This window comes from Anomalospiza imberbis, chromosome 2 (genome assembly GCF_031753505.1).
Source record: "Anomalospiza imberbis isolate Cuckoo-Finch-1a 21T00152 chromosome 2, ASM3175350v1, whole genome shotgun sequence".
In the NCBI taxonomy this organism is placed as follows: Eukaryota; Metazoa; Chordata; class Aves; order Passeriformes; family Viduidae; genus Anomalospiza; species Anomalospiza imberbis.
The window spans coordinates 115,881,204-115,986,921 of record NC_089682.1 but is presented as its reverse complement, the minus strand read 5'-3'; the positions used below and the strand labels follow the sequence as shown (position 1 = coordinate 115,986,921).

Below are 105,718 nucleotides of genomic sequence, written 5' to 3'. Positions count from 1 at the left end.
GGAATTCCTGAACAGCAAATGCAGAATCAGATTCATATATGTGCATATATATACAAATTTCAGTAGTTGTAATTGGTGTTTAAAAGGTATCTACCAGTATTATTCCTAATTTTAAAAGTTGGGGTGGTTAAAGGATGGTTGAAAACCTGACATCTTTAAAAGGCATTCTGAGCTCTCAGGAAGTGTCACATGTTTGAAGCTGGTGACTATGTCTCCATAAAGATTGCTCCATTTGGCGCCCGCAGTGACCGTGGCTCTGGGCTCCCTGTGCGCCCGTGGCCGGGCGAAGGGCATTTGTGTGCCTGTGGGCTGTAAATGATCCCATGGGGAGCTGCTGGCAGCAGCAATGACCACATGCTCTGCTTGGAGCAAAACTCCATCTCTTCCCCCATGACTTCTGCTGCCCTTCAGGCAGGGCTTGAAGTGCTGGTAGAGGCATCTGTGTACGGGCACCAACAGCAACAGCACATCTGAAGGGATTACCTGATGCCACAAATGTGCCTAAAGTCTGAAACATGTACTGGGACAAAAGAGAGGGAATATTCATAGATGAAACACAAAAAATGCATGAGAGAATAGAAAACCAAGAAGGGTACAACAAAAAATAGCAAACCACTTGTGTAAACCATAGAAAGAGTCATCAGAAGAAACTGTATGTAATTTTGATGATCAAGGGTGAGCTTTTTCAACCTTTTTCAGTTTGCGAATTCCTAAATATCTCCAAGACTTGTATGTTAAGAAACTTTATATATTGTTGCTGACTGCATGTGGGTTTGTTTAAAATATCTCTTCCCAATGAACTGCAAGACTTCTAGGCAATGAAGGGGAAAACATAACAACAACCTCTTTTTCTCATACTGCTTTAAATGTCAGGAAGACTTTCCCGATTCATGAAATATTTTGCTCTTCACAATTCAGGATGGATGCAGTTTATCCATTTATTCACACTGTGATTTGAAGAGGGGCAAGCAGGAAATGGGTAAGTAACAAGAGTGACTGACACGGACACAGGGGTCACCTGGGACCTTTCAGCTTGGACACCAGGAATGCCATAACCCTGCTCACCATGGGGAGCTGGTGGGAGTGTGGTGTTAATAACACCAAGGTTGGGGGTCTGGTCCCTGTATGGGCAGTCACTTAAGGGTTGGACTCGGTGGTCCTGGTGGGTCCTTGTGACCCAGAATACTCTGTGATCCTGCGTGACTGACACACCAGGGAGGTTTGGGGGCAACGTGACCCAGCCAGGGGTTCCTACTTGCCCACTTCCACCCGCAGCCACCTGCATATTCCCACCTACGCTGGGTGTCCTGGCCAGACAGAGAGGCCCCACAGCAGTGGCCACTGCCTTCCTCTGGGCAGAGACACTGGTGGGAGGGAGGGAGGGCACTGTGGAAGCAAGGTTGGCCTGGTGGCGTGGTGCTCACACACGTCCCCTCAAACATCGCTCCTCGTGGGCAAGCGCTGCTTGGCAGCACAGACCATCCCCTCTCCCACTGTGCAGCATCTCTTGGGGAAATGTGCTGGGAATGTAGTATCATTTCATCTGGCAGGATTGAGAGTCCTGTTGTAGTGTTTGCTAGATCCCGCACTTAAGTGAAACATCCTGAAGATCACCCTCTGGTTGCTGCCTATCATTTAGTTTTCCATTGGCTCAGCACACTGGTGGTGCCTGAAGTTTCCATTTTGAAACAGAGGCAAGTTGATCTTTGGAGCTCCTAAAATAAAAGCAGTAAAACAGGTTCACCTGAAGGCAAGATAGCTTTTAAGTGCTCTTAGTATTTGTCTACAAATTGCTTAAATTTGCCATGTCTCAAAATCCTGCTGTTAGCCTACAGTACAGATTTGAGAAGTTCTGAAATGCAATATTGGAATAACTCACCTTTTTTTAGGCATTTCAAGAGGTTGATTGAATTGCCACCAACTGATGTTGGTATCAGGCAAATGATGGCACTAGAACCAAACACTGAAATCATTGAGACTACCTGCTGCTCTGAAATTGTTGATAAATGTTGATAAAATGTCTTTCATGTTTTAGGTTTGTAACTAACATGAGGTGAACCTGCCCAGGTGTTTGAGAGACATCTGTCAGGTCTGGAATAGCATTTGTTAGCTACAAGAGGATACCGTCCTTCTGATGGGTTTTTCTGTATTTTTTTCTGACAGCAGAACTCTCTCATTTGGGGATATTCCTGCCCCCTTTGATCCTCCAACTGTGGTGTTTCATTCCGTGTTCTTTGCGCTGTGTTTTGACCAAATTTCCCATGAGTGTGTCAGGACTTTCTTTCACAGCGCACAAACTTCTATTTTCAATCTGCTTTAGTTCCAAGCATGAGCAAGTGGGTGTTCAAGTGGGCGTTCCCTTGAAATGCTGGGGCCCTAGCCACAGCTTCATGGTCTGTAGGCAAATGGCTGAAGAGGAGTCTCTTTGACTTTTCTCACTTCCTTGTGAGACTTAGAATTTCTCTCCTGAAACTTCTAGTTCTTAAAAAAAAAAGTGAGCGAACTTTCTGTGTGAAAAACATGGCTTTACAATACCTATATGGGATTAGTGTCTGGAAGTGGATAACTTTGGAACACCTATGTGACATGGCAGGAGCTAGAATAAAGATCATTAAGAAATACCAGCCAGCAGAGTGCATATTTTCTGAGGAAATGGGCAATGTTTGTGCTTACTGTGTGTATCTAGGTTGGTCCTGTGTGGTACCATGGGCTGACTCAGCACACAAAATCCACCTGTCATCCTTGGCTGTGTGCCTGGATCTGCAGTGAGCTGCACACTCCAGATTCTGGCTCCACTGCTGCCATCACCAAAGCTTTGCAAGAACCACTTGGACTAAATCTACAAATGACACTTACAACCTAAAGCTTGCTCAGCTTGTAGATGTCTTAGTTACCTGATGAACTTCCAAGGCTTTCTGTATTAGGAATTGCTAATGAGAAGTTGGTCAGTGAGATTCACCTCAGCCCAGGCTTTCTTCTCTCACTGCCCGGTGCTGGGAATAGGGACAGGGACTTGTACCTCTGGCCTTGCTGACACAGCCACGGCCTTACCCCAGCCACATTTGTCACACCTGGTTGAGAGTGGACAAGGTCCTCCAGAGCTGCCTGTTCCCTGTTCTCTCTCTGCATTGCAATCCTCAGAAATCCATCACCAGCAGGCACCGTCCTTCCCCTCCAAACGCTTGCTGCAGCTTCACTGCATCAGCTGTTGCACAGGATGCTGGAAACTGGGCTCTTCCTTTTCTGTTCTTTGCTTCTCTCCCTTTCCCCCAGTCATCCTCAGAAAGCAACTCCAAAAGCACCAGGTGGCTTTTTCAGTAAGGCAGTGAAGTGCTGCTGATTTAGGCTCTGAGAAATCAGTGGGAATTTGACTGAGTGGAGAGATGGGAAAGTGACTTCTCCTTTTGCCAGGGGGGGTTGTCAGTGAGGCAGGCAGGATGAGTGCCATGGGGCATTTCCAGGGACAAGCGGTTTCTTGGGGTGAATTTATCCTAGGTTAGCTACCTGTTCCTCACAGCTTGGGATGAAGGCAAGAAGCAGCCTCTTGTTTGTAATTCTGTGGCCCAAATGTTCCCTCCATGAAGATTCCTGCAGTGGGGCTTGCATTTCATAAGCAGTGCCGTTCTGCTGGTGAGGCTACCCAGGGGCCAGAGAAACTCTGATTTTCTGAGTCCTGCTTGGACAGGCACAGAAGTGAGAATTACTTAATTAAACAAGCAGTTAGTGGGTAAGATTCAGCAAGCAAATAGATTCAAGACTTACCAACCTGAATTAGAAACCTCAAAATATCTGTACTTTGTGATAGGAAATCCCATCCCTAGCTCATGTCCTATCTTGACAGTGGCTTTTACCTTGTATCTGTGGAAGAGCAAACATAGCATGGGATTTCCACATGTATTTGCACAGACTTTTTTTTTTAATCATTTGCATTTTTGGAAGTAGGTTTGTCAGAATTGTTAGCTCTGATTGGATTTATTTAGTGCCATTATGGTGTTTTCCATTGTGTCACTTTCTCTCCACTTCCCCTTCTCTGAGTATTCACTTCTTTATTTCTTCTTGGGCTCTCATCATTTGAGTCCTCAGAGGATGAGGATTATGATGTTTATGCAGATTGTGCACAGAATACTTAAACTAACTTCTGAGTTTGTCTCTATAGTGGAAGTAGTAAACCAGGAAAATGATGGCTGATCTAGAGACTGTAGCTGTTTTGTTTGGTTTTTTTTTCATTATTATTATTGGTTTTATTTTATTGATACATTCCTGTCTACTCTCAGGCTATGGACATAGATAGACAGCAATATGATCACTGTTCTTGTTTTCATATTATAAATCAAGAGTGATAGTTATTTAGAGAATACAAAACTGGTGAATAATGTTACTAAAAAGGTGGGGAAATCATTTTGTGTGGTGAGCAGATATAGAAAAGAGATACTGAACACACCTATGCAGAAGAGGAAAGAAAGAGAAGTTGTTCCTTTTAGATAGTTTGATGAAAGAAATATCAGAATAAATACAGGAAGTAAATAGTTTGATTGCATTAGGCTTGTTTGGCATGTTGTGATAGTATGCTTGAAGAGAAGTAAAAGCCTGGAGTGACTGGTCTTTGCCCTGGTTTGTGGACTTTCCCTACTGAACTGCAAGAACTTTCCAGTTCCTTTGCTGTAGGACTCCTGGCACCACCACTGTTGAGGAATGGCAGCTGTGTAGCCTGGCAGTGGGGAAAGGAGTGTTAATTTTCCCAATGCACTGTTAATTACAGCAAAATGCTACTACTAAATCTGAAATGTTTTTTCCAACAAGAAAAAAAGCCTTAGAGGAAATCCTAAAGCTACTGACACTCCGGTGGTGTCCAGATTGCTCTTGGCAGCCACAGAGGGGGGCTGTTGATCCAACAGTGGAACTCTCATTCTTCACCCTGCAAAGGGAGGAAACGGCATTACTCACATTTATTGAGTATGGGGAAGTGTTTTCCAGTGTGCCAATTTAATCAGAGTTCCTAAAAGCCTTTTTTCCCCCCATGAGTTATTATTGCTGTATAGAGCAAATCAGTCTTTTCACAAGGAAGCTCCATTAAATTACAAAGTCAGGACAAATACTGTCCATTTTCTGAAGTCCTCTGGTGTTGAACCTGCTGACTTGAGCAATATTCCGTTTTTATTGTTCTAATAACTGCACCATATGGATTTTTGCATGCAGTTGATCAATGCAAGGGCACTAAGTCAGCTCACAATGCACTTCATTCTCATTCCACATACCTGGAACTGTGGCTTCAACTCGCAGCTGGTACCCAGCTCCCACATTTTCACATCTGAAATTAATTTCCACATAACCATGAGATATTCTGTGTGCTGACAGTCGTAGCATGGATGTTTACTTTCTGTTTGAGCTGAGTTTTCCATTTTGAGCATTTCTTTAAAATGATGAATTCAGCTTCTTCAAAGAGAGGACCATCTTTAACAGGAACAGGACCATACAACCATTTAGGTGGGAAAAACCTCTCAGATCATCAGGCCCAACTGTTGACCTAACACTGCCAAGTCCATCATTAAACTATGTTCCCAAGTGCAACACGTATTTTAAATACCTGAGCAGCCTGTTCCAATACTTCACAACTCTTCATGAAGAGGTTTTTTCTAATAGCCAATCTAAACCTCTTTTTTTCCACCCTCCCTTCCTCACATGCATGTGAAATCTGAATTTCTCACTAACTTGCTAAATTCAGCTAAACTATTTTAATCCTTGCGTGCCTCCCTGTTATTTCAAAGCATTAATATAATATTTTCTGCCATGGCCTTTGCACAGTTTAACTGAAGAGTTAAGATACTATTGATGCATTCTTAAGAGCTGCCGATTTTTACCTCCTTGAACTGGAGATCCAGTCTTCAGCCACAGAATGGAATTTGGCAGGTGGCAAAGTCTGGCAGTTACACCTGCATTGGAAGCTCACAGGAAGAAACTTCTGGTTTGGGATAAGACATAAATGAATATTGCTTAAAATTACTGTTGTCCCAAAAGATTTCTAGCACATCAGGAGCCGTAAGCTGAGTCATACCCATTTAATGAAGAATGTTGTGTCGTTTTTAGGGACCTGCTTCTTTCTTTGTTGTGAGACTCTTCAGCATTGGCAGGATTTTGCTGCTAAGTAAATGACTGATAAGGACAGGCTGGAGCAGGAAGAGGGGTGATGGAAAGCCAAGGAGGCTAAAAGTCCTTCCCCCTTCCAGGAAGCCAATAATAGCCACTGAAGGAGCATTTCAGTCTCTCCTCTGATTCCAGTTTCTGCCTCTTCCCTCTTGACAGGCAGTGGGCCATCCTCACTAGCTCCTCTTGTGTCCTACACTGCCATAAAGCAGGTTAATGTCCTCTCTCTGGTGAGCAGTGTCTTCCCTGACAGCAACTCCGGAGTGGGCCAGGAATTGATACTGGATGAGGCAGAAGCTTCTCCAGGTGCTGCTTTCCTGGTACACTTGTTTCCCAGCAAGATTCTTTTAACTAGGCTGAAACACAACTGATTTCATCCTGCCATGGACTCATACTAAAAACACTAAGGAAACTTTCCAGAATAGCTAATTTATTTTGGTTTGGGGTTGTCTTTGTGTTGTTTGTTTTTTTCTTTTCTTTTGGGAATATTTTCTTAGTCCCTTAACTATAAAATGGTCAGCCTGTATCTATTTAATTCTCTCTCCACCTACCCCCATCCCCCTGGTGCCCTGCCCAGCCAATACCTTCTTTCTCTCTCTCATGGATGCTACACTCCAGATGCTCTGGCTTGTTTAGGGCAAGTAATTGAGCTGTGATTTTTCACAGCTTGCAAGAGAGTCCCATGTGAAGCTTGTTACTGCAGTGTGAGAACATCCCACTCACTTCCTGCTGCCACTCAAGGACTACTTGAGTGTTATCTGGTAAAAACTTCAGGAGAGTGAGTGTACCTCCTGAAGATCCCATTTTACCCAGTGCTAATGACACTCTGACTCAAACATTTGCTTCGCAATAGGCAAATAGAGTGAATTTTCAGATTTTCAATTTTCAGATACAGGGTCCTTTCAGGAGGACTACTATTTGAGATCCCAGCTTGACAGAAACACATCAAGGGGATTTTCTTAGAAAGTGGACTTAAAATCTGTATTGACACTTCCTTCTCCTTTCTGCATTTCTTTTGGTACAATGTAATCTGCTGCTTAAGATCAACTGATTCAACTGATATCCTTGGATCCGTGCAGCTACCTTTACACAGTTCTGCGCAAAAAAAAAAAACAAAACAAAAAAACAAAAAAAAAAAAGTTTTATTCAGGACTGTCCTCATGTTCCATATATGTGTGGGTACATCTATATACCAGCATTAAAAGGGCAATGCCCTGCTTGCTGCTGGATTGGTGTGAAGCAGCACACTGGCAGCAGCAAGCATGATTAGAAGTTGTGTTCCGAGGGCTGCTGCAGAGTGTGCTGAGCCAGTCATCTTGAAGGCTGCTTTAGTACGTTTGTGACTAAAGCACCAGCTGAACATGAACTCCATCAGTGAGTGGCATTAGACAAAAACAGGTATTGGGCAAAAAACTCAGTTTTGCAGCAGAACCTGTTTAACACAAGGTGACTGAATGCTCTTCCAATTGCACCAGCCATACAGTAGAGAGCTGGGTTATTTTCAATCCCTCTTCTAACACACTGACTCACCGAGAGCTGCAGTTGTCATTGTTTCATAAGGCCAAAACACTGGAGCTCAGAAAACTTGCTCATAATTAAAGGTTGGGAAAACAGACAAAGCCCAGTTAAAGCTGTACTTGGTGTTAAAACATCTGGGTGAAACAGTGTCGGTGGAAGACAGCTTCATGCTTTGTGTACTCCTCTTTTTAGCTCTCATTCAGTCAGGCACAGCTCACCGTCGGCCGAAGTGCAGAGCACAACTTCTGCACAATCTCACCACTGTGCTCCAGTGCTGGGAATCCGCCGTGCACTCACATGCTCAGCCTACCTTGCCTGGAGGTAGGTACCTCCCCAGCTCCGAGTTTCCGTCCCAGGCCGGTGGCCCGGGCACGTCCTGCTCTGCTGCTGAGTGCGGCCAGGGCTGGGCCCAGCGCGTCTGCATCTGTGAAAGAACCACTGGCTGTCCCTGGACTGGACGGTACAGCCTGTTCTGATAAGGCTTACTCTTTAACAAAGTACCTAATACCTTTCAAGGGCTTTTGGAAATAGAGCTCATGATAATTAAATGGATTTCACGTTGGGCCCATACTTCCTACCTCAGACTTCCTGATTTTAGTAACAGGCCAGGAACCTTTTAGGTTTTTAGTCGTTTCTTAACACTGGCAGAACAGAACTGCCCTTTAGGAGAACAAAACTAATTGCCAAAATTAATAGTAATTGTTTCTCTTGTTTCTTTTCCTTGCTGGGAACTTTGCACTCCTGGTAGTTTCCAGATCTGGAAGAGTAGAGCTGACTCAGGGCAGTTTGGCCCTGATTCTACTCCAAAGAAATGTCTTAAATTATCCAAAGGGCTGCGAGCTCCATGGTTTCCAGGACAGCCTGTCTTCTGAGCATTTTAAGATGTTTTTTTCCTCTGGTCTTTTTACTCCAGACAGAACTTCCCCTGTGTCTGAACTTCAGTCTTTTTCACGCTGCCTTTGCAGTCACCTTTGCTGCCCAGCTTTTGACCTTACATTTCCCCACGCTCAGCTTGTCCTCCCAGCACGCTGCAATGTTTTCAACCCCATCTAGATTTTTATGCAAGACTGCATGTGCTTTGTCAAAATCTCATTCCTTTTTATTTTTACCTCATCATAAGATCCTAAGAGGTCTGTCCTCTCCACGATTCTCTGATGGTGGATGCTTCTGTCTCATTACCACCTCACCCTCTGCTTAAGAGATGTTTCAGTGCATGCCAAGAGTGACTGTACCATAGAAGCTGGAGAGGAGGTACCTTGGGAAGAGGCAGCAAAAGCCATCTTTGCACATGTACTTACCATACACAGAGGTTCCTTTAGTTGCACCAAACTTTTGTCTAGATTTTACTTCACCCAAATTCTTGTCAGCTGCAATCATGGCTTCTCTTTAAGGCAGCCCTTTTGCTTTCTTTAAGCAGGCAAAACAAAGTGAAGGTGCTCTCCAAAATTACCCTGGAGAAACAAGATAATATGCTCAGGGAGTGTTTAGGCTTTGGACAAAGACCTGATTTTTCCCCTCTTAGCAAACCAAAAACTGTGTGTCAAAGATCTTCATAGTTCAGGTGGTTTCACTGGAACTGGTGCTCAAGGGGAAGCTCTTCCAAAACAAGAACTAAGAATATTTTAATAGTGGCCAAGGTTATTTGCATTATCACAAGGGAATGGCTCACACATTTGGGGGGAAGCGGTAGGGGGGTCAGGGAAAGGCATCTAAATTACTTGTGTTGTGCCTTGTCTTGTTCAAAAGGAAACGTTCTTAAACCAGAATTTTGTATTCCTACCCTCACTGATTAAACCACTGCAGACTATTATCATCTCAGAATTAATTTCTGCTTCTATCCTCCATGGAATCAATTCCAGTGTAAACAGCTGCTGGGTAAAAGAGGTGGCATATGACCTGAAGCAGCTCCCTTCACCTTGAAGTTACTGCTAGTTATCTTCCCAAGCTCCATTTGCAGAGAAGCATGCCCTGGCATGTCAGGAGCTTAACTGCTTATTCTTTATTTTCACGCAGTAAGAGACTGGTTTGCTCAGTTACTCAGAGGGAAATTGCATACAAATCCAAGTTGAACATTTCATGACCTTGTGTGGCTCTAGAAGTACTCAAAATTGCACGGACAAAGGAGTTCCAGCAGGCTCCTATTCAGGAGATCTGGATCTTTGAGCTTCTGCTGGTGGCACCAGGAAGGCAGCTGCCTAACAAGAGAGTTTGTTCACATAAAACAAGCTGGAAAAGAGCTCCTTTGGTTAAATAAATGGGACACTCTTATTTTGTTGCATACAAAGCCTTTATGCTAGAAGGAATATTAACTAAAATATACAGTTCTTACTCTTTTAATGGATGGATGCTGACAAACACTTGCTGCTGTAAATTGGTAGCAGTACCGCTGAGTCGTAAGTAAATTTACTGTGCTAGTGTCTGTTAATGCTTTCTGGCAATTAAGGGTTCATTTTTAGTTGGCTTCAGCTCAGAGGAATATATGCAGTCACTGGGGCTTGCCTTACTGTTAATGAATGGAAACAGGCACCTTACAGGGACAGATAAATCATTTTCTAAGAATAGTAACATTCTTGTTCAGACCCATGCAAGAACACTGTTACAAAGGTATGGGTGTAGCATAAACAGCACCTGCTCTTATGCCTGATACCTGGAAACTCAAGAATGTAGATATTTTTCCAGCTGTTTGCTACCCAGTGAATTTTCTAGTGGGTGGCACTGCATAACCCTTGAAAACAGTTTCTATTCTCTGCTGCAATACAAACCCATGCTGTTGAGAAGCCAGGTTTCATCTGCAGTGAAGTTTCTGGTAACACAGGCTCTGTGTGCAGCAGATTTTGGCACAAAGACTGTGTGCCAGGTGGAGTCATGAACACACAAGTTCAGAAAATGCATAGGGAACAGAACTACAGCAGACAAATCTTGAAAAAAGCGTATTTATTTTAAAGTACAACCCAAAGTTGTATCTGTAAGAAATGCACATGGTATCTTGTTTCTTGCACAAGTCTTGGCTGTGTGCATTTCACTTCAACTTAAAAATGCATTCAGGTTTACAAATGTACAAACAGCATAAAGTGTATTACAGTCTCAACAGAATGCTCTTACATTCAGCCACTTTGCTCTTAAGGTTTTATGTTGGTTTTGTTGGTATTTTTTGTTGGTTTTTTTCCTTTTTTACATTCTTACAACCTGTGTTAACAAAGACAACCTTATTTTAAAAAAATACTCTGCATTTTAGCACAAAGTGCCTTTTGATTTTAAATTAGAACTTGGAGGATAACACTGGAAAAAATTTAAAAACCCAAACTTTTCATGAAAGTGTTGCATGCCAGGACCATTTTAGAGTTCAAATTGTTTCCTAAATAAAGACGGCAGATGGTAAAATATGAAACCAGTGAAACTGTTCATATTTACAGGCTTTAGCCATAGTTGGGATTTGTGACCACACCCAGACATTCCAAGCTTATCTGCAATCTCACACTACCATATCGCAGGACAGACTTTAAAAAGGAGCGAGTGATGAAAGCATGACTGATGGGGGGGTGGGGCTGGGGGAAGCAATGGCCTGAAAATGAGGTTTCAAAAATTTGCACTCAGAATTGTATCATGACCAGGATACGAGTTCTTTCTTTTTGCTTTAGTTTTCATGAGGATAGTGTGAATTTGACCAAGGATCTGAACTTCTTCTTCCAATCGTGGGGCTCCAAATTCTCCAAGGATTATAGGTCTGTCCCATGTCTTCAGCAGGATTGGCAACGGTGGCAGCAGCGGGTGGCGGCGGAGCAGCGGCAGAGTTTTCACTCCCCATGAGATCAATGCCTGACAAGGTGTTTGCTGGAGTGGTGAAGGGAAGGCCACTGTTGAGATTACTTGACCAAATGGAACTGCTGAATGGAGTGGTGGACCACAGGCCACTGGGGTTGCCCAGGATTGACTGCAGTAAAGACAGAGCAAGGTAAGTGGCGGTTTGGTAAGCCTCAATTTCCACCTTGTTTACAGCCCCCCAGAAGAAAAGTATCTGAGCAGCAGCATCAAGAAGCCTGCTCTGGAACCCCTTCCATGCTCACTGCAACACAGAGCTCTGACCTGCCTTTACAAGAGCTTGCCCAGAGGAGCCACACTGCTCCTGCAGCCGGATGCTCCGGGAGCTGCAGGGGCTGCAGGGAGCAGTCGCGTTACAGCTTTCGAGCTGCTCTCATTGCAGCTGAGACGTCCCCATACCAGAGCTAATTTAAGCACTATGAGTATTCAACACACAAGGGCCAGAACACTTACACTTAAACAAACTAGTTAGAATAAGGTAGGTAAACACGGTTTAAATCTCAAAAAAAACCAAAAAATTCAAGTTGCAATGGAAGATAACAGCAAAGTCCTTTCTTCATCTTTTTTGCTGTTTGCAAATTTATTGTCCTGTAGTAAGACCTTGCCTGTTTTGGATGAATCTACTTGTGTTCAGTCCCACTGTACCTATTCCATATTCCCAGTATGTACTTTTTGCCCATCGAGAATTTCTTCAGATGAAGGGAGAGGGGATAGGAGAACTGGCCATTTATCACTGAATACCATGAAATCTGTCCTGGCTCCAAGACACTTGGAAGTCTCTGACAAATGGTCATGGTGCAGATGCAGGTGAGTTCCAGCACATCACAAATGCATCTGAGATATACAGGACAGATACAGCAAGCCTAGAGAATATATGCAGGAACACAAGGCCCAGGTTCTGTCAACTGTATTCTACTAAAGCCCAAAGAGTAGCAAACAGCAAGCAGAAGAACCTGACCCGTGGTGTGGTGGAAAGTGATACCAGGAAGCAGCCAAAGGTGAAGACGAGAAAGGTTAGCATAACTTTCTGCTAATATTAGCACAGAACTTGCTACATGTAGGCTTCTGGCACTACATAATCCAGTGTCAACAGATTTAATGTACATATGCTGTAAATTCAATTTCCAAATACACTGGAAATTTGATACACACAAAAAGCAGCAGACTTGTTGAGAAAGTGCTGTTAAGTACAAGCCTCCTTGTGTTTGGATTTAGTGGCTGGAGATAGGGCACCCCTTCCCAAGATCTCTGCCCTTAGATAACACACACTAAGGGTTAACCAGTATCAGTGCACCCTGCATCTGAAGATTTAAATAAAAATCCCTTTAGGAAAGAAAACAAGGTAGAATCTGAAAATGTCTTCCTTTTAGGGTTTTATTCTCTGCTCTGGAATGAAGAAGACAGGCTCAGCCTAATCATACTTGAAACTGGCTGGATGCTACCACAACACAAAATGTGCTACCAAGGGCTGGACAGGAGTTCTGAGCATTACTTGGGGGTTAAGCAGGCCAACAACATCAGGACTCTAAGATGTCACTGAGAAACTGAGCCAGACCAGGGTCACAGTGTGTTACTGTCACATAAATAAATCGTTATATTTAAGCTATACTGGCATTAGACTACTAAGCCTACAGCACAAAATACTCCCTCTGCTGCTCGGGAACCTACCCTAACACACTAAAACTCCACCCTGTTTCCTGCTGCAGGCAAAAGGCAGGAACTATTTGTTCCTCCTGGTCCCAAAAGTGTTTGGGAGATCATGACAGAAAGGCACTTGCTCATAAATCAGAAGCAATCAGGAAAGGAGCAGCAGACAAAAGCACCTGCTATGCCCTTTCAAGGCTGGTGGAAGGAGGTACAAAGTGGCTGTCAGGAAGAACTACAACAGAGTAACAGAGAAACGGGGAGTAGGAGAATGTGGTTAGAAAGAAACCTAGGGAGAAGTACCAGCAAGGCAGCAAGGCTGAGGGGAGATGGGATCCAGGAGGCAAATGCTACTTAGCACAGAAGCAGAGTTGGGCATACAAAGAGACAGCAAGAGGAATAAGGAAGGAGAACAACCAAAATCAACTCTCCAGAAACCTTCCTAGAAAAAGGGTAACACCGGAGCCAGTGCCTAAGTGGTGTTTGCCACAATGGCTTTGGCTCTTGTCCCAGAACAGAGGAAGGGCAGGGCCCTGGCCTGGTACCTGCTCTCTTATCAGGCACCTAGAGCAAGGAGGTTCAGTAACAGGAAAAGCCAAGCTTTCCTGTTCTGGCTTGCCATAAGCACTTGAAAATACCCCTAACATTTACAATAGCTTTGAGTATTTCAGTCAGTTTGCTGCTTGCTTCTTGTTTATTATGTGATCTTCTCCTTGAGTAAGCTCCTAAAATATCTCCTTCAAAATCAAAGCACTTAAATGGAGTACCTGACACTTCTATACCATTTGTCTGGCTTCCATCTTGATGCTTCCTGAAGAACACTTCTAAATATTTTTTAGAAGCAGCTAGGAAATACAAGGTAAGAGCTAGACAGCTTGTTCTGGTTGTCCTCAAGCCCTCCCTCTATAAAATGCTGAGAAACCTGCCCTCCATGTGACCAAAATCCAAGCATCTTTCCTTACACAGTTTCAGTGAGGTTCCAGCTCTGGTTGTAACCACATGACAAGGGTGGGATATGCAAGCCTGTGTCTGTAAGAAGCTGTGTGACCTTCTTTGGCTTCCCCTGTCCCTGCCTTCCCCCACTCCATCTGAACTGCTCTCAGGTGAAGTAAACACTACTTCTTACTCACTACAAAAACATTTTCAGAAGTCAACATGAAGAAGGATTTCAGCTGGCAGTGAAGACAGCTGTTGCAGCATAAGTTCTAGTCTGACACAAGGATGACAGTGCAGCACTACAATCTATCAAGTTGGGGTTTTTCTTTTTTTCTTTTTTTTTTTCTTTTTCTGTACTCAAAATCTTCATCAAAATAAGCAGTCTTAAAGACTTCGCCTTGTGTTCAGTCCTTTAGTGTTTTTCCTAAACTGAAAAGAATATATTCAAGGTATTTTACATAGTTTTTGCTGGGACCTTTTGTTAATTTACAAACAGGTGCAATACTGGATTCAAAAGCAGAATCGATGTGTGGAAGTTATCATATTGCTTATTTTGCAACTGTCCATGAAACCTGAAGCAACATATGCAGTGTCCAGCCATGGCACAGGAGCAAACCTGAAGGATGTGGGAGCAGAACACACTTTTGTAAGAGCTGCAAGGTGCTCTTGTGAAAAATATTTTTATGGGAAGCATGTACATGGATTCATCATTTACAAGTGAGGAGACTAATAACTCTTTGTCCAACAGCCATGTCAACTTAATACACCAAGATGAATATACGCAAGTCACCTCTCCTTTTATTCTTCAGTTAATTTCTTTTCATCCCCAATTCCTCTGAATTAAACTAGATGGCACATGCAGAACAGGTTGGTAACAGTAATCAACCATTGTATTTGGATGGACTGAATACTTACTGCAGTTGTGTGAGTTGGGGAACTGGAGCTTGTTGGCCAGGAGGGTACCGAATCTGTAGCTGAAGGATCCCAGATGGATGATGGAACATTATTGAATTCATTCCAGTTTCTCTGAACATCCTGCCCATAAGCAGATCGAGCTAAACCAAGCTTGCTAAAAACCTCTAAAAATAAAATGAAATAAAAATGAGTACATTACTCTTCCTCTTTTTCCAAGAACAATACTTTTCACTGTTATTTCCCATATTTTTCTAGCTGGTCCTGCTGCAGTGATATTAGAAGACGTCACAGAGTAACACAAATCTCATCTCGTGACCAGCATCAGACAGGGCCACAAAGTTTGTCATGGCTATAGTGGGGAAAGAGTTGAACCCTTGCTGTGGGTGATTCAGTCCAGCCCAGGCACAGCAGCACCCAGAGTCCTGGCAGGTCTCTGTGACTGCAGTACTCATTTGCCTTGCAGCACTCCCTTCCCAGGTGACTCCTGGTAAGAGGCAGCACTGGGAGTGCCCCAGCTCCATCTCTGCTGTGAGAAGGAAAAGGGACACACAGAACTGACCCCAGGCCTTTTACTGGTGCCCTCAGAGCCACGGGTGCCAAGTGTTGCTGATGAAGAAGAACCCCACAGCAGCAGCTGCCACTGTTTACATTTCCAACAGACATCAAACTGTTGCAGTAAATAGCATTTTTTCAGCACACACCGATGCCACATCCAAAGTTTACTTTGCTTATCATCTTTTCAGCCGCCTCAAAACACACCACACGTGCCCAAGTACACAGAGCATCCACGCCCTGCGATCTCAATGCCTGGCCACCTCTATTACATTTATGGAAATTTACCCAAATATTGAAACACATTAATGAACTGCTGGGTTTAGTATGCACCAGTTCATTGTGCAGCTATACAAACACTGCAGGAACACAGAAGAGGAAAGCAACGCGAGGGCTGGGCCACTGCCTCACTTAACAGAGCCATGGTTTTAAGCAGGTGTTTACGCTCAGGAAACTGCAGGCCTACTGGCACATTTGTGGGACCTACAGTAAAGCTTTGGGGGAGGGATGGAGAGGAAGAAGACTAAGGAAATAACCCCCAAAAGGCAGAAATTTCATTGCAACAGAGAAATTCCAAACCCAAGCATTCTCAGCCCAAACAGCTCTCTGAGATTTCACTAAGTTTCTCTGGAGTGAAACTCAGAATACAACACCAAATTTTTAACAAGTGCTCCTACATAGTCTTCCTTTTTAGGAGTGAGGATGGAAACACTGTCTGTATTTAGATCAGTGGAATGAAGACACAACATTTCTCTACCTGTATTTGAATATGAAAAAATATTTGAACAGGAAAACTCACCTCCAGTTAAGTTAAAAGAGTGTCCAAATGCAGAGAAGGAGTTGAGAGGTGTGAAATCAGGACTGCTGGGATTGCTGATAGGACTCCACAAACCCGAACTACATTTTATGGAGGAACAGGAAGGCAATACACTACTTATTAACACAGTACTATGGACAATATTAACTTACTGATCTATATACAAATGTATGTGTGTATATATGTTTAGCTGTTCTATTTAATCTATATAAAACATATATAGTTAAACATAAACTAAATAAATATTTAATGGTGATCAAGAGTTAGGAAATCAGTTTTGTTTTGTTTTAACAATAGATTTTGGTGATATACGTTTTCCTGAGTATACACCCACCTTGGAGTAACACAATAATATAGACAGTGCTCTTTGATCTGTAGAATGAGTATCAAACAAACATGAGAGTAGCTCTTTTGATCAGTTCTTCAGAACACTCATGGAGTCCAAGGCATAGTACAGTTTTTTTCTTAAGCAGATAAAATTACAGTGACTTGGAAAGGATACAAATATACCCATGGACAAGCTTCTTAAAAGTAACAACGTGTTAACTGGAACCGGTGCTAAACATCCACCAAAACAAACACTCCAATGCACTAACCTCACTCAGAAAGCAATTCCTTTGCATATGGAAACTTGAATTCAAGTCTCTCTCTTATTCCAGAAAGGTTACTGCTTTTTACAACGGCCAAAATGTCAGAAAAGCCATGTACCTCAGGGAATGTGACTGAGTGCAGCTCTGTCCTGCTCCTGCTGAAAGCACGAAGCCCACGGACAGGTCTGGTCTCTGTTAAAACGGGACTGAAAGGCATTGCTGTACAGCAAGGTGCTCTGCCTGTGACCCTTCCAGTGACCTTGGTACACACTCCTCAGCACTGAGAGAGCTGAGCTGATTTCTCCTTGTGTGGGTGCCCAGGAACAGAATGTTGAGTTACTTGGAATGAGGAGGAAAAAGCTCCCATCACATCCAGAACATCTTTCTCTCTACTTTTGAGTCACTTGCAACTCCTAAACTTTTCTGCAAGGTGAGAGATGATGTGCCTAGACTTTAAAAACAGTTTATAAAAACCTAACCAGAATGAATTCTGCCACTCCCTTCAAAATACCATTAACGGCTCAATCTTCTTTTCTAGGGGTCCAGGTATTTGCTTAGAGAATATAAAATTACCTGTCAGAGCCATCACTGTCAACAACTGTGTGGGAAATGCTGATATTGCTGGAAACATCTGTCTTGCTTGGAGAAACCTTTGGTAAACCACTGCCACCTGCGAGAATATGTATGTAAAAAATGAGTAAAATAAACTCTGGCAAAAAAACAATATTCAGGAAATATTTGCAATTAATAAGAACTCCAAACTGGTTCTAGTACCTGGACTTTTGTCATAACCTGCAGCTACAGCAGCAAAAGTGGGGTTTCCATTCCTGCCTGGAAGAGAAGCTGCCTTTGCCAGCTTATGTTTGGTACCATTAGGCTGCTTGTTTTTTGCTTCACTAAAATGAGAAAGAAACCAAAAAAATAGGGTAAAATAGAGTAAGATTTTGGACTTCAGCAGTTTGATTTAAAAAGCAGCAATTTAAGCTAGCATTCAAAAAATGCTGTAACACCTCAACAGTTTCATGTAATTGCACATTTTTTCCGATCTACCATGTCGTACAGCAAGGCAAGATACGCACAACGGTGTATGTGCAGAAAAGCAGTTTCCGTGGGAAGAGGAAATGGGTCTGAGAGCAGGGAGGTGGCCCCTGTGAAGCACAGTTCCACAAGTGCTCAGTGCCTGGGAAATCAGTAGGAGGGAGGATCTGGACTCACTTGCTGCAGCTGCTGTTGACGATGCTGCTGTAAGTGCCTCCTCGTGGCCCGAAAGCAAAGGACGTGGGAGGAGGGGGGGACGGAGAGGCGGGTGTTGGAGAGGGCTGCCGCTGCTTCAGGAAAGCGTCTGCGTTCAGGGTTTGCAGAGAGAGCTTATAGAGGTTGTCTGTGGCTAAAAAGAGAAACACAAAATACCTTCCTGTAGTATTTACATTATAGCAAAGGCTTCTGGAACTTCTGCTATCCCTTCTGTTCAAATGGAGGAGTTATGAGAAAGGCTGTTTGCTCCCAGTGATGGAAGCAGCAGCTCCTTCTCTGTGTTCACCTATGGTTATTCAGGTCTGCTGTTTATTTTCAGAGAGACTGATTTGCAACACAAACAACCAGGAGGGGGTGAGTTGGTTCTCACACGAGGGATTTACAATGCTACCACAAAAATTTTAACAGTGTCCCAAGCTAACCATTGCATTAAGGTGTTTTTAGTGTTCCCTCTCAAGGACAAATAATCTAATTAGTTCCAAATTTGGCTGGAGCAGACCTGACCAAGCAAAATCCCATTTACTGTAGGAAATACAAATTTTTTGAGCAGTAATTCTCATTTTCTCAATTTCTCCAGCAGTTTCTGAATCCTGTTCATCACTGGAGAGCTGTGGAGTGACCCACGTTCTGCCCACGCCATTTTCAAACCTCCCAAATCATACCAGATGCTACCAATATGGGGCCTACAGCAGAAAAATGGAGCTCAGCTATGCAGTGATGAGGAGACAGGAAGATCTATAAACAGATCAAGGCTAACTACAGATATTAATTGCAGAACACTCATTCTGCCATTGTCTAGTGATTACTTACAGCTGCCAGCTTTGTGGAGAGGCACAGAGTCCCACTCTGGTGGTGGAGAATCCTTTTCCCCTTCTGAGCTGCTGGTGTTTCCTAGTTCCTGTGCAGAACCACTGGGAAGAAATTTTGCTAATACTGATGGCCTGTTCTCCATTAATTTACTGCTTGGACCTATTAAAACAAAAATAAAACCAAGTGTGTGGGTAATAAACTGAATAGCTTTCTTCTCACACCAGACTTAGAATTAAGCACTCAAGAGGGGTTAGAGACAATGATATAAAACTCTTGAGTTATTTACAAAAAACAGCCTCACACTACCTCTTGTTTTGGGGAGATTTCTTGATTTAGAGCTACTCGACAAAAGGTGTGGTGTAGAGATCTTGGATGGAAAGGTTTTGCGCTGCTTGTTTTCCAGTGGGGGAGTATAAGACAATTCCAAGGGACTAAAAGAAAACAAATTCTTTTATTTCAAAGCTCTTTCAGAAGTACTGAAAAGCACTTACACACACATATATATATACACACATACACATTTATATATGACCCACACTGCTCCACACATTGTACAAGGCTCACTCACATTCCAGAAGCAGCTTTCACCCTGGGGCTCCAGGATCACAAAACCCATTTGATTATACAGAGCAACAAGAAATGGCAGATGTCCTTTTTCTCCTCTATCCCTACACACCCCTTTCAGATCCCATGCTCCTAATATGCTATTGCCCTAAATGTACAGGATTGTTTTTTAATCAATAACATAAATCTACTCAAATGCAGCACCGAATTAAATTTGCTGTATATTGCTCTTTTTCTCCAGGTATTTGATTCTGTCTCTCCCATTTCTTGCAGAAGAATTCCAAGCTAGCTGTCATTGTGGCCTTTGAAAACTGTCACACGTAATGAACTTTTGAGTTATAAGAGAAAGCAAAGTACATAACTGCAAGAATAAATAAGGAGGAGACTTTGCCAGGCAATGTTTTCAGAAACATTTTAAAGAACATTAATTTCTTCTAACTATAAACTCAGTCTGCCATTAATTACAGCAGGAAAAACACAGCTGATACACCATAGCTCCATTTAGTAATGTTTACTTTTGTGGCACTTGGATACCAAGCTGATTTCACAATACTATTTTGGAATGAACTAGTCTTAGACTACGATTCTTCATGTTTCCCCCATGTATGCTCTGCAATCAAGCACATGTCAGTAAGGGACAGGGACTGGCAGTGGCAGCAGCCTCTTTAATAAAGTATCCAGGACTGACCTTACTGATATGAAAAAGGAAACTGAGGCTGCAGTTTCTCAAGGGCAGCTAAAGGCACTCACATTAATGCTGGCTCAGTGTGCTGCCCCTAGAATCATGAACCCCACTTTTGGTATGCAATACCTGTTATAAAAACCTTAACATCACTTCGCCTGATTTTCATCACTGGATTTAGCTCTTACTTATGTGCTGTGTTTCCATTAAGTAATTTATTATTTGCAAGCTTCAGATATTCCCTGACATCAGGAAGGAAGAATGTAGAAGGAAGCTGCTTAAAGGTACCTGCTGTTGGCGATTGCCAAACTGGCAGCTACAACAATCAAATACAGGTATTTTTATCAATCCATTTTCCCTTTAAACATGATACTTTCCCTACTAAACAGCCTTCATTATGCTTACCTGGTTTTCACATCTACAGGGATTTCTTTCTTGATACTTGTAAGCACTTTTTTGGTTTTCTGTTTTACTGGGACTATTTCATTTTCAGGTTTTTCTGCTATAACTTTTCCCTTTTGTTTCTCAGGTTCCTATAAAAGACATAATGACACATTAATAATCATGAAAAGCGAAGTCCCTCTTGCATCAGAACACATGTGAAAAAAGAGGGCAGAGGAAAGAATGCTGTTGGAAAACACAAGCATTTTTGCAGTATCGAAAGTCTTTTTTCATGACTTAACGAGTTTGCCTATATGGTTTCTATTTTTTCTATTTAGAGAAGCCGAAATGGAAATAAAAAATTAATTTATCTTCAAGCAAATTTCTTGTTTGCAAATGCACAGCTCCCCTGGCCACGGCCTCTGAGTCTATTTAACATGATGTTAGCTCTGTATTGAGACCTTTACTGCATCTGCTGCGTGCTGTCCAGGCCACCTAAAATAGACTCTTCAACAAAGCAAATAATATGAGCAACTTCACCATTCAATTCATTATTTTCTTTAACCACACTTCTAAGACTTTCTAAATACAAGTATATTCTCAAATAGCCATCCTGAAAAAATCAACAGTAATTTTCAAGTGACAACTTACTAAACTGTAACCTTTAAAATATATCCCGTGGATTTCTTTTTTCCCACAGTTATAACACTTGTCTTCTACAAAGTTCAAATTAAGGATATCAAAGTTTAGGATTGGTTTCCTTCCCATGGGTATTACCTCTCTTTTGTTTGTCAGAGTTTGCTTCATGACAAAGTATTTATGACAACCCAACCACTACACAAACTGTAGACATTAGTTTATTACCTTGGAGCATGTGAGCTAAGTTAAGTAAAGGCAGAGGAATTGTATAAGGTAATTAAGTTAACTACGTGCTGACAAGTTACCACCATTTCTCAGCAGTGCCGTACCTCTTTGAGAAGTGGTTCTGTATCTGGGTTGGAGGTTTCTGTTGTGGTTGAAGAACTGTCATCATCTGCCAAGGAATCCTTCAGCTCATCCTCCTGTTGCTTTCCTTTCCCTCTTCTGTCCTTTTCTTCCCGCTTCTTCTGTGGCTTAGTCTTGCGCTGAATCGTTTTCCCTTTTCCTAGAAAGATAAGGATGCCTCAGATGCTCAGCAGCAGTGCTCAGAGACAGGTGAGCTCCCTTCATTTCGGAGGCTATCCCATGTGATTAAGCCTCTGAAACTTGTTGCCTGTTATGACACACCAACCACTTTTGCCCCTTTGCACCAAATGTGAGCGCAAAAGAAGAACCCTAATGACCACCACATTTATGCTCCTCAGCTGTGTCCCCATTGCCTCTCCATGGATGTGGGCACCTGGTTACCTATAATTCCTTTCTGCTCTGCTCCTGGCATTCCTTTTAAACACCACAGACTCCAATTTGACAGTTTAACCACATAACATTAAACATACATTTCTGAAGATGGCAAAAGCTCTATCATCCAAACAAATGAAGAACAGAAATGATCAGCATGCTTGCCAGTTGGAAAAAAACCCAACAAAACATAGAACAACTTGAAATAAGACCAATGTGGATGAGAAAAATCACTAACAGTATTTGTCTGTCAAAGAGGTAAAAAACTCAAATGACCAAAACCTGAAAATCTCACACCCAAGTATACTTTCTCCTCCTGACATATTTTATTCCTTCAGAGTGGACTATCCTCAATACAAAGCAAATGTGCATGTGTGTGTGCAGTCTTCATAAGCTTACCACTGCCTGCTGTACTCTCACAGGATTTGAGCTTTCACAACAGTTTTGTGTCTTACTAACTGTAGTATGTGCCTTTACTCATAGGATCCTTCTAAGATACTACTCTTCAAAATAGGCACTCTCATTTATGAGCCACACAGTGCCTGCATACAGCCTCCTGGATGGATTTAATTGTTCACTCAGATAAAGACTCGAGTAACCTGTGCTGAATAAGTGGATTCTGACTCTTCCGGAATTTGTACTAGCTCAAGCTGGAATTGAGACTGGAAGCACCATGACAGCTGCTGTATTTCATTTGGCAAAATGGTAAAGTTTGTACCAAACCAGAAATTTGCCTTCAGTATTTTGGCGAATACCAGATACATATCAGCGCCTTCAAACTTTGTTTTTTAAGACATAAGTGTTTTCAGTATCTAAGACAACAAAATACTGGAGATAAAAATACTCTTTTTAGTGTGAATGCAAATAGATATGTAAATACAAGTAGATCTTCCTATGAACATTTTTTCAAGGTTGGCTTCCATCATATTGGGGGCATTTTGGCTGGGCCTCAGAAGGCCTCATTCAAAAATTTGCTTGAAATGTAGTCTACATTCAGCACTGCTAAACAGTTGAACGTCCATAATTAGAAAATCTATGTAAAATGTTATCATGATATTAAAATGTAACATAAAGCAGCTGTTTAACAAAAATCTAACGCAGCCTCGACCGCAGTCTGCTAGGATCCAAGTATTAGGAAGCTGAAACAGAAGACGATATAAGACAGCAATTCTGCACAGGGTCTTATGACAGACAGTTTTAGTCCAGAAGCTGCTGCTTGTGCAAAAGTTTGTGATTAGCTCTAGATACTTATCTAAAGACAAACACCCATGTGTGTATGTAGGTGCAGACAGATTATGGAACTTTCCCTGTGGTTTCACGTTTTTACATTTTAAAGAGGACAAATGGAAATGGGCACACTATGTTATCTGGAGTGGGAATATGCTTTTGAAATCAAACGGTGATCTCCACATACCACGTGCGGCTGCATCACAAAAAGCTCTCAAGTGCAAGAGCTGCTTCCTTCTTATGAGGAGCTAGAAATGGAAGATGCACTCCAAAGTGCTTCCAGGCATTCAGTACATGGACTGGATCAGTCCACTGCACACCCATGTACGCTCATATGTAACCCATGAGAATGCTGCATCCTCACTACCAGACACGTTGCTTTCCAGAGCTCCAACATTGCACTGTTTGCCATTATAGACACCATCCATGAAACCTCCCTACCATCACATCACCTTCAGGAGTACTATTTAGCCTTTATGGAATGAATATCGGACAAATCAATGGCAGTTCTCTTAATTCTCCCAACCACCTTCCACTGTGAAAGCTAAAGACATAACAGCCCAGAAACAGAGTAGTATATTTCAGTGAGACAGCAAAACCTCTCACCACTTCAGTCTCCACTTTGAAAGTCCAAACACATCCTAACATCCACTCTGAACTAATTACGAACTTTCTGCTCATTACCACCTAAGAGAGTGATGCCTTTGTCTTTGGTGAGGCACAGTCTTACAGATATTGCAGTGTTTATATGCCTTCCCATGATTCCTTTTCTTAACTTTATCTCTAATAAGCAACACGGTATCAGTGCCATTTCTGTACAAGTGCTGGTAGCAAAAAGTGAAAAACTGTTTAGAAATAAACATATTAACACTAAATAATCACATAACTCTGGGATGCAATTTACATTCCTAATGCAAAAATCATAATTAGGAATCCTACTTCAAGAAGTGTTCGTAAGAAGGCAATAACTGACACAATTTCAAAAGTCTAAACATATCTAATGTATGAAATTCAATTCATTATTTTAAGCACTACACAACTGGAAAGATGGATAAACAAGTCCAACTCAACTCTAGCCTCTTCCAAAAATGAATGTAATGTATAGACACAGGTGCCTTATATTAATTTGCTGGCCACCTGACATTAAGGATTTTCTACAGCTGCAAGTCTGGGCATGAAGAATTCCATTCCCAAACAATACCACAGGGGCTATTTACCCATCTCTCCCTCTCTTCCCTCCCTCCCTTTCCACAATACACTAGGACAACTTCCTCTTCCCTTCCTCAACCCTGAGCCCCAACCCCAAATGACGGAGGTGGGAGGGACATATGCCATTCCAAAGGCATATGGCATATGGCATATGCCATACTCCAAAGGAGTAGCAACAAAAAGCATTTTTCTTTTTCAGAGAATTAAGTGTCTAGATATTCACATCTGCTTTCATCAAAACATGCCACCATTTTTGCAGGAAGGGTGACAAGTTCGCACTGCACAGCAAACATCACCGCCATAAGGTAACAGAAGTGTCCAAGACACAGGCACACAGCACAGGCCCGGAGGCACAGAGAAGCACTCCCTTTCCACGCTATGAAAACATAACCTTTACAGCTGATTAAACCTTGTCCTGTGGTTTACACAGGGAATCGTCCCATTAAAACAGAATTGTATTACCTTTGTTTTTTGCTAGTGGAGATGGGGGCTGCTCTGTAAACACATCGGGGGAAGGGGATTCTGGGTGGTCAAAGTCTTTTTCCATAGTTTCTATGAGCCCAGTGAGATCTGAATCCTCCGAGCTGTGCCTTCTGCTGCTGGCACATTCACTGTGAGGCGGGCTGAGAAGCGGGAGCTGTGGCAAAGCACTTTCAGTCTGCTGCTCTTGCTGCTGGGGCCCAGATGCTGGGGGTTGCTGGAGGGGCTGCTCTGCCAAAGCTGGTGCCTGCTGCTGCATCACCTGCTGGTTCTGCCTCGTCCCCTTGGCTCTTTTGCCCGCGGCATGAGTCTGAGCTGCGGCACCTGAATCCAAGGTAAAGGGGCCCGTTCTGTTTACTGACTGCATGGAAGCTGCTTGTGCTGAAGTCCTGTTAGGTATACTTGAATTGGTTTTGGATTTGATGTTTTCAACATCAGGTGCATTTCTATTGCTGTGAAGGTGTGCTGTTGCATTGCATTGCTTATGATTCCCTGCACCGGATCGTGAAGACGAACTGCCTGCTCCATAAATTCCTCTGGACGAACTGTGATTGGAATCCGATCCAAGTGTATTCAAGCTGGAAGAGTAACGTGTTTAAACATACTTTGCCATGTTACCATTCTTCACCATGAAAAGAGAATCACTGTATCTAAAAGAAGCCTTAAACTATGCTATCCTTGGCATAAAACCAACAAAAATGCCTAAAACTGGTTTGGTAAGTCAGTAGCCTTCACCATTTTCTGTTCACTCGCCTGCTGTACACAGGAACAAGAACACAGTAAAGTGACTGTTGATATAGATGATGGAGGGAACACTGAAAGGAGACAATCTTAACGACACCTAAGGTAGGAACTTCTGGCCTGCCGTTTTTTGCATCTATACATTTCATTTTTGAGAATATTAACAGAAAACTTGGCAGGGTTTGTTATTTGGTGGATTTCTTTCTTTCCTTCCTTTTTCTTTTCCCCAAAAGAAGAATATTCCTCACAATCACAAAGTTCATCTTTTCATCCAAGCCACCTTTTTACAAGCAACTGTGCAGATATCTTTATTCATTCGCCTGTTCTACAGAGCAGGATTACTTTCTAACTGATCTGATAACTAAAGAAGTAAAGAAATAAATGGCAAAAGTACCACAAGAAGCCCAAACATTTACTTACTTTCCGTCAGATGAAATTCCAACTATTCTCCTGAGATCAAGTGGTCTTCCCATATCAAAGGGAGGATTTGAGGCCTCAAAGGACAAGCGTCTTCTAAATGGCTCCCAAATTCCTTGAGCTTCTAGATAGGCTGTTCCAATTACCAAGAGAAAGAGTACACTGCAGAGAAGAAAGGTAGTCATCTAAGGATTTATTTCTCAGTTTTGAGCATTTAAAAATCAATGACTCTAATCACACGGGACAAAAAGTTTGTATCCTATACTGAAAATACTAAAAATTGCATCCAAATCACAATTTTGTCTGATAGAAACATAACATACACAAGACTGGCATGACAAGCACATCACCAGTACTGAGAATGGGAGCTAGAGGCAAGCCTGACATGCAGTTGCCAAGTGTATTAATCCAAAAGAAAAGAAGTTGGACTTCAAAACCTGGAGCCACAAGCATGTAACTATTCAAAGCAACAGTGGTTTAGGGAAGGTAAAAATAAACATCACCTTATCAAATTAAAAAACAGACTGTACAAACTCCTAGTGTTCATTCCCAGAAATTAAGGATAGCTTTGCAGTGACATGGAAGAGTTATTTTACTGGCAGCTACCAAACACATACATGATGGCATCCTAAAAGTTAAAAGCAGTTTATGCACAGGAATCTTGCAATATTATAAAATATATTAGGACTCTTCGCTAGTTTGCTGTTAAGGATTTTTGTATTTTTAAGAAAAAGACATAGTAAGGGAAGGGATTAGTATTCCCTATTCTTTGTAAAGTCTAATTAACAAATACAGCACATATAAAATTATCCAAGCAAACTACACTTATGAACTGACAAACATTACTTTGTCAAAGAATTAAAACCAAACTCAGCCTATACATTTCTAGCACATATAAAGGAAACCACATAAGTACTCACTCAGCACTTTTAAGTAAAGCAGTGCTAGTGACGACACAAAATTTCCTAAGTAACAGAAATTTTCCTCTTACTTTGGAAAATGCCATTTCCTCACTAAACACTGCATTACTTAGGAAAGTGCTGAAGAGTCAAAAAAGAAAATTAAGTGGGTTGTAACTTTATCTTCTCTATTTCTTTTGTTAAACCCTACAACGAAAGATAGCCTACGTGAACATCTGCACAATGGAAGAGCCAGTAACTTACTGTGGGGGGGAAAAAAATGGAATATGACATGTACATGATAATGCTTTGGATTTGCAGCACACAGAAAGACCACTTTTTCTTCAAGGCATCTACAGCACCAATACATTTCACAATAAGATGTAAGCTTAACACTAAGAAAAACAGCATTTGTTGCTACTGATAAGTAAAACCTCATACTGATAAGTTTCCATGCTAGGGTTTTCTCTGCACAAAAGCAGTGGGGTAAAGTGTCTCACATCCAAGAGGTGAGCAGGGACATAGGGTTTATAACTCTGGATTTCAACTAAAGATAGGTACAGGTTAGACTGTGAAAATGGTGGCATTTTCAACTCATAATTCAACACGGTATAATTAACACATGTCTGTTTGCTGAGGAAAAATGTGCATTAATATCCTACTACATAACCTGCGAGTGTGCAGTGTTGCAAACAATGTCCTTCAGGTTCTCAGAAATCCCATTATTAGTATCACCAGTTGTCTGTCACATTACAAGTGGCAGCACAGTTAAATTCATCCAAGGCATCTGCTAAGCTCATTACAGTCACTGCCTTATATCTCTCTGAAGCACAATACTCCAGAAGGATGCTTACATTTCCACAGGAATTCACTGCTATCAGTGCTTTAATACCTAATATGTTTCAAGTTTGGCTTATTTATCAAAACCCCTACAGATTATCAGGGCTAACAGGAGTATGTATCTCACTTAAAGAAATAGGTTCAAGCAAGAAGTGTATTATTTTGTCCTTGGTTTGAGCAGAAAGTCGGTACTCCTTTGCCCTCAACAGTTCACACTCCATCTATAGGAGTGTTTATCAGTTTGATCTCCTTTTAGCCTATTTTATTATACAACAATTAGAGCATGTGCTGAATACTCATGTGCTTCTGTGTAACCCACATTTGAGCAGTGGCAGCTCATGCTGGTACAGCAGTAAGAACAAACACACACACAACCTCATTATTCCTGAGATGATTATGTACAGTGCCAGTTCCCAGTTGGGCCTGGGCAGTGCTTCAGCACATGTTGCCAACATGTGATATGGAAGCGATGCATTCAAGATAAATACAAATTCAGAGCCTCCTGCAGTGATGAATTTTAATTCACGTATAACTCTGGAAGCAGTGAAATCTGGCGTAAACCTGGAAACAACATAAAGCACATCAGAATTTTTCATATGAACAGCACAAAAGTTTGAGGCAATTTTTATAACTCAAATTACAAATTACAAAACCTGTAATTCAACTCCATCAGTTGCCACACAGCCTAAAAATACTTGTGTAACTTTCAAATACTTCAAGATGTGTTTGACTATGTTCATTAACACCTATGCTTAACACATCTGATTCTAGATTACTCCTGAAGAACCGTATGAAGTTATAATACCTGAAAATAATGTTTTACCACTCCTGTTAATAAAAGGTATGAGTGCAGTAAAAATGTAACAGCAGGTCCAGGTAAGTAATGGAACCAACTCCTGTGTGAGCCATAAATTTTTTAAACACTTCACCTTTGATTCACAAACCTGACTTTTCAAAAACATTACCACTATATCACAGTCTCATCACAAACTAAGAATGTGCAGAAATACTAGTGAAATACTATTTCACTGCAGCAATATTTCATACATCCACTTGCAGACCAGAAGCAACTTCTGAACTTCTTAGATACCATTTTCTGAATGGTTAACTTTACAACAAAGCCCTGTTAAAAGATCAGTGTTTGGTGCAGAGATTTTTTAATAAATAAAAATGACAGAACTACACAATCATTATCATTAAGGCAACAGAAAAAATATTCAAGACTAAAATACTGTGCATTACAATAAAAATCCCTGGACTGAAGGCTCTCTTCTACATACTGCAATGCACCAAAACCATATGTAGGTCTAGGTCCCATGTGTATTCACAAGCTAAATGAGGGAAATTTATATAACCCCATATAGTAACATTATTCCAACACAGCAAGTTATAATTATTGGACAGTAATAGGAGTAATGCTATAGTCAGTCACAAGACCATGGTATTAAAAAAAAAAACAAATAGTGTTTGCAAGAAGAGAGAAAAATGTCATAGTTGTATAACATTGTGCAAAATCCCTATACACTCAAAACGTCAGAAAAAAGCCCTCAGAATTTAACCAAGAGAGTTTTCCCCTGAAACAAAATTAAAATTCCAACTGTAAGGCTCCATTTAGATGTAAAAAAAAGTACTTACAATATGACAATGTCTTTAGAGGCATTGGCACTTAGTGCAAATTCCTGACAGTTAACTACTTTAAATCCGTATCCTTCACATGTGTAGCCACTGATTTCCATCGTTTTCACATTCATCTGCAGCTGCCCAGTATTTTCCACTTTAAACGTTCTTCTGAGTGTGAAATTCGGTTCTTTATATTTCATTTCTAGAAACAAACAGCAGTGCTTAGTGTTATGCTAAGCAGATATCCTTCACTCTATTCATATTTTATAGCAGAATGGAGTTCTGTCAATATTACAGCAGAAAGGAGACTAGCAAGGTCCATGGAAATTAACTGGTAGAAACATATCTCTGCAGCCAGATTCCCACCACTGTCAAGGTAATGCACTTGTGCAATTCCAGAGCTCTCTAACTCATCACAGAAAAAACACAAACCCCCTAACCTCTGACTGCCCTACAAAGAAATCACCTAAGCTGCGAAGTTCTTTGATGTTACTGCCTAATGTTGTGGTATTCTGTGAACAGTCCCAGCAAAAGAAGAAATAAAATGTTGTTGTTTTTGGTTTTTTTTTTTGTTTCTTTTTTATGCGTCTTAAAAATAAAAATACATGGCTTAGCTACATTTATCTTATTAGCAAAAAAAAAAATCTCTAACCACAACAGGTAAAAGGCAATGACTAAGCTTTACTTCAAGTTTTCTTACCCCTCACAAAAAGCAGAATAATCTCAGATAATAATTAACATGGCACTTAGAAATGCCTGGAAAACTGCAAAGTAGCAAAGCAGATTTTCATACCAGATATACCTAAAAGTCTTTTATCAGTTTCTTAGGTAACATAGGTACTCTTAGCTCTCCTCTCAGAAGCAAGCCTGAGGCCACAGAGCAGAAAACCTCTCTATGATTGCAGAGTAGAATCTGGTTGAGATGTAATTTTCATTAAGGAACCTGCCCAACCTTTTTTCCCCAGTGGTTATGTGCTTAAAGATTATGAAGGTGTGAAGAAAAGGAGTACACAGGAAGTCACACTCGTGATCCAATTTGTATTAAATTTAGCAACTAGAGGTTTTGCTAGTAAATATGCCAAGATCTTCACCTCCTCTGTCTTGAATTTAAGAGGACAAAAATCTTCTGTTTTATTTCCTAGTTCTAATTTTAAAACAAAATCCATACTGTATTTTGTATTCTGCCTAAATAAAGTAGCAATTTTAATGTATTTAAAGGAGTTGAATTTCTGGGTCACTAGAAGTGGGGAAAAATATTTCCACACATGTCAAGTTTTACACATAAAATATGACTTCTTTTCTGTTCAGCATATTAGCTCAAGAAGTACTCACTTTCTGAACAGTCTTTTAATAATGCTTCTGTGATTTTAAAGCGTAAAGAACTTCCTGGACCAGGAGGTTTGCCTGCAACCTTCAAGCTCTCAGTTGTTCCTTGTCCTTGTACCATTATGGCATCTACTACAGTCAAATTATTTCTGTGGAAAAAAAAAATGGGTGAGAGGAAACATTCAAAAAGCTCCTCCATAGACGATGAGTCTGTATCCCAAATCTGGAGAACAAATATCCTGTTCAATAGCTGCTCCACAGCTAATTCCCCAGATCATGGAAGTAAACAACAGGGGTCCCAAACCTAGTGTTTGCAAGACAAAGCCCTAAGAAATCACAACATAACATACAAGCACAAACTCCAGTGAAATACTAGTTAAAATCTCTTATCTCTTATTAAGGCATCACACCTGACAAAAAAGTGAACTGAGTGCTCTTTACTAGAAAGACTGAACTTGCATTGCAGCTTTATCTTGCAAGGGGCATCTCCAACCAGAGAGCCTTCTTTCAAGACAGTGTAGAGTGCATTTCAGAAATCAAGTCTCCATGTACTGATGGGTGAGAGGCTGGGCATGACCCAGCAATGCGCACTCACAGCCCAGAAAGCCAATCGTACCCTGGGCTGCATCCCAAGCAGCGTGGCCAGCAGGGCAAGGGAGGGGATCCTGCCCCTCTACTCCGCTCTGGTGAGATCCACCAGGAGTGCTGTGTCCAGCTCTGGGGTCCTCAGCACAGCAAGGACACTGGCCGGTTGGAACAAGTCCAGACAAGAGGCACCAAGATGATCAGAGGATGGAGCACCTCCGCTATGAGGAGAGGCTGAGAGCATTGGCATTATTCAGCCTGGAGAAAAGAAAGTTTCCTGGTGACCATACAGGAGCTCCAGTACTTAAAGGGAGTGTGTAAGAAAGATGGGGACAAACTTTTTAATAGGCCCAGCAGTGACAGGAAAAGGAGTGACGGTTTTAAAACTAAAACAAGCTAGATTCAGACCGGACACAGGGGGGGAAAAAATTTACCATGAGGGTACTGAAACACTGGAACAAAGTGCCCAGAGAGGTTGTAGATGCCCCATCCCTGGAAAAATTCAAGATCAGGTTTGACAGAGCTTTGAGAAACCTGAAGATGTCCCTGGTATTGCAGGGGGGTTGGATTAATGACTTTTCAAGGTCCCTTCCAAACCAAGCCCTTCTGTGATTCTGTGGTAAGTATAACAGTGGCTTATATATTTATACTACTGAATATATACTGAATACAGTTAAAATACTCTAAGACATGTCACAATTACATTAAATCTTTCAGGCACATAGGATTCTACAATTATTCTTGTAAAAGCAATAGCTTCTTGACAGCTGATTGCAAGTATGATCTTTAGATATAAATAGAAAAACAGAGAAAAACACTTATTTCAGAAATCTCTCTTACCTGATAACAATCAACGATGAAACAGTTTTATTAAGAACTGGAGTGAACTTCACTTTGACAGACTTTCTCTCACCGGGTTTTAATATTAGACTTAAAATGGAATGACGAGCCAGGCCCTTTGTAAGTCCCACAGCAGTCTGTAGTGGTTGGACCTTAAGAGAGTGGGGCAAACAAAGCAAGGCTTTAAAAAATAGGACATTTTTACATGTATTTGATGGAAATGGTATTACTTTAGCTAGAAAACTGGTCTTGTCCTAAAAAAGGGTATTACCCAATGACTTATTCTGGTTTGTTTTAACCAGAAACTCTGGCAGCACAAACCATTTCCCTACTTATTTGTAAACTGCTTATGTAAATGGGGAAGCAGAACAAAACAAAACAGAATTGAGCTAAACTTCACCCATGTAGATTCATAAAGTTCTAGTGGAAGAAAGATCAGAAGTTCTTACGTATATATTTAGAACACTAAATTAGTATCAAGCTATTATGGAATATTTTTTCCCCTCTGAATTTTCCATTGTTAAGCACACAAAATAGAAGAACTACTCAAAAAAGTGTATTTTGCCAAGTTTGCCATTTGTCTTGAGACACTAAGTAAGCTTCAAATGGTAATCTAAAACAAACTGCAAATGGAGGGGAAAAGTCAGATAAAAAAAGGATGTGCTTAGGATGCTCTATATGAAAATGCACACACTTAAAAGTAATCCACAATACTCAAATCACTTAAAAGAACCAACAAATCAATGGAATAATCAATTCTTTGCTAATTTTAGAACTAGTAACCTCTACGATGAAGAAAATCAACCTGCCAGTAAGAGAATGAGAAAATACAGTTTTCCTGTAACTTCCACGGTTGTATTATAATGTAAGCATATAGAAAAAGTGACACTTTATTAGTTACATTTGAAGAAATATTTCTTTTCCCAATTTCCTGATATCAAACAGATATTACATTTATATTACATTTTCCACAATAATGCCCTAACTTGAAGACATGCATGACTGAACTCTTATTAAAACATTAAAACACCTGAATTTAAAATTACCAAGAATGTATTGAAATACTTACACAATTTCTGAAGACCTGAAACTCTAGAGTCCTCTGATTGAAATTAGCTGGTTTACTCAAATTAAACCTGAAATGAAATTGCAATTTTTTCTTTCTCAGAGATCCGGGAAGGTAATGACATACTTGTATTTATGGATTTTAGCACAAATTAAATATCTATGGTAGCCCAATATGCAGCTGAAAGCATCACTTGATTTTATTTTTTCTTATTTCCCCCCGTTGTACATCAAGTTAAGGAAGAAATGTAAACACATTTTAGCTCAGTAAAAACTACAGATGTATCCAATGGCGATAGATTCAGTTCTCAACTGGCCTAATGATTCAAATTCCAGAGGTGGCCAATACGAGCTACCTATCACGCATTCATTCCTTGTAAAATGCCTTTTCTCTGCCCAGTGAGAACACCCCAAGCTTTCCACAACAACACTTACCGTTCTAACAGCTTATCAACAAAGGTGGATGGGTTAGAATACAGAGCTACTGGAAGAAACTGAACATACACAGGAGCATCAGCTGGATTTTCTAGAAAAATTTCTTCTTCCTATTCAGAAAGAATTTTTTTATAAGTTTACATTACCATTAATGCAATTAGAAACATCTGTTTAAATTATACTATCACTAAAATAGCTTACTGAGGAGCTGTTTGTGTTGGTAAGAGGGAAGTTTAGATGGCGTGGTGAACTAAGGATGGAAGGCCAGGACATTTCTGCTGTAATTTTCAACCTAACATCCTTCTGAAGATCTGTGTCCACTTCAAATACAGCATTCAGTCTGGAGAAACAGTTATAAAACTCACTTTTACATTTTGCATAAACAAATTTTGAGACTATCACTGAGATTCAGATCAGTAAGAAAAAGAACCCAAAATCTATTTGATCATTTGCAGAGGTACAAACAGTAGAAAATAAAAAATCCAATATAGCATCTGCAATCCAGAAAATTTCTTTTGCCTGCATAGGTACAGTAAATCAGTACATCTACTCTAAAAGCAATGGATACACAGACTGTGTGCCTGCACCCCTCTCTAATAAACCTAAAGCAAATCTGAACAAGTCATACTTGGTGCTAGCCACTGCTTCCACCAGTGAATGAAGTTCTTTGCTATTAAACACCCTCCACAACAGACTTGGGTCCCCTTCTCCCACAGGCTCTCCAGCATGAATTGAAACTAAACTAAAAGTACTGAGCTCTCCAGTCAGCAAAACAGACAAAATATTAGGCTTCAAACCCAGAGAAATATTTTGGAGAAACTCCAAACGTCCGAGTCACAACCTCTCTGTTTCCAGAAGTTCTCTCTCCTTTCCCTGAATGATCCTTTGGACAGCTGGGTAACTTTAACTCTCGTTAAAAGTATTCAATACTTTAAAATATGTTATAATAAATAATATTAAAGCATTGTATATTCAAGTTAGAACTACTCCTTATTCAGAACTAATCTTTAGTAGCATTCTCCTTTACTGTTCTCTTAGTGTAGGGGACAGAACATTCTTGAAAGTTACTGGTGCAGCTAAATAGAGGATTCTGTTTAGATCAGATCTTCTCAGGAGTTAATAATAATTCACCATTATAACAAAGAGGTGATAAGGGGAGAACTATTTAGTTGCATACAGACATTTTGTTTCTTCACATGCCTTTTTTTAAAAGGGCAATCTGGATGCTATCAACACAAAAGACACATACTGTTTATCTTAACTTGCATCTCTTGGAGATTAAATCAACTTTATGTACGAGAAGGCAGACATTTAAAAGGTATGTAGCAGTCTACAGAGTTTAATTTTTCTAAATATTAAGTAGCAACCATTAATCTTCTCAAGGTAAAATACAAGAAAATTTTGTAATTCACTGAAATGCAAACATCACAGTATGGTAATAATAGAAAACTGAAAATGAAACCTTATGAAATCCTAAAAGGGATATTGAGGATAAGATTTTAAAACAGTTTAAGCAGGGATACTGACCCTTGGGTTCTTTTTCTTATACAACCAGTATAATCTTGGTTTTGGAAACTTTTGTGGAGTAGAGACTGCCTTGCTGTTACAATCTTTTCAAGAACTCCAGCAACTCAGTGACTAGTAACTTTCAGTGTTTCCTTTAATTGAGGAAAATTATTACTGTTTTTAAACTTTTAAAATGCTCTCTTTAAAGGTTTTGTAGAGAAGGTCAAGTAACTCCTCCTTGACCCCCTCTCTTAAAGAGCACAGCAATAATAAGAAGCTTTGTATTCTACAGGAGCACACATATCATAGAATTATTACTGACTTAAGGCCTGAGCAAACAAAAGAAATAAAATACTTACCTATGGCTTGAGTTCTCTTTTATTTCTGTCCATTCTTTGAAAAAATTCTCATGCAAGTCCCAGTCAGTATCCCATGCATCTTCTTGCATTGCTATGCTGTGCTGAACTTTAGATTCCGCTGTAGGAAATAATGTGTTTTTATAAATCTTCAAGTAAAATCATTACTTAAGGAGAAAACTCATTTTAAATGATTCTCATTATAAAATTGAACTTTACTTACATTTAGATAGAAAAGGCAATCCTACATAACAATGATCTCCACACTGTAAACCGGGATCAAAATAAATATTTGCAATCTGCAAAACATGTAAGAGCTGATCAATTAAACAGCACAGTAAATCTAACAACCAAAGAAACAAGAGGGAAGATTTCTGTTGAACACAGAAACTTACCATATGCTATATAGAAAAGAGAACTTATAAACGTTTAGAAATGAGACATAAACAAACCTTTGATTTTTTTCCTGGCTCTAAATCTTCTTTATTACTCCTTAGCCTCTTATAATAAAACCTTACATCTTCTGACAGAGACCGTATGTGTTGTATTTTCACTTTCTGAGAAAAGGAGTTCATAATGTTCAGGCTCTGGTGAACTACTTTCCCCTAAGGAAAAGAAAAGGAAAAAGATCTGCAGGATATGTATTTTTCCCTAGCATAAGTATCTATTTATGAAGGCTGGCAAAGACCACAGCACTGCTGAAGTGTTAAACTGCATTTTTCAATACACCATCGTAAAGAAATGCCATTTGCAACACTTCAAGCTAGTAAGTTTCTGCAAAGTTGTATTTTTTCATCCATCTGCTTCCAAACACATTTCACCCTTCTTTGAAAATTAAGAACACCTGAAGTATCTTGGAAGGGCTTGGACAACAGCTCTCTTTAATCAAATCATGATAAAAAAATATCAGAAGAGGAAAGGCAAGAGAAAGCTTCAGTTTCTGAGCCTCCTATTACGAAAGGGAAACAGTCTTTTTGTGAAAGATCACTGCTGACAATTAGAAATAGTAACTGGTCACTAAGAATTAGAAATAATCTGAAAGAAGAGTAAAGAGAAGCTACGATTAAAAAACTACAGGAGACAGAGGACTTTTAAAACACTCCTTCCTGCTCCCAAATGAAATTGAGACACAACACACCAAGACTACATCTAGGAAGAAAACAGGAAGTTTTTTCCCCACACCTTTACAGCCTGCCTCCCTTTCTGAGTCAAACATTATTTCACCTTTTAAGCATAGAAAACATAGTTTAATTGTCATGATCAAAATCCTGACAATGCTCAAGCTCTACCCCTGTCTCAGTTGTAAGTCAAGGATTCTATGGTCATGTTTTACACCTTACCTCAACACCCAGCCTGGTATGTGTAGAGGAAACAAATAATAGAAACAAAAGCAGAAGAAAAATGCAACTCAGGACTGGTGGGGAAACTTCAGATTTATGTTTAAAAAAAAAAACAGTATGAGCAAATATAAATACCCAAGACTATCTTTTAATGAACATGTTTTTCTTGTTCCCCTTAAATCAATACTTTAGACTTTAAAAAAAAATAAAAATTCTCTAAGTTTAAGTGGAGACATGGAAGAGGTCTTTTGCAGGTTCAAAATTTGCCTGTGGCCTCAGGAAAGAGTCACATATTGCAACAGCCTCAACAGAAGTAATTGCAGAGGGAAAGAAACTACAAAAATAAATCTTTAACAGTACAGTCCTGTAAAACTGAATTAGGAGGTATATCTGAGCTTCATCTGTGGATTCCTATGAAAAACAAACTGTCATCAATGGGACAAGATACAGGTTTGTTAAAGTGTCTAGAACAAATAAATAGTATTTTACTAACACCTTTACATAGCATTTAGACACGAAGCAACAAGGAAAAAAAATTGTTCAGCACTATTAAGAAAAACAGAACAATGCTGTTTAGCATAGAGGAGCTCAAAGATGAGCTTTGATCAGGGAGGAGCTGAGAGGTGGCACTGTGAGGTAAAGATGACACTATGAAACAGAAGTCAACACAGCTAAGATTTGTTTAAATCAAGACACTGACCTTTACAAGGCCTGTATACACAGTCAGTGTATTGCCAACAACCTTCAACAGAATACCAGAAATCACACTTGAGTACAAATACACTAAAATTATAAACAGACAGACAGCTCTGGGAACCAGGCAGCTGCAGGAGAATTACATCCTAAGTATGAACTGAAAAGCATGTGTTACTAAAATAGTAGCACCTAGTTATTCCTGGATGGTGTAGCTGTCAAGTTTCTCCACCAAACACTGAAACAAAAAGAACTGATGCTATTTTAGGCTTATTTTCATAAGTAATAGAAGCATTACAGAAGAGCTAAATGTAAGTGTAGCATGAATTCAGTGAGCATAAGTTCAGTTTGAAATTAATCCAAGAAAAAGAAAAGTATTTTATGTTCTCAAATACAAAAAGAGCTAAGTGATCAACTAATGGAAGTAGTAAGTGAGGCTGACTGCTCTGAAAAGCTTGAGGCTTGACCACAGTAAATAGTCTATAATCTTGTCGAAGGTGATAATTGTATTTGAATCTATACTCCCAAACAAAATGCAGGAGGCCAAAGATCCCCTGAAAGAATAATTGTCTGAAAACATTCCTAGAAAAAGCATGAAGACAATAAAAATCACAGTCATCTAGGGAAGAGAAAGAATGAGGACAGCAAGGAATCTATGCCTGAGAAACACAGGTGCTATCTTTCAGACTCTACACAGAAGTAGGATCTGCCAAAACAAAATAAAGCAAAAGGAAATAAAACAAACAAACAACCCCCCCCCCAAAAAAAACCCCACTAAATCAAAGCAAAAAATCACAAACAACAAACAAACAAACAAGAGCCCCCCCCCCCCCCCACCAAAATCAAGCTGACAAGACTATGGGCATATTATTATGAAATACTGAGAAGTTCTTTAACCATTTCATCTGAAACAAACTCAAATGAGATTAAAAAAACATTACTTCTTTATGGTCCAACATGGGACAAAATATTTTTACGTGGCACTCAAAAGGGAACATTATTCACATGAATTCTTCTTCATAATCATCATCATCATAATTTCTAATAATTCTAGTAGATTCAGATAGAGAATACAGAAACTGCTTTATCTCCAGTGAATGAAAGGGAAGTGGATCTTTAAGCTATTTTAACTGACAAAAAGCTTATGAAGTAGGTCATAATGAAGTTTTAGATGTGGCATTCAGTGTAATAAATATCCATATAATGGTGAGGCTATATAGTAAAAAAAAAAAAAAAATCTTAAAGGATAAAAAACAACTAGTGATCTTTGCAGGCATGACAGTGATCTGTAGGCATGACTGTTTGACCTCAAGAGCAGCAAGACTTCAGAAGGAAGATGGAATATGTGGCAATTGCAGCAAACACCTCCTGAAGTCCTGCTGACATACCTTCCTCTGATGAGACCTGTCCCACTACATGAGTATTTCAAGATCCCATTCAAGTGGGCTGTTGAGGAGATGTAGGGACAACTCATGCTTGGAACACATAGTGGAAAAATCTCAAACAATCCCCAAAATAATGACAAACTGATCGTAACTGTTCAGCAGTACAATCTCTACAGCAATTTGACACAGAATTCAGGACAGTGCTCTCCTTTGAAAAGGGCACATAAAGCAAAAACATAGCAATTAAACATTTAATTCTGCCCAACTCTCTTACCGGAAAAGCAGGTGGAAGAAAAACATGTTTCGGAGAGCAGGTCAATGAGCCTACAGCAATCACAGCCTTCACTGGTATAGTTAAAATCTGGACCAAAAAAACCAAGAAAATTTTAGAAAAAAAACCCCTTACATTTCTAGCCTTTAAATGCCTCTTCCACTTCTAAATTGCATAGAATAATAAAACCCTGAAATTCTACAATTCACTTAGCCTAAGTTTATATAGACACTTGAAACATGGAGACATGAATTAAGATTTCAACCCATCATCATATTCTGAACAGTCACTGCAGGAGTGCAGGAAGCACTCCTTTACTCAGCCATCCTCAGTTGTCTTCTACATGGAACAGAAAAGCGTACTGAAAACATAAGCTCCCCAGTGGGATATTATATAGGTCTCATTTGAATGGAGCTTACTTTGATGGAAAACAGGAGAGTAACATCTTTAAAGTAAATGAGGGAAGAAGATACACCCAACTTCTCCAAACATGGTGTTACTGTAATACCTTGGGACACACATTGAAAAAGTAGTTGGAAGGGATGGCGGTGAGATTCAAGAACCAATACAACTAGAATAACTTGTAACAAGCAAGAAAATAAAATGCTTCAGAATCTCTAACTGCAGGGTCACATACATGTGTAGATACACTAAAAGAAAGCTTAAAATCTCCAATAACTGGCAGAATTTGGGAATTTCCCTTTTTCTGTAGCACCATCAGAACCACATAATCAGTAATATAATTTCCTGACTTCATAAGCACAGAGTCACATTTGGGGTTTTTACCATATATCACAGGAAGATATTAAATGCAGATTGCATTATTCATTAGATTCTCTCTCCTGCAAAAACAAGGCATATGAAGTTGAGGCAACCAGTTATTCCCTCCCACATTAATCAGTGCAAGGATTCTGTTTCATCAAGTGCCAGCAAACTGTGGCAAACTGCAGTATGGTTTAGTGGGCATGGTGGCAATCCAGTCTTTGTAAACCTTAATGATTCTCTGACTCTCCAAAATAGCTTTGACATTGCATTTTGACAAAAAAAGGCTGATATTACAGCTCAGTTTCAGTAACTGACAATGTAGGGAGAAGCACACTGTCAGACCATGATACGCCCCAAGAGCCACGCATTGATGTCATGTCATTGAAGAACCCAAACTGCCAAGAATTAGGTCAGATTTAAATGGATATTTCTGAAAGCTGGACAAAAAAAAATAATAAAACCATAAGCAGCATTCCTGTTGTATGATGCAGGGTTAACTTGCAAAGATAACCTGACCTCTGGAGTTCCCTTCCAACCTCAACTCATGCTACACTCTGTCCACTAATACAACACTTGAAGACTAAACAGATCTTTTGGGCAACACTCATTTATTATACAATAAATATACCTCAAAATCTGTTGTGATTTGTACAGCTCCATCATGAATTCCTTCAAGTTCCTTTGCTATTAGATTTACTCTGAACACTGCATAATAGCCTGATGCGAGGATCACCTGCAAATGGTAGAAAACGTCACCAATGTATTCCATTCAACAAAAAGAAATTTCACTAAAAATCAGACTCAAAATCCATTTAAAACACTGTCAGTGATAAACAAGGAGTTCAAATATGTAAGTGACTAACAGAAGAATTATCTATTCCTTGTGGTGATAAATTTCCACTCATCCCAGATTAATACTAAGCATCATCTGAGGGTATCAAGATTGGTTAGGTTTGGAAAGGGTAAACTTCAGAAACAGCAATTTGAATACAATGCTGCTCCTTAAAATAAATTTAGGAAGCCTACATGCTTTATCATACTCAACTTCAGACAAAAATTAAGAATTCTTATCTCTCCTCTGCTAAAATGAAACTGAAAGAACTTGCAGAGGTTTGTCTCTTTTCTCTCCTCCTATATCTAGCTTTAAGCAATGGATTCAAAGGTTTACTTACTGACGACTGATCAGATGCAGTAGCATTGTGTAGTTCATGGTGATTTGCAATTATTGTTGTTCTGTTTCCCTTTTCAGTTGTTAGAAGTTCTACAGCCAAACCATCCCCTATAATATGCCAATTTTTTATAGCCAGCTTAAAAAGAACAAAAGGTACTGTTTTCAGTAACAACATTGACGTAAATTTTTTAAAAGATAAACTAAAAATAAATGCATCCTCACCTCTATTGGATTGCTGTTGATGACTGCAAATAAAATGCTGGTGGCTTCTGTGGCACTCAATATGCCAAAATCTATAAATCGCTCCTCAGTTTTTGGAGACAGTACAAAGTACTAGAAAGATTGATGAAAGTATTTTAGCATAAGTGAAATATAAAGTGTGCTCAAACTCTAAGCTCATTAAAAAGTCACATTAATAATTTTAATACAACACTACCATGACAATCTCAAAATTCTGTATTAATAAACTTCCTATGTAAAACTAAAGATTTAAAAGGAACAAAAAAAGAATTTTTCAGCAGACACCAAAGTAGAATAAAAAATTAAAGAGTCCTAGGAAGTCTGTCTCTAATTAGACAGAAGTTGTTAAACAAAAAAGGAAAATACTTACATCTAGAAATCCTGTGTATGCTCGGACAGGTAGGTGAAATTTAGAAGCATTGGTGATTAGTAGGATATTGTTATCTATGTGAACAGATGATGTGGAAGGCATAAAATGAAGTGTAAAAATATATCTTGATTCATTGGGTGGAATTAAGACTGGTTTACTGAAGTTCTGGACCTAGATCATTAAACAATGAAGACCAAGGTTACAACTGAACAAAGCGCATCACATTTAAGCATTTACTAATAGGTAAAGACATTCACTGAAATGGGACTTACTTTAAACATTGGTTTTGCTTCTTCTGGTAATACAACATCATGTATAAGGACTGCAAAACTGAATGTGTTTGTTAGATAGATCAGTCTTTCCACAGAATCAGCAGCACTGTCACGGATGTGAAAGAGTGTAGCAGCATGATCAAATCCTAAATAACTATTAAAAGAAAACAGAGTAAAGAAAATAAAGATTTTCCTCAAAGTGTTTTCCTTACACAAAGACTAGATTCATTAATTCAAGCTAAAGGTACATACCCCACTGCATGCTGAAACTGTGTTACCAGCACTACAGGGATGTCAGTAACTAGGTAACTCAAAGAAGGTAAGAAAACATGTAACTGAGAATAATAGGAGGACTAAAAGGAAGCGTTGAAGTATTAATTTTGCAAATCATGTGTATTTTTTATTAGCCAAATCATGTGTCTGCAGCACAAAAATTCTGGTAAGGTAAGGTTTAGTTTGTTGGCCGTTAGAATAGCCTGCCAGTTCTGTTGATAAAATAGCACTCATTCAAAATGTTTTTAAAGTCAGCTTTGCCATACTTTGTAAATAAGTAACAAAACCCAAGGAAACACAGCATTTTTCCAAAATTTTGCTTAAAACCAAAAGTACGTTCTCTACCCTTACTTCATATAGCAACAGAACAGCGAATGCAAAAGCAGAATTGTTTCCAGTACTGCATTTTTGAAAAGGCTCATCTGCAGTTTTCAGCTGCTCTTAGAAACAACTCGCTAAGGTCAATTTTAACTCAAACTTGAAACCGACTTATTAACGTCTAAGACTACCCCATCCATTTGTTTACAAACAGGAATATTCCCTTCTAATTTAGAACATTTAGTTTTTGAACTATGTTCAGTTACTGGAAGCTTACCCATCCAAAACTTCTGCTTGATACGGTATTTCAAGTTTGGAATAGCTCTTCTCTTTTGCTTTAACAGTTATTTTCCCAGAAGACTGTGATGCTCTTTTTGCTTTTGATGCTGTACACACAAGAATATAAGAAGTTTGTTAAAGCTGATAAAAATTGTTCCATTAAGTTATACTAGAATGAGTGGAAGAATAATACCACAGAGCTAGCCCAGAAATTAATTATTGTGGAAGGAAAAAAGTGGAGCTTAAGGGAATTTCAATGACCAAACTGACATGGAGTAAAGTCTGTGAAACAAGAGACCCCAATTCTGAAATCTTCCCATTCAACACCAGGTAGATGACCTGCCTGATTTACTAAACTTTTCTACAGTAGGGAAGCCTGATTGTTGCTGTCCTATAAATAACCTGAACATGTCCAGAGGATAATTTGGATCCAGATGAATTAAAGTCTCCACTAAGAATATGGAATAAAACTGTCCCTCCCCTAACAGAAGAGAAGCCTGAGATTGCTGGGCCCCTCACTTAGAACTAGCAGTTGCGAGGATCTTTGGGCCAGAAATGTAAGAAATTTTTAACAATGAAGAAATGAAAGACAAGTTAAATGTTGCAAAAAGATAAGTAGAATCCATGTAAGAATTTAAACTACACAAGCACCACGAGTGATGCTCACAGATCTGCTCCAAGATCACAGAACAAGCAATGTTAGGCCAGTAGCAATAGGGCCAAAAAAAATAAAATCAAGGCATTCAAATACTAATTAAGGTAAGCCACCAAGCCCCTAAAGCCCCTGCATGTAATCAGGACAGCTGAAATTGCATGTATTTAGGGATGGCTGCTTCACTGATAAGAATTCATCAAGTCAATGCCTAAAACACATTAAGCAGCTTAACTGGGTATTTTTTCCAGGAACCACCATTCCTTCTAAGATATACCATATGTTAGCCAGTAAGTCCTCATACAACAATTCCCACTAGCTTCAAAATCTGAATGTATTATCTCAGGTTGATAGAACTCATCTCTTTCAGAATTTATAAGCTAAAATGTACTTCACTTGTTTTAGAAACCATGAGCTATTAAATTTCTAAAGTGCTAATCCATTAATGATAATAAAAATCAATTGTTTCCTCTTTTTCCATGCAACTCCTAAAATTATGTCTACCACAACGATTGCATGCATAAGATTCCATTTTTAAGCAATCAAGGCAGAAAGACTTACAGCACCAACTAGTATCTCAAAGCAGTAACATCTGAGTAGTCACCACCATTCTATCAGTTGATTAAAATATCTATAAAAACAGAGGTGCCTCTCTACAAAATATCAGCACAGTATTTAAAGTCACACTATGTAGGAGAAAAATCCCAGAATACCAGATTGGAAGGAGACCTCAAGGACCACTCGGTCCAACCTTTCCTGGCAGAAGTACAGTTTAAACAAGATGTCTCACCACCCTGGCCAGATTGATTTTAAGTGCCCAACACTGCAGAATCCACCCCTTCTTGGGGAGATTATTTCAATGGCTGATTGTTTTCATTGTGAAAAATTTTCTTCTTGCATATATCTGAAATTTCCCCAGGAGTAACTTGTACTTGTTACCTTGTTTATTAGAATTTCTCAAAAGCAAATTTCTGTTTACAATAAAAATACATTTAAATAATCAGTGCCTTAACCTAAGAATACAGTTATGTTTATTAGAAAAACTAAGACTACCTTCTCTTCTCATCTGTATTTACCAGCCTAAGACACTTGTTGATCAGGAACAAAGACAATCCTTTCAGAAATAACTGAAGTTCAGAAGATCTGTAAGCCTTTTCCAGGTAGGAAAATCCTATTTTCTTCTCAAAATTATAAACAGTGTTTTGTTAAGAGAGTGAAAATAATCAGTGAAACGTAAGTTTTCAGAAGCACTTGACAAGTTCTAAGAAGAGAGAAGCAGTACTTACCATCAAAGCTAATGCTTGCAACTTTGGTATATTTACTTTCAGAGGCTTTTAACGTAACAGGCTTGAAATAAACTGTTATCGCTTCGTTCTGTGGTGTAGGTCTAACACTCTGCAAACAATCAAAATATGAAGCATCTGTAAATTTATCACTGCTAACATGCTGTGAAGCCTTCTTGTGTCTTTCACAGTGATAAAACTGCAACTAGTTTTGACCCAGCTCTTGCGGGTCTGTCTTTCCTATAACAAAGCAGCATTACAAGTGGGTTTAGAATTTTTTTCAGGTCCTACAAATTACTCAGTCAATATACAGGAAAGTGGATAACAGTGGGTTCTCCTCAGGGATGCTGAATTAAGTGGCAGTATGGCCAGAAACCTATTAATAAAATAGAAACCAAACCTTATTTAGGATTTAATTTTTATTCTTAATGCTGCAGGGCTGCAATAGCTATGCTGTTTGTTTCTGGTGCACTCACTAAAAAAGCTGTTAAATGACTTGTGCAACTACCAGAGAGGACACAGACATCTACCTCCCTTGTCTCTAATCCCATGCTCAGTCTGCAGAGAAAAGAATAACTAAGGGTATAGAGAAACGTTTTCTAGATCTGTGATGACACTCATTCTACACTAATGCTTTACAAGGTCACCCTTTACATCTGAGGGTTTACTGTTTTAAACTAAAGGGAAAAGGTAAATGGGCATCACTGGAAGAGCTATTGTGTCAGTTAACAGCTGATTTGTAGAGGTACTCATTGCTATGCAGCAGGATAAGGGATTCTGCATCCTCTGAAGACTATAAAGCTTGGTAGCAAACTCTCTACCTAGATTCCATGGAGAAACTGGGCATGAAGCATTTAAATGAGCTTATTCTTGTTTTCCTTAAAATTAGCATGGCTGCCATGATTCTTCCTCCCCAGCTGTCTTCTCCTGCTTTAAGAACAGCTCAGCTGCTCACGTAGCAGCTGTTAAGCCACAGCAAATCACAGGATGCTGAATTAAGGAAGCAAATGAGTGCTGCCTTACCTTCTGCTGGGCTGCAGAGGTTTAGCACCTGTTTAATAAGCAGCTGAGCCTTTCCTGGTCAGGGAGGAGCAAGGCAGACAGCTAGCAGTGCAAACCAATTACAGTTCTTCCAAGCCAAGCTGTCCTTGATTGTAAATTAAAGCCATAAAAGTGTGCATAAATAACTAAGTTCTGCAGACCACATGATCCTTCAGTGGGAACAAGCGGCACTACTCCTGCAGCTAATGAATAATCTCCGTTAACTCAACCACAAGTTTTGTATTTTGGATTTATAGCACTGACCTTTGTTCACCACCATATCTGCGTACATGGGGTGCAGATATTTGGTATTTCTCTTTGTAAGTCAATAACTATCTCAATTTCCTTCTAATGAGATCCACACTACAAAACTAAAGCCTTGACTCATCTTTAAAAAAAAAAAAAAAGCCTCCTAAAGCAGATGAAATCGAAGTTGTGATAAAGTTCACAACTTCAGGATGACAGAGACAATAAACGGTTTTAGGAGCTCTTTTCACACAAAATGCTTTCTTTAATTTCTGGTTTGAAATAATGCTGATTTCATCTAATGAATCAAACTGGAAATTTTCAAAAGGACAGCCTGTTACCAGAAAAATGGCAGGTTTCAGAGGTGCAACTCTTAAACCACAAGTGTAACAAACCAACATGTATTTACTCAAAATGTCTACAGCTGGTAAATTTAGTTAAGGAAGGAATTTACACTGTTTTGTTGAAAATTTCTGAACTACATAATGCACATTTCCCATTGGTTGCTTGATTACATGCTATAAAGGGAAATTCAAAATTAAGACAACTAGGGAAAAAACAAACATCCTTAAGAATCCTTTCAATGTCACTTTCCTCAAATTTCAACCTATTTCAAATAAAGCTCAAGTAAAACCTGTCTTAAAATATGCATTAAAAATCATCAACAAAACAAGTTCCATCAAGAACTTAATACCACCAATTTTCTCAGAATAAATCCTAACAGCAACTTTTGTAGAGAAGAATAATTTTAAATAGACATGCTTCAGTAACACATGGCTCTCCCACAGAATGACCCACTCAGGATTCCTGACCCTGCTCTGTGAAGACACATTCAGTATTTATCATGACTGCAGAAAATTAAGATCTTAAATTTTCTAAAGGACACAAAGAGGGGCTAAAACTTCTGTGCTTTTGCAGGAGTTCTTGAGAAAGACTTTGAAGGTTTAGGGAGTCTTGGGCTACATGCACTCTAATAAACTAAAGAGTAGGAGTTGGAAGACGGGCACACGTTCATCTACACTGTTTACCAGCCAGAAGGCTCCTGAGCCTCGTTTTGTCTTGCCCACCTTGCATAGCCAAAAAAGCCCTGTGGCTACAGGTAGCAGATTAAGGCTGGTTCCATTAGTGTCAGAACCACATCTGAACTGTTTTATTCTCTTTTACAGACACAACTCTCAGAAATTTCTTGGCCTTTTGTTTAAACAGAGATACACCTAACTAATTAAAGTTCACTTTCTCCATAAAGAATCATCCAGAACGTGGAACAAACTACTACTAAACTATAATCCTTGATAATTTTGAGATGCATGCACCCAAATGAAAAGATGAAGACAACCCAGAAGCACACTACTTCTTTTGCTAAGAAAAATTAACCCCTATTCTAAAGCTGGGATAGAACTTAATACTTCCTTACACAAACATTCTTGTTTTCAAACTGATACCATTCAGCTTCACTAAGACAGTCCCAAAGTTCCTGGTTCTTCATGCATCAAACATGATCAGGACCTCAAGTTTTGAAGTATCCCTTTGCTTTTAGCAGTCAAACAGGCTTAAAGTGCCTTAAGGAAACACAAAATTTTCATTACAGAGATGGGATAAAACAGAGTTCAACAATCAGATTTTTGACAGAACAGCTAATCGTTGCAGCATGACTAGTTCATCCAGTCATGAAATAAGGAGCTTTCTCCTTAATAATGGAACAAACCCTACAAAATGAGGGAGATATTATAAGGAGTTTTAAAATTTGAAAAAGAAAATTACTTGCTCTTATCTTCCTCAACCAGTTTGCTGAACCTAGAGCATGACTAAGTACTTGAAGGCAGAACAACTACAAGTCTGGCAACAATATTAGCAGTCTCTCACACACTGGTGACCTGAAGATATTTAGTTCCTCTAGCACCCAGATTAAACATATGCTAAATATAGCCTTGGCCTTTTCTTCTGACATTAAGATGAAATTTCTCACACAGCTCTGTCTAACTACTTTTAAACTGGCTCTAAAGGGTCAGAAGTCTATTTGTCAAGCTTTCCTAGAAGTAAGCTATTCACCAAGTCCCTTCTTGGATGAAATTCTCTACTCTTGCTTTCCACTTTGAAATTCATTGATTGGCAGAAATTCACAAAGTGCTTCAGAAGCTAGAAAGGTACAAACTTCCCAAAAAAGCTGTCCCTTAATGAAAAGAACAATTGACTTGATGTGCCATGTGACACACTGAAAAACATATCATGTCTGGACCTGTGTGGTAGCTTTTTCCTTGCAAAAGTGAGTCCCAAAGGCTTTAAAAATAGCCAATTAACTGCTTTGATACACAGTAAAAAAATAATTTCCCTGGAAAAGTTTTGTCATTACATGTATAATGGTTATCAAATAACAGCCTTCCATTAGATTGGTATTTATGGTTTACTGCCCACAGTCCAAAGACCACAGTTAAAAAAAAAAAAGAAAAGGATGGGCTTGGGTCTTTTTTTAAATGGAGGAGTATGAATTAGGCACTACACAACCAGGTATTAGAAGTGATACTGATGGTCTGAAAACATGGCTATTTGCATTGTACACAGCAAGTACATTACACATTTTAAAAATAATAATTAAAAAAGCAAACCGTTAAATCTAAAAAGACAAACATGCAAATATAGCTGGAAAAATTATTTATTGACTTTGCCAACCCTCTCAATGCAAAAATCATACACAGTTCTTTTTGGTTTTTAAAACTGTCTATGGAAGTTGTGCCATAGCTTACAAAGCCATTATTCCTATAGGATCACCTGACCTCACTGCAATAAGCATCAGGACCTCAATGAAATAAAATCTTTTTGCACTATACTGTAAGTTTCTCTTGTTTGCAGTATACTGTAAGATTCTCTTGTCTTGAAAATTATTAGTGAATAGCAGCTTAGCAAGCACTGCAATGGTCTATTGTCACTGTGAAAACTTATCTTCACCACTAAAAATGTTTCCTGTTTCTACTTTAAATTCATCTAGCCTCAGTTTCCAGTATCCTAAGATTTTGCTAGATCTCTACTATTAAAACACAGCTCCTCATAGTTACAGCTTCAAGCTTTATAAACATAGAAATGCTCTCCAAGATCTCAGTAAGGAACCTCTGCCAATAGTTCAGTCATTCTTCTGGCTCCTCTGGTTCCTTTTCAACACTTCAACACTTTTTGAAGTGCACTGGGACAAGGTATAGCTAGCTACACAACTAAATCTGGAAAAGAAGGAAGACAGGAAGGGAAGAAGGAAGAAGTGAGAAAAATAGTGGGCAATGAGAAAAATCACACAGGAAAAAGGTATGAATGAACAAAGGCGGACTACCAGACTAGTGCCGAAATTCTGAAATAAAAACAGCAAGTAGAAAATCCAAATGCCAGAATTCTGAAGCTGGCTGCACTTCACGTTCAGCTCCAGTGGTCTTACTGCAAAGGGCCCTAGAGTGTTTAGGTTCTTTTGCTATTTCAAGCTACAACGCAGATAAGCTCAAGAAAAAAAAGGTAATTTTACAGGCAGCTCTTGAAAGCTACTCTTGGCTTATCTTAAAAAATTATGCTGGGGAACCACTTTATATAGTGATGTGTAAATGTGATGAGGACAAAGAATCTTACAGACTCTGTAGTAATCTCTCATCCACCGAACATGAATTACTGTTCTCAAGTATAAAAGTTTCCAAAGTATCAGATATTGCAGGTACAGCCTAAAAATGCTGTTCAGAGCATTCAAAAGAGACTTTGAAGCAAATTAATTTTAACATGCATAAAAATTATTGGCTATGCTCTGAAATTACATTTTCAGTCACACATCACCTAGCTTCTAATTCTGACCACTGCATGGTAAACCTGTGAATCATCAATTTTTATGAGGAAAAAAATAAATCCATGTAGAAAGTTTCAAATCGAAAGAAATCAAACTTACTGTAATTGGCACATCTTTTGTTCCTGAATTTAATAAATGCAGATTTAAAATTTTTGGCAGATCTGTTAAAGAACAAAAAACACTGTCTATTAGGCTATTTTAACATGTGAGTCTTATATAAAGTCATTTACACTAGGTGGTTTCTTATATACCTCCACTGTTCAGTGTTAAAATGTTATACTAACACGACAGAACAGCCAGTCTAAATAGCTAGCCCCAAGAATCTGACACAAAACTGCCTTTTTGTGTATTAATAGGTATTACATGCTTCAGCTCACCACTCACATTTCTAACACATTAAGAAGTGACCAGGCTAAAAATACGACTATCAGTGACTTTCTCAGATGCACCATGCTCAGAAGAAATTACTCTTACTTGAATATCTTTACATGTTCAGGAGAAATTACGCTTACTTGAAAATCTTTGCATGTTAAGGAAGTAGCATGGTAAAGTTATTCAGAAGCTATCTTTTTTTAGTTGAACAAAAGATAAATACTCTTTTTCATCAGCAATAAATCCCTCTTACAGTTTCAAAAAAATTTCTACTTTTACTACTTTCTGGTATATACTTTTTTATCACTAAACAATATTAATGTAAAATGTTCAGCCCAAACGCATTAGAGACAATTTTAAAACTGTCTGAAAATTATAAAGACTTGCCCAGAAGTGAAGCAGTTTTCACAAGTTCACAAACTAACTGAACCAAAATGCTTTTCAGACTAAGCCATGTGCAACTGTGCAACATTAACCTCACTACTGGACTTACAACCTGGTATGCAAACTACTGCCTGCCTGGACACACCCCAAGTACTCTTGCATCTGTGCACTACAGTAACCCACTGCTGTTATTTATCTTTTTAAAAGCATCGTTCCACAAGCAACCCGGAACAGTACAAAGGTACTGGGCTTTCCCCTCCCCACCATATTTCTCATCAATACTTTGAGAACTGAAGACTGGTTTACCTTGTGTTCGTAGTGTACCAAAATCTAGCATTTCTGTTGATGAATAGATTCCTGGTGCTTTAAAAAAAAAAAAAAGTTACCATTTTCTCATTATACTAAGAGTTAATTAATTTGAATAACTGAACAAAAACCCCAACCAAAACACAAAGCAAACCCAAAAGTCAACCAAACACCAACCATTCTTTCACAAACCTGTTGTAACTTCTACTTCAACAGGCAGAATAATAACTTCTGTGTTGTCTGAGGCATTTGTTTTTATTCTGATGAAGGCTGTATGATTATCTGCTTCTCTTGAAGAAAAGCTGGCTCTCATCACTCCTTTTGTTTCATAGGGAGGTATTTCCTGATAAATTATCAAAGTACATCTATGAGAGCGCAGTAATTACAAAAAAAGCTGTCACACCAAATAATTACAATAGAAGCATTGAATATAATTGTGTAAAGAGAAAAAGCTACAATAGCAGGAAGAGATAGGCTTCATATAACTAAAATTACCATTAAATTTATAAAGGATAGTTGTAATAATCTAATATGACACTGATTAAAACTAGGTTTATGCAAGAGAACTTTCATATCCCATTTGATTAAGTTAACAATTCTGTGATTCTAAGTTTTACATATTCAGTTTGTGGTGAAAAGACAGACTACATTAGCAGAATCTGGCAATAAACAAAAGATATTCAGAAAAAATGTTGACAGTAATATCAAATATTGACTTTGCATACTCTAAGTGTTTTCTCTCCAAAGCAGAAGCAGGCCATCCAGTTTCAGTGCTAAACACAAACTAAAAGAGTGCGTAACTCCAAGCAGCCAGAAGCTTGTGGAGCTCCACGTTTATTAGTCACCATGTAATTTACAGGAGAAAGTAAAAACCAATTTCAGTTGCTGTACAGTGCCTATTCTACTGGTTCTAATCTGCATTCAGGGTTTGAAAGACACCTCTTTCTGGATTTTCTGAACACAGCTGCAGCACAAAACTAACTTCAGCACTATAGCTGAAATACTAACATCAGATTGACTTCCTCATCACATTACAGAAGGTCTGAGGATTGCATTTTTGGTTGGTTGCTTGGTTTTTGTTTTTAAATAGAAGACGAAAACCTTGACTGGAAATTTTCTAGGGCACAATGACTGCAGATGTATATTTTGAAAGCTGTGAATATCAAAGTAGGAAGATTTCAAGTTCTGTTTTCACAGACCCAACAGAATGTAGCCATTCATTAATGTATCAAAGGATGTGATCTGACTCTTCCGTACATGTAACTAGGGATCCAAAGTCGGTCAGATCAAAAAATACTCCTGCATATGTAGACTGCTCCATCCAATCATTCAAGTATTTGGCATCAGAACAATTTTTTACAATTATGTATATCCATATGTCAAAGTATCATCACCATATCTCAAGTAATTTCTGCTGCTTTGAAGCTTTATCTAACTGCAGTGCAGCTCTTGACACAACCAATACAATGATGTATCTGTGTTTTTCCTCCTACTGGTTTGATTTCTTGAAACTGCCTTATTGTTTTGAAATACCAATGGTTATATGAAAATGCATACCAGTGGGTATGAAAATGGATGGAGAGAGGAAACAAGAGGATTAGTCCTTGCCAAACACTGGAAGCTTTCACGTGTGAGTCATCCTTGCTTTAACCAGCAACCTGGCCAAGAGAAGCTGAAAAGCTTCATGCTCTGAAAAATATCCCCCTTGAGTTCTCCTGACAACCAGTAAGGAGCTATCTTTGGAAGCAATGCAATTTGACCATAGCAGTGTCAAAACATTAGGCCATTAATGTTTTAAAATCCATTTTCATGTGAACATCTAACCCTCACTATCTGTTTCCACTGCCTTTTTAAAAATGTTGTTTTCTGTGTTAATACTTATTTCCTTGCAACTTTTGTACCTAAAAGTAAAATTCTGCCATTCTGATGGTCTTTTCTCCAGAAAAGATAAGAATTAAGAATCGTGAGTGTCCTTTGTAACTCACTTGGAAATACCCTCTTAAAACAAATATAACTGTCACATTACTGTAATGATACACTTGAGCAAGAGACAAACTTAGGAGCCCAATGGCTCTGAAGTCTCTCCTAGACCAAAAACCAGTCATCAAAAACTCAAGTAATTCTAACTGAAAAGGAATATAGATTTTGTATCTAGCTGGACATTACCAACAGTGTGACATACAGCATGGAGCCAAGAACTGTACATTCAGGATGCTTCTGAATTTTATTTCACTTAAAGATATCAGTATGTGTTATTTCAAACCAGATTTAATGAGTGAGACCAGAAGTTCATCCAATCCACCACCTTGTCTCTAGCAGCAATGACAAGTAGGGAGTAGCTCCAGGGCATGCATGTAGTATTTTCCAGAAGCTTCCAGCCACTCTTAACTCATGATCTAGGGATTTACTTCAGCTACACACACTGCTGTTTTATTTAGTAGTCCATAATAGATTTTTCTTCCCTAAGTTTGTTTAGCTTCATTTTCAATCCATGTGCACATTCATAGTTATTTGCAGGAAGGACTTTCTAAGTTAAAAAACTACAGCACCACCAAAAAAGCCAAGACAAATTAAAAAAAAAAAAACCTAGCCAACATTCCAAACAGAAAAACATGTATATTTTTTCTGTAGGTTAGATCCAGCTCACAGGCCTCCAGGAATGGAAGCTCAGGAAGGTGTAATTCATTCTAATAGGAATCATTTTATTCTTCACATTTCAAAACAGCACAGCTCAATGCATATGGCTTATCTCAATTAAACCCTTCATTCAACTCCTCCTACCATAATATTAACAGACCCTGTTATTGTTTCCATTTTAATGGAATATTTTAAACGAATACATGACAACACACAAAGTCAGTAAAAAAAAAAAAAAAAACCCAAAGCCTAAGCTCATATCAAAATAAAACCTCCCAAACAAGTACAATGAGTGCTGCAAGACATGACTACTCACCCACAGCTTTCTTGTACCTCCCTGCTGACCTGTTGGAAGCTCTAAATGGAGATCACCTCCACTGGAATACATTTCTACCACCTGAGGTGGGTAACAGGAAAATGTTAGCACTCAGCCTTAAAGGGATCCTGTTTACTTATCAGGTATTATAATGGGCAATGGCACAGGTTAGTGACTATTTGACCACTGGAATACCTTATACATTCACTCCAATGCTGACATAGCCATTTGCTAGTGCTACACTTTATGTGCTTACTAGAGCATTTTACTGTTTGTGAATCACTTAACAGAAGCAGAATTTGGTTAGGTAAAGACACCAATCCTGCCCAAGCATAGGAATGGTTTCCAAGATTACACACTGGGGTATACTGAAACAACACCTTATGCTGGGCAAACCAAACAGAATGAAGCTAAGAGACATCACTGGATTAAAAGATCTGTTTGCTTCAGTATTCCTCCTAATTACCAATGAAGTTTAAACCTTTATTTTTCAGTAATTACAGCCATTTTAAAGACTGAAATTTCACTGGAAAAATCTCAATTTAGGAAATTAAGAGATCTGTGACTATAATCTAAAATGTCTAGAACTGATTTGATTTTAAGCAGAAAAAAAAAAAATCTTGAAATATGAAATACATGACCTCCAGCTCTAAAGTTCAAACAGAATTTTAAGAAGTGCCAAAACCAACAAAATTTCAGTTTAATTCCATTAATAAACAAGCACTTAATGATTTTTCTCTTATGCTCACCTGCAAAGGTTCACTGTGAGGGTTGTGGATATTTATTATAGGAGAGAAACTGCTATTTACAGGAACTCGTGCCCCAATAAATGGGCGCAATCGATAGGGGTTTGGAACTCCAATGCCAAACACCTGGTTCAGAAAAAGAAACACAAACTTAAGTACTTGTAATGTAATTGCTGCAGAGCCTAACATGCACACCCATTTTAGCAATACACCATAAAGTCTTTTTGATTAGATTTACAGTATTCTTATAACTAAACCATTAAAACCAGTATCACACTAAAGCTCTGAAATAAAGAAACTGGTTTAGTTTGCAGCTAATGGCTATTCCTCATTTCTACTACTTAATTACATGTGTACAGAAAAACAGGCAATCAAAAAAAATCCATCCTTTTTTCTGACACTCTGGAATAGTGTCATAGATAACAGCTAACGGCCAACGAAATATAGAATGTTCCTTTAATCATATCATTATGAAACTATCCATACTGGGAAGCATTTTTGTTGTTGTTTGGAAAAGATTTTCATGGTAAGAGTTATATTCTTTCAACAAGAGGATTTCTCTCATTTTTCACTTTTCGGTCTCTTCACAGTCATCTGTCTGAATTATCTTTCTGAATCTCCAGTGAGTAATTTTTTGCCAGCTTAATGAGTAACATTGTCTTGCCACTGGATCAGATAAGTAAAGACTTAAAGGATGAGCTAGATCCCTACAATGAGCCACTAAAATAAAACATGCAAAAAAAGGTACTGGGAGGATTTTAAATCCTATGTAATTTCATTGATCTGGCTTACAGTACTGCCCTACTGATCCTTACAATGGTGTACCTGTGTTACAACAAACAACAGGGATGGAAACTCCTTCAGCTGGGTTGGTGGGAAAAAAAAGCCAAACCAACAACCCACCACTATTGTGCAAGTATCCTTGGATTGTTAAGCATCCCATAATAGGTACTGCTTCGCCTGATTCACACTTCACTTTTCTGAAAAGCATTCTTTAATTCTCTTACCTGATAAGTAAATACCCCATGATTAGAAGTGTTAATAAATAAAGTGTTCTCTACATTTCCCACTACTCTTGCGAGGAAAACTACATCGAAGGACGTGTTCCCTCCTGGAAGAATTTTCTGGAAAAAATAAAAGCAAGAAAGCAGGGGGATAAGCAAAACTGTTTACTGAATCAATTGCATCATGCAGATGAACAATAGTTTTTGTGATACAGAATTCCTCATGTGTCCTTTGTGGAATACTGACATTAGAAAGTCAACTGCAGAATTTGGAAAGAAAAAAGTAGAACTTTCAAACAAATGAAATGTGTGAAAAACTAATAAAAATAGCAATAATTCCAAACTATTATCTAGTGCAGGGTCATATTTAATTGAATTTTTACACTGAATTGTGAATTTAGAGTTCAGCTTATCACAAAAATATTTTAGACCGACAGTTCAAAGGTCACTGGGGAAATGCAACTGCTACAAGACTTCCATAAACACGACAGGTTGCTTATCAAGACAGGTTTTCTGAATTTTTTCATGTTTTACATGGCTCTTGCTAAGCCACAGGCCCTGCAAATAAAACTGAAACTAGAAGACTATCTGACAGCAATGTGGTTAGGAGTTAACCCTGCTGACAACATGCTTTTGGACGTGCAAGTTCCTGTATCACAATTACTTACAGCTCCAAGTACACTGGAGTGACTACTGCACACCAACACCACTTCACACGACTTAGAATATTCAGAACATTTATGGGTTCTGTAAGTGCACTGAGGAAATGTACTCACTTCAGCAACAAAAGAGATCTGCTGCTAAACAATCAATTATAATATATATTTCCAACATAGGACTCTGTGTTTCTGTGCTCAGTTCAAATTTGCTCTGACATGAGATGAAGAACTGCAGTATCTTAATACTTCCAGGTATGTTATTACTGCAGTAAGTCACTCTTTTAGAGAAGTTTCCATTCAGATTTGAGAGGAGGAAGAAAAGCTAATTTTGAGAAAGTAAAAAAAACTTACCCTATTTTGGAAAAATGATGCATGAAAATGTGATGTTGTAGCAGATATTGATACTAATGTAATTGTTTCTTCTGAGCTAGGGTTATGTAGGTAAACTTTTTCCATTTTTGGCATTCCAACTGGCCTAGGGAGAGAAAATATTTACAAAGTGTCAGAAATCTAGACAATAAAGCATTGGACTCTTTTCCCATTATACCAGATAGGAGCATAAACATGATGAATACTGAAAACAGAGCTTTGCATGTAATGCTTTTTTTCAAATACCATATGTATCTTGGACCTATAAGAATCACTTAGTTAACATATTTTCCATTATTTCATTGCTTACTTTTCCTGAAGGTTAACCTGATGTTCCATCACACTCATGAAATTCTACTGTCAGATTTTTATTTCAGAATGAAAAGAAGCAAAGTTTTCTATTCCTATGCTAGATCCTCCAAATAACTATCTTAAGACAGCGTGTACAGAGCAACTGAAAATAAACAGAACATATCCTAGCCAAAAGTCTAAATGCAAATTTTTTTCCATAAGAGATAAAAAGTAGTCTTACCCAGAACCCAGAATTTGTCTGGTATTATATTTTATAATATGCTCTACAGAATTAAGTATGCAGACATGTACAGCAACAACTATTTTATTTCTATATTGTATTTGAATTCATACCTTAAGTAAAAAAACAAAGGCTTGAGATAAAGTCTAGAATTTAGGAACCCTAAAAGATGGAAGTCACACAGTCAAACAACAGCTCAATTTTTCACTAACAAGACATGCTAACAAATTTATTTGACACAAGCTTTTGGCTAGTTTCTTTCTGCTTACAACAACAGAGGTGATAATAGATGCTCCAGTTTCAGCAATTATTTTTCATACTTTTCTGTCTCTTCAAAATTTTTGTCATGCCTTTTAACATTTTAAGTATCAGCACCAAAGCACTAATAAAGCGTGCAGTTTACAGATTAAAAACTGCTGTATTTTTGAATTCAAAATAGTTAACTCTTAACTTTCAGCACTCCCATGTCACTTGCTCCAAACACTGCAAAGACACCAAAACCACTGATAAGAATTACTACCTGTAGTACCTGCAGTGATGATGACCAGAAACAGGCAGCTGTTCTGCCATCCTCAATTAACCTTAACAGCCCAAATTAATATGTGCTATTGCAGTCACAGTTTTTCAGCTTAGAGGGGGTGTGGAATATATCTCAACAGATGAAGCAGCGTAACTTTGCTGTAAATTAAAGGCTCCATTGAATGGAGAATTTAGTGACAATAAACACACTATGCCACAATTTACAAAGTGATCACGGTTACAGAACCTCCTACGCATGAAGCAGATGCTAAAGACCATGTTTTTAACTCAAAGACACAATTATTAACCATCAATAAATGACATCACTAACAAAAATATATCTGCAGTCTGCCACTGTAAAACTCTTCGTTTGCTGAGTTCACCTAATTTTATGTCTCCGTCAGCAAAAACTTGTTCTTGATCCTTCTTTCACTGTGAAAAAAATCTCATTTTGACTTCTCTAACTTCACCAGTGACAAAGACCACAATTTCTCTCACCTTTCAAAACCTGTACAAAACCAAACATCCGAGTTAAGCCCTAAGAGAAACTATTTTCATCTCTTGCTAGCATATATAAGGATGTCAGAAAAGGAAACAGTTTATCAGCTGTGACATTTTGCATTAACTACTGTAACTGCTACACTGTTGATCAATGGAATTAAACAGTAAACCTATGCACCTGTTCTTCTTTTGCTAGGAAAAAGCTTACCCGTTCAGAGGACTGCAACTGAGAGGCAGCCCTCCAAATTTCCACATCTCTGCCCCCAAATCCCACCAAAAATCCCACCATAAAAACAAGCATGCAAATCCACAACCAAGAAAAGTTTCTGCTGATAGGGAGTTACCCTGCACCCCCTGAATTATGAACGCACTGCTTCAAACACTCACTGATATCACTACAGATGGCCCTGAGTATTTTATCTGCTTGGCAGCTATGAAAAGCAAAAGCTTCTATACCAGCCAACATTTTTGCAGCAAATTCCTTGTTTAGACAAAGTGGTCAAGCCTTAAAGCAGTACCCAGATTCTACCACTACCAACATTTTTTAAAAATAGGGAAGAAATAGAACAGTCGATCTCCTCCAAGACTGAAGAAAGCTCTTGTAGGCTGAGGATCAGCTGTCTGTTCCCTAGTTCTCACTACAATTTTTCACTCTCCTTAGTGGAAGACATGCTCCCAGTGCCTTAGTGCAACTCCTTTGCTTGCCACTGTGCAGTTTTTGGGTACTTCTCTTCCCCACAGCATGTTCAGCAGCTCATCAAGAAGGGGAAATCATCCTCCTACTCTGTAACAAAGCACACCAATCACTCTTCATATGAGGACTTAACAGCAAAAACTAGACTCAAACTGAACGCTTCCTTCCAACCACAACAGCAAGAAGAGACAGATGAGTCGATTTTAATCACTGTATTACATGTGAGCAAATGACATGGCTAGTGTATCATCTGTGGTCTCTGAAGAGAAACAGCTAGGTACTGAAAACTGAAGATCAGAGCTGACTTCAGTGACACTTGTGATGCATTATGTGTGAAACATCACAAAGCCAAGAAAATTATCTTGAATAAACTGGCAATAGCAAAGCACCCATCTGCTTATGTCAGAAAGGTAGTTTGCAAATAAAACTCATTAGCCAGGAAATATTGCAAATATTAACAATCTTTAAGACCGTCATGTTTTTCCAGTTCTGAAAAGACGAGACTATACATCTGTTAGAGAGGCTCAAGTCTATAAAAACAAACTGGTTGGGAAACAGCCATGACCAACACCATAGCTCACTAATTTCATATTCCAGACTCAATTACCACAGTATAATTATAGGTAATAAAGGCAGAAGGTACTAAAAAGGAATTCTGATGTTAGGACTTTGTTTTACTCTACTCTTTTGCTGATCATTCTGATTTTGAAACAGTGAGTCTAGTATTACATTTGGCTGAGATACAGCTTTCCTTATATTCTTTAAGTGTGTTGTTACCAAATATAAAGAAATAGGACCTCATAAACCTCACCTGGTTTTTCTGCCATCAGACATGGTAGAATCCAGGTAGGACAATGTGCACCAGACATCTCTAATGAACTTGCATCCCAAACCATAATCTTATAAGGGGTGCTCTCCAAGCTGCAGATTATCAAACCACAAGGATCTGCACAAGTATAGTTGCAGCTGATAGCAAATTTTATAGCAGAATTACCCAGAGCAGTCACAGCTAGCACTTTTCATTGTGAGAAGCTGGTATAGACACAGACCTTCAGGCAAACACGAAGTATCAAAGCATGCAAGATTTTGCTCCTGATTCTTTGTCCCTGCACAAAAAGGTCAACTTATACTGAAAAAACGGGATACCACAACCTAGACAAGAAGATGCTAATTAACAAGGGTGAGGTGCCTAGTCAATTGGGTGAAGAAGCCTGTGTTAATGTTCTTTACTGCTGCAACTCAACTCTTTTCCAAGCCTAAGTCAGTACCTGCAGTGTATTGTAAGCATGTCCTTGAAATGGAATTCATTGCTGTTCCAGTGATCAAAAGGTAGTTTATTTCAACAATGAAAATCAGCGCTTGCAAATTTTGGGGAGTCCTTGAGTTACTGGTCCAAAATTGACTTGCAAAAATACGTAGCTACTCATTGTGAAGCAAATACAAATTGAAAAAATACCCTTTTGAAAGAGCAATTAATTTTTTTTCTTACTGCACATAGTTCAAGCACCTCTGTAAAATGCTCACTTGATTTATGAAAACTGATACAAATCTATTACTGAAAAGCAAAAGAAATGAATTCAGCAGATACATTCTCTCTCTTCCACCCCTTATTCTTTCTAATGAGACTGGAGAAAGAAATGAAGTCAATCACAAGCTTCCTAGATACATTTTGAAATGCTGGGAATATAGGTAAATATACTCAATATTCAATTCTGGTAAATTCCTCATGTATTTGAAATTTGACATGTTTTTACCCACGTAATTTCTTCATTTAGCATCTTTGGCAACTGTGGAAACAACTGTAAAACTTGTTGTCAAGCAACATATCGGAAGTGTCACAAGGGTTAAATCAGTATCCTGTCATACAGCATCCTATCAGACAGGGGTGAAAAACAGATGCCTAGAAGGCAGAATGATGTGGAAAGCTTACAGAGCCATGTGCCCTGGACTCTCCTAGGCTCAGGAACTTCCTGAACCAATTAAGACAGCTCTCCAGCCAGAAGATCAGACTGAGCAAGCTCCAACAAAAAGAACTTGGGTGTTGACTTGTAACATATCCAACTACTTTTAATTAAAAGAAACAAAACCAGCTGGTCTTACAAGGTTACCTCCAGAGACTGAAAGAGAATGCCTTCTGTGCCCCATTCTGAAGAAAACATCAGTTCCCTTACACAAAGGAAGCTTGCACCATGTACTGAACTAGAGAATTAGCGAGTACAGCATTCTTCCTGCGCCACACAAAACCGGTTGAGTGACACAGGGAAGTGGCTTCTTTACCTGAAGTTAAGAGTAGCTGAAGCACACACATTTGCTTTCTCAAGCATGTCCCCAACTCAGAAAAGAAAACAGACAGGTTTTGGTTTCGTATATGTACTAACCTATAAACTGGTTGTTTCTTAGCTTCCGGATTTCACTGACTTTAAACAGAGAAAGTTCTTTGAAATTAGATTTGACAAAAAGTTGCTGTCAATGTAACATACTAAATAGAGCAAGTGCCCCATTTTAAGTTAGAAATCTAAAGAGTCCATGCAAAAAGAATCACACCTTTTCCAAACAGTTATCAAAACCACATATACAAGTCGAAGAGTTTATCCAACCATGTCACCAGCTGTGATTGGAATGAATCTAGGAGTGTAATGAACTTTCAGCAGCATTGTGCAGTCTACCATGATATGTGAACAAAACCTGAGGCAGATCTGGATGAAATGTCAATTTCCTGTCAACAATTTCTCACATTCAAAAAACTCCAAGGGAAATGAAGTTTCCTTTAGCAACATTTCTTTAAAATTCCATCAATCTCAAACTCATACATTACAAATGTATCAAATGTACTGTGTAAACATTTGGATGTACATTATAGGCAACTTACTTTTAAGTAAGTGTACTTAAAATATAGGAAAAATAGTGATCTGAATAAATTCTATAGTTGCTAAAATTCTTCATTATTTTTTGTATAAGGGATTAGAGTTCATGAGAAAACAGACCATTTTGCTAAACTTATATCAACCTTATATTACTTCAAGTAACTCCAATGGCTTTAAGGATATTTATATCTACTGATGCAAACATTTCATCTATAGCTCAGGAAAACTTACAATAGCTAAATTGTTAACAATATAATTTCTCCATTCCCTTACCATGCGAGTCCTCTCCTAATTTTTACACAAAACAAGCCTTACAAGGGTATAAATCTGTTTACACTGCAGCACAGCACATTCATTATATGCCCTCACTTTCTAAATGCCCCCTTTTCATTTGTCTTCTTGTTCTTAGTTCATGTAATTAGAAGCATAACTGTAGGCAGTGCAGTCCAGATTCAAAGGGAGGCATAATAAAACAGGTTTAAAAACAGGCTGCATTTTCCAGATTTTTACCCATTCTGACACTACCCTGTCCTTAAAGTAAAGCATGTTACTTAGAGTAACATAAGGTCTCCACACCTGCAAGGTCTCAATATTTGAATATTGCCAAGCAATTGCTTTCAAGCCCAACTTATTCTATTTCATAGAATATCCTGCCAAATACTAGAGCTCACAAACAAGAAACATGAAAACATTACAAAAATGCCCTATCAAAGCACTCCAAAGGAAATGCAAAATGAGATTATCAATGCAAAACTGAAATAAAGAACTTCAGAATACTGCCCTACCAATGAGAAAATTTTGTCTGAGAATTGGACCTTGCTCAAATTGAGTGAAGCAAGAACCTCTGTTCACCACAGAAGAATATGGTGATCAAGAATTAAAATATTATTGTAACTGGAAGTATAACTTCATACAGTACCAATCATTTCTCTAAAACATGGGTAGGATGTCAACTTCATCTAAAATATCTCCACATTTAAAAGAACAAGAACATTTAAAAAATATTGATGAGCAGTTCCAGCTTATATTGTGGTAGTATCCTGAAATACTCAATACACAAGTGCTCCATTATCAAAAGGTATCTCTATAAAAAAAATTAGTTAAAGAACTTAAACTTCACTTTTGATACTGTCAGAGCTGAATTAACAAAAATGAAGGCAATGTATTGAGATCGGTGAAGATCCACATTCTCCCACAAAGTAGGTGCAAGAACTGAATAGAAACTGCCCTGTCAAAGTATTCTTCAGCCTTCATCCCAAGTGGCCATCTGTAAAATCTCCAGTATGAAGACCTGTCTTAAACACAGAAAGTCACACAGATAATGACTGTTCTGCCAGAATAGCCTCTGAGCAACCAGCTCCCAAAGCTACAGGGAATGATTGTTTGTAGGTTAGAACACCTCAGTTATTCCCACTAAACAACACGGGAGAGTAACAGTTTACAGAGAGAATACAAGGAAAAGAATGCTGGTTAAAAAAAAGAGTCAGCTAGTTGTGGAGCTGGCTTTAGGTGGAAATTTTTTTCTTGTTTTCTTTAAAGCCCTGAATCTCTGATATTCAGGATGTTGCAGAATTTATTCCAGAAAAATATGAGTGTTGCTTCAGAAATGTAAGAAAGAGGCTTACACATTAAATAGCCAAATGAGTATTCCACATTTAGTCCAAGTAGTCCCCTGGCACAATGATATGGGAGAACCTGCCTCAGTTCTATCCCATTCCCAGAGGCTTAATGTATACAGAGAACATTTGGGATCTCTTCAAGTGAGCTAAAGATTTGCATATCCTAACATGCAGCATGCATTTCTTTTGATAAATGCGAGATTACCTGGACTACCTTCAAAGTGGTAGAATATGGTTTGCTTTATATTAAAACAGCATTAAAAAACCCTCCAACTGTTAAAAACCAGAAGCAAAGACCATTGTAATCTCATCTCCAGGTGGAATACAGGAAGTGTGTCTACAGCACATATTTATCAACTTAATACTGGTTTTGATTTTCTGAGATCCTTAGATAAAGTAACTTTTAGTAACTATTACTACTGCTTAAGTTGGCATGTTTTTGAAACAACTGAATAAACCCACACACTTGTAGCACACCAAAAATGTCACGGGAAGAATGGCTTGACTTGCAGCTGAAAAGAAATATTAGATCTTTCTTTAGCATAGGTATGATACATGTCGATAGCTCAGCATAAACATGAACCTGGAACAAGTTTGCTCTACTAAATGCTACATGCTACCTATTAACAAAACACCCTTTGGGTATAGTACTTATTCAGTAACTAAACATGCATTTTATGCCTTTTCTAAAATCCATTAATAACAAAGACAGAAAACCCAGAATTTTAATGTGAAAACCCTGATTTAAAAGGCAAAAACTCAAAAGCTTAAATCTGCATTATCTGACTTCCAAGGTGCTTGACACCTGCAGCTTGTTCCCACCATAAGGCTGAGTTACTCAGCATTTCTCAGAATTGGTTCACAGATTTTAAACTAAACTTTTGGGCTGCATATCTAAACCTTTTCGAAAACTGCTCTTGGCAACTTACTTAATTTTTAATAAATCACAAGAGGACTGCTGTCTGAGACTATAACCTAAATCACAACAGATGAATTCATGATATACAGCTGCCAAGAAAACACACCCAAACCAACGAAGGAACACATAATGAATCAAGATCTAACACACAGGTTCCTTATTTTAATTGACAGACAGCAATCCCTCCGTGCAGTCTGCTGTATCGTACAGAGCCATTCTCAAGGAAGAGATTTGTGCTACTTTTAACACTGTATTAGATCTATACTGTTTCTTCAGTGTCTTTAGCTTTAACAAGAACAGCTTATGTAAAAAGCCAAAATGTAATGAAAAATGACTAAAAGTATTTCTGGCACTGTCCTGGATCTACTCGTAGCAAGGGAGAAAAAAATCATCTTTGGAAGTCCATAAAACAAAAAAGCATGTGTAGCTTTCTTCAGAGCATAAGCATGCAAACTCTAGATAACCTTTAAAAGATAGCTCAGAAAACATCAAATTTATTCGTAGTAGAAAAAGCGGCATAAAATACATTTCCAATATCAAAGTCTGGAATTACTATGAACTGAAAACTTCCACAGTTTTTAACAGAAAATAACTTAAACTCAAATCAATAGGTAAGTTTACAATAGCTCTAACAAAAAGCACACTGCTCTGCAAGTTTGAATTCATACTGCACTCACCAAAATAATTTATTAACTACAACCTAATTTTCTTGTAACAGAGATGCAGTAGAGTAGGGCTTACCATGATTTATTTTGCTATTCAGTTTAGAAACTCAATAGTCTCTTACTTAGGACTGGATACTGACATCAGGAAGAAAAACAACAAAATCACACAACATCAAAAGCTAAAAGAAAATTTTAAGGAAAAAGAGGGGGCAGAGCGACTTACTCCGTCTTTAATCAGAAGCCACAATTTTGTTAGACTGAATACAATAAGTTCTGTAAAATGAGGCATTTTCATACAGCTTTGTTATTTAGTGACATTTACATTGGTGGTTTTTTGTGTAGAGGTGATTTCTGGAAAGCTACTCTGTGCAAACATCACAGTTATGGCTTCTCTTCTTTCAGAAGGACACAAGTATACACCATGTCAACACACAGGAGCTTCCTCGCACAACTCCCTAGTCACCACACTGTACAACAGTCTCTCCAAGAGAAAAAGGAAAGATTACATTTTTATTCATAATCTGCAGCTTATCTGTGAATGAAACAGCCCTTCATCCAGCAGCAGTACTGGCTGCGGATGGGGGAAGGAATGATGGGCTAAGGCACACCTGGACTGTCCTCATGCTTCTGGACTGAACTGGTAACAAAATGTTTGAAATGTCTTCACTACAGTTTGCATCGGTCTAAGTATCAATCTTGCACAGAGGCTCCATGAACACCTACTCCAGAACCACTTCTGACTGTTGGGAAGAAAAGGGATTGGAGCTACCTACACACAGTAACCAGCTCATGGTAAGACAAGGTAAGACTGAAGTAGTTCTCAGAACTAACAGGTACATTGCTGAAATGTTTAGTTTCCTTCCCTCTCCCTTTTGTTTAATGGAAACAGCAACCAGTTGCAAGGCAGAGAACATGAAGCTAAGCTCCTGGAGGCTATTTGTTCTCCTTGAGGCTGTATTTTCACAACTCAGCATTACTGTTCTAATAATTGCAGATCCACAGTCAATTTTTTTGCCACCAAAGTCATAGTAAAAGTGATGTGCTAGAGTACATGCTCCCTGACAAAGGTTATGTTCATGCAGAGGAGAAATCTCACCTCAGAACATTACATTCTAGACTCAAAACTGTCCACTCTGCAGAGCAGCTGTCCAAGTACCTAAATCATCAAAACCACAGCAGCTGACAGGTCACTCCATGATGCTTACTACTGCATGATACTGAGTACAGCAGCCCTCTGTAGGTCAATTACACCTACAATCTATTAATGCAATGTACACAACCTTGTCTATCAGCTTTAACTGCTGTTCCTATTCATTTTCTGTGGTTTTGTTTGTTATTTGTTGCTTGGTTCATGTGACAGATGGAGGTTTTTTTCGGGTTTGTTTGTTTGTTTTGGGGCTTTTTTGTTTGGTTGGGTTTTTTTGTTTGTTTTTTTTATTTTGTTTTAACTTGCATAATTAAAACAGATAAAAGGCTTTTCAACTTACTGTTCATGGAAGTCCAGCATTGGTGGCTCAAACCGAAGAGGTCGGCAATTTCCCCGATACAGGGATACACTGCAAGAAAAATTGAAGTGCTGTAAAAGATACTATTAAATTATACATTTTTGCTCCCTTCCCATCTCAAATAGCCCTCTCTTAGCAAAATTCATTAGTACTAATAAAGCAACTAATTCAAAAGAAGAAACAAAAAAAACTTGTCCAGTCAAAATACTTCAATTTTACAACATGATTATGCAGCGTCTCCATGAAAGATTATGTAAGAGCACATATCTTGAAAATGGACATAATTGAAGTGTAAACCTCTCTTTTATATAACGATGGCTGAGTGAAACAACACACTAAAAAGGTTTACCTCATCTTTCATAGCAATGTCCAAATATTGCTGTGTTTTGGGTATTGTCCAATGTGTAACAGTAATTAACATACACATCCTGAGTTTCTCCAGCTACTTCTATACTAGTACATAAGCAATCTTGGATGCATTTGAAGGTACTGCGGCCACATGTGAGAAAACACCCAATACTGCTCAAAACTTGCAACATTTAGAAGACAATGACTCCGCTCTGTAAACCTTCCTCAGCTTTGCTTATACTAACCTTCCCCAGGAAACTCTTTAGGAGAATTCTAGTAGGTGAAGGCCAAAACTTAAATAGCACTCAAACAATCCAGCAGTGAACCCAACAAAGTACCTGGAAGCAGTCTCTAATACTGCCTATTTTATCAGTACAGTTATATAGAGCACAATAGTTAACCCACAACAAAAATTTTAAGTAAAATAGACAAAGTAGTTTCATTGACTGGAAGATTTTTTTGTATTTCAGAATGATGTGATTGTGACCACAATTAAGCATCTCTGTAACTGTAACACTTTAATTGAGCTGAGTAAAAATCCTATTCATACCAAAAAAAAAAAAAAAAAAAAACGAAACAGGGAGACAACACAAAAAAAAAAAAGATGAAGACTAAAGAACAGAAGAAGATCAATGGCTCCTGAATGGCAAGACCAAGAGCTGCTTTTTTTTTTTTTCCTTCAAATGCTTTTTTTACTGGTTTAGATCCTTGTTTTCTGACTTTGTATCATTCCTAGATGTCCAAAGACAGAGCTGCAGCCACTTGTCCTGGTAAGGGAAGCTACTCCACAAACCCAGCTCTACCCAGAACTACACAGCTCTGCCTCAACACGGAGGAGCAGCCAGGAAATGGGACACGCACGTGTGGCTTGTCTTATGAAAGCTGAGGCCTTGAGCAAAGATCAATCCAATCCCATCCAGTGCAATTCCAGGAAAGTAATTATTGATCAAATTCAGATGTCTCTCCATACTTCAGAACCACTTCAACAAGGAAGCTATTTACAGAAGTAAAAGTTTAAGAATAGGCTAGGAAATCCTAATTGTATCCTTAATCAAAATCAAATCAAAATAATTTTAAATAAAATTACAATGTTTCAATGACTCACTAAAACCCTGAGACTGAACTCTCACACTTCAAGTATAATATGCAGTGTGCTAATCAATTTCCAGTGTTCTATGTTTGGATGTCAAAGCATCTTCAGTGCTACAGAGCCCAGATACTAGAAATAGCTTTGTCCACATCAGAATAATAAAACACTACGTGGACAGGAGTGGGCTTAGTACATCCAGTCAGCTTTAGCTACTGATGTATGTATGTGTGTGTACATATGCCATGTGTGTGCAGATCACAGTACAACAGAAGTGAAAATACAAGACACCAATAGGAAAAACTGTACTCAGGTCTACAAAAAAAATTCAAATTATAAGAGAGTGCTTGGGTACACCTTCTCAGGCTAAAGTCAAAGCTCATTGTAGGACAAATGCTCAATAAAATGAAGTTTACAGAGACACTGGATGTAGGAGAATACAACTGGAAAACTATACTAGCAGTTAGGTTTCATAAGGATAAAACAAGTGACTAGTATGTCTTCAGAGTTAACAGTCTGATTTTAAAAACCACTTAGAATGCATTTCTAAATGAAAGAGGTCAAAAAGCTCCTGTACCTCCATTGTCAAGGTAACGCTAAACAAAAACCACTCATCTTAAAGTGATCTTCAAAATAATTCTGTCCATTTCTTCCAAAATTAAAACTCTGAACAGTTAGACAGCACCTCTTTTGTGTTGGTAATTATTGGCAGAATGACATACCGATTGTTTTTATGGAAAAATACAAAAAATATTTACAATATTTACAAAAGTGATAATATCTTTATTTGAAATGCATTGAAAACACTCTCAAGAGTAACTTGGCCTAACTTGAACTATTATAACAAACTCAGTTCTCCACATACATGTAGAGGTTAGGCAACATTTTCTCAGGACATAGAGCTATATTATTCTGGAAAGTCAGTTGGACAACACAGATTTTTAAAATTTCTTACATTTGGTTAAAGTTTGGTTAAGGCAACAACATCATAATCAATGCCAACTATTATAATAAAAGTAACAACTGTAGTAAGATTTAAATGGGAGCAAGCAACACTGGGATTCAAACGCTGCCTACTGAGGGGCCCACCATGAGTAAACTCACAGCAGACAAGGAAAAGATGATCATGTCTGCTCTGCTGGGCACTTGCTCACCGAAGGCTGGATACACCCCTGGGTAGGGCAACTTTACAGCACAATGACATGAAGTTAATTACTATTGCATGCATGTAGAAATATGGCTCCCGGTCTTATATCACAATTTAAACATTTTTCCTTCCCTACTCCTCCTCCTTTAAAAGTTTTCTAACTTTTAAAGACAAGAAGAACAACATGAAAAAGAAAAGATGCATCTGGAAGAGAGGACTGCTGATATCTGCCAACAAGCACCAGCAGACTAATAACTGGCCAGGAGTCACCTGATCCCATAATGTAAATGTCTTCAGCATCTTTTTCCTTCTGCAAGAGTTTTGATGTTAAAAATGAGATGAGAGTGAACTACGCATAGTCCCCAGCAGGATCATTATCCTCCCTGCTCCATCCATGCTGTATCTGAGCGGACAGTTACCTCAACTACTAAGATACTGCTGCTACCCAGATGCATTTCACTGAAGTGCAACTTCATGTCTCAATAGTATTTGTCAGAGATGATGCCATAAACGTGGCCAAAACAGCAATGCCTGCAGACACTGTAGCTGATATGGGCATCCATTGGTGCTAAGCCACAATATTCTTCTGTCTTAAGGATATTCTTCAGCACTTCCGTAATGCTTTGCTGTTTATCAGAGTACTAGGCACTCAATTTTAGATAATCAATGCACATTTTTGCATTTGGAGATGAAGAAAAGGCTTGTCACATACAGTATTTAAAGATTTCTGCAAAGTTGGGTAGCAACTGTGTCTCTGTATCCTCACGTTACCTTTCTAGCTGTTCTGGGATTTCTGTAGGAGTTATGTGCTCTGTGGAATCTTATCTGTAACATCTTTAATTGCTACTGCAGAAAATTCAAGCATAAGCATACTCTACATGTAATTTTTCCCACATGACTTCGGCAGTTGCTTAAGGGTTTTATTTCCTCTCTTGTGCCATAAATTGTAAAGAAATAAAGACAGCAGAATTAAGCTGTAAAACAGCTTAATTCTCATGATTTTATTTGACAACTCTTAGAACTCTAAGAACTCCTAGAACGCCACTACTTTATTTCCATTACCACAAAATCAAATAAAAGTGTATCTAAAAATAACTATGTGAACCTTTAAAATGACAAATTGGCCAATACTTCACAGGGGGTACTTCTTGTGCCAGAATCCTCGAAAGAGCCACTGCAGACTTTTTGAGCTAAAAAATGTTCTGTAAGTAACCTGAGTGCATCCACAACTAGTTAAAATTTAAAAATAAGGCTGAGCTGCATATATCAGAAAAGACATTTTAATTTTTTTAAGAAATAGGGGTATTAATCACAGGTTCAGTGAGAAAGTGGACTTCCACAAAACAACTGTCCACTTCAGTATCTGGCAGAAGCTGCTGCTAAAAATGCAGAGGAATAAAAAGACGAGCAAGATTTTTTTTTTTCATAAATTACCCAGAGAGTAGCTGGCTCAGATATATCAATATTAACTTTCTATCAGGAAAACACACTCACAACAGACAAAGTTCAAAGCTAACAATTCCCAAGGGGGAGTGTCTGGGGAAAGAACAGGGAGAAGCTTGAATAGATGCACTGTAACCTGGCCATGGGCATGAACAAAACAAATTAAATTGCTAGTTCATTTCCCTCCTTCCACTTAGTTCTAAAAAGTAGATCAGAGAACTGAATAAACTGTCTGAATAGGGAAAAAATATTGGCAAGCTATACCAAGAAGAAGAAATAATCTCTAATAAGGACAAGGAACAACAAGCTATCTAGAGAAGTTAAGTATTATTTTTAGCAATGCCATTGAAAAAAACTACCTAGAAAAACACTTAAAGGAAAGATTCATGCAAAACCAGTAACACCAGTGAGAGAGAAAAACAGAAAGCAAATTTGGTACTTGCTATGTAACATGGCATCAGAGACCTTGTGATGCAGACCTCCATCACATTGTGACTGGACTTCAAACAGGCTTGCACTCTTAAGTGGAACGGACTATTTCTCAGTTACCTAAACCAGTGTTTTAACAGAACACACTCTAGAACACTGAAGTTTCCAATAAAGAAAGCAATCTTCTTAGCTGAGAAATTAAAATTAAAAAATCCTGTAAGCAATCTAGTCCATGGCCTCAATGTCAAGACCCACCAAATTCAGTTGTTTTCTGGGAAACAATACTGCCCCAAATCTATGGATGCCAAGATAGGTACTTTCTTTCTGCCATTGAGATTTCATGATTTAAACAAGATACTATTCCATTTAAAGAATCTCCATAAAGTCTGGCTATATGCAAGACACAGAAATACACTAATCATTGTTATCTTTTGTTCGACTGTCATTCCTATAAATTCATGTTCTCTACTTGCCATCTGACTGACACACTGCAGCACAGGTGTTTGCATTCCTGTCCATAGCTGGAGATTCCATAGAGTTTTCAAAACTTGCAAAAAGAAGGATCTTAAGCCCACAATTAAGCAACTATACACACAGTAAAATAGGAACTCATTCAAAATGGAAAATTCTTTTACTAGATTGCCTGAAAAGGAACAGAAAACAGGTCGTAGAAAAAACATAAATGTAGTTACTGAAAATGCACTGTGACAGTTTGCTGAATGCTACTGTGCAAGAAACAAGCTTGATTATTACTGTTCAATGCACTCATTAAACAAACAAGAATATCTGATGATTCTTCAGAGAAAAATTAGGGACCAGCGAAAAGAGAGGCCACTTGTTTTCCTTCTCAGATATAATACATGGCAAAGTCTTCAGTAACAGATAATGTCTTCAGGATAGGAGAGGAGAACACAGGGTCATGAGTTGTCTAGAGTGGAGAAAAGGAGGCTCCAAGGTGACCTCACGGCTCTCTACAACCACCTGAAAGGAGGTTGTAGCCATGCAGGGGTCAGCCTCCTCCCATGCAACCAGAGACAGAACAGAAGGAAATGGCCTCCAGCTGTGCCAGGGAGATTCGGATATTCAGAAAAAAATCACTGTGTGCTTAAGTACTGTAAAGCCTCCCTAGGGAAGAGCTGAAATCACCATCACAAAATGAGCAGATGTACAACTCTGATATGGCTCAGTGGGCATGGTGGCACGTGGCTGAAGGTAGGACTTGGTGATCTCGGAGGTCTTTTCCAACCTCAATGAGTCTATGATGGGACAAAGGAATGCAGGGAATAATCTGTCAAAAATAACATCAAGATTTTCTTCAAAGAGTACATCAAGAATTTTTGAAGTAGGCAAACTTTCTCCTCAATAAAAGAAACTACAGAAAAATGACTTTAAAAAAACCTACAAGCAGACTCTCAGTTTAATTACAGAATTACTCTGTGGCATACATTACAAAGTGCAGCAAAGAATTCTTCATTTTTTTTATTCCTCATGACGGGCCACAGAGATGATCAGAAGGACAAAGCACCTCTCTCCTACAAAGACAGGCCGGGAGAGTTGGGGCTGCTTAGCCTGAGGAAGAGAAGGCTCTGAGGCGACCTTAGAGCACCTCCCAGTACCCAAAACAGGTTCCTAGAGAAGTGGAGAGGGACTTTTCACAGGGCCATTTAGTGTTAGGACAAGGAAGAAAGGGCTTTAAACTGAAAGAGAGAAGGTTTAGATGAGATATTAGGAAGGAGTTCTTTATTGATAGGGTAGTGAGGGACAGGAACCCAGCCCATGGCAGAGGGATGGAACTAGTTTATCTTCAAGGTGCCTTCCAACCCAAACCATTCAATATTAAAAACTATCTCACATTTTAGCTCCATTTCCTCTGTATGAGAAAAATAACTGGAAAAAAAATCCACATTGTTTGTATTTGATCTTTTTTACACTAAACTGTAATTATTCTTATGAAAAGTATCACAAATCTTACAATTAAAGTCTGTATTAAACTTGTAGAAAGATGCTTACCTTTTCTGTTGATATGAACTGAGGCCTAAAGTTGTCTCAGTCTGCAAAAAAAAAAAAAAAAAATTTTAAGAGGCCAACAGCATTTTACCACCAGCAAGATAAAAAACCCAACCAAACAACCTGGCAACTGCAACAAGTTAGTAAATCAGAGCTTGAAAGCAAAAAGGAGAAGTTCTGAACTGGAGCAAAAAATGTAAATTGGCTTTTTCCAATTAATGAAATTGAGTTTGGTCTTGGACAAGAATTGTGGTAGCAATGTCCACAAACTAGAAAACAAGCAGAAACTTAGCAACCTAAAAACTGAGAGAAGAAAAAACACTGTATGGAGCAAAAGAAAAATCTAGCATAGATAGATGAAAGAAACAAACTACAAGGAAAAGTCCGCCAATTATCTCATTGATGTAATTTAACACCTAGAAAACAAAGAAGGCTATAATCTCCATTTGACTAGGAAACATCTCCTCCTCTGCTAATGATCTTCTAGCCTCTATTATTCATACCCTTCCTTCCACTCTGCTGGACATTTCAGTTAATTACCTGGAAACGTGGAGGTTAGCTTGTCTAGGGACTTCCAATTAGTTTAATTTTGCCTAAGAAACACCAACTGGTTTAGAAGCCTGCGTATGCAGTGTCCTTCTGATACAGCTGATGTTAAAACATACCAGACTTGGAAAAATTCTGTCTTCCCACAGGATCTGGAGATCAAACTGAGGATTTTAGTCATCCTCTTCAAGACATTTAATGGCCAACCAGAATGAGAGTGGGAAAAAAGCTCACAGGTCTGATGAAGTCCATAGTGCACCTTGACCAGTTCACCTCCAGTACAAGGATGTCACTTGTTTGCAAGGGGAATGCAAACTTGTGTCTCATTTCACAACTAAAAATCAAGTCCCTTTTGCTGGACACTTCACTGATTTCTTATTTCAGCTAAAAATTACACTTTGTTTCTTTCTTTTTTCTAAGCTAAAAGTATTTTTAAATAGTTTCTTAAAAATTGTCTTTACTTAAAATATAGATTCCTTTACTAGAGGAATTTGATTTTGCTATTTGGAGACACTTTCTGGAAACTTTATAATCACCCCTATTAAATCATTGAGTCTACAAACTTTTATGTTTGATTCATGTCAAGGATCAATTCTGGATTGTAACTCTAAGTAGCGTTCCAGATTTAAAATGAAGTTATTTGGTTTACTCACTCTCCAATTTGCATCAAACTAAAGAAAGCTGAAAGTGTATTATCTACCATAGTAGAACAAAGCTAATCTGTTTGTAACTTGAGAATTTATTTGCAATTTTGAAAGGCAACACAGAACATTCATTATATTTTTTTTGTTTAAAACCTCTGATAAAGGGAGTCAGACTGCCCTGTTTAAAGGACATTGCAAGAAGTGGTTCATATGAAATTACATTTTATAGTACAGAATAATCAGTGCAGTTTTTCTTCAGTGAGGAAAAGACTACAAAACAACCAAAGTTGTTTTATACTATGTTGCTTTAATTTGAAAGTCAGCAAGCTTTCCTTTAAATTTACCTACATTTGTACTGTAATTAGGAAATCAGTCAGTCCATTTCTTAATCTTCATTGAAATACCATTAATTTACTGAATAGAAAAAAAATCTTACACATCTCTCCATGTTCTCCTAGCTAAAGTATACTACCCATATACTGATAAGCTTTTATTTCAGCTTCTTTACTTCTGATGCCACATGCCATTTTCTATTTCCAGTAAGATACAGATAAATATTTACTATTCAGAAACAATTTACAACAGGCTGTAAGAGAAATTCAATTAAAATGAAGGAAGAAATTTAAAATCAGTTTTAGTTTAGTGAGGAACGCTTAAGGTACAAAATGTTTTCTATCTAACACTTTCTAGGAAGTCCTGCTAATTAACAAGTTAATTAGCCCTGAAATCTAAAGAAATTAAACACAAAAAGGCAGATCTCTTCCTTCCATACCTTATATTTTCCTCAGACTGGAAAGACAAAGGGAAACCTTCCAGTTTTAAACTGGCACACATTAATTTCTCAATTGAACCATGAGAAACCTCCTGGCTAGAGAAGAGGACAGTGGGTATATGACTTCCGAGACAGCATGTGTCTGGGAGGGTTCAGGCTCAGTATTGGGAAAGGCTCTCCACCCAAAGGGTGGTTTGGCACAGAAACAGGCATTTAAGAAGGGTTTGGACAATGCTCTCAAGCACATGGTGTGAGTCTTGGGGCTGTCCTGTGCAGAGCCAAGAGTTTGACTCGATCCTTGTGGTCCCTTCCAACTGAGAATATTCTGAGATTATAATTCCGTGATTTCTTTATTTTGCTTTGCCTACTGAAGTGTCTTTACCTTATCCCACAAGTTTTCTCACTTTTACTCCTCAGATTCCTTTCCCCCATCCCATCCCATGGGGGAAATCAAGCAGCTGTGTGAGGCTGAGCTTCCAGCTCGAGTTAAACCACAACGACCAGATTTACTCTGTTAAATTAACAGGTATACAAAACTGCATATAAAACCTGGTAATCTTTACCAATGTCCTTAAAAGCACATTAATCACTAAAATTAAATAAAACAGTTCTTTCAACAATGAAGGTTTCTTTTTCTTTCAAAACAGAACTAAGGCACATAATTAAGTTACCAGCAGTTACCTGACAGTCAGATGATGGTGCTAACAGGCTCAGATCCTATGACAGGGCATCTAAAATAGCCATTACCAGCACTGTCCCATCCTTGACAACTAGCTTTGGCTCTAACAAGACAGCACATTCTATTAGGTATTAAATAATTTCACATAGAAAGCTGTTAGTTATACGTACTCGTATGCATCATAATTGGCTGTCAGTAGCACGAATATTAGACTCAGTCTAAAATCCCACCCAGGCCAACTTGCAGACAGAGGGGAGATCAAATTTAACTCCAGAAAAAATGCAGAAATAAATGGAAATACTCATAATCAACAAAAGTGTAACTATTACATTGCCATGGCTGTAGTTAACTGCTAGGAGTTGAATTACCTGACTGCACAGCCAAGGTTTTCCCCTATATTCTGAAATTACTGATTTGCTATGAAAATATTAAGTTGAATATCTGTAGATCAGATTTAAAATCATAAATCAGTCTGCTAAGACTGGTATTTCTGAGATATATTTAAGAGCAAAAATCCATCAAAGATTCACGCTTACAAGGAAAAGCCTGGGTTTGCTTTCAGATGTCCATTAAACACAGCAATATTATAAATTCATTTTAATTACACTTTCTGCTTTTTGAGCACGAGTTGCTCGCTTTTTACTCTGTTTGCTTGTTTTTGTGATTATTTTGTTGTGTGGATTTTGCTGGGGTTTTTTAAGTTCGTTTTTTGGATCAGCATCAATCAAGAGCAAAGAAATAGCATACCAACTTCAGCAACTATAGCATCATGGAACTAAACCAAAAATAAATCGCATGTGGCAGTTTCTATAATTACCACTCATTTTTATTACACGTCAATCTTTCAAGTCATGCAGTAAACAAAAACATACAACTGTGTTCAGTTACAAGTCCTAAACACTTTTTTATTTTTTAAATTTGATCTCCAGGTATAATTGTGGACCTACTGTACTGCAGTCTGGCCTGCTATTTTTCCTGTGTGACTGCACAAAACTGTCAGGAACTAAAGCCATGTACCTGATCAATACATTATTTATTGTATAGGCTTTGCTTAATACTATTGGTTTATCAGGTTAAGAGAAAGAAAACTATGCTCTTTAAAAAATGCAGCTTAATCTTTCCTTCCATAAAGGATACATTGTAAACGAGCAGAATTAGCAAAATATGATTTATATGAAACATTTATTAAAACTCATCTGTACTGGAAAAGCATTACAAGTAACAAAATATTGAAATTTACAGGTCAACAAGTATGATGCATGTGTACACTGTTAATATTTCAAGATATATTATAAGTTACAGGAAAAAATACCTTCAATTGGATTAATTTCCCAGTCCAAATTCCTAACAACAAAACCTAAGGTCAGCACAAAAGGAACAGCAGAAATATACAACTGAGTGAGGAAAAAGTGAGAAACGGAAAAATCACCCCTTTTACTAGTACTGGGCATTTATGATCCCTCCACCCAACAGGCTGCGTTCAAGACCTGAAGACAGATGATTAGTTTTAATTTTTTTTTTAATTTAAAGACAGCAGATAACGTTTAGGCTGTTGCTCCTAACAGTATCATGCTTTAATTTAATCTCTTACATAACCTTAGTAGGATTAAACTATAAATCAAGGGATTTCAGTATAAAGATCTTGAGAAAACTTGCACACAGTGAGTTAGAAACTTTGAAGGCAGTCAGCCAACACCATGGTTTCAAGACACAAGAATAGTTTATCTCCACAGGGTTATATTCGCAAGACAGATTTCACTGAGAATCTGTATCTCAAAGTACACTTTAAAGGTTCAGTATAATTATGGAAGACACCAGACAATAATCTTGCATACGTGGAGAATCAAAATCCATACCTTACAGCCTGAAGGCCGTCTCTAAAGAAATACCCATGTTGTTAAGTTCAGCCAGAACATAAGAACAAAAAATCCCAGTAAACAAAGAAAGAGTCACAAGCACCAAGTTAATTTTAATGTCTCATCAATCTGTTATAATAGCTATTCTTCACTTCTTGGTAAGAGGTCATATTACCTAGCACTACATTCAGTCATCTAAACATAGGCATCTGCTGCCACTTGAGATAAATGTCCTAGGGCAGCCTGCCTGGTCCCAGACTGACATCCAGAAGGACACAGTTTCTCCTACACCCTGTGCCACATCTGCCAGGTCCATGTAGACGCCCAGGACATCTCAAATAGCACTGGTCACCTACGTTTAAGCAACTAAAGTAGAGCTCAGAAGTGTTCAACAAGGACATTTGGGGCAATGCAAGGAGGCAGACCCTCTTGGAGTTCAAGACCTGGGATTTCCAACACCAAATATATTTTTTTAAGATATTAACAAAATTCTCAACAACCAAAGTTTTCTATATTCCTACACAAGAGAGTATCCACACCAATTTAAAAGACTGTTGCAGTTAAAAGACTCAGAACATTTTACATCTCGCTATTTCATAGCTGGATTCTTGTAGAAGAGGTATGTCCTGCTTGCAACTAAATGTTGAGAGATAGCTACAAAAGTGATTCACAAATAGCAGCTTAAATCTTCATTGTTCTTGAACCTTCATGAGCTGTATGCTAACAACTAGTATAATTAAACTTTAATTAATGAGATATATCTCGCTTAAGGTAATGAAAAAACGAATGCTGTAATCTGAAAGGTAGCTGAAAGTGGACTGAAGTAATTCTTGCCTTGGTCTTTCATGACCCAAGCTCACAAAAACCTCATCAGTTGACTGTAGCTGATGCAACAGCTGTTGACACTGGCTTTGCAACAGTCACTCCTGAGCACCAATTATTTTTAATCTAAAGCCTGGGGATGGCAACTCTTCCAGTACAAGAAGGAGAAGACCTTCAGCTGCTCACAAGCCATAGCAATGAACTAAGATGGCTCTTACTCCATTATAAAATCACACACATGGGAAATGGGAAATACATGGCTCCAGAGGCCATCTAGTCAGCTGCTGCTCAGTGGAGATCTCAGTGCAGGTGAGCTTTGGGTATCTCAAAAGATAGAAATTCTACAACTTCTTTTAATAACCTGGTCCAGTGTTTGAACATTCTCAAGTTCAAAAGTCTTTTTTTTTTTCTTGCATGGAAATCTGTGTCCAAAGTTTCTCATCCTTTCACTGCACACAATGAAAAATCTGGTGCCTGTTAATTCCACGCTGCCCACAGCAACCAGTTTTCCTCTTGGTCTTTTCTCCTAATAGCTGAAAGAATGCATCCTAACATGAGATGCCTTCCAGCCCCCAACCATCCTGTATTACTCTGCTGTGCCTGCTCCAGTGTAGCAGGGCCTTCCTCACACTGGGTAGCCCAGACTGGACACAATACTCAACTGCAGCCCAGCAGGAGGGGAGAAAATCACACCCTTTATCTTCTGGGCTCACATTTGTTCACAAATCAGTAGGCTGGCCGTTGTCTTTGCTACAACAGCACGTGGACAACTTACGTTCAACCTGTTCTCTACCAGAACCCCCCTCCTGTCTTTTCTGCAGTGCTGCTGCCACGGCCCAGCCGATCCCATCACACAGGGTTGTTCCCTCTCAGGTGCAGGCTTTGCATTTGTCGATCCCATCACACAGGGTTGTTCCCTCTCAGGTGCAGGCTTTGCATTTGTCGATCCCATCACACAGGGTTGTTCCCTCTCAGGTGCAGGCTTTGCATTTGTCGATCCCATCACACAGGGTTGTTCCCTCTCAGGTGCAGGCTTTGCATTTGTCGATCCCATCACACAGGGTTGTTCCCTCTCAGGTGCAGGCTTTGCATTTGTCGATCCCATCACACAGGGTTGTTCCCTCTCAGGTGCAGGCTTTGCATTTGTCGATCCCATCACACAGGGTTGTTCCCTCTCAGGTGCAGGCTTTGCATTTGTCGATCCCATCACACAGGGTTGTTCCCTCTCAGGTGCAGGCTTTGCATTTGTCGATCCCATCACACAGGGTTGTTCCCTCTCAGGTGCAGGCTTTGCATTTGTCGATCCCATCACACAGGGTTGTTCCCTCTCAGGTGCAGGCTTTGCATTTGTCGGAGTGGAAGGTCACGAGGCTCCTGTCAGCCTGCCAAAGGGCCCCTGAATAGCAGCCCTGCCTTCCATGTAACAGCTACTTTGGCCAATTTGGTAGCGTCTCTAAACTTAGTGAGAGTACTCTCGATGCCACCAACCAGGCTGCCAAAGACAACACTGAGCAATGCTGTCCTCAGTACCAAGCTCCATCCCAGACAACTAACTGCCAGCTGAACTCTGTCCTGTGGAGTACATCCATCAAGGACAATGGTCCAGCCACGTTACTGCCCACCTACAAGCCCGCATTCCTAACACTTTGGCTACACAGATATCAATGGAGATCACATCAAATCCCTTTAAAAAGTCAATGTATAATATGAAAATTAGAGTTAATTAAAGAACATGCTTAGACTTTACTCCCTGAAAACACTATTGCTGATACACCAGAACTGAAAGCTTGCCACTTGTGTTAAGAGAATTCTTTGCCGTGCCACTGGGAATTAAGTATAGATCACGCAGAAAATACTAAACTTCCACCAGGAAGAGATCAACACAGCTGAGTCCTACAAAGGTAATTCGCTTCCACGTCTTCTGTGTTACAAAGCCACTGCAAGTCAGGTTAAGGTCCTGTCTCTTTGTCATGTAGGGCCATTTTAATTCTCGCTATCAGTCTTTGTAACAAGCAGTTTACAGCAGTTTATGAACAAAGACAGTAAATATGTATTAAGCACACAGGCTTTCTTTATTCCCACTGTTTCAGCTAGTCTGCAAACCAGTAATTATCAGTAAAATAATTTCTAGGAGTTTACCTGTGAAAAATGGTTGCAAACACTTACGATTATTGTGGCAGATTCATGTTAAGAAAATTTGACTGAAAAGTCTTGCCACTTTCTTTTCTTATTTTAGCAAAACACTAAAAAATACTACGACATAAGCAGAAGTACTTTCCAAACAGTCTGAATTAAAAAAGAAAACTTTGCTCTGAAAAATAAATTTTCCTTTACCATTCATTTTTCAAAGTAAAGTCCTCAAAAAGTGAGCTAGTATGTTGGCTTAACATGAAAGGACAAATTTTTAAAAGTAACAGTTGTAGTTTATTTCAGCCCTCCTAATAGCTGCAGATGACATCATTGTCAGAGACATGAAGCATCTGTCAGGTCTGCACAAGGGTTCAAATAATCAGGACAACACATGGAGGGGATGGCCTGACACTGACGTAGCAAAGTTCAGCTGAAGGAGAGCTTAAATCTAGAACTGGGAAGGGAATAACTGACAGCACACTAAAGAAAAAATGTGCCTGGAAAGCACAGTGAAATACAAATTATATGAGCAAACAAAATGCTGTCAAAACTCACAACTCATTTTGGCATTACTAAAACAAGCGTCACTAGACAGGGAAGGAACTACTCTGTCCTCTCTCTGAGCACAATGTCTCAAATAAATGCTACACCTTAAGTAGTGACAAATAAAAATCCAGTAAAAAATTTAGAGTGCTGTAAAAAACTTGCATGAAGAAGCTGTAGGTAGATTTCAGCACAAAATTATCATGATGAAGAGGCAAAACAACCTAACAAAAAACCCAAGTACACATACCTTTGAGGAAAAAGCAGCAGCAAAACCAGCTTAGGCATGAAACTTAGACACTTCTCTGGATGTCTTAAGAACACAAGAGTCAGGCTATAGCCAGGTATAGCCTATCTACACACAACATCACCTGAAAAATGAGTACATGATCTCACAAAGTCCTTTACAATCAACCCAGTCTAAAACTCTGAAGTGCCAAATAACTACACAGACATCTGCAAACCACCTGCTACTGAAAAAAATCCCAAACCCTACACTGCATTTTCATTAATACTACTCTTACCCTATGTTCAGGATCTAAATGAATTATTTGAAGAGATCAAAAAGTTGAGTTCTTAAAGGGACCAATTCATGTGAATAGACAGAATTAAGAAATTCCCTTGTTATTTTAATTTAATCCACAGGCAGAACTAGCATAAATTTATTTAGATATAAACCTTTAATCTGAACACATATGCTAAAGAATAGAATTCTCACTTTTCTCAGAAGGTTGAACTACACAGTATAGCGCTTTCTAAACCACAAAGTGTAAGTCCACACCCAGAGAGTACAGTCTCTACTTCTGCTAGCTATTCAGTAGCATGAGCTCATGAAATTTCCATGTCAGTTTATATTTACCAATGAAATGCTTTTCTACTTAAATATTTAAAGATTTATTCTCTTTCAATAAATAGTGGTTTTCAGTCAGACTGGTCACACTAAATGTTTCAACACATTCATTTTTTACAACAAAATTCCTCAAGTGTGATTGAAAGACATAAGTAGTATTTTACCAACAGTATGTACTCCAAATTAGTACAAAAAACCAGAATCAAAACAAGTATCACTAACTGGAAGGAAGTGGCAGGAATCCCTAAAAATAAAATTATTCAAGGCTTGGCATTTGATTTACTTTACTTGTAAAGCAGCTTTCAAACAAGAAAAAGCTTGCTTCCGCTGTGAAGATATCAGATTCTTGAGGGAAGTCGAGATAAACCAAGACTGGAGATGGCTTGATACCTCAATGATTATTCATCACTTTATGTACTGAATCAGTTGTTTTTTATATTAAAAAAAAAAAACCCCACAACATTTGTTTGAAGGTGACATAACATTAGACAATACGGATTTACTACTACATCACAGTATTTGTAATGAACAACAGACATTTGTGAAAGCTTTTGGAAAAGCCAAAAAAGAAACATCACAGTAGGTTTAAAACCTTAATAACTGCTGCTCATAAGACATAAATCTAGTCTCACAACAGTGTAATTGTTTTTTTTAATTGCAGGAAGTACTCACAAGATGTCACCATATTAATAACGACATGAAAACACACAAATAATTTGTAGGCTAGAGAAAACAATATATGCCATCATTCTCATTGAAAGGAAGTGGTTTCACTTTTATAGGTATGTTTGGCTGAAGAGCCACAACCATAACATAACACATACAAACCACTTATCAGAAATTTTGTCTCGTTTTGTTTTAAATCAAACATTCAACAACTTATTAAGTGGCAGCCCAATGCAGAATTGCTTGACTTTGGCCCACCATAATAATATTGCTACATCTTGCAATAGTTAGTATAATTAACAATCCTTTTACTTTCCTATCTTTATATGACTTATTGAGCAGCTTACCATTACTTTCTAGTTTAAGAACCAATGGTTAATAGAGTGCTAAAATGAGTAAGATAATTACAGATTTTTAAAATTAATTTGAACTAGCTTAAAAAAAAATCCTGGTGAAAAAGGAACACTTAAAATATAGATGAATGAATGCAACTACCTATCATCTATCATCTTTACCTTAAACACTGGGCCAATGATGTCTCTGTTGTTTTTATTAAACCCCTTGTGTCAAACGAAATATGTTCTAGTAGAGCATGTAAAAGAAAAGAAACTAAGCCTTGTGGGTTTTTTCCTTGTATTTATGGTGATATGTGGTATCTTCATGCAAGTAAAGAAATATTCACAGTTGAAAGCTTTGATAATTGAAACTGTAACCACTATATAGAAAACTTCTACCACTCTACACATCCAAACAGAAGCCTATGCACAGATATCTACTATGAGAATACGTTTAGCACATGACAGCTGAACAACTGGCTAATGAAGAACCTGATGCTTTTTTGTTTGCTTGTTTGGAAGGGCATTTGGATTTGGGAGGGGTTTTTTGAGGGGTTTGTAGTGGGGGTTTCTTGTTTGCTTTTAACTGCAATGTTTCCTGTGACCAGTTTATGTAATTTTGAAGTATCTTACTCTTGTACATTACCGTCTTAACATCTACAGTAAGATATTCCTGAGTTACATTAAGGACTGAGGACTGAAGAAAGAAAAAAAAAAAACAATCTAAACAACTTGGTAGGCAGGGTAAAAACAAAAAAGACAACATCATAAATCTGAAACACGTAATGTTGATGCATATATTGACTTTTCTCAACTACACAGGAGATAGGAATTATAAATCAAGCACTGCACTAGTAACAACTCTGCTCCCTTTCAAGCAGCAGACCATCAAGGAATTTTAAGAAAAATATTCTCAACATACATGCAATCCACAAAATACATGCATTTGAAATCCTAGTCAATAGAACCTCACAGCTATGTAGCTCTAGTATCAAGCCATGTTACCCTATGTATGTCATCCTAGCTACTACCACCATCTCAAAATTTCAGCATATATTCTTTAAAATTAACTTTTTTCCTGTTTTGACTCAGATCAAAAGAAAATTGACAGGAATGGCAACTTATACATGAAAAACAACTATTTGCAACAGTAATTAATTCACTGCAGTAATTAGAATTTCTTGAAACCCAGTGGTAACTGGGTCCCAAGAACTGCCCTTAGGTTTGTGAATCTTGCAACACTTGCAGTTCCTACAGATGAGTTAGCAAATTGCATCCCAACTCTAGATCAAGATGAGCCTTAAGCACAAAGTATCCCCCACTTTTTCTGAGGAAGAAAGAAGAACATGTAGTAAAACCCACGAGTTTTGCCAAGACAAAACATCAAGAAACCAGAATCTCTGGCCACACTGAAGTATACTGTTGAAAGCAGCTAGAAAGTAACTAGAAAGTTCAAAGGTTCTGTGGACTTGAGCTTAATGCTTGCTTGTTTTCAGAACTCCACAAAGCCATGAGTTCAAAAAGCAGCTGTCAAAAAGATGCAACATTGCTAGATCAGACTATTAACTCAGACTACATACCTGCAATAGGTCTCCTTCATCAAAACGTAGCATTTCTATTATGCCATCCGACTGGATGAAAGCTGCAAAGAAAAACAAAATAAATAAGTAATTTAACAAAAATCCATTTTCTTACTAAATCAGAATAAAAATTTAAACATCTTTTTTAGACATAGCTACGACAAACCAAAATAATAATGCATAATCTTCCAAAACAGCAAACACAAGTCTGTGACGCTAACTTTGCTTGAGAAGTACCACACTTGGCAAATTAGTCTTTTATCTTAAAAATGTTAAACTCCAAAGGGAATGACTTCTTCTAGGGTCCCGAAAAAGAGTGATTGTTCCAAGCCAACTCCAAACTTCAACAAATACGACAGGCTGGGTTCCTGAACAAATGAGTTTAATACAGCTAAGCTCAGACAGAGCTCAGACACAAACAGAATTTCTGTTTCAGGTTTACACACAAATAATCTTTAATGTACATCTGGAAAGCCTCCTTCACACTGCAGTCTAATCCTTGGCATGGCAATAATCTTCTCCATCTTGACAGGAACATATTAAAATTTGAAACAGTTTAGAAGTGTTTGTACCATAAGATTAAACTCCATGAAAAGTTCATGCCTCAGTCAAATATAAGATCCTCAAACACTCCACTCATTTCCTCTACATGTTTGGTCAGGCAATTGTTTTTCAATTCCTCTTAAAATGTAGGGAATTCAACTTTCTTCTAAAGACAAAGAAATAAGGGCATTGCCCTTCCTATAAAATATAATAATCTGTACAAGAATGAGTATGATTTAAAGAGGAAAGAAAGGTTCTAAAAGTTCTACATTTTTTTTCCCCAAAAATCTACTCACATACACACACAGGAGGTCTTACAATAAAATGCAGCAGTAATCTCAAATGAGAAAATTGTATTTTAAAAAAAAAGTTCTGTAAGTAACTCCTCCTCTACCCCAGGTCCTTTTTCCATGACTGTCTTTACCATGTGCCATTTGTGCTAGATGAAGTAGAGAGTGATAACATTCCTCTCTTTCCACAAAGAGGAACAACTTCAACAGGAAGAAATTAAAGATCTCCCAGTACACAGAAGCACACTGTGTGCTTCTGGAAGGTGGATTTTGAATCCTAGTCTGAAAAAGGAGACTCAGACCTTTATCTCCCACTTTGAATCTTTGTTTATTATAACATCACCAACAATGCCACTCCATGATGCTTTAAACAAAAAAAGTGCCAGTACTTTCAGAAAAACAAAAAGCACTCTTGGTGGACAGTAGTAAAGGCACTTACCACATAGAGAAACATTAGCTCTGACACATCCTTGTCCCAAACATTTCCTCATAGGCTGCTTTGGTGACACCTCACTCAGTACCCAAAATTCACTATGCTACTTAACATATCACTGTCTGCAAAGCCCATTCTGCATCCCTGACTTCCCCACACATTTCAATACCTTCTCCTTAAAGGCACAAGCTCCACAACCTTCCTTTCATATGACCCAAAGTAAAAGCTAACATAAGACAAAGATTGCTGTCATCTCCAAAAGTCTCTTTTAGTATGTAAAAACCTGAAACAAATTTAAAAGATCCCCAAACAACAAAGTTTTATACAATTACTTTTCAAGATACCATACCACACAATTCTAACGTGCATAGGTTGAAAAAAGCCCAACTCCAGTGGAGTGGGAGAATCACCAGAGAGGAGAAAGGGGGAGCTCATCACAACACACATCCTGCAATATTTACACTGACACTGCAATATTCACAGTGCCATGAGAAATCCCACTCAGTACTGTCAGCAATAAGTTAGTATTTTTCTGTGTGTGCTTATTGCCATTACCTTAATGTTACTCAAAACAAACAAAAATTGATCCTTGATCCAAGAATCAGGAGTTTGGCCCATCATTTATACTGAAGAGCTATGCAGAACATAGGGTAAAAGATTAAAATAAAAAACAACAAAAACCAAACAAACCAAAAGAGCATTTGAAGAGCTGTTACAAAATCAAGTCCTACAATTTATGAAATTTTGTGCTTTTAAAACTTAAATTACTGGAATTGGTCTGCCAGTTTAAAGTTTAATGCCAGAACAAAGAACAAGTGAATTCTTCTCAATTTAACTGACAATACATATGATGCAAGACATTCATTTCATGGTCTAATTTTGATTTTAAAATCACTGAAAAAAAGGGCAAGTGTATTGTAGTGCAAGACGTAAGAAAACAAAGCTTTGACACATTAGGTTAAATGCAGAGTTTGATAGTTAATAGTGATTTCACAGAAGTGTCATGCTTATCCTCTGCACAAGAACCCCAAATTACAGATTAACTAGCACAAAGGGAAAATTCTCCATTTTTAACTTGGGCAGAAATACAGAATGAAATGTTTTCTCATGAAATTGATTTATTGGAAGTTCAGCATTCACAATTTAAAAAATTATAGATACAAGCAAACCTTCCTATTAATCAAAAGGAATTGCACCTCTGAAGTTGGACTTTTTGACATTCTATTGCTATCTAGATCTCTAGTTTGGAAACAGAGAATACACAGCACTTGATTGTGACATTAGGCACAAACAAAAAAAAGTCTTTAGAAAACAACATTTATATAAATGATCTATTAACAACCAGCATAATATAAAAGCTATTTCACCTAATCACAAATTCTTAGTATTTTTGAGGCTTTTTTTCCCTGATTTAAATACGATGAACTATCAGTCCAAAGAGGAGAAAGCAGCAACAATTCTTCCACAAGGATAACACACACTGAAGCCCTCAGAAATTAGCCCAAGCTTTCCACCCAAGCATCTTGAATGCAGAGAGACCTTCTGTAAGCCTCTAACACATTTTCAGCCACTCTTCAGTTATTTCATCTTCACAACTTATGAACAAAGCAACAGATGTTACAGAAGATTTTGAGCAGCTAACACTGTTAAATAGAAGAGCTATTCACCGCTATATCATTTAAGAAATGTTTTCAGAGAGCAGATGACAGTGCCAGGTGAAGTCAGATGCACTGCAAAGCCTGGCTGCTGTCCATTTCACAGCAGACACATCTCAACCAAGATGGTGATGAAGCTGCTGTGGTTATACCTTTCATTTTGGTTCAGACTAACTTTCAAGCCTGCATTTCTCTTTATTGGTTATTTCATCAAAGCAAGGAAATGGCAAGTAAATACATATACCTTCATGAGATGAAAGCTTGTTTTTGCAACTGGCTTCTCAGACTCTCTCTCAACTCAGGATGAAACAACAAATCACCTGATTCAAATGAGGCAAAACTAATTACATTTTAAAAAACCTCCACTGACGAGTCATGAAGAGTCATCCGAATCCCTCTAAGAGCAGCTCTCAAACCATCCAACACAGACCACAAAGACGACAAAGTCTTCTTCAAAGTGAAATGCTGACAGTGCCCTTGTGAGTACTTTTTCGCCTGTTCCAGAATTAGAAGCGGTTGCTCATCTTCTGCCATCGTGCTACCTGACCTAAGCAAGTTCACAAACTTTGCCATGCAAGCCCAAAGCCAGTTTTTACTGCCCTTTTACACAAAGTACCTATGTCACCAACAGACGATAGGTTATTAACAATGTGCAAAGTCACTGTAAGTAATTAAGTATGAGATCACTTGGGCATGCTTTATTAGGTGAACCATTCCCCATGCTACAGAGGAAGATGACTGTTTTCTGCTAAGTCCCAAACAATTTCCCCTGGGAGAACTTCTTCCCAAAGCTTGAGCTGATACCATCATGGTCTATTACCAGTCTAACACTGTAGCCAGTACTTTAATACTCTGGAATAGTAAAATGCAGCAAACTGACAACTCTTGCCTGTGCCATTTCAGTCATCCCTGCCCCATGACTGGTGACTGCTGCAAGAGGGGCACAACATAATATTTGGGGTAGGAAGCATTTCAGCTCTCACAGCGTGACCCTGCCACTGCACAAATCAGCAGCCAAGAAGCCAAATTACGTATTAGGAAAATAATTTCTTCCTGACCCTACAGGCAATTGAAGCCCTGAAGGCTTATTATAATAGCTATTAGTCAAACTTTAAATGTTCATGGACCAAAGAAGGAAAAGGATACATATTCATATCCGCAGATTTCAAGGCCAGAAGAATCTTAGTCTCATTTCCTCTTCACCTATGCTGAACAGAATACTTTCTTCTGAGAGGTATACATAAATTCCTCTCGAAAGAAAACCTCTATCCTTTCAACTTCTGCAAAAAGCAAATGTAAGAGATTCATCAGACTCTGTAACAATTTCAGTCACTCTCACTACTAGGATATTATATTATTTCAGGGTCAAATTTTTTCAGCTTCTAGCTTGTGTATTCTTGGTTTTCTCTTTTCAGACAGTAGGTCACTACTAACAGAATACATAGAACCTAACACTAAAAATACTCTAAGTTTCATTTTCTGTTTTCAATTTACAACCTTTAAAACGCAACTTCTTTGATTAAGACAGCTTTACTATGAAAAGCCCATAAAAGATATCAGAAAAAGACCATGAACCTAGTCTTTCCACTTGCTCTGGAACAGCTTGTTCTACTGACAGCACTCTCCAAGCATTCCAAACTCGTTAAAAAATGGCAAAAGAAAACCAATCAACACAAGCATAGCCCCCAGTCCCCAAACCAGAGCTTTCTGGAACAGTGAAAGCATGCCCAATCATGACTATCTAGTCATGATTACCAGAGCCCTTTCCAACAACACCACAGTGCTTGACAGTAAACACCTAACATGACAAAAATTAAACCAACAGCAGCTGAATTAATTTAAATTCCTCAAAGCTTAAGCAGCATCTTTTCACAAGTTTATACACCTAATAGAGAAATCTTACTCAAACACATCCTATTTTGACTGCCTCTTGTCCAAGCCTTTCATATTTGGGGCTAAAACAAGAAAAATACAGACCTATAAACCATCAAGTAACAAGAAAATTTTAAAGTCCTACACATCTTCAAAGCAAACAAGAACTTAATATCAAAATCATTTTAGCCAACACCAGTCTTTAGCTGTGACTGAATTACACAAAACAGAATAAATTTGCATGTAATGTGAGAGCAGTGAATATGCCAAGGCTCTTGGTGCACAACAACAAAAAAATCCCCACGGCCCACAGTTTATGAGGCCTACTCTGACTGAGATCTGACTTTTAAGGTGGCTTTGCACACTTATCTTTGCTTTAACCACTATTATTTTTTTCATTTTAATAGGGAAGTATATTCTGGCATATATACTTAGAAAAAAACTATTCTGAAATATAACTTGGCTCTGGAACAGCTACTCAATGGCACTGCATTGATTTATTTTTATGTTAATGATCTCTATATATTCTCTTACATGCTTGCAAGAACTGTTTTCTTGCCTAAGTCTTGTCTAAACCAGTTTTCTTTCTTATAAACTGGATTTATACAAACCTGTATCTAGTAAATTAATTTTCTCCCAATTCTAAAAATAGTGTCCTATCTTACCAAAATAGGGAAAGGTCAATTATTTAAATAATTCCTAATTTACATTAAGTTTTTTTTTTTTTTTCCAAGTCCAGTTTCTAACTCTTTGTCTTAATGACTAAGTTCACTTCAAGGTAACTATAACTACATGAGCCAATTACAATGTGCTAAATACCATTCACCTCTGTCTATGCAATTGTAATTACTACATTTGTATCACTATTGGTTGAAGCGCAGAACTAAACCCGGACAAGTTATTTTTAAAGCTCTGACTATGAATTAACTGCTTATGCACAGTCACACCATTTTAATCATCCTGAACAGTGGAAAACTGATCAGCATGGGGAATACAGGTAGGTGGATACAGAATGAAAAAATAAAATTATTATGGATGGAAAATTACATTGTAAAAAATAAAATACCATACAGTTAGGGGCAACAGTATTACACTGTAATGCAAGTGACCATTTTAATCAGCTTCAGGACTACAGAAGTCTGATGAGCCTTAAGAAACATGTCCCAGCTCAGTGTCCAACACAACAAATCTGTTTAAAAAAGGCCTGCTCTCCAAGATGGACGAGTCAGTGCAGCTATCAGCCTGGATTTCTGCCTACATCCCAACAGGTGACCTTTCACTGGAAATGTAAAAGCTCATTCTCCTATGAGACACTGAATGTCAGGCAAGTGAGAATCACCAGCCAGCAGGCTTGCTTTGCAGCTGAATCCTCCTGCACCTACCTAGGCAATTTGCTTGTTTATTTTCCAGTACTCCATAACAAGAGGAAATTAATAATTTTTCCAGCAGATCTCAGGAAGAGCCATCAAAACAAAGAAAATACACACAATGCAGTAAAGATCACGTGTACAAATGTCACACTTTGAAGTTTTTTTACACAGAAACATATTTACACTTTCTTCATTATGAAAATCTCTAATGACCATCCCTCAAAAAGCCAACTGGCCAAATTAGTATTTTCTGTTTATATATATTAGATTTGAAATAGAACCACCCCTAGATAATGCACTTTAATCATCATGAGAAATGAGAAAGCAATACATGAAGCTAAATAACAAAAAGACAAAATCTTCATCAAACCCCTCATTTTGTATTACTCATTTCAAAAAAATTTCTGACTTTACACAATGCATAGTCAAGTAGGTTCATATGCACCAACCTGTGCCCAAGTTAATACAAGCTAAACAGAGACAGCAGATCACTTGCAATACCTGAGCACACCACCTACTATTTCACAGTGCGGGGGGAAAAGTACAATGATTTCTACTTTGCTGCACACAGCAGCACAAACTGAGCACATCACTAACAGCCAACCAAGTCTGCGTGTAATCTTTCACTGACTTACTTTTGTGTCATTTCTGCCTGCAGATAAAAGACAAGCTTCTTTGCCCAGCAAGGCCTTTCCCTAGTAAGAAGAGCTATCACATTGTGCTCGCTCATCTCTTTTCCCCTTAGTTAAGACTGATGCAGATTTTTAGGAGTTCAGTCACCAATTCAGTTTTTAAAGCTAGCCATGAAACAGAAATGACAGAATGATTCTGGTTCAGAACAAAGACTGAGAAGGAAGAAAGCGAGTCTCCACTCTGAAGCCACTGCTCACACATCTGGCTCACAACATGTGTTTCACGCTTCAGAAGACAGTGCAACTGCATCAAGGTTTCTTTTAGTTAACACTGATTAGATGTGCTCTGTGATAAATATATCCTTGCAAAAAAAAAAAAATGATACAAATATACACAGAAACAGAAAAGCTCACTAAAGTAACATGTACTCCACCTAACAATCTGCTTTTATTTATATTCCTAACAAAATTACATTAGATGATTTCAGAATGTCACACAAAAAGATTACTTTTTATTCATACACTTTTATTCTCAGATGCTTATTCTGTATTCAGCCTGTATTTCCACCTTACAGAAATGTATTTCCATCCACTTTGACTAAAGCAATTTTTACTTTCATCTAGTTTTTTTGTAATGAGTCTAAAAAAAAACTATCTGCTATTGGCCAAAATGGCAGATTTCAGGTGGTAGCAATTAAGGCCATAAAACTTCACTTGGAAAAAAACACCAAAATACTACTTTGAAAGCTGCCAGATGCTTGAAGTTGGAGCTTTATTTTTAAACTTTTCAAAGATTTCATTAGCTCCTCCGAAGATATTTATTTCCTGGCTCCAAAATGCTTCTCAAGAAATAATACTCAATTCCATTCATAGGGGGTATGAATGAGAAAACTTATTTTAAAGTAATTTTTCTTTAATTAAAGGAGAAAAATGTTCATGCATGCTATTTTTAAGCCAAAGAGAACAATACTCCTGACACTCCTGGAAACTTCTCAGAAATCATTTAAAGAGAGTAAAAAATTAAAAGGGAGCTAAAGAGAAAACAAACATCTGCAAATAGCATCCATTTTTTTTTTTTGCTTCGAGCCCTACCAAATGTGGCTTTCTATTCTTTCTAATGATGGCAATTTTAAAATTTCAATAAGTTAAATTAAATTATACTCCTATACATGTATTGTTATGGAATGTGTACAGGCACAAAATTATTTGGAACTACCCTCAAAAACAAAGTAAGTTGTCCTGCAATGAGAGGGGGGAAAACAACAGTCCCTCCAAACTACTCTTAAGGATTTATCTCAATTTCTCAAGTTTTAGATCAGAAACTTTTCATTGTGGCAGTTTTACTGCTCATGTAGCACTGAATATTGATGTGCAGAAAGTTAGCGTGCACTTAATAAAATTCTAATCTTTTTAGCATATAGAAACAATTACAGCATATAGCAACATTCAATATGTAGCTTGCCAGAAAGAGCAGTCAGTTCACAGCTTCTGGAGCCTCAGGAGAAGAATGCATTAAATGACAATAATTTCAGCTTTTACCATTAACATCAGTCTTCCAAACTTATACTCTCATTAAATGAACCACTGAACAGACTCCCATTTACTCAAAAAAAAAAAAAAGGGTTGTATCGACACAATGGAAAGACCCACCCAAAAGGTACATCCCGGATGATTAATGACCTTAATTAACACTGACAGAGATCAAGCACTGTTCTCCACACCATAGAAAAGAGGAAGGAAGATGCAATTTTTAGTTTCCAAAAAACCCTCCACTGAACAGGAAGGTGACAGAGCCAGGCAGACACCTCCTGACATCAAAATGCCTTGCTGGCAAGGTGAATGCAATCAGGTAAGAGCTACAGCTTCTGCTCTGAGGACACCGCTCAGTTTTCCATCCTTACTCCTGTCTTGGTGGCTCCTACAGAGAGCGCTTTCCATCACTCACCTTACGGCACAGAAACAGCAGCTACTAAGTGAGAGCTCTGCTCTCCTCTCTGACCTCATTCTGCCTCCCTCCTTTTCTCTCTTGGTCAGTTACCAAGGTGGAACTGCATGAATTTTTAGAACAGGGGTGCAGGAACAACACCATTGTTTTTGGTTGTGTACCAGTTGAGGTTTGGTTAACACCGAGCACCGGACAGAAGTCTCCTTGAGAGGCAGCAGCACAGTATCCCCGCGCGGCTGTCCACTGGAAACTGCTATTAAGCCTGACAAGTGAAAAAGAGTGGCAAGATAATGCTCGTTCAGCTACCATATAAAGTTGATAAATACAACAACTGAAGGCCAGGAAAAGGCAGAAAAGGCCTGACGTTAAAGCCATAGTGCTAAGGACGTGGCAGTAACACCACTTACTGATTGGGAGCACAGACCACCCGCAGGGAAAAGCTGGCTGCAAGGTCTGATAAAACCAGAGAAGAAAAGGGTGGAGAAGAACAACTGAAAGTTCTGAAAGAAGATAAAACACAGAGCAAAACAATTAAACAAGACAGGCAAATTTCAATTTGGGGGGAACACTCCAAAAACATTAATAAGAAATTAAAGGTGCAAGTAGGCATAGGGAAATTAAATGCTTGCAGAAATGCAATTAAGCTACCTACAAGACCTTGGAAGCAGTTACCCCTCAGAAGTAAATAAATAATCTCTTCTGGTCAGACTCTTTTACAAACAGCTGTGATGATCTAAGTTGACACCCGGTGCAACACAGATCATGATTTCACCCAATAATTCCAAACCCTTAGGCTTAGTGACAGAATATGTTATGGAGAGACATCTAATTCAATCATCACTAAGCTGCCCCCAAAGACAAGGCTTCACTCAAAAATAGTTCTCATTTCTACTTTGATATGCCTAGTACTCAGTGGCAACCTAAATAGGCACCCCTTTGCTAAATTCAACATTAGAGGGGTTTTTTCACAAAACAGTTATTTTTAAAAGACAATTAATTAAATAACGCTAAATAATAAATGCTTTATTAAATTTCTGAGATCCTTAGTCTAGTCTTTTTCCCTAGAGAAATTTCATTTAATCAAAGGAAGAATTCCCAGCACTCATCAAGTACTAAAACTCTGATCAAATTTTCCCTGATGAACTGGAAGTTAATTTCAGTCTTTTCTCCATCAGATAATGATATTCAGTAGTACTGATTGGCAGAGTGACTTCACCCGTCAATGACAACTATCTCTCCTCCAACATCAAATGTTTGGGACCTTTCTCCCAGAACAAGGAATTTATTAATCTTTTGAATATTTTGGATGATACAGGTCAGCCAAAAGTATATGGGCACATCCTGACCTAGTTAAGCTCCACAAAAGGCAACTGACAAGGTATATGATAATATAGAAGTAGCTGTATCATAATATTAAAGTTACACACACACACCCCCCTTCCTTATCTTCTTAGAAGAGACAACTCAGAGGGCAAGAGACAACTCAGAGGGCAAGAGTAGCCTCAGTGCTTCCTAGTATACACTAAATAATAGTAATTTCTGGTACCTCTAAACTGCCTGCTGCTGGCTCCACAGATTGAAGTTACACACAGGTTCAGAATACCAAAGCAGACAAGAAGGAAATGGTTTCTAGTAAGGACCAAGTACTCCATGTCCTCCACTGCAAGAAAGGAATACTCGAAAACTTCACAACATTAACTATCCAAATATCTCAGTATTTCCTCAGACATATTAGCTGCACAGATTGTTAAGTATAACTTTAATACATCTTGTACATTAACATGTAAACCACAACTGAATGTATTGTTATACTGCCAGCAGCTGGCAACAACAAAAACTAATAGCTGTATTATGCTTCAAGTGAAAGATGGGACACAAATACTCCTTTTGAAACAATTTTTTTAAGGGGAAGAAACAAAAACAAGGGGACAAATCAAGTATATGTGATCCACGATTAGAGAAATAAGGAACGGTTGACAAGGTCTTGTTTTTAACTATGATCACCCTTTTTTAGTGATGCAGCAACCCATTAAGCTTCCTGGTACAATTACAACTCTACTTCTACCAAAATTATATCTGCATTACCATTACCATAGCACTGACTTCACCACAGAGTTACACGAAAAGTCAGACTTCTGTCTTACAGATATTCCCAACAGCTGCAACAAAACTACTGCAAGCTCCAACTAAGTTTTAAGATCCCAGGGGAGACACAAAATATTGAGACGGGGAAACTGAGGGTGGAAGAGACGTTAAGACTGTCATCCAGCTCAACCTTCTGCGGAAGTACAGTGAATGCTGAATTTGGATTATGTCACTTTAGGCTGTCATTCAGCTGGGCCGTGAAAACCTCCGAAGTCAGAGATTCCATAACCTCCCTAGAGAACCTGTTTCAATGCCTGACCAGTCTCCCGGTGAAATACAGACTCTTGATGTCAGGGCAGAAGATCACGGCCATCCTGACCGGAAGCCGTGAGGGATGCGGGAGCCAGCCATCCATGCGGGAGCCAAGCCCAGCAGACCCACGCCTGTGCTGGGCTGCATGTCTGGGCTGGCCGGGCTGCACGGGGAGCCCAGACAGCCCTCTAAAACAGACAGGCTGCAATCAACACCACCAGCGATTATGCCACCTGGGTGGCCTTGCTTTGTCTGAAAGCGCAGATGGAAGTTCCCATGTCAGCATCCTTTCTACCTGACAGCAAAAATTATGAATAGAGTTGTCTTCTTGTAAGGAAATCCAGCAACAGAACAACACAGGGTAACCTTGCTATGGATAGGGTCTGCATACTGTGCTGCACGTGGACTCTTCAAAGGTCTGTTTGGTGCCACACAATTCAGGGTTCTCAGCATCAAAAGAAATCCAAAATTATCTATACTATTCTCTCTATATGAAAACAGAATTTTCAATGCTATTTTATAGTGTCCAAGTGCCTCTCTTACTCACATCATCACAGAGCAGCATCTCCCAGCACAAAACAAACTTTCCTGTTTAACTTTATGGCTGCTGTCTCAGGCTCCAGCCATGCATCTGTCGGGCTCCATTTTGCTCCATAAACTACTTTGATATTGGCAAACTGCCACAAGATCCCTCAGCCTCCATTCATAGGTCATACACATATTGACCATCCTTGCAGACTTCCCGTGGGACGGCAGAGAACAAAACTGGACGCAGTGGTTTAGGTGTGGTCTATCAAGTGCTGACTAGACAGGAATAATCACGTTGTTCAGCCCAGTGGCTACACTCCTGCATGTTGCCAGGGTACATTGCTGACTCATGAACAGCAGGTTGTATTCCCTGCAGGTGGTTATTCTGTCCCATATAAAGGGCTTTCCATTTGTCCTTTTTTGGATTTCATGAAGGTCCTGTCAGCTCATTGTTCTGTCCTGCTTAGGTGTCTCCAAAATGCAGACTTGCCCTTGAGTATTGGTACATTCCAACTCCAGATCAGTGACAAAGATCTAAAGCAGGACAGGTCCCAGAACACAGCCAGGAAGAGCTCCTTGTAGCCAGCCTCTGAGGTAGAGCATGAACCACTGCTGGAAATAAACCAAAACCATACACCTTGCAGTTTATCTAGTCGCCCAGACAGTTTTTATCATTATCTACAAAATCCACCTGTAAATATTTTTACAGTATTTTGGTGCAAATCACTAATTCACTTAGACTTCTTCTGTGTTTTTAGATTATTTCCTATTTATTTACAAGCTTTAGACAAGCACTCTTTAAATTCATGTAACATATTATGACACTTACTAGGAAATGTTGCGAACTACTTAAATTGGTACCATGCTTGTTTACAAGTTTGTCTCCTATCATCACTCCTTCAAATGGTGATTTAATCTGATTAACATCATGCTAGCTGTGCTTCCTCACTTAAACAACTTAAAAAAACCTAACCCTATAACCAAGTGTTGTGTGGGATTTTTCTAGTTTAGGTAACTTTAGAAAGTCCATGCACATCCTACTACACAGAACCCATACAGTTCAACATAGATCTAGGTGTTCAACTGAAAAAAACCCTCAGATAACACTTAACACAAACTGCTTCATGAAGAAGAGGTAATGGATCCATTTATAAAACGACTTAAAGTATGTTGCATTAGAGTCAGCTGAACAGTTCTATTACAAAACAGTTTGTAGCTTCATAGAGTACACAGACAGAAGGAGCTGTAGTGTAGTTTCATTTCCTGTACAGTTCCTTCCACTAAATTTCACTCAGCTATCTCTAAAGCCACTTTGATAAGGACAGCAAAACTCCTGTTCTCAGATGGTTCTCTGCTGCAAGGTACGCCAGGCAGTAGGAGGAGAGGTATTAAAAATGCATCTATGATAGTGAGAAGATTAATCTGATAATTGTAGCAGGAAAACCTCAAACTAGTGAAACACCTCAATTTTTTACTCCCTTTTCAGGGATTGGAATTACATGGCAATCCTTCAGTTCTTTACTATTGCCCCATTATATCCAAGGTCTTCAAAGAGAGAGACAGACATGATCCTGATTTAGTCCCTTTAATATTCCAAAGCAAAAGTTATCCAAGGCTGCTTATGAGAAAATGTTAAAACCGTATTTCAAAAATGTTAAATGCAAATGCTGCATCACATCTTTGCTGCAGTCGGTAAAGACTAATTATTCCATAAGGATAGTTGAGAAAACAGAAGTACACAGCAATCCTGCATCCCATTAAAATTTTAACAGCCGCCTCTAAAAAATCCGTATCTGACACAAGTTTATTCTTTGCTTGTATTTATGACTAGAAAGATAAACTGGAAGTATTTAGCTCTGATGGTCACTGGTTCCTTTGGTTTCTCCCTATGCAAGAAGAAATTCTGCATCCTCTGTCTTGGTATAAATAATTAAAATGCTGAAATACTAACACAAAGTTTTTGAAAAACAGGAATTATGTTTAAAATAACTAGTTCAAACTCAAGTTTGCTAACTCCCGCAGCGTGAATGGATCAATTCAGTTGCTTCCATTGTAAGGACCAATTGTGCTCAGCTTTTGGAACTACAAGATAATGCAGGCTGGACATGACCCCAGAGGCTCCACCCCAGTCACCTGATCAGAGAACACCTAGTTAGAGGAGGCTGCTCAAGGTATTACTCAGTCCAGTTCCAAGTACCCCCACTCATTACTGTGAAGAGTAGAAACTTATTCAACTGCTGTCTTTTAGGGGGAAAAAAAAAAAAAAAAAAAAAAAAAAGCACTTTCTTGAGTGCCTCTGTGCCTCTTATACCCAGGTAAGTTCATGCCATAGACTGACAAAGTCAGTGGTGCTACACTGGACAGAAGGTACGGGCAAGAGAAATAAAAGAGATCATTATAGACTTCTATTCTTGCAGAACCCACAAACACAGGAACAAACCAAACTGGTTCTACCCTGTGCTTCAGTCTCATAACTTTTACTGCTCATTATGCACGAACCACAGCATCCACCATTCACTGTCAGACTCCCAGGTCATTTACCAAGTTTACTGTTTGAAAAGATTATTTGAACATACAGACTCTGTAAATCACACTGTGGAACCATAACACATATCACTTTAAACAGTGTAAAACTGGGTAGGCTTTGAAATAAAGTGACTCACAGGAAATGTCCAAGCAAACAGCTGAAAATTTTAAAATGCACAAATACATCCAAATGACTCAGAGCAATCCATACTGCAGTCATTCACAAAAAAAAATCCCAACTGAAAGCTTTAAATAATGCAAAACCTAGTGACTTCTGCACACTCTGGTGGAATTTCGTATTAAGTACTACACAAATCCATAGCAAGTTCCTTCAAGAGACGACAATCCAAGGCCCTGAAGTGCACACCATCCTTCAGTGGACCTCTGCAGGTGAGGGGACCCAGTCTGCTTCACACGTGCAATATAACTGAACGCCAGTGAGGGAGAGAACAGCATCCACTCGGAGATTACACGGAAGGTCATGGAGATTATGGGGTCTCAACTTCCTGTCCACTGCAGTAAAATTTTTCCTTTATTTTAGTCCAAAGATTTCACAAGCAAGCAAGAGACTATTCAATCCAAGCACATGGTCAATATTTTTAATTCACAAGTGCACAGACACAGTGCAGACCTAATCAAATGTCCCACACTTAAATTTCAAAACCACAGTGAGATAGCATGGTCAATTTTTATCCACTTTGTTTTGCTCACACTCTTCATGATTCTGATGTGCTACTTCAACTGCTGGAGTGTTTCCAGTTTGATTGAGGTCATTCTTTCTGAATCAAATTATTATTTAAGCCAGGGTCAAAACACCAGCATAAAAGTAAAAGCTGGCATACTGTAGATTAGTTCTGACAGCAGGATATGACAGGCAGTATATGTGAAGAGACTTTTTATAATATTAAACATATAAGCTTTCTCTCAATCATCCTCCAATATTAATCTAGTTTTGATACTCCTCTGAAGTATCCCGGTTTGCTATTTTAGATATCAGTAAAAAACAAAAAGCAAAAGTTATTTGAGATTAGAAAGAATGACAAAAGTGGAACCAGAATTCCAACGTATCAGTGCACTGCGCAGATGACAATATCCCTCTTACACTGAGTAACTAACTTAGTTTCTAGGAAGCTAGAAGACAATACATCAAGAAAAAAAGAGCTATTTAAAAAAAAATTCACTGGTCTATCTGGTTTCATAATGTAGATGTTTAAATAGAATTTTTTTCCCAGATCCAGCACTAAAATGAAACTTCAAAAATTACAGTCAGTTTTTGAACATAGCCTAAATATCAACCTTGCTCTACCTGCACCTATGTTGTGAACAGATGGGTAGGTAAGAGAACTATCAAAGTAGTCTCTACAGGCTTTCAGTCAGCTGGCCAAATAAAAGGGGATTTTTAAAAAAATGAGTTGTATAAAGTGAAGATTTTCTAAAAAATATGTAAATGTGTATAAATAAGGGAACCAACACAAAACAGTTCAGGTAAAAAAGTATCCTCATGTCAGACATTTATCTTCAAAACACTTAACTTACCATGAGGTTATGGCATTACTATGGCTTCCAGCAACCTAAAACCCAGAAGGCTATTCTGTGTATGTTGTGTGTCCTCACCACCAAAAAAAACCCACAAAACAAAACAAACCCCAAAACAAACAAAACAAAAAGCACACCAATATAAACTGATACTTGTCCCCAGTCTATGTAGCAATACAGAATGTGATAGCTACACTAGGAAAGGATAAGCTTTACAAAAATCCTGAAAATCATACATATTTGCCAAAGAAACTCTAAAGTTATTTTTTGCCCCTCCTAAACAGCAAGAGGATCTTTGAGACTGAAATTTTTTCCTGCCATGTCATTCTGTTGCAATGGTTCACAGATTTCCTAACTGAAAAAAAAAAAAAAAACCAACAAACATAAAATTTACAACCTTCTCAGTCTTACTCATTCTTCAGCAATACATGGGCACTCATGAGGACCCAGCTAGGCACAAAAAAAGCGCCACATATCAGTGTTTAGTCTGAAATTGATGTTTAAGGTTCTCTGGCTGGTTCAATCACAGTTTACTCTGCTATCTGTTCAGATACCAGATAATTTCCAGAAGTTATGTTTTTCTAGCACAGAGAGAGTGTACAGCAATATCACAGTCCCTCAAGACTTTGATTTACAGCTAGAAGATGCAAACAATTTCAGTTTTGCTTCTTGCTTTTAGGCAAAGATGTCTATGTTACCTTTTCCCCCCTCAAACTCCTTAACTAAGACTGGGTATTAGAAACAGTCATGTCTATCTAGAATACTCCAATATCAATCTTCTTTCTACTTGTGACAGTTCCATCCATAAAGAACTGCTTGCTGCTTCTTCTCCACATGAAGCCAGCATAATCTTCTCTGCATCAGCTCCATCATTCCCCCAGTTCCTCCTCAGGTATATGCAAGGTAAGAGGAACAGTGTCCTCTACATTCATTTTTCATTTTCTTTTGTCATATTCTGATCTATTCTTCTCACACTATTCACCTGGCATTTGCTTCTATCAAGTTTTTTCCGCAGCAACTTCTCTGGAGTACATACTGCACTGTGTCTTACTATAGCCACCTTCGACTCAGCAGTGCTCAGGAACAATAACGCACAACCTCAGCCCTAATCCCTCTCCACAGCTTCCTTCCTGCAGCTGTAGTGAAAATGTATGCCCACATTTGGGAGATGGAAAGGATATTCCTAGCTACTTCTCTGCTTCCTGACTATTATTTTTAAACTGTCTTACTACATTTAACTTGACTCAACCTGGTAAAAGCTAAGGCACTTAAGGACAGAGCCTGAACACCCTCCCCTCCTTTCTTCTCAACTAGTGTTTCATTTTGAACTCCCACCTTGGTCTAAAGGCCCGGCGTCCAAAGTGGTCCTTCCTCTCCTGTGTTCAGTCACTACCTCTTGCAGGCTGGCACTTATATTGTAGCTTAAGATAAGTGGGACTAGATCTCACAAGTCCCTTTAATATTTGTCTTGCTTTTAAAACTATTGTTTGGTTTATGTTTTGTTTTGCTTTTTTTTTTTTTAAATCCAGGGCTTAAACAGTCATTGCACTCAGCAAACAGAAGCAAGACAACACTTTCCAACATGTGATCCACAAATGCAGATTGCCAGTGAATTCTGCTCAGGAGTTCATAAAAGATGAATAACAGAAAAAAAACCAAACAAACACCAAAGAAACACCTATTAGTGACCTTAGATGTACCACTCATAGACTACCGTAAGCAGCAGAACTCCTGGCAAGAAAAGCAAATGTCAGAAATCTGAAGACTAAAAGAAATCCATGTTCTATTTGAGAAACAAATTCACCTTTAGAAAATGACAGATGTGTTGCTGGGATAAATTTTAAGTAATAGACTGTATAAACAGAGGTAAACATTATCAGTACAAACTATTCAATTTTACTGAGGGGCTTCAATTGTATCTGTTCAAACTCTGTTGTGCCAGGCACATTCTTCTCTCTCTCTCAGTATTTCTTCATAGAGGAGCACAGAGAGAAGAAAGAGAAAACAATTTCTATTTCTGCTCCTTGTTTTTCCTATGTGGAATGCGTTTGGAGAATTGTTTACCTGGGGTGATTACTTGATTAGATTCTGGTGAGGATTGTTTGAGCCTGGTGGCCAATCCAACCCACCTGTGTCTGGACTCTTTCAAGAAGGTCACAAGTTGTTAGTGAGTTAGATATGGTAGTTAGAGAAGTAGGTATGTACTTTTAGTATCTCCTTTAAATAGTATATTAATGTACTACAGTATAGTTATAATAAAGAAATCATTCAGCCTTCTGGAGTCAGACATCATCATTTCTTCCTACCGGGTTCACCTGCATTTACAACACTCTGTGAATCTAAAACTGCCCTTGTTTATTTAGGAATGCCAAGAAAGTCCATAGAGAAAAAAACCCAGTATTTTCTTCACAAATGAACCAATCAGACCATGGCCTCAGCTGTCACAACTTTTAGGGTATGAATCAATTCCACCATACCAGTATATGACATCACTGACAAAGCTTATAAACACATATACCTTATTACCTGTGAAGGAATGCAATCACAATAAGAGTTAAAAATAGAAGTTTCTCAAGCATTTGAACTCTTTTAGTACCTCAAGACACTACAGGCCACACTAACAAACTTACACATCCTAATCTCTCTAAGGATATGGGATCATACTCACACTGTTTTCTAAATGTTTACATTCCCTGTAGACAAAGTCAAATGAACAAGAGTGGCTGTGCAACAACTGATTTGGGAATTTAATCACCTTCATATCAACATCCTCATATTTGTAAAAAGAAGCTACTAAGAAATTACTGGAATTGAGCCCTTCTTTAGAAAGGTATACCTACTTTTTTTTTACAGATGCCTTATTAGGATGTATGTCTTCCCTCAAGTCTGGTCTAGACATACGACTAGACCCTCCTTGCTAAGCTCCTATTCCATACCCTTTTTTATTCTTATTCTTTTTTATTTTTACTCCCTTTCTTCCTGTCAGACCTCAATCTCCTCCCTCTTCTGGTGCAGCAACTTGCCTGAAAAGCAAATTCTCCTGTCCAGCCAAAGTAAATCTGTTTCACCTACTTTAGTAATACATTATATTTACTTGCTGCTTTTTCATGCTGCCACACAGCCACGCTTCCAAGCAGACTACGAGTCTGCACCTTGGAAATGCTTGAAAGCTGTTCTCAGCAATGCTACAGATTATGCTTAGGTGTTTCGCTCGGGGCTTTTCTTCCTTGCTAAACCACAATGAAAAGACTCTTCACGCCAAAATCACAGACACTACAAGTTAGGGAAAGTCCAACAGGGACTTTATAAACTTCGGAGAAAACGCCATTGACTCCGCAAAGGCTCCAGAGAACTGACAAAAGTTCGGGGAGGAAAAGGGGTGTCCCACTGTCACTTGGTGAGGGATCAAAACCCAGTCCATGCAAAAGCGTGCATTTCTGTCCTTTCTCAGGCAGCTTCGCCAGCCTGTTTGGCTTGGCTTCGTCTCCTGCTGGAAGCCTGCCGCAGGGAAACCAGCTCAACGCAAGAAAGCCTCCTATTTTATTTATTTATTTATTTATTTCCCTTTCCCCTATTTAAAGGGCAGCTCCAGCTCCATGCCTGCGCCCGCCGCTGTCAGGGAGGAGAAAGCCCCGCGAAACGCCAGCGACACACACACACACACACACACACACACGGGCACAGCCACGCACCCGCGCTCCGGCAGCCGCGGTGGCGGGGCGGGGAAGGCAGCGCCGCGACTCCCCGCAGCCCCGGGGCAGCGGGAGCGGCGGGATGCGGGAGCCGGCGGGATGCGGGAGCCGGCGGGATGCGGGAGCCGGCGGGATGCGGGAGCCGGCGGGATGCGGGAGCCGGCGGGATGCGGGAGCCGGCGGGATGCGGGAGCCGGCGGGATGCGGGAGCCGGCGGGATGCGGGAGCCGGCGGGATGCGGGAGCCGGCGGGATGCGGGACAAGGGACGGCGAGCCCGGGGCGCCTCCCCAGCCGCCCCCCCCCACCCCGCCGCCGGGGAGCGGGTGCGGGCCGCGGCCGCCAACGGCCCCACCGCCACCGGAGGAAGAAGAGGAGGAGCGGGGGGGAAGGAGGACAAGAAAGGGAAGGGGAAATCTGGGTCTCACCTTCCTTCTCGGCCCGGGCCGTGTGGAGGAGCAGCGCCAGCGCGAAGCCCAGCGCCGCGCCCCGCCAGGCGGCTGCCCAGCCACCGGCGCGGGGGAAGGGGTAGCTGCCGGGGGAGCAGCGGGGGCAGCGGGGGAAGCAGCGTGGGCAGCCGGGCGCCGCCGTCATCGCGGTGCCGGTGCCGCCGCGGGTCCGCCGAGTGTCCGCGTCCGCCTCCGGCCGGGCCGCGGCGCGCGCGCGGAGGAGCTCGGGCAGGGGCGGGGCCGGCACCCCCGCGAGCGCGCGCTGCGGCTCCTGACGCGCGCGCCACGGGCCGCCACGCCCCCCGGCGCGGCCACGCCCCCGGCGGGCCAGGCCGGGGAGCTGGGGCCGCGAGAGGGGCGGGCAGGGCGGCGCTCCTCTGGCGGCGGGTCGCTCTGGTTTCATTTTTATTTATTTATTTATGTATTTAGCTTTTCCAAATGCGATTTCAGCTCTGCCGCAAGCGCCGGCTGCCCGCGGTGGGGTCACTCCGCCTCTCCAGCCCTCTCTTCCCGCTCCCCGGGCGGCCCGGGGGCGCTGTCGTGTCTCAGCTTCTCCCAGCCGCGTCCAAGATGGCGGCGGGCGGCCTGGCTGCAGAGCCGGGGCCGCTTCTCTCCGGGGCTGCTGTCCTTCTCCCGGGCCCGATGTCCCCAGCTGGCGGCCCGGAGCGTTGTGCGGCGGGGCTGTCGATAGCTTCACCCTGAGGGGATCCCTGCCCCCCACCTCAGCTGCCGGGCCGGTGCTGTCGGCACATCAGCCTGGGCCGCAGCACTAGTGGAGGGGTGGGAGGTTCTCGTGCCTCAGAGGCGCGGTGGGACCCTGTGCTGGAGCTGGGCCGTGACACCACGCGTCCGCCGCTCTTGAGGGAAGACGTGTCCCTGTCGCTGTCTGTTCGGGTGACACGTGTGGCAGTAAGGCCTTGGGGAAGGCACGGAGTGAATTTGCAGTGGGGGAGAAGGTGCATTGTTACACGTGTGAGGTTGGTGTCTGTCAGGTGGAGCTTACTGGGAAGTGGCTCCGTGGAAGCAGTGCTGACCGAAGCTCTGATACCAGGTGTGCCGTGTGGTGATGCTCCCAGTAAGAGATGTGAACTGCGTGTCATCTGCCCAGGAATGGTAGTCTCAAAGTCATCTTGGATAAAGTGTTGGAAGAAGAGTCCAGCACAGTCTGTTCACTGAAGAACTGCCTTAGCTTTTTAGAGTAAAAACCTGTATGCACCCACATGCCGTTCTCAACTGCTCATTTCACCACCTGATCAACACGTCACGCTGAGTTTGAAGTGGTCGAACACATCATTTTCTGTCACAACAGTATAACAGATCTTGGTAGTGTAATAGAGCCAGAGTCTCTAAGGGACTGACTAACAGCCTAACTAAAAATAGTAACATTTGTTATGGCTCTTA

The 105,718-nt window shown here is 39.0% G+C and overlaps 1 protein-coding gene across 1 annotated transcript; it reads right to left on the bottom strand.

Moving 5' to 3' along the window:
- Positions 1–10,578: 10,578 nt before the first annotated feature.
- On the bottom strand, positions 10,579–104,735 carry TMEM131 (transmembrane protein 131). Its single transcript, XM_068182694.1, has 41 exons — positions 104,297–104,735; positions 84,452–84,513; positions 73,032–73,072; positions 66,550–66,618; positions 56,732–56,855; positions 55,725–55,841; positions 54,721–54,843; positions 53,972–54,052; positions 51,211–51,361; positions 51,019–51,075; positions 50,056–50,117; positions 44,862–44,970; positions 42,922–43,030; positions 42,054–42,207; positions 41,782–41,952; positions 41,394–41,504; positions 41,173–41,307; positions 40,629–40,733; positions 39,239–39,325; positions 35,999–36,151; positions 35,770–35,845; positions 35,550–35,667; positions 33,886–34,024; positions 33,685–33,794; positions 33,254–33,320; positions 32,185–32,336; positions 30,766–30,908; positions 29,449–29,635; positions 28,189–28,374; positions 26,078–26,236; positions 24,899–25,494; positions 21,592–21,767; positions 20,648–20,775; positions 19,303–19,427; positions 18,997–19,155; positions 18,148–18,319; positions 17,707–17,828; positions 17,506–17,602; positions 16,325–16,422; positions 14,974–15,137; positions 10,579–11,590 (listed from the first exon to the last, which is right to left on the bottom strand). The coding sequence occupies exons 1-41, from the start codon at positions 104,718–104,720 to the stop codon at positions 11,294–11,296; spliced, it is 5,916 nt and encodes a 1,971-aa protein (XP_068038795.1). The 5' UTR covers positions 104,721–104,735; the 3' UTR covers positions 10,579–11,293.
- Positions 104,736–105,718: the final 983 nt, after the last annotated feature.

Bases quoted from the DNA above. Each gene is read 5' to 3' on its own strand.
- TMEM131 (XM_068182694.1), bottom strand. From the start codon at position 104,720: ATGAAACCAGAGCGACCCGCCGCCAGAGGAGCGCCGCCCTGCCCGCCC. The intron at 44,971-50,055 runs GTAAGTTTGATT...GATTGTTTGCAG, and splicing joins CAAAAGATGTGCCAATTACA to AGTGTTAGACCTACACCACA. The intron at 41,505-41,781 runs GTAAGTATTTTC...CAATCTTTCTAG, and splicing joins CATACACAGGATTTCTAGAT to TACTTTGTACTGTCTCCAAA.